Source organism: Acinonyx jubatus, chromosome C2, assembly GCF_027475565.1.
Source record: "Acinonyx jubatus isolate Ajub_Pintada_27869175 chromosome C2, VMU_Ajub_asm_v1.0, whole genome shotgun sequence".
In the NCBI taxonomy this organism is placed as follows: domain Eukaryota; kingdom Metazoa; phylum Chordata; class Mammalia; order Carnivora; family Felidae; genus Acinonyx; species Acinonyx jubatus.
Window position 1 is genome coordinate 133662936 of NC_069384.1, and position 144179 is coordinate 133807114.

Sequence of the window (144179 nt, forward strand, 5' to 3'; positions counted from 1 at the left end):
CAATTTTGCAATGACGTCAGAGAAGTGAACGGGGGGCGAGATCGTGTAGAGCCTTCTAGGTCATGGTAAGTTGTTTGGATTCTTTCCCGTGTATGAGTGGAGTGTTTTAAGATGAGGAGGAAACAGGATAGGTAGGGATGGATGTTGTAAAAAGAACACTCTGATTGCTGTGTATAGAATGGATTATCCTGGGGCAGAATAAAAATGAGATTTGTTTTTTTGTGTGTGTGATGGTTAATTTTATGTGTTGACTTGGCTGGGCTGAGGGATGCCTGGATAGCTGGTGAAACATTATTTTGGGTGTGTCTGTGAGGGTCCTTCCCGAAGAGATTGGCATTTGAATCTGTCAGTAGACTGAGTAAAGAGGATCCACTCTCACCAATATGACTGGGCTTCATCTAGTCTACTGAGGGTTCAAACAGACAAAAAGTCAGAGGAAAGGTCAATTCTCTCTCTCTCTCTCTCTCTCTCTCTCTCTCTCTCTCTCTCTCTCCTTGACCTGTTCATCTTCTCTTGCTCTTGGACATTAGGGCTCCTGGGTCTTGAGCCTCTGGGACATATACCAGGCCCCACCTGCCCACCTCACCTCAGGCCTTTTAATTCAGGCTGAATTATACCACTGAATTATGGCCCTGGATTTCCTGGTTCTCCAGCATGCAGATGGCAGATTATGGGACTTCTTGACCTCCATTACTATGTTAATCAGTTTTTTTTTAAGTTTTTTATTTTAATTTATTTTGAGAGAGATAGAGCAAGTGGGGAAGGGGCAGAGACAGAAGGAGGCAGGAGACCAGGCAGGCTCCGTGCTGTCAGCTCAGAGTCCAATGTGGGACTCGAACTCACCAACGGTGTGAGATCATGACCTGAGCCTAAATCAAGAGTTAGTCGCTTAACCCACTGAGCCACCCAGGTACCCCTAGCCAATTTCTATAATAAACAAACAAAGAAAAAACCAAAACCTATTGGGTCTGTTTCTCTGGAGTAACCTTACTAAATACACTGTTAGAAGAGTTCAAACCCTTTAACATGGTTTACAAGGTTCTGTGTGGTCTGGTTCTGATTCCACCCTCAGTGCTAAACATTATCCTTCTTGTTTCACCAGGAATAGTCAGCTTTTTCAGTCCCTGCTTCTTTTTTCTCTGGGACTGTATATATTGAACTTTTTGCCTAGAACACCTTTCTTCCACAACTCTCTTCTCTCTATCTCTATGTGGGACTCTAATCAATCCTCTCGACTCCTTTCGAGCTCCAGTCGTTTTGAGCTACCTTTAGATCTGAGATTTTTTTTAAGTTTTATTTATTTAAGAAATCTCTACACCCAGTGTGGAGCTTGGACCCATGACCCCAAGACCAAGATTCGCACGCTTTTCCAACTGAGCTATCCAGGCCCTCCTAGATCTGCTATCATGCCATAGAGTATCTGATGCCTGGGCCTTTGAACGTGATATTTTACTCCATCTTGTTAACTTCTATTTATTATTCCAGTCTCAGTTTAGCTGGTACTTCATTTAGAAAGCCTTCCCCTCCCTCCTAAGTATGGAAAAGGCATACTTTTCCCAGAAGCTCCCAGAAGCCTGTAGAGTTTTGGAGTTCACATTTCATTATAACCACTTGTCTGTTGGAATACAAACTCTGTAAATTAGGAAGCTTTGTTTCCATAACGTCTATTGCATATCACACATCAATGAATACTGGTTCAATAAAAAAAAACAAAACTAGAGGACTTTCTCTGTCCAGAGGACTTTCTCAAGGCTACACATGAGAGATGAAGCCATGACTCAGAAGCTGGGAAGAAAAATTCATTTGAAATTGGATAAGGTCAGGGATGAATGGAGAAGGGTCATTGAAAATAATCACATATGGTGAGGTACCTCCTTATCAGTTATTGGTGCAAGGGCATATTTGGCATACTTCAAGGTATAGAGTTGAGCTCACCACTGCCTCGAAGAGAGGAAATGAACTGTGACAGCACTTTGTAAATTGGAAAGCATTACACATACATTGCATGATATTTTAATAATCTACAAATATATTACTATTATTACCTTAGCACTTGTGATGGAGTTGTTTTTCCATCCAAAAGAGAAAAACAGTTTGAGAGTCTTCTTAAACATGCAAACGTTCTTGTCTGGAAGAATATTTGGTGATAAAGGTCACTGTGAACTTATTGAGGAGCTCAGTGGGAGGGAAGCAGCATTTATTTATGTGTATTTATGTGCTTATTCACTGATGGCTTTGCTGAGGAAAGCTATATTGTCAAGTGCCCTAATTAAGAAATAATAATGTAATTGATTTTTTATGGATTATCTTCAATTGAGTCCCTTTACAACAGCAAACTCTCATTGACTACTCGGGATAATTGATGGCTTCTTAGCACAATGCCCTTGGCTGATTGCAGAGCAGTTGATGCTGCGTCTGACAATGACTGTGAGGGATCCCTGTTCTTGCAATGGCGGCCCCTTAGAAAGGCAGCAAGCTGAAGTGAGTAACACAGGTCAAATCACTTTCGTTTTTGTAAAATGAGGGGGCTGAACTAAATCAATGGCTCGAAAAAGAAAAACACAAATTCAGCAGAACCCCATCATCAAACAAATTTTATGTAAGAGCCGTGTTTGTAGAACAGGCCCAAGAGGTGTTCAGTCTGCTTGAGGCGAGGTTGGGAAACGCACAGGTTTCCTCCAGCTCTTGTCCCCCCACCACCAGAACAGACTCTGAAAGACTCTGTTTGAGGTGCTGGACGAGATGATCTCCAATTTTTAAGTTTTTACTAGATTCCAGTTTTAAACCTCCAGGATTCTGAGATAGGACTTCAACGACTCCAGGATAAACCAAAATAGCCACTTGTCTCACCTTTGGAGCAGATGTGTCTCAAAGCATTTGAGACCACGGTCCAGTCAGAATACCAAACTGGACTCAGAACACCCTGCCGTGGTTTAAGCAAGGTGAAGTAGTCTACACCTCTGATTTTACTGATTTCGTGTCATGGAGTGTGTGTGTGTGTGTGTGTGTGTGTGTGTACACAAATGTATAAAATGGTCTGCAATCTTACAGGAGCTCTGAGTTTTCTCCTTTGAGAAGATTTTGGTGGTATTGTGAGGGGTTGTAGCTATCTACGGGAGAGAAACAATAGCTGTTGAGTACCAGTGAGTGTCATGCTAGATACTTTATGAAAGGGGATTTATTACCCACATTCATTGATAAACGAATTAAAGTTCAGAAATGACGTCCAAGGTCACAATAAGTCTCTATGACTTCAGAGTTCATACTTTTTACTAAATGGTGATATCTGTTTATGTAGAAAGAGACCGATCTGTTTATATTGTTTGGGGAGAAGGTGATTTAAACATACAATCATTCTGAAAAGCAAAAGATTGTACACTTTAGTCTTTGAAGGCCTGGAGGAAGGGGGTAGTTGAATCAGATACCATTTCAATTACAGTGTATTTATATGGCCTGGACCTAGACTATAAGTGTATTTGTAGTACATGTTGTGGGCAGAATAATGCCCCCCATGCTCCCAAAGATGTCCATGTTCTCATCCTGGAAATCAGTGGCAAAGGGACTTTGTCGATGTGATTAAGTTAAAGACCTTGAGATGGGAAAATTATCCTGGATTATGTGGGTCATCCCAATGTAATCAAAGAGCCCTTAAAAGTAAAAGAAGCAACAGAAGAGGTCAGAGTGATTCAATGTGAGAAGAACTTGACTTGTTAATGCTGACTTTGAAGGTTGAGTAAGGGACTATGAGCCAAGGAATCCAGAAAAACTTGGGGAACTCGGGGTATCTGAAATGCTACCTGAGGAGCTGCCCAAAAAAGTGCCACAAGTTGGGTAGAGGACACATCTGCCCATTTTTGCATGGACCTACAGCAGATCCAGTTTTTGCAGCATTGGAGGGGAGGATGGTTCCATGAAGGTCACACTAACAGCCTCATGATCCAAAGACCTCCCTCAGATGAACGAAAGCAGTCTCCCTCACTGGGGGACTCCGAAGGAGGAATCCTCTGAACAGAGAAACTGTTTCCAGAGCTTTGTTTATATACATCCACATCTTATCTTGCATTTTTTGCTGAGTTTTAATTGGAGAAGGCCCCTGAATGAACTTCTAGAACATTTTTCTCATGGTAGGTGACCTACAAGTGTTTCTTGAAATGCATTAATCATCAGGCAAACGAATTTGATTTATTTAAGCAGACTAGGAAGATTTCATTATTTTCTTACCATAAAAACTAGCAAAAAGCCAGTCAAAGGAATTTGTCTGGAATTTTGTTTTATTTAATCTTGTGTCGGGGCACCTGGGTGGCTCAGTCGGTTGAGCGTCCGACTTCAGCGCAGGTCACGATCTCGCGGTCCGTGAGTTCGAGCCCTGCGTCGGGCTCTGGGCTGAGGGCTCAGAGCCTGGAGCCTGCTTCCGATTCTGTGTCTCCCTCTCTCTCTGCCCCTCCCCCGTTCATGCTCTGTCTCTCTCTGTCTCAAAAATAAATAAATGTTAAAAAAAATTTTTTTTTAATAATTTAATCTTGTGTCATAATTCCCGGCATATAGTAGGTGACATTTGTTTTTAGAATAAAATATCTGGCTTTTATTCAGAGAACAACCTAGTGCTAAAACTAGCTGAGCAACTTATTGTATGTTTGGCTAATGGAATGTCAGCATAGAATATATTTTTTTTTAATGAGAAAGGAAATGGTTCTATTACTTCCATGGAAAAATACACCAAAACAAAAAAAATCTAATACAATATAACTTTGTACATTTTTCTATTAATAGCCCCAGTGAGTGCTGACAAATGTTTGGAGTTTACCACAATGCCCACATCAAAACCCTCAAATGGTATGACCACAGAGGCTGTGAACTCTCAAGCCAGTAAGCTAATGGACAAGATGCTAAATATCAACCTAGGACCAAGATACATTTTTAATTACTGTTGGCATTTTGCTTCTGCTTAATCCATTACATAGGAGCCAACACCATGCCTTTTCCTCCACTATCTGACTTCATCCATTGCTAGGACTCAGCTTTAGTCCGTAACATTAGGTAGGAGGCCAACCACTTAGGAGGTTGAGTGACTGACCTGCCTGACACATCTGTACCACAGACAAAACCAAATGCAACCAAAGCAGCACACAAAGTCCTTCGATAAGCACTGCTAATGTTTTGCAGCATTTTATGGTTCTTAGGCAAGATGTTATATTGAATTCCAGGTTGGGATAAGGTCTTTATTTATACTTCTCTCGTTTCCTGATAAAAATGAGATGAAAAGCATTGCTGTGGAAAGGGCCAGGCCTACGAGACAAAAGACTTTAGGGTAAAATCTTTGCACCGGTTGCTAATAGATGAGCCATTTAACATTTTTAAGCTTTGTCCGTCTAAGTTATGAAATGAAGATAAAACATTTCTCCCCTGTTTTCTTCCTTGGCACGTTGCGGGGTCACATGACAAAAATTGATATATATGAGAAAGATTTTTTTCAGGAAAGTGTAATAGAAGTGTTGAAGTGTGATATAAATGTCAAGTTACATTTTGTGATCAACATAACTCTGTTAATGAGGTATAACCGGACTATGTCTGTTTGTCCATGTAACTTGCTTATTTTTCTGAACACATTTGTCCCTCTTCTGACACTGATCCCAGCCAGAATTTTTTTTTGTCAGATGCTTATATCAACTCCCCTTTATACTTTCTCTCTGTCTAGTGTTTGCTTAAGTAGAGCCAGGAATCAAAAGTATAAATACAGAGTGTTCAGCAAGTGGTCTTCCAAAATCAACTTAGCCCATTCTCCCCAAATCTTCTAAGATTTTGTCAAATGTTACCACGTAATAGGGATATAATCACAGCGACATACACCGGAGGCTCGAAGTCACCAACCACAAGATCATGACCTGAGCTGAAATCAAGTTGGAGGCTTATCTGACTGAGCCACCCAGGCGCCCCAATACTTAAAATATTATTAAGACAAAATATGGATGTAGGGATATCCGGGTAGGAATAGAGGAATCATTTTTCACTGGGTGTGAATCAGTGAATGTACCTGAGAATGAAGTTTTATGTGGGGAGGCATGTGCCCTCCTGAGTCACATTTATACCCCAGTTTACAGGGCAGTATTCACGGACGACTCTAACCAGGCCATTTGTTTGCCTTAATGATTGTCATAGTAATTCTTAAAATAAAGTGGACTCTATTTTACTGAGGAGCTCTTTGGCCATTTTATTCAAAAATGCTTATGAGTTAAACTGCATGTTTCATCATTATGATATTGTGTTTTACGCGAGGCATTGCAAAGATCCTAGGGTAGATAGTATATTTGGGTTTCGTGGCAGAGAAGTTCAAGATGATTTCTGATAAAATCCAGTTAAGAGCTATCTTTTTTTTTTTTTTTTGAAGAAACGCTCAAGTTAACATTACAAATATTTAGTAAAAAGTCAGACTCAGGGGACACCTGGGTGGCTCAGTCAGTTAAGCCTCTGATTCTTGATTTCAGCTCAGGTCATGATCTCACAGTTCATGAGTGTGAGCCCTGCACCTGACTCCATGCTGACAGCATGGAGCCTGCTTGGGATTCTCTCTCTCCTTCTCTCTTTCTCTCTCTCTCTGCTCCTGTCCCCCAACCCTCTGTCTCAAAATAAATAAATAAACTTTTTTTTAAAATCAGATTCAATGAAGATAACTGCAATCATCTACACAACACACACCTGTGCATACATGCACACACACACACACACACACACATACACACACCCCTTATTAAATATACTTTGTAAAAAGACTTCCAGTTTGGGCCATTTCAATATTAAGTGAACAGTTTATAGATTTTAGGTGATTTCTACAAATCACCTAAGGTTTACTGGCAAAGTAAAATTGAGGCTTTTGGGGGGCCAAGAGGTTCAGTTCTCACATTGTATCTAAATGAATAGGTTTACCTTTCCTGGCCATAGGGGGCTAAATTCTTATGCCACCATAACCAAAGGTTACATTAACGGGCCACATTTGAGATTTAGTACTCTTTCATGGTATCATTTTCATTGAGGAGACTATATGAAGACTAACTTAGGGCTGGCATCCAGGCTGCTCAAAATATAATTCCTGGAAGAAGCATTTCCAAAATTCTACCATTCTTGGTGTAGCACTACTTGGCAAGTTAATTTATTAAAAATAAATAACATATAAATCACAGCCCTCTTCTTCTCCACCTCATTTTCCTTCTCTGTCTCCCTCTGTCTATCTGTCTGTCTCTCTCTGCCTGAGTAATTATTTCTAAATTTTAGTTTTAAAATTTTAAATGATTAAAATACAGTCACATTGTTTAAAAATATTTTGAAGTGATAGTGACATGTGTCTCATTTGTGTTTCTTTTCTCTCTTGTTTCTATCTCTGGTATATCCTTGTTTGTTCATTTTTTACAAATATACAAAGCTAATCTCTCATTCAAAATTTTATTTTGCATTACTTCTCTTTAAATTTGTTTTAATGTTTATTTATTTTTGAGAGAGGAGAGAGACAGAATGTGGGGGGGGGGGGGGGCAGAGAGAGGAGACACAGACCCTGGAGCAGGATCCAGGCTCTGAGCTGTCAACACAGAGCCCTACGCGGGGCTCGAACCCACGAACCATGAGATCATGACCTGAGCCAAAGTCAGATGCTTAACTGACTGAGCCACCCAGGTGCCCCTGTATTAATTACAAATATGGGCGTGTGTGTTTTATATGTTTATACACATACACACATGATATCCATAATCTGTGTAGGTTATCTATTGCCACACTACAAGGCACCTCAAGGCACGGTACTTAAAACAAAAACAATGTATTCTTTCTCAACATCCTGTGGGTTAGGAATTTGGACAGTGCTGTTCTGGGCGGTACTTCTGCTACACGATGTCAGCTAAAGTCCTTCATCTAGCTGCATTCAGCTACTGATGGGGCTGAGTTGGAAGACCTAAGAAAGTTTCACTCATATATCAGGCACTGCAATACTCCTGCACGTAACTTCTCTCTTTCCCAGTAACGTGGGTTGCCTTGCAATATGGTGGTCTAACAGTTGGACTTTTTGCATGGTAGCCGGCTTCCTAGAGTGAACGTGCTAAGAGGTAAAGGGGAAAGCCCTAAGGCATTAAATCCTTATGTGATAGGATCAAAGGATCTAGCAGCGACCTGTGGGTCATATTTGAGATTTAATCATCTTTCATGATTGCTTTTCCATTGATGAGACTAGTTCAGGATTAATCTTAGGGTTAATATTTTAGGATTAATAATCTTCAGCTTAATCTTAGGGAAACTTAGAGTCACTCCTACCACATTCCACTGGAGAAGTCTGCAAACCACCCAGATTCAAGGCGAGGGAAATAGATTCTATCTTTCAGTGAGATGAATGGCAAAGAAGTTGCCGCCATCTTTGATCACAGTATCTGTTTCCTTTTACACAAGTTTTAAAGCCCACAGACACCAGTGAATCAGTGATTGAAAGATGTCTGCTAATATACCATGAAAGATTAGATTCCTGTTTTCAAAAAAAAAATTATCAAATTACTGAGAAATATTGATGTAAGATGCAGTACTTTTAGACATAAAAATAGTTTTTCGAAAAATGAACTTTTCATCACAACCTTGTAGGTTTGCTGCAAAGCCTACATTTTTGTAACACAATATGTTGTTAATTAAAAAAAAACACCTCACCAAAGTATTTTTAATCGTTTGGACATATCTTGACTGCCAATTTGTGGAGAGGCTAGTTTCTTCATGCATGCTTTGACATATACATTAAACCCTCTCTTACTATTCTCTTGAGAATCTAATTCCCATCAAACCTGTGACATAACCTATAACTATCACCAGCTTCTTTGTGGAAGTTTACGATCTTCATGATATATGCCTTCTGAAATATACGTCTGTAGGCTTATGGTAAAATTAATAACACCAAAATTAAAACTGACAACTCTGAAATGATATGCTGCCCTTAGCATATGGAATAACTACCGTGAACACTTATGGGGTTTGTTGCAAGATTATAGACAGTTACCCAATAGGGGATAACTTCTGAACTGTGTTGCTAAATCTCATTTGACAGGTTTTGGATTTGGTATAATTTTTCTATAGCATCGTAGTGTTGGGTGAGCAATATGTTAGCTATGATTCAGATGACATTTTATGCCTAAGCTCCTCGGTCTTTCTCTTCCGCGTCTTCCCTCTCTTCCCCGTCACACCCTCCTCGTCCTTCCCCTCCTTCTTTATACACTCAATCTTATCTAAATATTTTAGCAGTTAGTTCATGGCTGGGGGATTCTTTATGAAATATGATAATAAAAAACCCTTTTGTCTGGCTGCGCGTCTGAGTGTGCACATCTGCAAGTCTGAGGATACATATCAGAGGTTTATCTACCTATCTGCCTATCTGTTGATTTATTATGTTTATACTCTTATTTTTTTTTTGTTATGGTGGGAATGCAAGTTGCAAGGAGTTAGTCCCGAACACTCTGTTCAGTGATCCAGTCTTTTGTGCAACCTATCTTGGCCCCACTTCATGGGTTCACATGTATACACACACACACACACACACACACACACACACACACACAGTCTTTTTTCATCATTGGCATATTTAACTGTTTTTCTGGTGGATGAAGGACTGCTGTCCAGATTTTGACTTTGTAAAAAATAGCACCGTCCCTGTAAAAGAAACGCTTAGGCAGTTTGGAGGAAAATAACTAAGAATTGGTTGCTACAATAGTAAAGAAATACTCATCTATGGTAATTCTGCTAACACTCCATGATGCTATATACCGGAAGCTATGTGGGATTAGTAACAGATGAAGCTAGGATGGGGCCAGAGGGAATTTGAGGTGCTTTTAAATGTATTCCTCCTCCTCTATTCTAGTTTTATCTTGAAAACAGAACTTATATAAGCATGCTTCAAACAAAGTAAATAAAAAATGAACACATATGTGATTTTGAGCAGGGGCGTGACTCCCCGTTCAAACTCACGGGCCTTTCTCAAGTTTGTCAGAAATAAGGCAGGCTCTTGCTTCTGATACAGTTTAGACTGGGTTGCCATTAACTTTCTAGTAACTGCTCGTAAGTGATTATCCTTTGATGTGAAACCGTTGTATAAATAATAAAATGCAACCCCCATGCCGTAGACATTCCTGGTTATCTACTCAACTGTCCAATTCACTCTTCATTTGTGGCTACAGAGTTTCGGCGAGCCATATGAAATGCTCGTGTCTCAAGCCGTTCTTTCACTTAAGAGTGAGTTTGGTTTTGAACAATGAGTTTTGTCAGCAGATACATATCCCCTGGCAGAGTCTTGGGAACATTTGTCTTTCTTTACAGAAGCGATGGTGCCACTCTCTTAACACTCCTTTCTTCTTGCTGCCTTGAATGAAGGGACGGTTACCTTGGAGCAGCCATATTATTGTTTTTTTTAATGTGTTTTCTTTTTATTTTTGAGAGACAGACAGACAGACAGACAACAAGTGGGTGAGGGGCAGAGAGAAGGAAACACAGAATCCGAAGCAGGCTCCAGGCTCCGAGCTGCCAGTGCAGGGCCTGACATGGGGCGCTAACTCACAACCTGTGGGAATCATAACCTGAGCCAAAGTCTGACCCTTAACTGACCGAGCCACCCAGATGCCTCTGGAGCAGCCATATGGCGACCACATGGAAAGAGATAATGTATTTAAGAGTCATTGGCCCTGACAATGTACAACTGCTATACCCATGCCAGTAACTAACTGTCTTCTTCTGTAATTTATGCTAAACTAAAAAAATAAAAATAACTTTTTACTTGTTTCCGCGATTGTGTCTTCTGTTGCTCTTAGCCAATTCTAACTACTTTAAATGGCAAATAGGTGAAAAGACTCATTTGTGGACGTTAAATTAGTAATTTCAATGGTCATTTTTCTGTTGTTACTGTTGTTTTGCCTGCATTTTTCTCTTTGCTTACCTCCAATTCAAATAGGTCCCAGATTCTGCGCTTTGATGACTAGGGATGTTTGCAGTATACTTCCTGGGTATTTTCCTTCAAATGCTTATATCCACTGAAGAGTTTAGAGTTGGAGGCAAGGGTACTCCTCGGTCTAAAAACAAAAGTCCCTGGCTTGGGGGAAACCAGAGGGGTCTGCAGATCTAGTGAACCCTAAGGACCAAGGGTTGGGATGATGATTTGGTGCCCACCCCCCATGACCAGAGGCATAAGAGGCCTCTGCAGGGCTGCCCAGACCAATCCGCGTAGGAAACAGTGCACATATCCCTTCTCTAGGTCCCTGATCTATGGTAGCAAGAACATGCTCTGATGAGGCTTGATATCACCTGGACAACTAGAGTAGGTGTAGGACCTAAGGCTCCTCTATAATTAGAGCCACGCAATTTTGTGGGAGTTCTGTTGTTCCTCTTACTCTCTGGAGATAACTCTGAGCGTGCAGGGCCAAGGCCCCCTTTTAGAAATATTGGCTAATTTTGCATTGTGCGTCATAATTCCCATATAAAAAGTGCATAAAACATAAACATGCAGCTCAGTGAATTCTCACAAAGGGAATAGCCATGTCGCTCCAGAAATAAAACATGGCCAATCCCCAAAACCCTTTTCACGGGCCCTCTCAGTAACCATTTTATCATTCTTCCCCAAAGAGAATCCTGATTATTCAGTAAATTTTTTCTTGCTTTTATTTACGGCTTTGCTACTTAAGTATGAATTACTAAACACTAGCTGTGTCTATTTTTAAATGTTTCATAAAAGGGATCGTACTTTTCATTTTGGTTTGTGGCCCTTTTCACTCGAAATTATTTTGTTTGTGAAATTGATACATATTATTGTGGGTAGCTGCAATTCATTAATTTTCTATCGCAGTGTAGTATTTCATTATTTAAAAACACACAATTTGTTTAGCTGTTTCGTTGTTGAAGAGAATTTGAATTATTTTCAGTTCTTAGAATGAGAATTCGGGTGATTTGAGCAAGAGCAGCCAGGCTCAAAATTAATATGCATAGCCACCCCCCCCCCCACTACATGTCCACCACTACAAACTCCCACATTAGTTACTTGATCTGTACTTGAACTTCTGTCACAGAAAGAGTTGATCACAGTGTCCCCAAGAGATCGTTCCTATTTTGGCCATAATGTATTGATTCAGTAAGGTTCTTGGCTGCAAGTTTCTCCAATGAGTGCCTTCCTGGGAATTTTGAATTAGAACAGAAGGAGACAATATGTCTCTGAGTTGTTAGAATACAAACTGTAAATCAAGAGCTATTGGCAGCCATGTTTTCCAAGTGGACAGGAGAAAAAATTAGAAATATCTGCAGAGGAAGAAAAGAAAGAAGAAGATGCCCAGAGGGGCACAACTATAAGACTGTAAAGAATCCTGATGATCAAATTCCAGGTTTCAGTTTGTTCTGAAGTTTTTACTCCCTTATAATAAATGTCCCATTGGCTTAAGAGAGTTTGAGTGAGCTTCTGTCACGTGGAAATACAATAGTCTTAACATTACAGATATTTTTAACTATTTAATTAAGACACTATTCATGACAATTTCTTAAATAACGATATTTATCAATAATTTTATATTTGAGAATTCAAGTATCTGGTACTTGATATTAATGTGTTGAATGGATTTGGACAAGTAAAAGAACCTCCTGTGACTTAGTCTATTCATCAGTAACATATGGAAGTTTGGACAATTAAATCTCTGAAATTTACTTTATGTCTAACACAAAATTATTCTATCCGAGTGCCAGTAGGCAAACTTATTATTTGCACTTGACTTTTCAAAGGAAGCAGTGAGGAGTATGGTGATAATTTATTCTAAAAAATTTTGAAACCAAAATACTTCAGAAGTCCTCTACTTCTTAGTAAATCATGCATTCTCCATTAGAATATTTTCTGGTGCATAGCAGGCACTCAGCAAATATTTGTCAAATGAAAGAATGAGTGAATGACTATCCACTTGAGATGTTTTATATCCCAAGATCTAGAACACCGAGCACATGTTTTAGTGATATCTGTTTTCATTTGGCCCTTACCATAAACCCCTAGCCTTTACAAAGATCAAATGCAACCTTTCAGACATGTGTGTTTCCGCTTCTGGGTTGATTCAGAACTGAAGGGGTTAATGAAGAGTCGGAGGCCTCCATAGGATTTCTGTGAAGCACAAAAAGTACAGTGCCAACAAAATCCCCTGAAGAGTAAACAAAACTTGGAACTGTTGCAAACAATAAATTGTCAATACCTTATAGAAGCAATGGATAATGAAAACTTATCATGCCTATAGTTAGTATCCTCTTTAAAAGAATTTACAGAGTCTATGAAATTAAATTCTGTGCACAGTTCTCTTAATTTGTCCTTAATTAAACAATACTCCATAAATGGTGCATTCAGTGACCAAATGTTCAGAGACAGCAAAATGGTGGGTCCCAAGCCATTAGGAATGAAATAAAGGCAGTCCCTGGAGAGTCTGCAAGAATCTGGTCTCTCTAAGCGACAACTGATGGTTTAGGAAGATAATTAACTTTGCAATTACAAACTGCAGCTTTCACCAGTGCTGTTTTTCCCCCAGTATAATCTTTTAAATGTTGGATTATTTCCTATAACGTGAAAGAGTTTGCTTGGAAAAGAGAGAAGCAAACAAATACCCCACCCTAGGCTGCTGAGTTCATCAGGAATTAAATCTTTATTGATTAATTTAATGGGTATTGTTTTTTATTTCTAATGTTAGATCAATATCCATTTAATGTGCGATGCTATGCAGGTTCACAACGCTAAAATTTCAGCAGTAAATTTATACAAATAGCAAAACAATATTTAGATTTCACACACAAAACCAGAAAAGATAGCTCTTTTATTTTTTGTCAGAAAAGAAACGTGAAATTGCTGTTCAACACATTAAAAGCTAAAACTTTTAAAGAACCCTTATTCTGCTTTAGATTAGGTAAGTTTATGCCATTTTTTTTTTCTGCTTAAGTGATTCTCTGAAAATCTCATTACTTTATTTATTATGGATATTTAAATGACTTTCATACCAGAATAATCCAGTTTTCCTTCTCCTCCCCCAAAGAATTCAGTCTAGCCTAACTATACCTGGCCAACTTTTCTTAATGTCAGCTGACACTATCCGTTAGGCAAATGTTAACAGCAAAGAAGAATTCTTCTTCCTTTTGCTTTTAAAATCGGACTGCTGGAAGGATACCTTTGTTGTGTCTATGTAGACAAAAATTTTGAACTGTAAAAATATCATGGACCAATTCTAGACCTCAAAAAACCCATCCTTTTCTCAATACTGTTCAACTTATCAGGTGACAAATCTCCTCTACTTTGCTCCAAGTTCTGATTATTTATGTTTCTAAATAGATGTGCTTTAGTGTGCATGTTCAAATGGCTTCTACTATTCACAGCAAATACACGGACGGTAGTCTTTGAAAGTTGACTCACTCATGCAAATACCAAATCGCCTTTTGTTAACGTTATATTGACAAAGGCAAAGAATTAGAAGGCATCTGAAGGATACCCTGGTTCTGATTTGGCACCTCAAAAAGTCAGAGAAAATCTGTCAGAGCATGTCCATGTCGTTAGGCTTTTTCATAAATGCACTTTGGTTTGATCAGAGACTCTCATGTTGTTAAATAACCTTTATATGTTTTTCTGAACTTAGGCAGGTTCACCTTTCCTCCGTCCCTCCCTTCTTTCCTTCCTTCCCTCTCTTATTCACTCATCAAATATTTATTGAATTCATACTACATACTAGTACTGAGCCAGAATCTATGGGTTCGCACACACAGCACATTCAAGGAAATCACCGTTGATGGCAGCTGAAGTTCTTTGCTTGTGGATGACAAGTATACATAGCCACTGGGGTCTCAAGTAAATATAGAGAAATGGGCTGCTTTTCTTCCCAGAGGCCTAGTTTCTACATTGCCAGAAAGCCCAGACAACTTTCCTTATCCAACCCCATTTCCATATCCACTTAGCAAAATTTCTATCTTTCCCTAAGGAGAAGAGCAATGAATACAAATTATACACCTGACAAAAGCCCATGTTCTTTATAAAACTGTGCCTGTCTCCACCTTAATCAGCCTCCAAATTACAGGATGCTCCCTCTCCAATGCCTTTCCGTCTGTTTCCTACCATTTACACCTTTAAATTAACCTGGCTTTGGCCACAAAGCTGAACTCCAGTCCTAATGGCACCCGTATATCTCCTGAGCTCTCTGGGACCATCTCTCACTTGCCCTCTTGGTGACTTCTCATTCTTCCTGGTTCTATTTCCTTGACCCACTTTTTATTTTGCATCACCTCATCTTCCATTGGGGTCTTCTCTTCTAGCCCTCTTACTTGATCACATAGTTTTCATTCTTTCTCTCAGCTCTGACCTTCTGACAAATGCCCTCAGAACTTGAAAATTTCCCACAGTGTAGCCCCGCCCTGCCTCTGGGTCTAATGGGATTTCTAGCTGAGCCTGGCCTACATCCCCAAGAGTGGGGAAAAGAGATGATGAAGCACATTCAACTGTTAACCCCTAGTCCAAAGTTTCATTGCCTCCTTTCTGGACAATTATAGAGGCTTCATAACTGGTTTCTCTGTATTTATTCCCCCCAACACTCAAGCTTATTATCTCCCATTTCAAGATGAATATATCTATGGCCTATTCTGATTATACTGTTCTCCAACTCTTGCCACAAACCTTGTGCTTTATTCACTGTTCACTGCACAGCTCTTGTGGTAGGGAAGGTACAATGTGCACATTACTTGTGGTAGGGAATGTACAATACTCATCCTTGTGTTTCCCTGACAACTAGCACAGGACCTTGGTAGAGTATTCAACATTTATCCACTGGATGCTATTTCCACTCAATATCAATGTGCATTTTGCACAGACAATTGTCCACCAGTCAATCTGGGAACCACCAGCTTAACAAAACTTAAATAAGATTTCTTTACTGCAGCACCTCCCTGAGCCTTAAATATACTAAGGTACTGGTAATATTCCAAAAGGAAGATAAAGGATATGGTACTTGACCGGGAACACCTTTTTTTTTCCCCTAGGGCATCTTGAATAGCTGGTGTTAGTGCCCTGTGGAGCACACATTTAGCGTAACACTGTTCAACAAAGTAAAGTTTTAGTAATTAGAGAGTAATTAAGAGGCTTCCATGATTTAGTCCTCATTTCCCTTCCTATTTATCCCATTTACCTTCTACAAATTTCTTGTTACTAACTTAACTTTATATTCCAGGAAAAAATGCTACTTACTATTCCAACAAATCCTATGCTTGTCTTACACCTGGGTTTTTTCCTCTTTTCTTCCTCCCACTCTCCCATCTAATCTTCTCCAGTTAAAATTTTGCCCATAATTTAAGGCCCCACCCAAACTGTCTCTTTATCCATAACATTTTGGTTTATTGCTTAACTAAATATGGTTTCCTTGTGTTCTCAAATTATATACTACCATTTTTATGGCATGTATCTCAATCTATTGGATATGGTGGCTAATAGTGGGCACATTTCCATTACCAACTTACAAATTCTTAAAATAAGACTGCTGTACATTGAATTCTCACCATGAACTAGCTACTCTTCTAGATATTTCTTTCATTAATTCATTTAGCCGTTCATCCATGTATATTCCCTCCTTCTCTGATCCAGCCACCCATCATATTAGTTCTGGGGCCAAGCATTGGGACTACAAAAATCAACCAGGTGCACAAAGCACATTCCCTCATATGGTTTATACCCTCGTGGAGGAACATAGGTCATAAACAGTAAAAAAGAAATAAATATGACTATTTGGAAAGTGGCAAGTGATACGTAGAGATTGAAACCCAATAAAGGTATTGAGGATAACTGAGGAATGGGATTACTACATTAAGTTAGAATGGTCAGGGCATTTTGCACATCCTAGCTCATTTAATCCTCAGAATAATGCTTTGATTTGCTTATTGCTATTGCCAGTTTATATATGAGCAAACTGAAACTAAATAAAGTTCCATAGGTTGGTCAAGGTCATTCAGGTCATCAGTATTAGAACAGGGCTAACAAATATAGTTGTATAGGTTGCGCATTGCAAAACTTCAAAAAGCACCATGTAAATGGTGTCTCTACCAGTCAGGATTAGCTAGAGAAGCAGAACCACTCCAGATGTTGTAGAATAATGGATTTATGGTAGAGATGAGGCCTTACATAACTGTGAGAACTGATAAAGAGTCCATGGGAAATTGGTTGCTCTTTGCCCCATGGGGTTGAAAGTCATTGTAGGTGATCAAGACTAATAGTGCTAAGAAAATATTATATAAAGTGGGGGAAAGCAAGAACAAACTGAAAGCCCAAGGAAGAGAAATGGATTCCACAGTGACAAATTGGAACCCATATCTGTGTCTTACTGCCCCCAACCCCAGTGAGCTGGGCGATCTGCAGGGAGCGCCGGCACCTTGTACCTTGTGGTTATATTTACACCTGGCCTAGGTCTCAGAGAAGCTGCACTGGAGGAGCCATGGCCTGGCTGCTGCCCAGGCATAAGAGGTGAGCCATGAGATCAGGGATAACACGCACAAGCTATGACAGAACATGTTGCCCTCCAGTGAACTTACAGTCTAATGGCTGCTGCTTCTGCATCTTGTACAAAGTTCTCTTGTGACCAGCCCTGGCCAGAATCATACAAGGAACAGAATTCTTAGAAATGTAGCTCCAGCTGAGTTGCATGCTTTTGATTACACAGTATTATCTCCTTCATATAACAAACAGGATGCCTCATTTTCATATACTCACAATACCTACCGAGGAAAGCGGACACTTGCTTAATATTTAGTAACTAGATAATTCACATAGTATTGTATAGGCCTCACCTAAAAGTGAATCTAGAGAATAAAATTCTTACATTCTCCCAGTTGACTTTGTATCAAAGCACACAGTCTAGAAAAAAAAAAAAAACAATCACTTTGACCAGAGGAATGTAGAATGATCCCTTTGTCATTGAAACACTTCGTTTTTAGGAGAGCAGGATTAAGGGTCCCATTTCAAAAGGTAAACATTGTATTCTGGCATTGCTAGACCAGCATTGCCTGGGGACAGAAGCGTCAGCATCACCTGGGAATGTGTTAGAAAGGAATATTCCCGAGTTTCACCCCAGACTCACTGAATCAGAAATTCTGAGGGTGGAGTTTACCAATCTGTGTGGACAAGCCCTCAAGGTAATGGATGCACACTCAAGTTTGAGAATCACTGATCTAGAGATGCTGAATTCCTGGGCTACTGAATAAAAGGAGAGGCTGAATGAAGTCCCATTTGATGAATCTGCATGTTTGGTGAGTACAAGAAGTGACACAGAATCACTAAGCTGCAACTTTAGATAACACAGGATAGCTAGTCAGGGGCGCTTGGGTGGCTCAGCCGGTTGAGTGTCCGACTTCGGCTCAGGTCATGATCTCGCAGTCTGTGAGTTCCAGCCCTGCGTCAGGCCCTGTGCTGACAGCTTGGAGCCTGGAGCCTGCTTCGGATTCTGTGTCTCCCTCTCTCTCTGGCCCTCCCCAGCTCATGCTCTGTCTCTCTCACTCTCAAAAATGAATAAATGTTAAACAATTTTTAAAAGAAAGAAAGAAAGAAAGAAAGAAAGAAAGAGAAAGAAAGAATAGCTAGGCAAAAGTGGACAAAGTAAGGCAATATTAGGAGCAAGTACATCACACAGATGCAGATAAGAAAGAGTCACCCAGCCAACATGTAGGGGATTTCTCCAGGGGTATATGGCAGCACCTTTTCCACACATGCTTTTGACAGGTGGGGAGTCAATTTCCGGTTATTGGGCAAGCTCTGGGTAATCTGACGAGCTATACATCATGGGTTGCCACCCTGTTAATCAGGCACTTTGATACAAATGATCATGGAAGGGTGACACAACCACATCGCATTCTCTAACTTATGTGTGGTCACGTCTCTCCTTAAGAAAGTCCTTGTTTGTCTAAAGGAAAGTCAGTCCCTGTAGAATCAACCATTTAAAAAGCCTAGAGATAACGTGATTCGGATTAGGGCTGGGATTCTCAACTACCCCACCTCCTCTGCCTGCAGCTACTTCTTAACCCAGTCCTAATCTCACTCAGTCCAGACTCCTGCTTCATTTCCCTCATCACAGCCACAAGCTTATCTCCCGAACTCAATGTCTGATATTATGGTAGGATAATATTTTGAAATGCTGATCACCACGGGGGGCATTTTTTCACACTTTATCTCCTCCTTGTTCCTCTGCTCCTATGATCAAAGCTGAAGACCTAACTCTCTTTGGCTTTACTGTTCCATCCTGCTAAGACTTTGGGGGACTTTAGCAGATTTGTCAACAGCTGAAAAAAAAGGACTCAACTAGAGACAAGATGTCATCGTAAAAAAATACTGAGGGGAAGATTTGCCTTTGGCTGAAGGTTAGAGATTCAAAAGGGAAGAGAGAAAAGATGAAATAGAACTTCTTCATGGCCTGATAGTGAGAAGGATTTCAGAAAGAAAATGGTATATCAGGTATGTGTAGGCCTGGGGGAGCAGAGGAAACCTCAAAGAAGGATTTCAGGGCCTCAAACCTAAAGGAGATAAAACAGAGCTCCCAGGACAGTGGGGGCCATGGCAGTATCTCTGTGGACAAATGACTCATGACTGGTTCTACAGCATTCCCTTCAAACACCCAGTCACTGTAAAATTCCACAAGTGGAACATGGAAAACAGCTGAAGTTCAATTTCTCTCCAAAACTATGATATGGGCTGATTTATGGGAAAAAAAGGGTAATATTTCTTGTACAACTAAGCATATAGAATGGAGTTAACGTTTCCTAAGCCTGTACCTTTTTTCTCACTAGGATTATGTCTTTTCATTTACTTTATTTTGACAATGTACGGTACAGGGAAGACTTACTATCCTGAAATGAACTTAAGTACCACTGGCTTGGCTGCTTCTGGAGGTCAATTGCCAGAAACAGAGGCGGAATGTGGGGGGCAGATTTAAACAGATTCTAGATTGAGTTATTATAATTGGACATATGAATTCCACGTTGAAGGGTTGGATATCATTGTTACTAACGGTGTCCCTACAGTATCTAACTTGATAGTTCATCCCTCTTAGCCTAGTAGGAGAGTCAGGCTGGCATATATCATTGTTTATATAGAAAACAATAAAGTATGATATCCTAGATAAATAGAATTAAATCCAACACACTTGAAAGATAGAGGAGGATGGAGATTGGGAATGTATCAGTCAGGGTCCCCATACAAAATAGATATATTCTATTAAAAGAGACCAATTCTGTACGGATTTTTGTTTGTTTGTTTGTTTGTTTGTTTACAAACATGTGGATGTAAGAGGGCACAGGGCAAAGAGCCATCATCCAGGACTTAGAAAAGCTGAGCTATTATCATCCACGGTCCAAAGGGGAGGAAGAAGTCCCAGGACCTGGAGGGAAAGTTGCACAGTGGGAGGCCTTAAAAAACAACAACAGTAGATTCATTTGAGAGACAAAACCAGAAGTGAGTTCACAGCAAGGATCTGGGGGAGATACATTCCCAGATCTTACCCTATTACCTCTTTCCCATCTCCACCTGGAGGGCTCCACATGCTGAACCCAGCCTGAAGTCACAGGACTTGAGGACCTAGTTGACATTTTCTATAAACTATGCCTTTCCAGACAGAGGGCAGAGGAGAAAGGTGAGCTTGGATCTGGAGGGCAAACAGACAAGATGGGCTTGAAATGGTGTCTCTACGATGATGTCTCCACAGTATTTTGAAGGACCCTTAGTTTTCTAGGCACATAATGGAAGGAATTAACTTATAGTCCTTTTACAAGTTGGTTTTTTTATGTTGATAAAATGATAAATTCCAGCATTTTCTGAGCATGTTTCTACCTATTAGAATAGGAAGGATATAAGGGACAGGTCAGAGCATTTTCACCCAAGGACACTGAATTTCAAATGATAGTCCATGTATTAATATCATGTCCCCTCTCACCATGGATTGAATTGTGTCCCCCCAAAAGATGTTGAAGTCCTAACCCCCAGTTATCTGTGAATGTGACCCTATTTGGAAATTGGATCTTTGCAGGGGATCAAGTTAAAATGAGGTTATTAAGGTGGGTCCTAATCCAATATAACTGTGTCCTTAAAAAGGCTGCAAAGTTAGGAGAGAAACAGACAAGCACACAGGAAGAACACCATGGGAAAATGAAGGCAGAAATCAGGGTGATGCATCTATAAGGCAAGGAATACTAAAGGTTGCCAGGAAACCCAGAAGCTAGTCAGGAGGCAAGGAAGAGATTCTCTCTCACAGCCCTCAGAAGAAATCTGCTCCGTCAACACCCTGATCTTGGACTCCTGGCCTCTAGACTGTGAGCAAGAAATTTCTATTGCTTAAGCTCCCCAGTTTGTGGTATTTTGTTATGGCAGCCTTTGTAAACTAATACACCTGTAACCCCAGTGTGTTCTCCATAATTCTTTTTGTCTGCTACAAAATACATATGCTGATGATAAGAAATATTCTGCTCGTGTTTATCCAAAACTTAATATAAATGATTGGGACGTCTATGGTTTTTACTAAGATTTTGCTTCCCAACAGAAATACATTTATCATGAAACCAATGAAATTTAAGCTTTAAGGTTCCCCAATTACATCGACCCCATCTAAGGCCCAGTACCTAATTTTATACTCTAAATCGGAATTCTTTTTCTTAAAGAGGGTATCCCAGATTATAAAAATGTTGGACTCCACAAAATCTGAATCCACTCTTTATCTCAACTTTGGTTGTTATAACTTCCAACTGCAGGTAGTTACTCACACAGCTGGATATAATATCTTTATATCCTAAATCACTACTAACATCCTTTCAAATTCATTGTTCTTATAAGCAACAACCACTAAAAATAAACTCAAAGGAAGGAATAACAAACAAAAGAACAAACAACTTTGAGAGTCCTTGAGCATAGAACGTTCTAGGCCCAGTGGGATTCCAAAATGAGGACAAGAAGCCTTCTCTATTCTGCACCAAATGGTGATTTTTTTTTATATTTTATTTATTTATTTTGCATGAGGGTTCCTGTTGCAGGTGAATTACCTCAGGGAGAAAGCCTGTGTCTGATACCCCTGGTCTATCACTATTTTTTTCCAGGTTGTGAAACCCCAATTGCTTTGGAGAGAAGCTGGAATAAAATTGTAATTACATTCATTAGCATATCTAAATGGAAGCATCTTGCCCTACTGTATGTACTCATTAAGAGTGATCATCAACAGATTCCAGAATCTGCCTCATTAATTAGGTGGTGGAATCATACAGCATGATGGGAGGAGTCTAGGTGCTATGACCTGACCTGGTCATGACTGGGCTTTCTGTATCCTTAATTGATATCCACCCTCTACAACATGGGCCCTGCTCCCATCTGTCATTAAAATAACCTTCTTCAGGTTTCACGAGTATGTGCGCAAACTTAAAAGTACCTAAACCTTTTAGAAGAAGAAAAGCAGGCATAGCTCAAAGACCTCCACCAGGAGTTAGGCAAGGTAGCTGAGGTGCGGCTGAAATAATCTCAGAAAAAGAAAATCCATTATTCCCTCATGCTTCCATATGGAGGGGGCTCTACGTGAGAAACACTAGGATCCTCTCCACTTTCTTACTCATTCTTACCTCAGGGAAGAAGCACTCATCCGACTGGTGAGTTTGGGAGAAGGAATTGGGAGTTCCCGGAGCAGTGCCTTTTTTCCTCTTCTATTCTGAATCCACTTGCCTGTAGAAGATACCTGTCTGCTCTCTGCCACGAAATCAGTATCCCAGGATAAGAGAGGCCCAATAGTCTTCAGCTCTACCTATGACTGGGTGTGTAAGTCTGTTTTGGATCTCCTTTTAAAAAGAAAAAAGAAAAAAAAAAGATTGCCAACACTTCCTCCTCTTCCTGGACATGCTTGTTTATTCTCTCATCAAGAACTGAAATCTATTAACCAGCTCTTAAATCCAGGCAGAACTTCTGATGTATTTATGCCAACAGAATACGGGGGAGTGTAGCTTCCATTACCCTTCTCTTGGAATCTGGTTGCCATGCTGCAGGGAAGTCCAGGCTGCCTTGCTCCAGAGAGAACGAGGATGTGGGAAAGAAGCAACCCATGAAGTAAGGAGCCATGCACAGGGGAACCAAAGTACCACAGCCAGCTCCCAGCATCTCAGGGTTCAGACACGCGAGAGAGCTCTCTTCAACCATCCAGTTCAGCCTCCCTGCCACCTGAATGCAGCCCTATGAGTGACTCCAAACAACACCCCACAGAAGAGAAAAACTGTTCAGTCGACCCACAGAATCACCAGAAGTAATCAATCATTGTTTTAACACAAAAAGTTTTGGGGTTTGTTACACAGCAATATACAATGCGTCTTTTGTTGGTAATTTTATGTAGTTTTAGGGTTGAACACTTAACAAAACCACGTGGACACAGACTTAAATCTTGTTTTCCAAATAGTTTTGTCAGTAATTAAGATATTTTAATTTCAGTCTTTCAACTCTTGGGTCTGCGTATCGATTGAATCCAAACTCTGGGAAGGAAGAAAACAGTACTATGTATTGACTGGCAAAGACTCCACAATTGGAGTTGTACCCTTATAATCTACCTAAAACCCTGTGTATGCTCTGAGGGTTGGCTCAAACATCACCTCCAAAACCTCGTACTTGATTCCAAACTCTCTTCTCTATATTTTCCCAGAGTATAACTTTATCGTGGCATACCTTTGCATTATGTCTTCTACATTACTCTACACTCATAGAAATCAGAGGGTATGTTTTATTTGAATTTACAGCACACTCAGAAATAGGCCCAACACAAAGTTACGTTTAGTAAATGCCTTTTGAATGTAATATTTGAAAAGCTTTTTTTGTGTTTGCTTTAATAAATAGTATGAAACTGCTTCAGTCCCCCAACTGTTTTCTAAAATTTTTTATCTCAACACTTTTATCCACAGTTTGGTAAGATGGAAAGAGCAATAGCTTTTGACCAAAATGGAGGTGGATTTCAAATTTAATCTCTGCACCTTTTTGCTTACATGGTTTAAGCAACCACTTTCCATTTCTGAGCTTTCATCTCCTCATGGGATAGGAATGAATATTGACAGAATTTTGGCGATACAATTTTAACAGTTTTGATTTACGTATAATTCACATATCATGCAATTCAGCCACTGATTTAGATATAATTCACGTATCATGCAATTCACACATTTAAGGAACATTCACCACAATGTAATTTTTAAATATTCCCACCATCCTTCAAAAGATATCCAAATACCTATTAACAGTCACTCTCCATTTCCCTCTTCTCCTAATCCTGACCAACTACTAATCTGTTCTCTGTATCTATAGAATTGTCTATTCTGGATATTTCATACAAATGGGATCATACGATATGTAGTCTTTTATGACCATATTCTTTCACTGCTTCATATTTTCAAGATTCATCCAACTTGTAGCATGTATTAGTGCTTCATGCCTTTTTACCACCAAATAATATTTTATAGTATGACTTGACCACATTTTCTTGTCCATTTATTATTTGATGGACATTTGTGTTGTTTCTACTTTTCAGTTATGATGCTACTATGAGAATGTATGTACAAGCTTTGTGTGGACGTATGTTTTCATTTCTCATAGGTATACACCAAGCAGTGGAACTGCAATGTATGAGTGTTTTAATTATTCCACACTTGTAATTCTCTACCTTTTTTATTTTGGTCATTTGGTATGTGAAGTGGTATCTCATTGTGATTTTTATCTGTATTTCTCTACAGAATAATGATGTTTAGCACATTTGCCATGTTTATTTATCATTATTTGCCTTCTTGAATAAATGTTTATTCATATTCTTTGTCCATTTTTTCAAGTTTATTTATTTTGAGAGAGAGAGAGAGAGAGAGAGAGAGAGAGCAAGCTCAAGCAGAGGAGGGGCAGAAGGAGGGAGAGAGAGAATCCCAAGCAGGCTCTGTACTGTCACCTGGGAGCCCCATGCAGGGATTGAACCCATCAACTGTCAGATCACAACCTGAGCCAAAATCAAGAGTTGGATGCTTAACCGGCTGAGCCACCCAGGTGCCCTTCATTGTCTATCTTTAAATTGTTTTTTGTTGTTGAGTTTTAATATTTTTTTCCTATTTCTGGAGACAAGCATCAGATATATGACTTGCAAATACTTCTTCCCATTCTGTGTGGTATCTTAGCACTTTCTTGATGCCCTTTGAAACACAGAAGTTTTTTGTTTTTTTTATTTTGATGAAGTCTAATTTATCAATCTTTCCTCTAAACTTGTATTTATGGTATTACATCTAAGAAAGATTTGCCTAACCCAAGATTATAAAAATTTATTCCTGTTTTCTTCTAAGAGTTGTATGGTTTTATCTCTTACACTTAGGACTATAATTCATTTTGAGTTAATTTTGGGTATGGTGTGAGGAAAGGATCCAATTTCATTCTTTTGCATATGGATATTCAGTTGTTCCAGTACTGCGTGTTATAGAGATTAGTCTTTTCCTATTGAATTATCTTAGCACCCTCATAGAAAATCAATTCACCATATATGTAAAAGTTTATTTCTAGACTCTCAATTCTGTTCCATTACCAGAATTGATTTCAAATTTGCAATGAAATAGTTCTAGTAAAATAGAGAACTTTTAGAACTCTCCTTCCCTATTTTTACCACATTTTTACTGTACTTTATTATTTCTTTATTTATATTAACCTCTTATTACCTTTTCTGGTTCTCTTGATTTATTCCTATGGATTTTAATCATCATCCACTGTTATTTTTTGCTCCAATAGCTGTATTGGAAGTAGCTGCCTACTTCCTCTGAACTGTAATTACCAAATATGTTTCATTTCTAGATGTTATATGCTCCCAAATACAATTATATACATATCATTTTATGCTACATGATTATCTCTACTGTAATTTCTTATATTTTTTCATGTATATTCAAATTACTGTTTCAAGTCACTTGCCTTCAGTCTGAAGAATTTTCTTTAATATTTCTTGTAAGGCAGATATCCTTATTTTTCTTTTCAAATTTTTATTTAAATTCTAGTTAGTTAACATACAGTGCAATGTTAGTTTCCAGAGTAGAATTCAGTGATTCATCACTAACATACAACACCCAGTGCTCATCATTAAGGCAGATATTCTTGCAATAAATTCTCCCAGTTTTTGTTTATCTTGGAATGTCTTCACTTCATCCTTTTGAAAGATAGTTTTGCTGGATACAAGATTCTCAGTTGACTTTTTTTTTTTTTTTAACTTTTAGCACTCTAAATTGCCTTTCAGCATTCATTGTTTTGGATGAGAAGTCATCTGTTATGCTTTGGGCTTCACTTATACAATGATGAATCATTTTTCTCTTACTGTTTCCAAGATTTCCTCTGTATTTATCTCTCAACATTTCAACCATGATGTGCCTGGGTGTGGATCTCTTTTAATTTATCCTATTTAAAATTTCTTGAGCTTCTTTGATGTGAAGATCAATGATTTTCATCAAATTTGGAAAGACTTCAGCCTTTATTTCTTCAAATATTTTTGTTGCTACTTTCCCTCCTTTTCTACTGGTACTCCAATTAGGCTTATGTTAGTGTTCTTAAAATTATATATCTCTGGGACTTTCTTAATTTTTCTTTATTCTTTTTTCAGATTGCATATTCTCTACTGATCTGTCTTCAGGTTCTCTAATTCTCTCTTTTGCTAGCTCCAATCTATTGATGAACTCTTGTGAATATTTCACTTCATTTATTTGACTTTGTGATTTTACAGATTCCATTTGGTTCTCCTTTTAAAAAAAATCTACCTATTGATATTTTATATTTGATGAGATAATATCATCTCATCAAGGTATGGTAAGACATACCTTTCTTTAATTATTGAGGTGCATCATTCTTTAGTTTTTAAACATGTTTATAATGGTTAATTTGATATCTTTGTTAAATCCGACATCTGATCATGGTCACAGATTATTTCTGTTGCCTGTTTTTCTTACCTGGTATTGGTCATATTTTTCTGCTTATTTGTATGTCTCATAATTTTTTATTATGAGAAAATTTTAAAAATATTATTTAAATATTTTAGATAATACATTGTAGGTACTTTGCTTATTGATTCTTCAACCTCAGGAGTTGTTACTGTTGCTTGCTTGAGCCTTTGTTGATTTGTTTAATAACTTGATTGAACTGAATCTATGAAGTCCATTTCCCCCATAGTGTGAAACCTTATGTGTTGCTTCTCCCAGAGTGCAACCTTGAACATGCACACAGCCATCCTGACTTCATCCTTCCCTCCCTCCACTCCCAGAATGACAATGGTCTTATCAAGGTTTTCTTTATTTGTTTCTTGGCCTGATTTTTGTGTTAAGCTTCTGGCTGGTATGTCTGCATTGACATCACACCAAGTTGTTAGTCTTTGCTAATTGCTAGCTGATTGCTCTATTGTTTTTAACAATGCCCCAGGGCATAAGTTGTCACATTTTCTTATCCAATTAAATATAGGCTTCTTTTCAGGGATAGTCTTTGAGGCCTGTCTCTGAAGTCTGCTCAGACCCTTGAGATAGCTTCTTAGCTATCTCCTTCCCTGGTTCCCTGTTAAACTTCTGCTGTTTTCTCTATTGCTATCTTGGAATTACTGGACTCCTTTTAGTTTCTCATCACCAAAATCTCCCTTGTTTTTGATAGTGCCCTTAGGTTTGGAATTCTCTATGCTGTGCTCCAAATAAAGTTGATCTTGTCACAGAGAGCTATGAAGCTTTCTTCTCTTACAATCTGCCTCTCTCCCTGGGAAGAAACTCAGTATCCTTGTTCTGGAGGGTTGGGGCATTAAAAATGGCCAGCTTCTCTCAGAATCACAATCCTAGTCTATAAGTGGGGCACTAAATCCGGGAGGTAAATCTGGGACACGGGCCAATCAGGGCCGAGTATTCTTGACCTACTACATCTTGGGTAGAGCTTCCACCTTACAGATGGGGATGGGTGGAAGTAGGAAGCCTCAAACCTCAGTATCACACTTGACTGGGGTAGAGCTTCTGCGGCTGGAGTTTGGGAGAGAGGAGAAATGCTGATGTCCTGTTTTTCCAGCAGAGAAACCTTAGTTCTAGCCTGAGCACTAGGAAGAAATAGAACGCTGTGATTTTGCCACCAGGACTGAAGCCTCCATCACACTAAATTGAAGGAAGAATGGGAGAGGATCTAGTCGTAGTTCAAATATCAGACTCTCACTGTCACTGAGATTTAGTAAATTTTCCTAAATCAACATTTCACCATTTGCTTCATGCCCTTAGGATAATTTCCTCCAGAAACCTTAAGTATTATTTTCTTAAGACAATTTTTATTAGTGATTATTTTTTCATTAAAGAGAGCGTCTGCAGAACTCCTCGAACTTCATTCCAACTCAGTAATGGATTTAGGTTTTGTTTGTTATAAGTTCAATAATTTTCCAAGACTTCTTCAGAATGGGAATTTTGCATGTTTTAAAAATCTTAATGCAAATGTAAGGATTCTTTTTCTTCTTGTTTTACAGTGAGTCAGGGTCAAGGATATGAAATTTTCTGAGATCATGAACAAAGACTGACCCATGAAATTTGGATGTGATTTATATTGATATATATATTATATTTATATAATATTATTATTATATTATATTATAATATTATAATATATTATTATATTATGATTATATATATATAAAACCACAAAATTCTGTTTAACTTTGTGGTCCAGTTTAGACCTGACATTTTACAATTAGTCCAACATTTCATCTGAAAAGCAATTTAATACTTTTTAACTCTTGTAAGTGTGGAAAGAGGATACCATTTGATATTATCATATTTTTAAGTTCTTATACCTTGACAGCTGTTTCCTTTATGTAAGTTAGGTCCTAAGTCTTTATATTCTTTATAAAAACTCAGTGCATTCCCCTTCCGCCAGTACAGCCCAATCTACACAGGCTTTTGTCTTCTCTACTCCTTTTTTTTTCTATTTGGATATGTTCATTTCTCTTCTGCCACCAGCCCTTGCTTTTTCCAACGTCAATCACTCAAGCAATTATCAGTGACTTGCTATTCTTTCCTTCAATTCTTTTCACGATTCTTTACAAGAAAGACTCAGGATCCAAGCTGGCAGACATAGATTTCTCCTTATAGTGTGTGGGGGAAAGAGGTTTTGAATATTTAGACATTAATTTTTTGTTTCCTGTTCACTAAAAAAAAAAAAAAAAAAAAAAAAAAAAAAAGACTGCCCATATTGAAATCCTTCTAAACTGGTAAAAATGTCAGTCATGGAATGGTGGGCTGGTACACTAATAGAATGTTGACAAAAGACATTATCCTTGTTTTAACTATTCACACTTATTCTGTTCTCAGCCACTTTGGAAAAACTAGGCTCTCTTATCAGACATTTCGATAATACCTATTTTATACACATTAAATTGTATAACTGGCCTAAAGTGCACTCCTTTAAGAGGTATTAACTAATGTCGATTTTCTTTCTATTCTCTGCCTATTCTTGGACAATAGTATTTATACATACGAAGAATGCGAAAGTGACACACCTCTTCTGTAGGCTTCCATTGGCTCCTTTTGGATATCCCTGAGCGCATGAAAATATGCCTGGAGTGCTGGCAATGATTTTCTAGAATTTAGCAGTGGAGAAAAGAATCTTCTGACGGTGGCTTAGGGTTATTCGCTAACATATTTACTGTACAGATGTACATTGATAGAATTCAAGCAAGAGCTGATGCCGTGTTCTACATTTGCATTAATTAACACAACACTGGCAAGTGACACTGTGCATAATTTTAAAAATATTTTTTAACTCACTATTGTTTATGTCGACCTCTTGAAAATATAATATGGAAATATTTTCCTCACCAAAATAGTGTTTCTTCTGCTTGATGAGCCTTCTGTTTTCTCATTGGAGGTTTTTCCTTAACTATTTTCTATCTCGTCACATTGTAAATTAAATATAGAGAACGATAGATGACAGACAGATAAATAGACAACAGACTTATTTTGAGGTTTTCAAACACTGAGTTCATCTAAAATACTAGAGCCTAGAGATAATCACACTTGGGCTGGGGAATTGCTGTTCCCAAAATGTACAGAGAATGGAATTTAACAAGAAAGTGAGTCTAGACTCTACAGGGCTAGGAAAACATTCCACCATCTGCAGACATGTAATGCATTACTATCCCCATTGCTACTTCTATTGCCGCCACTGCGATTGCTACCCCATCTCCCATCAGGAAAATGTCACTGGGTGAAGAGAACTGAAGGGAAGTCCTCTTGTCAAATATATAGTCTATATGGAACTTTTCTACAAATTTCTTCCCAAATAAGTGGAGAGGGTGCAAGGAAAGTGGATGAAAAGAAGTTTGGATTGAAATGGTATATTCTATTTATCAGGAAGGTGAAGGAAGGAGACAGAAGGGAAGAGAACCAGAACCTGGGATAGAAGAAATAAGGAGAAAGGTACCGTGGAAAACATGGAGATTGGAAAAAAGGAAGTACCACAACAGCAGAGCAGAAATTCACAGGCCAGGAGGACCAGGGAAGTCATAGAAATGATCTCACCCATTGAGTCTAGCACTACCTTCAAATATGCACACAACCTTGAAGATGTGCAAGGGACCTTAGAACAAAAATCTTTGCTTTGAGACAACTGTGCGGACCAAGGCTGTCTTGCTTTGTGTCAATGTGCACAGTTACTCTATGTTGCAAGAGAGATTTTTAAGAAAAACGGTTGACATCCATAGAGTCAGTGCAATCCCTATTAAAATTACAGTGGCATTTTTCACATAGAAAAAACAACTTTAAAATTCATATGGAACCACAAAACACCCAAAAGTAATTTTGAAGAGACAAACAAAGCTGAGGCATCACACTTCCTGATTTCAAACTACACTATAAAGCTCTAGTAATTAAAACAGTATGGAGTATGGTACTGGCATAAATAATAGACACATAGACCAATGGAACAAAATAGAAGCTACAAAAATAAACTCCTGAATCTATGGCCAACTAATGTTTGACAGGGAGACAAGAACACTCAATGGGGAAAAGAGAGCCTCTTCAAAAAATAGTGCCGGGAAAAGTGAATGACCACATACAAAACTTGAAATTAGACCCCTATATTACAACACTCACAAACATTAACTTGAAATGGATTGAAGACTTAAATGTAAGACTTGATTACCCAGACCTCCTAGAAGAAAACCTTGATAGTGGTTTGGCCAAATTAAGACATTATGTTATTATTCAAGATGTTTTCAATGACCTTATTTCTAAATAAAACCACATGCTGAGGTACTGGGAATTAGAACATCAGCATATGTGTTTAGGAGTGACAAAATTCAACCCATAACAGTCCACCTTCTCATCCCTCAAAATTCACGTCCTTCTCACGTGCAAAATACATTCACCCATCTCAAAATCCCCCAGAGTCTTAACCCATCCCAGCATTAATTCTAAGCCTAAAATACCATCTAAATATCATCTAAATCAGATATGGGTGAGATTCAGGATATCATTCACCCTGAGACAAAGTTCCACTTTATCTGTGAACCTATAAAACCAGAGCACAAGTTATCTACTTCCAAAATTCAATATTGGGATAGGCACAGGATAGACATTTCCATTCCCAAAGAAGAAAGTAGAAGGAAAAAAAAGTGTACAAAGAAGTCCTAAAATCAGCATGGTGAATTCCATTAGGTTTTTTTTTTTTTTTTTAATTTACATCCAAATTAGTTAGCATATAGTGCAATAATGATCTCGGGAGTAGATTCCTTAGTGCCCCTTGCCCATTTAGCCCATCGCCCCTCCCACAATCCTTTCAGTAACCCTCAGTTTGTTTTAAACCTTTAAAATAATCTACTTATAGGCCTATAGGAGTGGAGACCCTGCTCCCTCATCACTGGGTAGTCACCTGCCCTTCGGCAACTGAAGAGGTGACCCAGCCTTCTGGAACCAAGGAGGAGCCACCTTTGGGGATCATTTTTCCTTTGTCTTCTCCCTATGCCTATGAATTTTGAGAAAAGTTATTTGTGTCACTCTTGGAATCAGCATATAATTGCCAGTGCAAAATTATCAAGAGCTCACTTTTCCTTTGTATAAAGCAACCAGCAGTATGCCAGATAACGGCTCCTTGGCTGCCTGGGTTCCTGAGTAACGATCATGAGCAGAGGCCCTCTGCCCACATGTGATTGCTGTGTAGCATTAGTGGGAGATAAACTTTGGGAGTTTTGAAGCACGGAGACTTCCCAGTTATTTGCTACTGCAGCATGACTTACCCTATCCTGACTAGTGAAAAGTCCTTACACTGTGTCATAGCCAGTACAGACAGGTGTCAGATAGGTGTCTAATGAAATTAACAAAGTGTTTTTGAGTACCTGCTACGGAGGAGAAGCTATTGAGCATTGGTGATGCAAATAATATGGTGATAAAAATATGGCGATAAAAAATATTGTCTCTGCCATCAAAGAACTCGCAGGGTAATGAAAGAAAAAAGAGGCAGAGAGAATCCAGTATAGTTGATGCTCTGATAAAGGAAACACAGCAGACTGTCCTAGGGTAATGTCCTATCTTGTAGGGGAGTGGGAGAGAGATGGGCAGTCCTGAAGCACTTCTAATGACATCTAATGATGGGTCAGCTAGAAGGGAGGAGGAAGAAATAGCATAAACATATGTACCAGGTCACAGGAGGGTCAGGGGAACGGCAAGTGTCAGAGTGGATCTGGAGGCTGGGGTATGAGCAGAGGGCTGAGAGGAGGCGAAGGTCAGAGCATGAAGGGCCATGTGGGTGTTTGGATTTTATCCTACAGGCAATAACAAATCACTTAAAGGTTCTAAAGTGAAGAAGAATATAACGATCTTCAGTTTAGACAGATAGCACGGGTCCTGTAGCAGCTGATTTTGTACCCTGCACCACATCCCCTCAGCCACCAATTTTCGTGTGGTTGGGATGATTGGCTCCACATTTCTGTCAGCTTAGTGCACACAGCAATGTTTTTTCACTCTTCTGTCTTAAAACTTTTTCCAAAGCCATGGAAAGTACAGCTAAGAAGGACAAGAGAGTTCATACCAATAGGGCAACCTTCAACATACAGAAGACAGTGGTTGGAAGACAAATGTTCCAATCTCTTGCCCTTTGGGGGGATAATTTGGAGGTATATATTCTATGTGGTTGTTCAGACGTACCCCAGCAGGACTGATTCCTAGAGCCCACAGGGGTAAGGAACTTGGTAACGCACCCCTGACTGACTTTCCCTTCCTGCCTGTCTTGCTCTCTCGCATCATCATTGTAGCTTTCCGTGATCACCTCCTGATAAATACTTGCAACCAAATCCATGCCTCAGGCTCAGCTTTCTGGGAAATTCAAATTAAGATAAACAGCAAAGTCAAGTTAATATGTGTTATGTGTTAAAGGTTTTTTTTTTTTTTTTAAGGTAGAACCACCGTTCTCCTACAAATATAAAATGGACACATCAAAGATTTTATTTAACTTAATTAATTTAACTTAATTTAACTTAATTAATGAGGGAACTGATAAGATGTTACAAGTGGTTCAAAGGAGAATTCAAAGTACTATACAAAAATAGCTCAATCAGGATTACTGAAATGAACACATACATCCAAAACTGACTTTTTTTTTTTCCCCAGCAGGGAGAGAAGAGTTGTCCCTTCTTGGAGCAGAATTCATTTGCATGTGTATAGACTGGATCCATTTATATTGCTATTAGCTACAATTAAAGGGTTTTAAATAGGTCAAAGACATTAAGGGCCCAAAGAACCTGGAAGGATGCCAATAAGGACACTCAGCAACTTATTTATTTGATGCATTTCAGTCTTTCACACCTTTTCCTTACAGACGAAAATAAGAAACATCGCCGAGAAACTTCAGTAGGAACTACATGTGGCCCGTGACTTACAGTGGCTCAACTTAATGATTTTTTTGACTTTGCAATGGTGCCAAAGTGATATGAACTCAGTAGAAATGCATTTGTGATATGGGGCATGATCCTCTCTGGTGATACCAGGCAGGGGCAGTGAGCTGCAACTCCGTCAGCTGACCCATGAGGGTAAACGACTGATACACTTACAACCATTCGGGTTTTCACTTTCAGTACAGAATTCAACAAATTACATCAGACAGTCAATACTTTTATTATCCAGTAGGCTTTGTGTTAGATGATTTCGCCCAACTGTAGACTAATGTAAGTGTCTGAGCACATTAAAGGTGGGCTATTCTGAGTTCTGACGCCCAGCAGGTTAAGTGTATTAAATGCATTCTTGACTTAGGATATTTTCAATTTGTGATGGGTTTATCAGGAGGTAACCCCCTCATAAATCCAGGAAGATTTGGAGTTCAACATTCACATGACAGGTAGCAAGAATGAGTGCCCAAACAAATGGGGGAGAGGGATAGCCGAAAGGGACTTTTAGAAGATAGAAAAGTGCCGATCAACTAATAGATGTGGAGAATTGGAAGAAGGATTGAAAGGTAACGCCATGTTTATGTAAGGCAATTAAATGTTCCCATTTATTGAACTGAATTGAATAAATGGAAAATTACCGAAGTAGGAAAAGGTTGAAAGTTGGTGGGGGAGAAGGAAAGCTGTCAGTAACCAAATTTGGTATCACGAACATCTTAACTTCTCTCATCAAGGTGACGAGGTTGGAAGTGGGAGGCAGTCTCGCCTAGTAGTTAAGAGCACAGGTCTTGGAGTCATTCAAACAATGGTTGAATCATAATTTACCACTTCCTGGTTATGCATTGTAAAGAAGTTGTGCAGCCATTCTGAGATGCAGTCGCTTTTTTTTTTCAAAGTTGATATAAGGATTAACTGAACTATTGTTTGTAAAGACCTTCTCTTGCTGCTAAGCCCATAGTACACAGTTACGTCTTAATACATAGTAACTATTATTCCTTAATCAGAATTGGAAGAATACTTCAGGTGCAACCTGTAAGCACCGAAGGCCTGGCATTGTACTATTCCAGGATTAAGAAACAATATGAAACACTCTATGTGGATTTCCTTATCAAACAGGGACACAGTTATAAGCTGCATTTACCTTTGTCTTTGAAAGTGTTTTACTTTCCTTTAGTTAAATGAGATTTATATGAAGTTGGCATTTGTCTAAAAATAGGGGAAGGACCCATCACCTAATGTGATTAATGTGAATCATTCACTGCTACGAGCTCATAAGGAGAAGCCACTAACATCTTCAAATTTAAGCTGAAACTTTAGTGTCAAGCTGATTTATTCAGTCGTTCCTGAGAATATTCCCCCTTCCTTCATATGTCACGGTGGTTTACAGTTATGTATTGGAAGGGGATTTGACGTGGTGAAAAGACTGTGCAGCACTGTGCAAGGGAAGAGTTTCTTGGTACTGTGTAGACCTTGGTCAAAAATGAATGCCTTTCAGGCCTAGAATTTTGCATTGTCTATCTCATATGTCTCTCTCTCTCTCTCTCTGTCTTCACAGGAATAACGAAATCTCCCAAGCTCTTGCAAGTCTGACTCATCTTTGCCCTCTTTTAAGAACTGCCAAGTGTCATGACTTTAGACAGACTTCCTGATATTGGTGGCATGAGTGGGAATGACAGTGATGGCGGTGGCAATGTTGCTGACAATTGTGATTCTAATTATGGCAGAAGATTATTATAACTTCTGTTTGCATACGGACACTTTCTTTTGCTCAATTCTAGGTGTTAGTCCCCTTTTCCTCAGTAGGTGTATGTCTAGCCCTTCTAGCATTTCGTAAAGTCCTCGGTATCCTGAAGTGAGATGGTAGGAGGAATACGAATCTGAGGAAAGAAAGAAAAGAATGAGGAGGAAAAGGAGAAATTTTCCCCAGACTGGAAGAGGTTAGAGGTTGGCCTGTCTCAAGAGAAGGTCTGATTGCTCATTACTCTGGGTGGACATGCTAACCTCATAATTGAGTATGTGGTGGTGGGGGCCTGAGAGTAGACTGTAGGCACGAGAGTGCCTGTTCTCACCCAAGCATTTTATGTCCTGAGTATGACTCAGCAGAGCCCCTGGATGGACTGAAAGCTTGCCAGAGGAGCTAGGACAATGAGTGGTCACCCACCAGCAATGGCAGGAGGGCTTTCTCGCCACTTTATACCTGGGAAGACAGTAGTCCTTTGGGTACACCTTTGGACGTGTGCATGTGTGTGTGAGTGTCTGTGTGCAGGGTGGAACCCTGATAACTAACATGGAATTTTGAGCTTATTTTTTTATTTAAAAAAAATTTTTAATGTTTATTTATTTTTGAGAGAGAGAGAGAGAGAGACAAAGCATGAGTCGGGGAGAGGCAGAGAGAAAAAGGGAGACACAGAATCCGAAGCAGGCTCCAGGCTCCGAGCTGTCAGCACAGGGCCCGATGCGGGGCTCGAGCCCACAAACCTTGAGATCATGACCTGAGCTGAAGTCGGACGCTTAACTGACTGAGCCACCCAGGCGCCCCTAATTACTTTTGAGAGACAGAGACAGAGCGTGAGCTGGGGAGGGGCAGAGAGAGAGGGGGACACAGAATCCGAAGCAGGCTCCAACTCAGGAACCACAAGAGCATGACCTGAGCTGGCTGCTTAACCAACTGAGCCACTTGAGTGCCCCAGAGCTTATTTATACAAAATAGAGGAGTGTGGTATTTCTTGCATCTTGAGTTTTCCACTAAGAGTTGAATGACTGTATAATGCTGATAATGACAACAGATATGAGGTGTGATTGGTTTTCAGGTGTGATTTATCCCAGGAAAACTTCACATTCTTATGATAAATCTGAGATCGCTGCTACATAAAAAAACAAACAAACAAACAAAACAAATCAAACAAAAAACAGAAAACTGGGGAAGTGAAGTTGCACAAGGTCGATAAGCAAAGGAGTTACATGGCCGGGACTAACACGTGGGTCTGTCTGACCCCCAAAGCTCATCTTTTAATGACCGTAGGAGCAACTTTGACCTCTGACCTCAAACCTGGCTTTATGGGCAGACAAACCAGACAGCTGGCATTGCAGTGGGATCTGAAAGCTGAGAAAAGACGCCCCTAAAGAAAAGTATGTCCCTCTGAGGTATATAATTTTGAGTAATAAAGTTATTTCTTGAGGAGGAGAGTGTGAAGTACTTTCTCCTCATCAGCCACAGTTCACATGGGGGGTGGGCAGCAGCACAAGATGAAGTTTGGGTGTTTAAAACACAATGGAGCCAGGAGCCTTGCACCGTGAGGCTATGGAGGACTGGGCCGGTGGGGAGGGAGCCCAGAGAAGGGAGTTGTTCTAGGAAACTGCAGGGGCCAGACAGGCTGTGGGAGTGAGGAGTCTGAAGATGAGCAGGGCCATCTCCACATATAAATGGAGCTGGAGAATTAGGTGCCTACTTCGAAGTTTTCAAAAAGCTGACTCTGCCCCGCAACCACCTTGAAATTTCCCGGTGCCTCAGGCAGCCTGACAGTCTGCCAAATGAACATTTGGAAAAGGTGACAAAATCTTGACAGAATATAAGAGCTGGAAGGGACGGCAGGATCGTCTTGTCCAATCATTTGCCAAGGTCTAGATGAGGAAGCTTTTTTAGCTAACCAAATCCTACTCGGAAGCCAAGTGTGCAAGGCGACAAAAACAGCTCCTTTGGGTGAAGCTGGGTTGGGAGGCTAGTGCCCTGTCCACTCTTTTTCCTCCCTTCTCCTTCCAAAGCGTGGGTCTGTTTGTCCCCACAGTCTGTAGGATGCTAGAAGGGCATCATTTGAAAAACCACTGAGAGTCATAACACCTCATTCTTAGCTGAGCAACGTTTTTCAGCTAAAAAGACAAGGTAGCTGGCTAGAAGCCTTGACCCTACTTTTCTTGATCTTCAACTCAAAATTTTTATTTTCCTTTTTACTGTGTAGATTTTCTACACACTTACCTTTTATGTATCTCGGTACCCTCTCAGAAACGAGTAAGCTGATGGTACTGGGACCACAGCAATAGCAGTAAGTCCCCCAGTGCCCCTTATGTGCCAGGGAACAAGGAATAATGGATCCACCTTATCATAACCTTACAATCAAATTACAAGCTACGTTTCACCCCCATTTTATTGATGGGAATCTAGAGTTCAGAGAAATTGCCTAAAGCTCACAAAGAAAGTGTTTCAGGAACCAGAAATTGAATGTAATCCATCTGACCCCCAAAACTTTCATTCTTCCCATGGGGTCTCCCTTGGATTCTCAAGGAGCGTGTTTCCTTTTATGATCCTGGTTTCTCTTCCCAAAAGTTACATGAATAGGGGACCCTGTATCTCTGAAATTCAATCCCCGTTTTAAAAAAATACATACGCACAGGCGTGTGCATGCGCACACACACACAGGCACACACACACACACACACACACACACGCACATATCCACACGTGGTGATCCTCATACAAGTCTACAAAAAATTGAATGGTTTCAATTTCCTTAATTGAATTCTCTGGAAAAGCCCTATCAAAATCGTTCTAGAGCCCCATGAAATATAGCTGGCGTAGCTGGATGGACGGCGAACAAAATCCTAGTTGGAAGCAAAGGAAAGAGAGAGGTAACGGGAGGAAAGACACCGCCCTGGAAAACATTGCAGTTCTGGGCTCAGAGCTTACTCCACAGGGGCACCAAGCAAGATGAGAAACTGACCCTATATGTTCAGTGGGAAAATCAAAAAGTAGGCCAAGTGCACATTAGTTAATATTAAAGTGAGAGTCTCTGGAATTGTTTCTGCAAATCCCTCACTCACTGGTCTAATTAGGGAAAATGGAGGATCCCAACGTATCAGTAATTTCACACCAGTGGAAGGCATTGGAGTTACATAAATGTTTACCTCAATAATCCAGGCACAGGGTTATGCCTGTCTCTGAAAACTTGGTGAAGCAGGAGGGGACACAAACAACTGCCTAAGGTTAGTGAAGTTGCTCCCAAAATAAGAAAATAAAACCAGGCACCGGTCATTGGTCACTCTCAGTGTGGTACGAAAACCATGACTCCCACAGACTCCATTTTGAGGTTGCCACGTCACAAGCTGCTCTCTCCCTCCCTTGCGTTGGGCAAAGGTGATCATCTGTCATTTCTGCCTAGGCAGCTCTAAGATGGAGGAAATAAATTGTCCCCTAAGTCTCTTCTTCTTCTTGTTTATATTTAATTGTCTTAAAATACCACTGGACAATGCAATAAATGACTATGGCAAACAACGTCACTCATCATCCCAATATTTTTTGTCCCTAGCTTTGTGCGATAATAATGGACATTTGCATAGCTCCATATAGTTGACACAACTCTTTTACCAGCTTCGATTAATCATATTATCACATGAACACTGCTGGAACCAGGCAGGGCTTTTTTAAGCTGAAGATGCAGAAACTACCTCTCAGACAAGTTGAGCAACTTGCCCAAGATCACACAGCTAATGACTTGTGAAGCCCCCCCAGCTCTTTGACTTCTAATGCAGCTATATTTCCCTCATGACTCCTATCTTTCTTTCGTCACCACAACATTAGTGTTGTCTGTCTTTCTGTTGATTGCGTCTCTCCTCGTGAAAATCTATTTTCCAGCCAATGGTAATGTAGCGGAACTTTTTTTTCAATCCTTACCGAGTGATTTTCCAATAATTTTTAAATACTCATCAGCAAAACATTTCTACAAGGTTATTAAGTCCTTCACAAGCATGTTAGAGGGCCACTTTACCGGCAGCCAAAAAATGCATTAATACATTCTTGTGTGTGAAGTAGGTTAAAAATAATATGTACACCCGAGATAATGGAAACATGTTGACATTATTAAGGCTATAACACATTTGAAGTTACCTTAATTGTAATATTGAGCAAATTAAAGATTATCAAGTACAGTGTCCCTGAACATCCTAGAGCAGCATCTTTTCCCATTTGACTAATTGCTGTGACACTTGAGATCTCAGTGTGATGTTTTCCTCCCCACAAGTGCACAAGTGGAGGCCACTGCACCTCTCTAAATCAACAGGCAGATGTGCTTAAATAATAAATTAATTTATCGAGAGAAGTCAGAGTCGCAGCCTTGGTCCTTTGACTCTGCCACGAACATCCTCTGCTGGCTGAACAAAAAGGAGGTGGTTGCAGTTTCGGCTCCACTGAGCATACGTGAAAAGGAGAGACTGTTCTTACTGTTGTACCCGTAAGTGAGCCCAGGAGAGTGTGGTGCCCTCAATACCACGATCACATAGTGCAAGGGTCAACAAACTTCCGTTCCCAGATAGCAAATATTTTAGGCTTCGTGGGCTGGATGATCTCTGTTGCAGCCACTCAGTATTGCTAAGGAGGTGAGAGGAGCCAGGGACAATAAATAAGCAGGTGAACAGGGTCATGTTCTGATTAAACTGTATTTTCAGAAATAAGCAGTTGCTGGATTTGGCTGATGTGGGTGCTGTCTCTTGGCCACCCGTGAGGTCGTGGATGGAGCACTGGCCTGGGGGTCAGGAGAGAGGGCCTCGGTCTCTGGAGCAAATCATGCTGTGTGACCTCAGACAATTCACTTGTGGTCCTTAGCTTCCCCTTCCTCTAAGGCCATTTCTATCTCTGCCCATCTGACACCAAAACTGAAGAGCAGGTAGGACCCAGAAGATGGTCTAATTGAGAGATGGCACATTGAATTGGTTGCAGGTCCTGTCTTAGTTTGAGCTGCCTCCAAACAGTTCCTGAGACAAGGATTTGGGTGCAAGGAACTTATTTTGGAGGTGAGCCCGTGAAGCATGTGAAAGTGTGGGAAAGTGGGTCAGGAAAATGGAGACAGTTCATAAAGTGTGGGAATGAGTGGGTCACCACAGTGGGCAACTGGGGCTCAGTCCTGCTGGGAACTCTCTGATAGACTGCCTGGAAACCCCTCATAACTATCTCATGAGATGGCAAGAAAGCTGGGTCTTTATCCAACAACTCCCATCCCTCATTGATAGTTATTGGGGTGGGGGTGGGGGTAACTCTCTGGTGCCTCTAGGCTGGTCTACAGATGCAGCAGTTATACTCCAGTGGAAAGAGAACAACTTCAGACAGAAAGATACAGGAACCCGGTGGACGATCTAAGGAGAACCTCTGGGGCACAGGCGAAAGGATTAAGGGTAAAGTTTTGACAGAATCTGCTTCCTATAGGTCCCATACAGGAAAAAATGAATGAGTGAAACAAGCCTGTGAAGGAGACAATGGGGAGTGGTAGGGATTAGACCAAACTGGAGAGGGTACGTCCAGTCTAAAGGGATTATTGATTTAAGCAGATTGTATCAGTCTTCAGGAAAAACAGACTCAGTAGAATATATAGATATATATAAGAGGAGATTTATTATAGGAATTCGTTCATGCAAGTATGGAAGTCAAAAAGTCCCACAGTCTGCTGCCCACTAGAAAACCAGCAAACCTGGCGGTGTAATTCAGTCCAAGTCCAAAGGTCTGAGAACCAGAGAGCTGATAACATCAGTCCCAGTCTGAGGCCAAAGGCTTGAGAATCACGAGTGCCAGCGGGCAGGAGAATTTGGATGTCTCAACTCAAGCAGAGAAGAAAACCCACCCCTCCTCAGCCTTTTTGTTTTATTCAGTCCCTCAACAGAGTAGATGATACCCACCCACTTAGCAATGGTGATCTTCTTTACTTAGTCAACTGATTCGAATGCTAATCTCTTCTGGAAACACCCTCCCAGACACATCCAGAAATAATATATTACCAGCTATCTGGGCATCCCTTAGCCCAGTCACGTTGACACATAAAATTAACCATCACACAGATGTTTCAATTTTTCACCAGCAGTCAGAAATCCAGATTTTTATGTAAAATGTTTCTTATTTTTAAATCTTAGCAACTAATTCAAAATTTTAAGCACACAGTGCTAGCTAAAGAAAATAAAAAGTCAAGCCTAGCAGGACGAAAATGACAAGAAGACCCTTCTTTCATCAATATGAAAGCAAAGGATCAAACTTCCAAAGCGAATTAATGGAAGAATATACATTCAGCTATTTCAGAACCATTTCTTTTCTCTGCGTTTTATCTACAAACGTTTTTCTTATTTGGGTTACTGGTCTCAACCTTCATCAACCCACTTACTAAAGCCAGAAGAGAGATATTTTAGATTTTCCCCTAATCTTCTCTTGTGATGGCCAAGTACTTTTTTGTTGTGTTTTCTAGGTGCCCTTGAATTCCCTTCTATCATTTCCATTCCCAATGCCTTAATTAAGGACCTCACCACTTCTCTTTTCTATTTTATGGCCTTATCACTCTTACCACGGACATAGGTGATGAGCCGATAACCCTGCGGCTGATAGTGTTGTCTTCAACCTATGCTTCAAACTGCACATAAGTTATTCTCTCTGAAACACTGAGCTGCTCACACGGTTTCCCAATTTAAAACCCATGGGGCCATCTCTAGTTATTAGCCAAAGTATCATTTCTTGGCATGGTTGTAAAGTACATCATTATATTTGGTTACATTTGCTATCCCTCCGCCATTGTTCAGGGCCAGGTCACGACCCTTGCTGTGCTCCATGACCTTTTTGCCCACTGGCCTGCAATCTCTTTCTTAATGCATCCAGGACCTTTTAATCCTCACTCCACCCACATCCACAGGCAGGCACTGCCTCCACCTCCAAATAGCCATGGGCTACCTGAGGTTTTCCTGATCCTACACAAGGGAAAGACCAATCATCCATGCAGACTACGAAAAATACAATGCGTGTCTCCCCCATGGGTTTAGGGGATTGAATCATTTCAAGGTAGGCTGAAAGGAATAAAGTTTTCTGGATGCTTCTAAATGTCAGGCATCTTTTCCACACGCTACTGATCGTCTCCTTGCCCTTCCTAATTTAGCCCCCCCTCCCATCACCAGGGCAATCTGCTTCTTGTAATTAACAAACAGAACAGAGATACCCTTGAATGTTTCTCTTTGGGGACCCCACAGAATGGTTATTTCTTGAAGCTTGGAAGACCTTGGTACTTGGAGTGCACGACACCCGCCAATTAGCTCTGTAACAGTCCCCAGATGGGTCCAGGTGCTCAGACATCGAGGCACCAAGTGTATCACTTCCATCTATGCACGTCCTCCCCCATGTCCGGGATCCACACATCAAATTAAGAGGAGCATTACAGTTACATAAATCTGACATAATAAATGTGGACAGAGGGAACGATCTCTCTATCTTACTATATTCTCATCACAAAGGAGACGACTCACACAAATCAAGGCAAAGGAAATGCGGAATGCTACTAGATATTTAAGTACTAACTGTAAAGTTGTGCGAGAACCGTGATCCATTATAAAGGAGCACAGAGAGTCAGAATGCTTTCTAAACAAGTGAGGCAGCTTTAGAACCTCTACGGCTCTAACCAAAACAACCACAACAACAAGGTGCAGAACGTGAGATTGTGGAGGTGCTAAATCTCAGAACATAGAGACAAGGAGGAAGTGTGTCAAAGTGGGCCCGAAATTCTTTGCCCCTGAAGTTGAAATCAACTACAGTTCCCTACTTCCATTTCTACGTCCCGTTTATAAAAGGATCAGTGCTACAGCATGTGCATAGAATCCCCCCTTCCATTCTCCACTTGTGTTGGTACTCCAAACCTGTCTCTCATCAGCTCTGGAAAGGCTTCTCTGATATCTCCGGAGTTTGCTTTTTTTCTTCATTACCTCTTCTGAGCTTTGCTGAGAACTGTATAATACTCACTACACTGCTCTGCTTGCATTTATCTTTCCACTAGATTTTGGGTCCTTCCAGAGGAAGGACTGTACTTTTTTTATGCGTGAATTCCCAGTCTCTCAAATAACTTACCTTCAGTAAAGGTCTGTGGAAGGAACGGTTAAACAAGTCTACAGGTGAAAGGTTAGCAGTCCTCAGGGCGAGATTATCCAGTAGGAAACCAAGTGAATGTTTAGGATACCAGCAAAGCAGAGGCACCAAAAAATTAGAAAAATATTGGAAAGATTTTATTTTATGATCTCATTAAAAAGTAACATGGGAGAAATCTCAATGTTATTGGATTTCCTTTTTCTTATTTTACAGTTCAGAATTGCTTATATATTATTTTGAATTACATAGGGGGGCCTATCATCTTCTCAAAGCTTGGGGTCTTGAAAAATCTAAATTCATCCCTGGGTCTCCTTTGTCCTTTTCTCTTCCAACATTTTAACCCATTCACAAGCTATCAGGCAACTACTATATATCAGGCTTATGCAGCTAACTGCTAGAAATTTAAAGAAAAGAATTGTTCACTACTTTCATTTACATCAGCTTCAATATTGTACTTCAATATTGTACAAGTTATATTTTTCTCCTGTCTGATATTTCTAAGGCCCTCAAGTTTTTTCTTCTAGAATACCAACGCTCCAAGTCCCAACTCTAAAATCTTGCCTTGTAAAGCATCCAGCCCCTAACCAAAAAGAGATTACAAGTTTGTAAACGTATTTGATGGTGATCACAACTTTCCCCAAAATATAGGAATACATCTGTCATAATATAAGCAGTTAAGAACTCATTTTGGCTCTCTGAAATATTTATTGCAACAAATTCAAACTTGTCCAATTTTTTTTTGCTTTTAATTTTGCTCCCCAAGAAGCAGAACTATTTGTTATTATTACTGAGGAGAAAGAATATGATGCAGAGATATCAATGGGAAGGACTCATTTCCTTAGGTGCCTCAAGCAATGAAAGGAAGATGGAAGATAGTAATCTAGGACCACAATGCTCTTCAGCATGCACGTGAAGAATGCTAACATTTTTTGTCAACCTCAGTTGATTAATGGACCAACCCTTTTTGGTTGATAGAGGTTCTTAAAAATGTGCAGGTGTTTCTAGGGGAAATTATTTTGTTGTGGTGACGGGAAAGAGGTAGCTCAGAGAACATTTTTTGATCACTAGCAACGTGCCCAAAGGCACATGCAAGAAGACGGTACCCAAATCTATTCCTTCTTCACATTAAAGAGAGTTACCCAGGAACGTGTAAGTCCTGGTTCCTAATGGACTGATCACAGTCTGGGAGTCATGTGATTTTCCTGAGCTGCTTACCCATTTTTCTCCGACCCAGTTGGTTCATCTCTAAGTCCTAAAGATCAGGGAGCAGAGTGTATGCATGCCCAAGCTATCCAGGCCCAAGTCATAGTTTCATGTCTTTTCAGTTCCTAATATTGGTCTCATGGAATATGTGCACACTGACATGGAAAGAACAGTAGAAAAATAGAATTTGATTCATTTTGCATGTGGTAAAAGTTGATCATTTCTTTAGGATAGCTTTCTTTCAGCTCCTTTATTCATCAAGTTTGTTGATCTCAAGACACAGATAGAGAAAATGTAAATCCCGCTTTGTCAGACTTTTAAAAAAAGATGTATGGGTGGTGGGTGGGTGAGATGACTTATGTAATCTGGTCCCCTAATACCCAGGGGAAGCTGAAACTGGGGAAAATGCTGATAGTGGTCATAGAAGAAAGGGGAAGGATGAGACATTCTTAGGTGCCTGCTCTGTGCCAAATACTGTCCTTGTCATAATCTCTGAACCCTGCAGTAAAATTAACCCCTATTTTGCTGGTGCAGAACTGATACAGAAAGAGGTTAAATAATTTGGCCAAAGCTTCATCGTTAACCTGCCAAGAAATAATCCAGATCCAAGGATAAATGGCTCTTTTCTCTGCTGTACTACACCTCCACTAAGCCCGGGCATGTTAGCCAGTGCTTACGATATTTAATGGGAACAGAACAAACAAAAAACGGGCATGTAGGGGCACCTGGGTGGCTCAGTCGGTTGAGCGTCTGACTTCTGCTCAGGTCCTGATCTCACAGTTCCAGCCCCACACCAGCTCACTGCTGTCAGCCTCTCAGTGCTGAGCTCGCTTCAGATCCTCTGTCCCCATCTCTCTGCCCCTCCTCTGCTTGTGCTGTCCCCAGAATAATTTTTTTTAAACCAAGCATTCATCTGAGTTCTTACATCTTGAGGCGTTTTCCTCTTTTCCCTTCCCTGTCTTTCTTCCCACTTTACTTTTTATATTCAAAGTTTGCCGTTCCAGTTATAAATTCCAAAATACACCAAAACTCTTGATGCTCTTCTTTCACAAAAGATGAAGTGACTGTCTTTCCAGAGGCATTAAGTTGGAGACACGGCAGTCAAAAGAAGTGACAGAAGATGTCATAAGCTAAGAACAATGTCTACGTATCTTGGGTGCTTTGATGTCTAATATGCATCTATCACAAAATATATGGGAGGGGCAGGGCTACTTACCAGCAATTCATTTTTATTTCTTTTTTCCAGCTTTATTTATTGAGATATAATTGACATATATAATGTTATGTAAGTTTATATATATAAAACATATTTTTATATAGTGATAGAGAGAAATAATTACCGCAACAAGGTTGGTTAACACGTCCATCACCTTACATAATTAGGATTTATTTTTGTGGGAAGAAATTTATGAACGCTATCTTAGCAACTTTCAAATATACAATACGTTCTTGTTAACTATAGTCACCATGGTATACATTAAATCCTCAGAACTTAATCATCTGATAACTGGAAGTTTGTACCTTTTGATCACCTTCCCCCCCCACCCCCCGGCAACCCCTCATCTACCCTCTGTTTCTGTTTCCGTGAGTTTTTTTTTTAATTTCACATATAAGTGAAATTATACAGTATTTGTCGTTTTCTGTCTGACTTATTTCACTTAGTTTCACCTGTATTGTTGCAAATTAGGTGGGATATCCTTCTTTTTTAAGGCTGACTAATATTCCATCGTGTGTGTGTGTGTGTGTGTGTGTGTGTGTGTACACATATCACATTTTCTTTATATCCATTCACCTCTCAATAGGCACTTAGCTTGTTTCCCTATCTGGGCTAGAGTGAATAATGCTGCAATGAACATGGGAGTGTAGATATTTTTTGAAACACTGGCTTCATTTTCTCTGGATATATACCCCAAAGGTGGACTACTGGATCATATGATAGTCCTATTTTTAATTGTTTCGAGGAATCTCCATACTGTTTTCCACAATGACTATATCTATATTGCCACTAACAGAGCACAAGTTTTCCCCTTTTCCTATATCCTTACCAACACTTGTTATCTCTCTTTTTTTTAATGTTTATTTATATATGAGGGTGGAGGAGGGCAGAAAGAGAGGGAGACAGAGGATGCAAAGAGGGCTCTGTGCTGACAACAGAGAGCCGGCTGCAGGGCTCAAACTCATGAACCACGAGATCATAACCTGAGACGAAGCCAGACGTTTAACTGACTGAGTTCCCCGGGTGCCCCGCACTTGTTATCTCTTATCTTTCTTATAAATGCCATTGTAATAGATGTGAGGTGATATCTCATTGTGTTTTCCATTTACATGTCCCTGGGGATTCCTGACAATGACTATCTTTTCATATACCTATATCAATGGCTATATCTCAGCCATTTGTATGTATTCTGTGGAAAATGTCTATTTCGTTCCTTTGCCCATTTTGAAATTGAGCTGTTTTTTGCTAAAAAGTCGCATGAGTTCCTTATTTTTTTTAATTTATTTATTTTGAGAGCAAGAGAATGAGCATGAGCAGGGGAGGGGCAGGAAGAGAGGGAGAGAGAGGATCCCAAGCAGGCTCCTCGCTTTCAGCAGAGAGCCTGAAGCAGGGCTCACTCAAACCCACAAACTGTGAGATCATGACCTGAGCCGAAATCAACTGACAGCGACCCAGGTGCCCTGGTTCTTTATATATTTTGGATATTAATGCCTTATCAGATATACGGTTTGAAAATACTGTCTCACGTTGTATGGACTCATTTTGCTGTTTCTTCTGCCAGGCAGAAGCTTTGAGTCTAGTGCAGTCTTGCATATTTATTTTTTACTTTTGTTGCTTGTGCTTTTGGGGTCGCATACAAAAAATTATTGCCAAGACCAACATCATGGAGCTTTTTCCCTGTATTTTCTTCTAGGAGTTTATGGTTTCAGGTCTTACATTTAATCTTTAATCCATTTCAAGTAAATTTTTACGAGTGGTGTCCAGTTTCATTCTTTTGCGTGTGAGCATCCAGTTTTCTCAACACAATATATTGGAAAGACTATTTTTCCCCACTGACTATTCTTGGCTCCCTTGTCAAATATTAGTGGACTGGATATGCATGGGTTTATTTCTGGGCTGTCAATCCTGTTCCATTCATCTATGTGTCTGTTTTATGCCAGTACCATACTGTTTTGAATACTATAGCTTTGTAACATAGCTTGAAATCAGGAAATGTGATGCCTCCGGCTTTCCTTTTTTCTCTGGATTGCTTTGGCCCTTTGGGGTCTTTCACGGTTTCATACAAATTTTAGGGTTGTTTTTTCTATTTCCATAAAATATGCCATTTGAATCTTTCTAAGAATCGTATTGAATCTATAGATAGCTTTGGGTAGTATGGACATTTTAATGATATTAATTCTTCTAATCCATGAGCATGGGATATCATTCCATGTGTTTGTGTCATCTTCAGTTTCTTTCATCAATGTCTCCTAGTTTTAAGTTTACAGATCTTATACCTCCTTGGTTAAATTTATTCCTGAGTATTTTATTGTTTTTGATGCTATTGTAAATAACATTGTTTCCTTAATTTCTCTTTCTGATATTTCATCGTTAGTGTTTAGAAATGGAACTAATTTTTACGTTGATTTTGCATCCTGCAACTTTATTGAATTCATTTATTAATTCTAACAGTTTTTTGTTAGAGATTTTTTATATATAAAAATATGTCATCTGCAAATTGACAGTTTGACATGTTCCTTTCCAATTTGCATGGGTTTTTCTCCCCTTTTTTCTTTCCTAATTTCTGTGGCTACGGCTTCCAGTACTGCATTGAATAAGAGGGGTGATGGGGCACCTGGATGGCTCAGTTGGTTAAGTGCCCAACTTTTGATTTCAGCTCAGGTCATGAGGTCGGAGTTGTGAGTTCGGGCTCAGTGCAGACCCTGCTTGGGATTCTCTCTCCCTTTCCCCCTCGCCCCTCCCCTGCTCTCTCTTTCCCTTTCTTCCCCTCCTGTATGCATGCTTTTTCTCAGAAGAAAGAAAGAAAGAAAGAAAGAAAGAAAGAAAGAAAGAGGAAAGGGAAAAGAAGAGAAAAGAAGAAAAGAAAAGAAAAGAAAAGAGAAGAAAAGAAAAGAAAAGAAAGAGAAAAATAGGAGTGGTGAGAGTGGGCATCCTTGTCTTGTTACTGATCTTGAAAAGTTTTCAACCTTTTACCATTCAGTATGCTATTAGCTGTGGGCTTGTTATATATGGTCTTTACTATGTTGAGGTATCCACCTTCCTTCTCAATATATTGAAAGTTTTTTATCATGAATGGATGTTGAATTTTGTCAAGTATTTTTTCTGAACCTATTGAGATGCTCATGCAATTTTTATTTTTCATTTTGTTATTGTGATGTAATACAAAGATAGTATATTGAACCATCTTTGCATCCCAGATACAAATCCCACATGATCGTGGAGTATGATCTTTTTAAGATGCTGTTGAATTAAGTTTGCTAGTATTTTGTTGAGAAGTGTTGCATCTGTATTCATCAGGAATATTGGCCTATACTTTTCTTGTGGCATCTTTATTTGGCTTTGGTATCAGGGGAAGGCTGGCCTCGTGTAATGAGTTTGAGAGTATCCTCTCCTCTGCAATTTTTTAGAAGAGTTTCAGGAGGATTGGCAGCGAGTCTTTTTAAATATTTCATAGAATTCATCAGTGAAATCTTCTCAGCTTGATTTTTCTTTGTTGGGAGGTTTCTGACAAAAGTTGGGTGAGGTTGCAAATTTGGTTTCCTGCCCAAGTGGAGCAAGTAGACTGGGCTCTAATGCCAGCCTGGCCCCTTGACAGGGGATCTGAATTAGGCAGAACTGCTAGTTGAGTTCCTTGGCCAGATGACGCCACCTGCTCAGCTCTTCAAATGCCCAGAGCTGGGATCATCCCTTGGGCTCTGCTGTGGGCAAGGATGTCATTCACCAAGATCTAAGTGCTAGCTACTATAATCCCTGCCCCTCTTCTCCATCACTATTGAATCCCCAGGGGTAAAGTCTTTCAGTGTCCCCCAAGGATCCTTGTGAGGTGAGACTCAAGTGGGCCTCTAGAAGAGCATCTCCCAATGCTGGGTGAGCTGGATGTCCACCTTGGATTCTTTTTTCCCCACTGGAGAAACAATAGGCCCAGGGCATCCTCTAGGGACAGTGTGAGGGAAAGGCCATGCCATCAGAGTGTAGCCACTCCTGTAATTCTTCTAGTGTAGCCCTTCTCTGTCTCTGTGGTCCAGGGTGGGTCCTTCAGCCTCACCACTGGATTGCAGGACCCTTACAATGGTGTCTTGTCTGTGGATAGTTCCAAGTTTGTCTTCTCATGAGAGGGACTGAGGTCAGGGAGGACCTAAGCTGCCATCTTGATGATGTCATTCTGTCAATATTCTCTGCAGTTAGGATGGCACAGGGGCCTCACCAGCAACTCACTTTTACAATAAGGTTGACATCATACCATATCTTCTCCGAAAGATTAAGGTTTCCATGCTGACATGTTTGGCAGGCAGGGCCATTTTGCATACCAACAACAACAATGAGTTATTCAAGGTCACATAGCTAGTAAGTGGCAGAGCCAAAGACTCAGACTGGCTTATTCTGAAGACCATGCTTCTAACACATCTTGCCATATTGATGACGAACTCGATACTAACCGCTTATAACCCACCACATCCGTACGTATACCACATTCACACATATGTGCATGCGTGTGCACGGGTACACATATACACACATTTCCCTTTGAAAAGCATCAAGAATCAGTATACTTTTCTTTTCTCTATCTTTCATGGGGATTTCCCTAGGTCTGTGCTAGCCAATATCGTAACTACAAACCACATGTGGCTACTTAAATTTAAAATAATTAAAATTACATAAAATCTAAAATCCAGTTCCTCGGTCATACCAAGCTCAATATTTAAGTGCTCAATAGCTACAAGGGGTAGTGGCTACTGTGTTGGACAGCACAAATATAGAACATTCTCAACACAGCAGAAAGTTATCTGGCTGCTTTAATCTTTTTATCTGATATTTTATGAAGAGAAATGGTAGTAAGGGTCATGAACTGTGTTTTCCATTAGATGCCACCATGTAAATACAACACCTTTCCCCAAAAGGATGCACCTGCTTTACCTGAAAAAAAGGTTTTAATTCATTCACACACACATCTATTCATTTCACATTTTTCTTGAGTATTTGCTATTTCCTTCGGACTGTAGAGAATCAATAGGACACAAATACAGTCCCCTTCCTACGAGTAGCTCATAGGAAATAATGAAAACAAACATTTAAAAAGTGTAATTTTTGTATAGTCTGGAAGATGTAACCGAAGTGAGTGTTGTGGGAGCAGAACAACAGAGAAGTTGGCCAGTGACCCCATCACCCATATTGGAGTCGCTAGGGCTAGCCCTCTGTTCTTTGAACAATCCAACAGAACTGCCCTTCAGCTAATAACTTGATGGGAATTGCACAAATTTCTCTTGCCAGTCCATGATTTAGCTGCTGTCCTCACAGTTGATTCTCTTTTTCTCATTGCTGCAGAAAATGGCACCACACAGCTGCATAACCAACCAGCGAGCTTTAACCCAACAGCAGGTGGGCATTGCTCTTTTTGTTATCCCTCCTTTACAACATGAGATATTGTCTTAAAATCACCCCTGAGATGCAGGAAACCAAATACAAACAGACTTAGATCAGACAGGCCTCCCACTTGTCCCCAATAAATCATTTGAAATTAAGAGCACTTCCATTTGGAGCCAAGCAACATGGGAATGCTAGAGGGCAAATGCCAGGCTACATGGGAGGATGTAAGAGCTGGCCCACAGGCAAGGCTGAGGCTCCACACCGCTCTGCATTAAGATGCCACTTTTATTCTAAAGGAGAGTGAGCAATCTTTATCCAGAGTCTGCGTGTGTTGGATTGAGGCTTTAAATAAATAATTCCTAGCTCAGTGTTTTAGTTTCCCTTGTCTAGTTAGAGTTGCAAAGGGGAAAATAAAATGGCAAAGTTGTACCATTGGATTACCCCAAGGAATGATCTTAATATTTGACTTGCAAACTCTGATTAATACTGCATAGGTAATGCTATTTATGGAAGGCAGGGATAGTGATCCACATGTTGTTTGGGGGAAGTCAAAGCCAATTACACATGAAAGGAATCTGAAGAGTTCCTCTTTGGTATCAAAGAGTCACAGTGGATATCTGAAGATTCTGAAATTCCCTTAAGAAAAGACAGCTAGGAGCAGCAAGGATAAGGGAGTCATCTTTTTGTTTGGGGAGGGTTTTCAGGTGGGAGTACTTCCGCCAACTGATCATGGAGTCTGCTTCACATTTTAGTTGCCACCAATTCTAAAGCTCATTTGCATATAAAGCATCTGGAATAAGCAAAACTAATTTGAATCTTCTTTTATAAAATGTTAGCAGGATTAAAGGATCAGGTAGCTGGTTCCCTTACAAGATTCACTGGAGGGAAGTCAGACAAAGAATGAGATAAAATCATTAGGCCAGTCCCACACTGGCAAGTGTTCCCGCGTAAACTCAGTCTCTAAAAAGGGTATATTGGTCTGGCAGCTGCCTTTCTTCCTCTCCAGACTTTGTAGTGATCTATAGCTCAGAATTCTTTAACTGTAGATACACCTGTGATGCTCTGTCTTCCCCAAATTTCTTAGGTCCTCTGATCGTCAGCCTCACCACAAAGCCTGTGGGGGCACCCACAGAGTGTCCTACTTTAAACACCTGGGTAGGTCGCTGCTGCAGTTTCTATCAGGGATGTATTTTCTGGATTCTTTCTTCCCCAACCTGTCTTTACAATGAAGACAACATCTAGCAAAACAACAGAGGCACCATTCATATATCTAAAAGAAAAGTCTGGGGCACCTGGTTGGCTCAACCGGTAGAGACTCTTAATCTTGGGGTCATGACAAGCCCCACATTGGGCATAAAGTTCACTAAAATAAATAAAAAATAAAACAAATGTAGTTTTTAACTTTATCTTTTAAAATTCATCACAAAACAGTTTTACAGCTGGCAGGAATCTTAAGACCTTGCAATTTCATTCTAACTCTTACATTTAATAGGAAAGGAAACTGAAACCCAGAGAGGCAGAGGCTTCTACGAGGTCCTATAACTAGTCAATGACTAAGACGGGCTTAGAATTCAAGATCCCTCATTTCTAGTTCAGGGCTCTGTCCCTTGTAATGCCCTTTGATTCAATTTTACTTATAAGTCGTTATTGAGCAACAACTAGGAGAAAGACTCTCACGCATGCTCTGGGGAAATACAAAGATGGTCAATACAGAACCCTGTTTTCAAGAATTTAGAGTTGAATAGAATAATGAAGATTGTTGATACTGGGGCGCCCCAGTGGCTCAGTTAGTTGAGCATCCAACTCTTGATTTTGGCTCAGATCATGATCCTAGGGTCATGGAGTCGAGCCCCAAATCAGGCTCTGTGTTGAGCATGGAACCTACTTATGAGTCTCTCTCTCTCTTTCTCTCTCTGCCTCTCTCCTGCTTGCATATGCTCTCTCTCTCTCTCATTCTAAAAAAGACCCCAAAAACAAGAAAAGAAAAAACAAACAAAAATTATTTGATACAACTAAAAGTCAAAGAAGCAACCTAAGAAAAGGAAATACAAATACTATTGAGGTTCAGAGGAAGGAGAAAATGGATAAAGTTCTAGGATGATAGAGAATTTGAAAAAATGGGAGTAAGTCATTCATTATCCTATTAAGTGAGGTTTGCCATTGTTCTGACACAGAGGATCAAGTCTTCCACCTTTTGGATCAATCTACGGACCCACATTGGTGAAGAAAGAGTGTTCCTTCTAACAAAGCCTGCAAGCCTACCTGGGAATGAGGAGTAATGCAGGTGCAGTTAGTGATGCCTGCCTTTCCTTCTTGTCTCGTTCCTTTCGTTATGTTTCATGGATCTGCAGGGTCATTTCCCTAGAACTGTTAAAGAAGTAAAGCATCTCCAGGAAGATCTCTTCTATTTTGTTCGCTGAGCTTTTAACATGAGTGAGTGCTAGGGTTTGTTAAATGATTTTTTTTCTGCCTCTATTGAGATGATCTGATCAAATGGTTTTTCTTCTTTTTCTTTTGTTAATATGGTGAATTACATGGTTTGATTTTTGATGGTGAAACTGTGAATAGGTTCTTAGCACTCCTTTTGCATTCTTTTTTCCTTCCTCTCACCTCCTTCTCTCTCTCTTCCCCTACCCGTCCTCCTCTTTCTCCTTCCTTTTTCCCCTCCCTTCCCTCCTTCCTTCCTTCCTCTTTTTCTCCTTCTGTGTTTTTTTCAGACTATTTCTTGTGCCATTTGTTTTCATCTTTCTCTTGTTTAACACAAGAAGTTCTCTCAAGATCTCACAATATACATTGTGGGTATATTTTCCTTGACACACGATTTCATTTGAGGCCTGTTTCTTTTACATCCAAGTCATAGTTCAAGGACTATGCATTGTGTCTCTTCCTCATTTGTGTAACCCTACAGTGAAGAGAGAGAGAGAGAGAGAGGAAGAGAGGGAGATAGAGAGACTATGCTGGTGGGAAAACCATGGCTCAACTGGGCTGTTTCCTCCCTTTGCAGGATGACCCAGACTCTGTTTTCTATCCCGAAAGGTTATTAAGTATCTGGTACTAAGTTTCACTTCCCTACTCAGGAATATATCTTCTTTCTTAAGGAGAAATATCACTAAACTTTGACTCTTTCATTTCAGCCTGAAGGCTTTAGAAATGGTGAAGTAGGGGCACTTGGGTGGCTCAGTCAGTTGAGCATCCAAGTCTTGATTTTGGTTCAGGTTATGATCCTAGGATCTTGGGATCAAGTCCCAGGTCGGGATCTGTGCTGAGTGTGTGGAGCCTGCTTGAGATTCATTCTCTCTCTCTCTCTCTCTCTCTCTCTGCTCCTTTTCCCCACTCACACTCTCTTCCTCTCCCTAAAATTAAAAAAAAATGGTGAATCAGACAGCTTTTAACAGGACAATAGTGGAAGAAGCTTCTAGGCACAGGGCTTTCTCTTCATAATCTTCATTCACCTCCTTAGTGCATTTCTTCAAATCAAGGTGAGTGTGAGTTTGGAGGGCAAATATTGAGGAGAATTTTCATTTAAAAAAAATCATCTTCTTCCATAAATAGTGTTCGTGAAATTGTGACAATGAGGGTTGGAAAGCAGAAGAATCAAGGTGTAGTAGACAAGATCATACTACAAACTTCTCTTTCTTGGCTGCCATGTTTTGATGTTTAGGACCATGAGGTTGACCTCCTTCCTTGTTTGGACATTTGGTAGTCTTTTGCTTGTTTGTTTTAAACCAAATTTTAAATGATTCCATTATATATTTGGAGAGGTCAGTTCAGTGATTTAGCTTCACTCTGGCTTCTTTACATTTCATAGACCTTTATATTATTTTTGAAGGTAAAAAGTAGACACATGCATTTTTTACAGATTCCTATCCTGAGACAATTCAAAGTAGTGCATGCACATTGCATGTATAGATGGTCCATAACAAAAAACTAGGTTCTTCTATTCCACAGTCCAACAAAGTTTTTTAGCAATTTCTATGTTTATTTTCTTCATAATGTCAAATAATTGGATTTTACTGTGCTTTTTGATTTATTAGATTTGAGCCCTGGGTCAGGTGCAAAACTGACAGTGCAGAGCCTGCTTGGTATTCCCTCTCTCTCTCTCTCTGCTCCTCTCCCATTAGCACTCACATGCTCTCTCCCTCTCTCTCTCAAAAACAAACTTAAAAAAAAAGATTTTCTTTCCCTCTCTGCGCCTACCCTGATCATACGTGCTCGCGTGCTCTCTCTCTCTCTCAAAACCAAAAAAAAAAAACAACAACAACCAAAAAAAAAAAAAAACCCCAAAAATACAATTCTGAGAAAGAGATTTACACTCAGGAAATTTATTAGAGTGCTCTGCAGAGTAAAACCATGACGCTGGGATCATGACCTGAGCCGAAATCAAGAGTCGGTGCTCAACCAACTGAGACACCCAGGCGCCCTGGACCAAGCATTTCTGGTACATATTTGATTTTCTTACTGTTTCTAATTGACTTAATTTTCTTTGTGATAAAAGAAATATACACATTCACTTTACCTCAGAGGCACACAGTCCAGTCTTAAATGAGCGAGCACATTTCTACCGTTCAAAGTCTACTCCTCATGAAATGGAAACCCTGGCATTACTGATATCTCACTGTAAGTATCACTTCCTTCCTGAGCCCATTTGCATGAGAATCACTAATGGTTCGGTTTGAGAAATAATGGGGTCATCCCCAAATTGACTCATATCAATGAACTTCTTATCCAAAGAAGAAGGGACACTCAGTTCACCACCAGATAGAGTTCACTTGTTAAGTTTTTAAACAAAGTTTGGTTTATTTTAACATGATTTTGACATCACAAAATCTTCACAAGGCATATTAGGAAGGTGATTACTCTTATATTATAGATGAAGACAATGAGAAATGTGGAGATTGAGAAGTAGGAATTTAAATAAATAAATTCAGCATAAGCCAAAATGGCTAAAAGGAAAACAGTCTCCCTCGAAGCTTCATCTATGTCCAGCTCTATCCAGGACCCTGGTGTATCTTAGCCAACATTCAGTGGAGAACCTAGAATCTGGCAGTTCCTACAACGTGCTTTTGCTTCCTTTCTTTATGAATGTATTGGGATTTTGAGCTCAGTTAAATAGAAAGACCCAAATACCCTACCAGTGAAAAGGGTCAGTAGTTGTGAGGTTCGATACAGATTTTTTTAGCAGAAGGAATTGGGAAAGATGAGGGCATTCCAAATGAATATGCCACTATATAATTATTTCTATTTCTAGATTGACCAAATAGCTAATTCCAAAAAATCGTTTCTAATATTGTTCAATTTTCCTGGAACTCTCTTATCTCCTGGTCTAATCTGCTTCCTTTCAGCTTTTTTACAAACATTATCTTCTCTCCTACAACGTAGTCTTAGAGTGAATCTTAGTAAAGGATAGGGGCGGCTGGGTGGCTCAGTTGGTTAAGCGTCAGACCGCAGCTCAGGTCACAATCTCGCAGTCCTTGAGTTCAAGCCCCGCGTCGGGCTCTGGGCTGATGGCTCAGAGCCTGGAGCCTGCTTCCGATTCTGTGTCTCCCTCTCTCTCTGTCCCTCCCACGTTCATGCTCTGTCTCTCTCTGTCTCAAAAATAAATAAATGTTAAAAAAAAAAAAAAGAGTAAAGGATAAATTGGAAGAAAATATACAAGAGATACTTACCTAGATATCCTTATCTTTGCAAAACATCTGGCTGAATACACATCAAACCATTTGCATTCACTCTCTTTTGAGCATGGAATTATGGGGCCACTTCCATTTTCTATTTAATACTTGCTGTATGTTAATTTTTTGTGAGTGCCTATTTTCTTGCTGTATGACTATTGAGATGATTTAATTAGTTTCCCCTGAACTATGAAGGCAAATTATTGGGTAGGCAGATTTACCTTTGTACTTTGTTAGACAAGTGCAAGAAATACTGCCTTTCATTATTAAACGAAACACAAAAGCATTTTTACCAACTTCCAGTGGGTATTCAAAACTATTTCTCAGTCATGTGACTGGCCAAATTTAAATTTTCTATAATTTGTTTTCATTTCTATTATTCTGTACTTTTCTCTTGCATGTAATAGTAAAAACGTTTCAAATGGAGTATTAAAAAATGGCTTTGTGGGTATAGATTTTTACCCCATTTGGCCTTGGCTATTTTTCCTAATCCCTGAGAAAAGTTTGGAGCTAGACCCATAGTTTTTCTCTTTGTATTTAAGGATATAGCTGTCAACAGATTTTGGAGAGAGAAAAAGGATATTTAAAAGGAAAATACACTAGAGGCTACAATCAGATCTGGGCATTACCTTCCACCTGTCCAGGTGATTGCTGGCCTTTCACACTAATTTCTAATATTCAGCTTACCTCTAACTACCACAAGATGACAAAATATGTGATTTGGACCATTAAGGTCCCCTGAGATTTGGCTATTGATAGGCAAAGGCCTGTATTTTCAAGAGAATTGGAATTTGGTGACCTTTTATTTTAAAACACGCCTTCTATTCTCGGATCTCATCTCCCTTAAAGAAAAATAATAAAAATCTATAATTAAAATTTATCATTCTTAACTAAGCATTACAGCCATGAAAAATAGCTAATTATTCACTGTGGGCAATATTGTAGAAATCAGATTTGCTGATTAACAGATAAACTTACAAATTATTTCCAAAAGGTTCTCTCGTAAACCTGCTAAGAATTCATTTAGCCTTGGAAACCCCTCTAGATCTGCAAGTTACTCTGAAGTCTCTAATATAATCCCCTTGAACACATTCTTAAAATCCTTCAGCTTGCATTGGTAGTTATCAAATATATTTAAATATTTGGCAAGAAAATTAAAATATGAAAACTAATATAGCAATTGCCCCCAAACACACAGTTTTCCAAGGAGATTTTGATGATTCAGAAAGAAATCTGTGGAGGATATTTGGTATTTAAATGATAGGGCTGCATTCTGACAGTGCTTTTTATAAAAATAAACTAGTCCAAGAATATAATAAAAATAATCTGTATAAATTAGCTATATTTTATCTGAAAGGCAGGGAGCAAAGTTACCTGCAGGGCTATCTCCTATGAAGTAAAGTTGATATATAAATTTCATATTTATAAAGAAAGCATTTTGTGGAGTATTTGTTCACTTTAAAAAATAACTCACCATGGCATATTTTTTTAGATAATTGTACTCTGTTACAGCATCGAAAATATGATTGAACTTAGGAAAAAGCTATTTAGGTTTAACTCTTTAGGAATGTAAACATTACATAAAATTAAACATACGTGATTGTTTTAAATATGGATTTTTTTAATGTTTATTTATTTTTTGAGAGAGAGAGAGAGAGAGGGCGTGAGTGGGGTGGGGCGGAGAGCGAGGGAGACACAGAATCTGAACCAACTCCTGGCTCTGATCTGTCAGCACAGAGCCCGACGCGGGGTTCAAACTCACAGACCCTGAGATCATGACCTGAGCTGAAGTCAGATGTTTAACCAACTGAGTCAGCCAGGCACCCTTTAAATATGAATGTTTAATCAAACTAGCCGCACATACATGTATGCATGCGGTTATGTATGTATGTATGTATGGAGTTGTATAAATGACATTACTTGTGTGATAATTCACCAGAGAAAGTGATCCTTGGGACCTTCAACTGATGTATGTGAATATAATACACATGGTTAGTTATAGCTGCAGAGCAAATAGCTTCCTTCTGTTTTTCTTTTTAAAAATTGAAAAAAAATTCAATTACAACAGTGCCATTTGAATAGATGTAAAAAATGTAAACAGTAGAGATGAAGTTATGTCATCCTTAATCATCACCTCTGTTTCTATATTTTCCCTAAGGATACCAAAGAGATTTTTTTTGTTCATTAAATCAGTTTGGAATAGGCATTTCTTCTCTGCCTGTACACAGTGATGCTTAGTTGTCTATAGTTTTATTTTGCATGAGTATTTTTTAAAATAAATGGTATTATACCATATTTATTCTTTCGTAGCTTGCTTTTGTCACTCAATACGTCCTGACAGTCCTTTCATATTGTTTACATCAATTTACCACATATGGCCCAGATTACACTTGAAATTCCATTGTACGGTATTTTTTCTTTCGAATTCTGATGAAAATTGTCTCCCTAAATTTACTTGCTATCACAACAATGCTGTGGTAGACATCACTTCTGTGCCTCTTTATGCACACATACACACATTTCCCAAGATTAGATAATGAGAAGTGGAAATCCGGAGTCAAAGAGAATTCATTCATTTATTTTGTTTTGAAAGATTTAGAAATACCAATGTCAAAGTGGCTGTATGAATTGATGTTTCATGAGTAGCATTAAAAAAACCCATCTTCTCACATTTCACCACCTCTTAATATTGTCAGCCTTGGTAGTTATTGTCAGTCTCATTGTATTCTTTGGCATTCCCCTGGTTGTTAATGGTGCTAAACAGCTCATGTCTAAATGTTTTCACCCATGTGTACTTCCTATTCTGTACATGATCTGTTCACATCTTTTGCCCCATTTTCGACTAGATTGATTGTCTCTTTCTTAGTAAATTTAGGAGTTTAAAAGCATATCTGTTTTTTAATCCCTTTCAGTAATGAACAATGAAAACATCATCCCAATCTGTTCTTGTCTTGTAAATTTTTTACAATTTTGTATCATTTGTCTTACTGATATTCTCTTCAAATTTCAAATATATCAGTCTTTTCCATAAAAGACATTTTCTTTTTTTTTTTTTTTTAATGTTTATTTATTTTTGAGAGAGAGACAGGGTACAAGCAGGGGAGGGGCAGAGAGAGAGGGAGACACAGAATCTAAAGCAGGCTCCAGGCTCCAAGCTGTTAGTGCAGAGCCCAATGCAGGGCTCGAACTCATGAACCACAAGATCATGCATGACCTGAACTGAAGTCAGACGCCCAACCGACTGAGTCACCCAGGCGCCCCTCCATAAGAGACATTTTCAATTTATGTCTTGTTTAAGATGACCAATCCTATTCCAAGCTTCTAAGCACATTTTGCCACAGTACTTTTGAAGAGATTTGTCATTTATTTTTTGTCAATTTAGACCTTTAATGTATTTGGGACTTGTTGCTTGATCTTTTTTCCACTGCATGCAAAATGTACACCATTTCCATGTGTATACAGATCTGTGTCTTAGATTTCTATTGTTCTTCACTGATCGATTTTTTAATGTATCAGTACTATTCCAATTTTCACGAGGTTCTACTATGGTATGATGGGTGGAAATATGGAAGCTCTCAAAATTTCCTAGTTTTTCAAGATAATCTTGGCTACATACATATTCATTCTGTCTCTCACAAGAATTTAGAATTAGATTCTTAAGTTATGGAAAAGGTCATAACGAGATTTTGATTGAGATAGGATTACATCTATGGTTACATTAAGGGTCATTGACATTTTTTTCAAAGTTGTTGAGTGTTCACACTACCTCCTTTTCATGGGGGGTCATCTTTTACAACTTCCAAATTTATTTTTGTTATGCACATGTGATACTGTTTAAATTTTCCTTGACTTCTTGAGCCACTTTTGGAAATTTTTCTTTTCTTTGTTTTTTTAATTTTTAAAATGCTTTTATTTATTTTTGAGACAGAGAGAGAGATAGAGCATGAGCAGGGGAGGGGCAGAGAGACAGGGAGACACAGAATCCAAAGCAGGGCTCCAGGCTCCTAGCTGTCAGCACAGAGCCTGACGCGGGGCTCGAACTCACAGACTGGGAGATCATGACCTGAGCTGAAGTCGGACGCTTAATCGACTGAGCCACCCAGATGCCCCTGGAAATTTTTATTTTCTTATTCTATAATCCACTTCATCTAGATTTTCAAGTTTACTGGCCTAACATTGTATCTCTGTATCTATAGTTAAGCTCCATAACTCTGTTGCCTTATACAAGCCCTATTCCTCTGAATGAGACATGTCAAGAACGTGTCTATTTTTTCGGTCTCTTCAGAGAACAAGCTTTTTATTCCATTGGTTAATATTTTCGATTTATTCTTCTGGTTTTGTTCCTGTTCTATTTCTCTAATTTATGCAGGTATCATCGGTAGTGCTAATTTTTAGAATTTTTCTTGACATTTTTCTAGCTTATTTCATTGCTATTTAGCTCATTTTCTCTATTTTTAATATATGCCCCTGAAGTTATAGATTTTCCTTACACATTTCTTTGGGAGCCCACCACAGGTTGGTACGTAGAACGTGCATTGTCATCTGTTTCTTATTTCCTTTTATCTGCAACTTTGTTTTTTTTTGTATGATTTAAAATTTGCAGAAAAACCACAAAAATAGTAGGAACAACTGCATTATACCTCCTATCCAGATTTGTAGTTGTTAACATTTTGCCCCATTTCCTTTATCATTCACTGTATCCTTCCATATGTAAACATATATATATACATATATCTTTGTGTATATACATATATTTTTCTGAACAATTTGAAAGTAAACCACAGACATCCTGTTTCTACACTCCTGAGTACTTCTCACATAATCACAAATGAATTTTCAATTCTTGAAGTATAGCATTGATTCAGTGATATTATCTAATCTTAGAACCATATTAAATTTCACTAATTGCCCAAATATTCTTTTCTTTTCTGGTCCAGGATATAAACCAAGAGTATTCATTTCATTCAGTTATTATGATTTTTTTAAATCATTTAATCTGGAGATTTTTTTCAGCCTTTCTTTGTCTTCAAGACCCTTATATTTTTGAAGAATAAAGACCTGTAAACAAATACGGAATTCTAGTCAGTAGGTCTGCTTTTCACAAAGATATCTATTAGCCAGGCGCCTGTGTGGCTCAGTTGGTTAAGTGTCTGACTTTGGCTCAGATCATGGTTCCTGGGTTCGAGCCCTGCCTAGGGCTCTGTGCCGACAGCTCAGAGCCTGGAGCCTGCTCTGGATTCTGTGTCTCCCTTCCCCCTCTGAGGCTCTGCCCCACTCTCTCTCAAAAATAAGTAAACATAAACTTTTTTAAAAAAGGTATCAATTAGCAATTCTGAAACTACTTATGCTAGAGGAAATAAATAAATATATCATGGATAAATGGAGCCAGATTCCTCACTGACAGAAAAAATAGTTATAGGGGCGCCTGGGTGGTTTAGTCGGTTGAGCGTCCATCTTCGACTCAGGTCATGATCTCACGGCTCTTGAGTTCAAGCCCCGTGTCAGGCTCTGTGCTGACAGCTCGGAGCCTGGAGACTGCTTCAGATTCTGTGTCTCCCTCTCTCTGCCCCTTCCCTGCTCATGCTCTGTCTCTCTCTGTCTCTCAAAAATGAATAAACGTTAAAAAAAATTTTTTTTAAGAAAAGAAAAAAATAGTTGTAAATATGAGAAGGCAAAAAACTGGAATGAATCTTGTCCTCTGGAAGGGCCTGGAAATAATGGCGCTTCTAGAGCGGCCAGCATGCCTAGCGCTCAGATCATCAACAGCATTCCTCATTAAAGGAACCAGGGGCTCTGAGGAGTTGGCTGCTTCCAGAGACAGAGCAGGAATGTGAAAAATGAGCGTGGAATATCTTGGGCCAGAAAGTAAAGGAGTATTCAGAGAATAATAGAGTCATGTCAGAAATACACAAGAGCCACCTTGAAGAAGTTCCTAGTGGCCAAATTTCTAACAATTTTGGGTTCAAAATAAATAATGATTGTAAGAGATTATGTCCCATTGAATAAAATAAGAATCCATGGGCCAATATAGATACAAATACCTAGATAAACAGGTATATAGATAGAGAAAGAGAGAAGGAAATTCTTCCTTACAGTAGAATGCCATTTATTGTTAAATTGTTTATGCTTTGAATGTTATTTTTTCTTTAATTCAAGAGTTCTTAGAAGATATAATTTTAAATTTCCAGTTGAATAAGTTTGGATGGTGAGGTGTGGATGTGGTGATGACGGTGAGAGTTGTTTGCTTATTATAACTAATTTATGATTTTATTAAGTTGTAGTCAATGAATGCAGCCCTAAGAATTTTCCCTGTCTTGAAGATGTTGAGATATCCTTTGTGGTAAAATGCATAATCAATTTTCATGAACATTTCCTCCCTGTTAACTATGATTCTCTCATTTAAGTTTGTATTCTCTTTTTTAAGGTATAAAATGATATGCAACTGTACATATAATTCTCTCTATACATATAACTATGCATAAAACCAAAGAGAGGAATTATCTTTCTCACAATATAAGAAGGCTACAGCAGGCAGTCGACAGCTTATGCAGTAATTTCACAATTTCATTAAAGTCCCAGCTTCCATTTATCATTGTTATTTTATTTTCGGCAGGTGGCTTTCTTCCTTATGGCTACCTCTTGTTCGCTGGGATATTTTTCTTTCATTTTTAGCCTCATATCAATCTCTTTACAAGAAGAGTTTCAAAAGGACGCACTTCAGCACTTCTATCAGAAAGGCTGAACACCCTAAGAAATCCCCAGTACCCACATGTATCTCATTGGTAGGTATCCACGCTATAGATTGGTGTGGAGCTTAGGAGAGAGATCTTGGGTAGAGAGACTGCTTGGGGAGCGTCAACATATAGATATTATTTGCAGCTTTGTGGTGGTGGATGAGATGAAATCTCCCAAGGACAGTGTGCAAAGAATATATGACTTAGGTCTAGGATCAACACCACTTAAGAAAGATGAGCAGAGGAAAAGGAGCCTGCAAAGGAAATGGAGACGAGCCAGCCAAGAAGATTGGAAAAGGACCAGGAGACTTTGAAATCATAGAAGCCAAAGGAAGCTAGTATTTCAAGAAGGGATAGGAATTTAAAAAATCAAGAATTGCGGGAAGATAAGGAGAGAATCGTATATTTTTGTCCTGGTGTCCACAAATGTGTGATTCTTCACCTTTCCTTATGTTTCTTTTCCTGCTATGATAAGGCATGGACAAGAAAGTGCCCCACCAGTCCCTGCTGACATGCTCCCTGCCACCTGATAGGTCCTCATTAAGTTTAGCTGTCCTTAGCCCTCATTCCCTTCTCTTTCGTAATTTCCTCGGGAAACAGAAAGAAAATTTCGTAATAGAATTTTTGAAAAGGAAGCCCAAGCTTATTTTCTGAAACGAACATCCCGTGAGCCATTTTTGACAGAGTGACCACTTCCGTGGGATGTATCCAAGGGCCCAGCCCTTTAGGGCCAGGCAGAGGGTACCGTTTCTTTGCTGTATTCTGTTCTATTCCTATTACATGCAGTTCAACAAAAACAACAGCAAAAAAAAAAAAAAAAAAAAAAAAAAAAAAAGAGGAGGGGGGAAAAAAAGCCCTTATCTGCACAGTTGTGATGAATAGACTTGATTGGGCTCTCACACAGCAGGCAGGTGATGGCCATTGCCTGTCTATTTCAGGACTAAACTTTACACTGGCCACAGGTGTTTTTCCTTTTTTGGCTCTGCGGCCCTGCCATCATTAAGTTTGCCTGAAGCAGCAGACAGCTTCTGGGAGACCAAAGGATGGGGGGAGGCAGGGTACAGAGACAATCTAGCTAACATTTTAAGCAGGAAATGCAACCATCTGAATGTAAAGAAGATAAACCCTGTCTCTACACGAACTGTTCACTCAGGGGAAATTGAGGTAAACTGTAATGGGATTCAGAGAAAGGGGACAAGGAGAGCACGTGCCTTTGAGGTCACCCTTGCTCTTGCCGTTTTGTGACTAGCGGTCCCTTCAAATGGCCGAGGAATACTGAAAGAGAGGAAAATAAAGCTCCACGATACCACTGGGAATTGACAATTTGGTGGAAATGTTTTTTCTTTATCAAATTTAATGATTATTTTTCAATAAGTACTCAACCTAGCAATATCAAACAAATGCAAATACAGGGTGAATGTTGTGAGGTTTCTCATTCGCACGGGTGCACTCTGTTGCTGAATATAGTCAATATCCTAGAAATATGACTTCTAGGATACCGGAGAAGGCATCTTGCCTCCTATTCCAACTTTCATCCCCAGGGATGTCTCACCTACCAACTGCTGTTCTAATTCCTTAACAGAAGGCAAATATTCCAAATTTGGGTTCAGTCGTGACTTATAAGGTGATAGGAAAGTGAATACATTATCTGAAATTTACATGAGACTATAAAAGAGTGACATTATAGGCTGAGGTCAGGTTTTGATGACAGGGCTATATCACTAGAAGCAGGACAAGATGAAGTGGCAGGAAGTGAAAATTGTGAAGGCAAATATCACTAACATTTTTGCATGAGCCTGGACTTTTTTACCCTGATGATTTTGTAAACTTCACCCTCGAGTATATATGAGTTAATATATGCAAAATGCACGTTGCATTTCTGCAAATGAAGAATTTTAAACCCGAAGAGGAAAAATTATGTGAAATAAAATGAACACCATCGCTTGTATAATTCCTAAATATAGCTTAAAAGTACAGATTCACCGACTTTTAAAATATAGGGATCATGGTGAAAGTTAACAGTTTTGTTTGCTTGTTTTGATTTTGCTTTTTAAACGGAGTGGATGGATTCTTCCCAAGTTGTTAAAAGCTGATTTCTGGGGCCATGCAGTCACAATTCTAAAGGATGATGGAATTCTTAACATGACCTTAAAATTTCATGGGAGCCCAATCATGTATTATGGGAGATTGAGATTGAGATGTGTTTTTACAAAAATCAGAGAACAGAATCCATTGTGATATTTCTGTGTTTTTAGGGAAGAAAATGATACCTTAACACATCAGAACAAATACTTTTCAAAGACGAACCCAGAAAATTGTCAGCATTGCCAAAGTTAGAGCTGAGAGATTTGTCTTCCAGGTCCCTGTTCTAATCTGCTGGATGGTCTTCCCTTTTAGTTATCACACAAAACCATTCGTGTAGCTCCAGAGAAAGGATAATTTTTTCCCCAAGTGAGCCAGGGACATTCTGGCAGCCATTTTCTAAATTACTACTACCCAGTGTCTGTGACCGCTAGGTCATCTACCCCCATCACATCCTCAGTGGCAAACTGATTTCAAAGCACATACATAGCGCTCTTACGGAAGGAGTAGGTGATGTTTACATGACCTGTGTATTTGCGTGTATTGTTTCCTCTATGGAGGTAATGCTCCCAAGGGGGGAGGGCACCATAAATGTAGATTGTTTAGTCTACTCAGATGCTGCTCAAGGACCACCACGTTGGAATCTGGGATGGGTTTTCTCAAGCTGGAATCACTTAAGGATGCTCTAGGGGAAACCTGGATGCTGACGGGCTACAGAAGCTGTGGTGAACAATATCGGGACTTGCATGTAAATCATTGCTTGGAGGAGCTAATGATGATAAACAGTCATTGACTTTGAGTTTCATCCCAGAATATGTGTGCTGGGCTAATGGATAATGAAGAAAGATTAGACAGTTCAAGGATGCATTCCAATGGGCACACACACACAAGCTGAGCCTAGTAGGTGACCATGTCCTGGTACTTGCAGTGCGTCCCTATGATACTTTCAAGGATGGACAAGACAGGCATTATTTTCTGGAGTTTTAAATGCCTCTATGTGTTTGCGAATCATAGACGTGTATAATTCCATCCCTTTGGATGGGTTAAGAATAAAACAAAAATGAAAAAAGTCATGGTTATCAATCAGCCTTTTTGTAAAACATAGTAATAGGGATACAAAAGTGGGGCGCCTGGGTGGCTCAGTCAGTTAAGCGTCTGACTTCGGCTCAGGTCACAATCTCATGGTTTGTGAGTTGCAGCCCCACATCCGGCTCTGTGCTGATAGCTCAGAGCCTGGAGCCTGCTTCAGATTCTGTGTCTCCCCCTCTCTCTGCTCCTCCCTTGCTCATGCTCTGTGTCTCTCTGTCTCCCAATAATAAGTAAATGTTTAAAATTTAAAAAGAAAGAAAGAGAGATACAAAACAAATATCTCCATTTCCAGTTGCTCATTAACAGTTTTGCAAGAGTATAATCTTCATGGCGGCAAGTTTCTGTGGCACTAGCAGAATGAAAGCTCAAAATTATGGGCAAATCTAGCATGTTCATTAAACAAAACCTGGTTGAAGTTATGCTGCTCAAGGAAGAGTGCCCAACTCTAGCACACAGAGCAAGAGAGAGAATTTTTCTACCTGCCCTCAAGGAGTGAAGAGAGAGTCTGCCAGGGAAGATAGTAAACACAAAAGTAAACAGTAAGAGTACAGAAAGAACATCAGTAAGTCTGCAGAAGAAGTTCAAGAACAAGTTGAGCTGTGGGAGAGAAGAAATGAAGAAGCTACTTGAAGCCATTGGTAATCAGGGAAGGCTTGCTTATGGAAGTCAGAGGAGATGGTTGCTTTAAAGAACCGGCAGAACTTGAGGGGCGCCTGGGTGGCTCAGACAGTTAAGCGTCAGACTCTTGATTTCGGCTCAGGTCACGATCTCACGGTTTGTGAGATTGAGCCCCACATCAGGCTCTGTGCTGACAGCAAGGAGCCTGCTTAGGACTCTCTCTATCCCTGCCTCTGCCCCTCCACCACTCATGCTCTCATTCTCCCTCCCTCAAATTAAAAAAAAAATATTTCAAAAAAATTTTAAAGAACACGTGGGATTTAAGTACGTAGGTATGGGAGACGAAGGAATCCTCGAGAAACCAATGCAATCAAAAGCTTGGAGAGCTAGGTAAGAAAACAAAGCCAAGGTCTGGAAACAGAGAAAGTCAGTTGACTGGATTTTTTTTTTTTTTATTAATCCACTTCCAATTGGTTTGTTTAGGGTGCCAAGCAAAATGTATGTGGTTGCAAGATTATTTTTCACCTACTTGACCTTCAAAATTAATTACTACTTGAGTAAGAGAGAGCAAGTGGTTATAGAGAAGACCATACAGAGCAGGTGGGTTCATTTGAACAAGGAGAATTACTATTTGCTTGAATGGAAGGTGACTGAAGTAATGGTTCATGCATCCCAAACAAACCCTGTTTGGAAATCGGTTTGCTGAGTGTGTGGAGTGCTGTATTGCCTAGCATTTGTTGGAGGAAGTTCTTAGAGCTTCTAGAGCTTACTATCACTATTAATTCCAGGAAAGATATGTCAGTTTTTTGTTGGTTTTCTAGGCAATCCCAGATCATTTTCAGACTCATCTATGTCTTTCAAGATTCAGTAACCAATGCTACCTCCTCCATAAAGCTTTCTTTCCTCAATACTTGCCTGCAAGTGTTTATAATATCATTTATCAGACACGAATGTAATCTTTTTATTTTCAGCCTATCCGCTCCAACCCCCAGCCCCACCCCAAAAGTGGTGCTCACTCATCCTTAACATCACACAGTGAGTTCCCAAGTAGCATCATTGATTGGCAAAAGGAGAGTGAGAAGTAAAGAATAAATGATTAAAGGAGTATATTTTTAAATTGCTGTAGTGTTGGCTGTTTTATAATGAGCCATAGGTGACCGTGTTTGTTCTATTTTTGGTTCCATAAAGACCTGTTGATTTGATTGGTTAACTCTTTGTAAGGAAACAGATATCTACGGAGCCCGTGTCATCTGCCAACACATCAAGCCCACTGCCACACTGGTCTCTCAGATCAGTGTGCTGAGTGTGTGACTCAAGCCTCATACTTCAGAACCAAAAGAACCAAAAGAAAATATCTCCTTCAAGACTTGGAATTTTGGAGGTTGGGAGCAGGGGGATACCATCTCAAGAATGTCTGAGATAATTACAGTCAATACTGACTTATTCTCTTTGTAGAATTTAGTTCCTCACCCCCTCCGCCCTCTTCTTTGGTTTTTGCAACCACTGTGGTTCTTGGAGTCTTCTTGACTTTTCAGTAACGCTGACGGTCTACAATTTCCTCTTTCACTTTTTAAGGATCCATTTTTTTATAGTAGCCTATAAACTACCTCGTTAATCAGATAGTGTAAAATCCAATTAGAGACATTAGAATCCAGAAATACAAGTGTTAAGGAATGTATTTCTTGATTGACAAGGAAGCCAAATAGACCCATCTATTTAGAATCTTAGCAACAATTAGCTGCCTTAGTTTCATTTATTGTGACATAAAAAATCTGGTTTATTGAGAGCTCTATTGAAGAAGATTTCTATGATATGCGCCATGAGAAAATATCTTCAAACTAAAATGATTGTTTTGCTGTAATAAATTGAACCATATGTACACTATGTTATTCAATCTTTTTTCTTCAAGGCATAAATTGATATTAAAGAACATTTAAGTCATAACACATGGTTATCCAGGCATGAACGAGGCAATAACCCATATAAGTTGTCAAGGTGAAGCCAAAGCATTTATTAGAGGTTTGTGTTGTTTTTGAAAAGTGCATGGTTGGATAAACATGGATTAGTGCTATTATGCTGCTACGGTGACTCAAGTGTGTTTTTACAGTGTCAGTAATTTTTATGTTTAAAAATCACTGGTGCAGTATATTAGCTATAATTTATGTTTATCATCTTGTGTACTCTAATAGGTTTCAACAAACCATTTAACACTTCAGCTTGTGCATATACATTACTTAATAGGTATTTATCTTAAAAAAGAGATACTTAACGGGACTTTCAAAGCTTGCAACTGCATGCTAAGAGAGAATGCTGCAGCGTGTCACATTAACTTTCTTTTCCCCGTGTGCAGTTGACTTTGAACACGCCGGCCACTCGCTTCTTTGTCCAATGCGCCTCCGAATGGCACAAGAAGAATATAGTCTGGTAGTGTCCTTGTCGGCGGGAATGACATCAACTTCTCCCAGCACCGAGTGTCCGTCACACTTGCTAAGTAGGGTGGCCGCACGATACAGCCAGCACAGCTGAAATATGACGAAGGTCCAGCGATCAGTCACCACGTTGGGGTGCCCTTTCAGAAAGGGTTGTTTTTTTTTTTCTCTGACGGTAGCTGGATCTACAAGGCTTTGCATGGTTTGTGTGACCTAGACTCTTGTGTTAGACGAGTCTCTGAGAGGACCCTGGGGACCAAGTGCAAGGGAGGAGGGGTTGGAGCCGGGGAGTCAGTTGGGACTTCCCAGTCACAGGAGGTTTGTTGCTGCAATACAAGAGGGGACTTCATTTATCATGACACTATTGATTCTTCCGAAGAGTGCTATGCTTATTGTTTTTGCTTCATTGATGACCTATTTCTCTTTTGGATATTCTAAGTAGATGAATTACTGGTGTTTAGTCTTTTCAGAATGGAGATTGATTCATTTTTCAAATGTACCCAGAGTTGGTGATGTGGTGATATGGCTTTTGTCTTTTTTTTTTTTTTTCAAGGTAACTACTTTTTGACTTACTGACAGTCATGACAGAGATAGATTTGGAGGTGAAATAGTCATGAAATTCTAGTTACTGCTTAAATAAATGATGCCACTCTATTCATTTGTGACATGGCTGGATAAGAGTTTGTTTGGAATCCTGAAATTATGAATATACTGATCCACTCAGCAATAAATTTTTAGAAAGAGACTATAAATTCTCTAGAGTCAACCAAGCACATCAGTTGGCTGAGTTAGCAAACTGGGAGGATTTATTACTCACTGGAGACAAATCGACCAAGATGGCCTGTTTAGTATTTCAAAGTACCTTTTCCCTTGTAAAACTAGCGGTGACACTTTGACATCTTAACAGAGCGCTATTGTATCTTGATGATCTTTTTCAGTATTGGCAGCCTCTGCTAACTGGACCCAAAATTGTTTCCTAAATTTAAAGCTTCACGATTTTCGTGATAATATCAAAATTATATGCAAAGCACAATGGGCAGTTTATATGAAAACGCATGTGGAGTATGTTTTCAATGAAGAGAATTAGAGGGAAAGTCTCATCCTGAATGGATAGTTATATAGTTTCAAAAGAATCAACAAGGATAATGATCTAGCCCAACACTTCCGATAGAACTTTCTAGAATAAGGTAGAACTTTCTGGAATGATACATCTTTTATGTCTGACCTACTCAATATGGTAGCCACTAGTCACATATGGGACTTGAGCATTTGAAATGCTAGTATAACAGAACAACTGAAAATTTAATGTATTTAATTTTAACTTTAATATAAATAAACACGTGTAGCAGCAAATACCATGTTGGATATGCAGGAAATTTAGCCCCTTTAAGAAAAAGCTTGAAGAACTATTTACCTATGGGAGTAGTACTGGGTTAGAGAAGCAGAAGTGATGGCAGCAGACGGGTTCCCCCTTTTATAATACAGATTAGGACAAATCAGAAAAGATAAGAAAGGAAAGGGAAGCCATATAGATTTTGAAATCTGAACAGCAGTGGAACTTACTGGAAGAGTGGGTCTATGCATATATGATACAGCTGCACAAAGCGGTGATGATAGGACTAAATTTTATGAAACATAAAACAGATGAAATATTTTTCAAAAAAACCCATGTATTTAGAGAACAGAGATCATAGCTACTAATTAAATAGTTTAAAAACTACTTAGGCATCATTATTAATACTATTATTAGTTAAATTTTGCTCTAACAGGAACATTTTTATAAGTAGAAAGTGAATATATTATATATATGTATATATGTATATATATATATATATATAAAGTATTTAGAATATCAACTGGACTACCTATATTAATTTAATATTCTCATCTCAGCAAATGATAATTCCATTCCTGGGTGCCCAAGCTTATCCCAATTCCTCCCTTTCTGTTCATCACCAATATATAATCAATCACCAAGTCCTGTCTTTCTTATGGTTTACAGATAATTCATTTTGATTCTCTTCTCTTCATCCTCTGGATCACCACCTTTGTTTATGCCCCTTCCCACCTAGACTATTAGGTGTACATCATCATTATCTTCTGGCTCTCCCCTCTCTTTCTAGTCAACCCTCCCTACAAGTACCAAGGTCATGTTGCTCACCTGCTTAAAATTCTTCAAGAGTGCAACAGATGGGACATTTGTGTCTCCCCCAAACTCATATGTTTAAGTCTTATCCCCCAATGTGAAGGCATCAGAAGATGAGGCCTTTGGGAAGTAATTAGGTCATGAGACTTGAGCCCTCATGAATGGGATCAGAGCCCTCACAAGAAGAGACACAAAGACCTTCCCTTTTATCTCTGCTCTTTGTCATGTAATGATACAAGTGGACACTTGTCTGCAAACCAGGAAAGACACAGACACCAGATCAGCTTAGCCCCTTGACCTTTGATTTTTCAGCCCCCAGAACTATGAGCAATAAATATTTATTGTTTAAACCATACGGTCCACATTGTTCTGTTTTGTAGCCTAAGATAACGGCTTCTCGTCACCTACCAGTTATTGCCCAAGATCTTTAGCACACCATAGATGCCATTTAAGCTCTCCTTTCCTCTTTTAAGCTCTGAGCCCTCACACTGCCTTCCGAGATATTTTGTTCTAGCCTTACTGAGCTAGATATATCCCTTTCTGGTTCTTCATCTTTGAATATGTTTTCCCTATAGTCTTCTCCCCATTTTACTTGTCCTTCAAGACTCACCTCAGAGTCACCTCCTCTGTGAATCCTTCTCTAACATATTGCCCAGGAAAAGAATAAGCCACCTCTCCTCTAATCTTCTCATTCCACATCCCTGTTTCAGTAGATATGGCATTGAATTCTGATTCTTTATTTGCCTCTCTCTGTCAGTAGACTGGGGCCTCAAGAGTTAAGACAAGATGCTTTATTCATCTTTTTATCACTAGTGACCAGCACAGTGACTGACACCTAGTAGGGATGTCACGAATGTCTGATAAATGAATGAATGAATGAATGAATGAATGAATGCTTACACAGTCACTTCTCTTACTTAGCCATGTCTGATGTAAGTCTAGCTGCTGGGACTCTGTTATGACTTAGGTATACCTGGCAGAAACTACCAGAGGTAATGTTTTACAACTTGTAGGAATTAAATATCCTTCTATTATAAACTTATATACAACATTAAACTATTTTCAAAGGAATCCTACCATATAATATTATAAAAGAGAATTCTTTAAAACCACTAATTCAATAATCTCAAATAAATGGATTAATGAAGAGGTTCATTAGGCAGTTAATTTATAGAAATGTAGTTATCTTTTGGAATTTGTGGTATTTGTGGTATTATTAGCAGTTTAAAATACTAAATGATGACTATTTTCCCATCCTAAATAAATAATTGTGTTTGTACTAAGTTTTGTCTTTATAATTCTATGTTCTTTTTCTTAAAAAGCATTGACAAAATTATGTAAGCCTCAGGTCTTAAAAAGGAAGGCCAAAATAGAGAATCAAGATTGAATTCTCTGGGGAAGACCAAAGTTAAGTATAACTTAACTTGGGCAAGTCGCTTAACCTCCCCGTATCTCCATATCTTTGCTACTGAAAGAGTAGCAAAAAGTAGATTATTCTGAGGCCTCTCAAGCTCTAAATTCTTAGATTTTCTTAAGTCTAATCAAAATAAAAAACCATGTGATTACCTAGTCCATACAGATGGCATGCATGGTGACTTTTGAGGAACCATATGAGTGCAACATTAAGAAAACATCCAAACTTGTCCTTCAAATTACTTTATATGTACATGAAAAGAAATGGGAAAGTAGGACTAGATGACTGGTGCCAGGGAATACTGGTAAATTTGGTTGGAAGAATTTAACTCTGGTTAACGTACAGTAGTTCATCAAGGCTTAAATAAACAGCTTCATTAATTTACTCAACAATCATTTATTTTGCCCTTCTATGTTAGCAAATGAGAACACATACATGTTTAAAAACCCAAGGTCTGCCCCCAAGGACCACACAGAGGAGGAAGACAGATAAGGAAATCCAGAATGGCCCATTGAGAAAGGCCAATGGAAGGAAATAAGTATTAAAGGATGTGGGGAATCTAGCCAGGTGAGAACATCGTGGAGTGGTAGGTGATGGAGGAGGGGTGGGGCAGGACTAGGGGTAAATTTCAGGCAGAGTCTCCAATGCATACAAAGCTATGAACCTGAGAAAAAATGTATTCCACATTAGGATCTAAGAAGAAATCATACACTTATCTTGATGAGCACTAATACATGGAATTGTTGAATCACTGTATTGTACACCTGATACAAATATAACACCGTATGTTACCTATACTGAAATTAAGATTAAAAAAGAGGAGGGAGGAGAAGGAGAACATAAAGGAGGAAGAGGAAAAAGAGGAGGAGGAGGGGGAGGAGAAGGAGAAGGAGAAAAAGAGGGAGAAGAAGAGGAGGAAGAAGAAGAAAGGGGAGGGGGAGGAGAGATGTGTCTTCAGAGGTTGTAATCTTCAAAGACTATAATCTTCCAGGTGGGCAAAGCAGGTGAGGGTAACAAAATAGGGTGTGATGGGGCCTGTGCTCAGCTTGAAGACGCATGCTCTCTGAGGGAGGATGTCAGCTCTCAGCTCCAGTGGATTCATGTCTTGAAGAAGGCAAACCTGCTGTTACTACAAGGTTTTTACCACAACTGCAGTGAAAGGTGGTCATTTGGGCATGTAGGAAAGACTACAAGAGATGACACACATAAATGTGAGGAAATGCTAACCAATTCCAAATTGGTTCCACTGCCCTAAGAAGCAAGACAGTCCGAGCCTATGTGTTTGTGCGATTTATTATGTTTTACTGTAATTACTATCAATGTTATTACTACATTACGCTTAAGAAGTTTTCCTTTCTTTCAATCTTCCTAAAATATCTCTATAGGAATCAACAGTATTTAAAACAATTAATGATGAAAAATTGTGAGCATAGACACAAATAGAATTTCACAGTGAATCCCAAGTACCAATTTATTACCCAGCTTCAACAATTACCAACATTTCACCATTCTTGTTTATCCATCCGCTCACTCTTCAAATCCTAGACATTGCATTCCTTCACCCATAAAACTTCAATATTTCTCCAAGAGATAAGAATATTTTAAATATTATCACACTGAAAAATATTGCAATAATTCCTAATTTTCATCTAGTACCCAGGCAGTGCGTAACCTTCTTTGTTTAATAAAATGTCTTTTTTTTCTTTTCAGTTTGTTTGTCCAAATCAGGATCCAGAGAAGGTTTATACTTTTAAGTAGATTTTAAAACTTTACTCAAAAGACAAAGTTACTTACTTTAAAAAACTACAACGCCCTCAACAATAAACACATGAAAAGTGGACTATGTTCAGTGCCCTTGCTACTTGCTTTCACTCTGGAGTCAGTCTGCCTGAGTTCAAGTTTAGACTCTGCTAAATACTGCTGTGTGACCTTGGGTGTAGCCTCTTGCTTTAATTTCTTCATCTGTAAAATGGCAATTAAAAAGTATCTATCTCTTGTATAGAACCAGAAATGACCCCGAATAGCCAAAGCAATTCTGAAAAAGAAGACCAAAGCTGGAGCCATTACAATCCCAGGCTTCAAGCTGTGTTACAAAGCTGTAATCATCAAGGCAGTATGATACTGGCACAAAAAAAAAAGACACTCAGATAAATATAACAGAATAGAAACCCAGAAATGGACCCACAAATGTGTGGCCAACTAATCTTTGACAAAGAAGGAAAGAATATCCAGTGGATAAAAGACAGTCTCTTCAGCAAATGGGGCTAGGAAAACTGGACAATGACATGCAGAAAAATGAATCTGGACCACTTTCTTACACCACACACAAAAATAAACTCAAAATGGAAGAAAGACCTAAACATAAGACAGGAAGCCATCAAAATCCTAGAGAAGAAAGCAGGCGACTTTGACATCAGCCTCAGCAACTTCTTACTCAGCACGTCTCCAGAGGCAAGGGAAACCAAAGCAAACATGAACTATTGAGACCTCACCAAGCTAAAAATCTTCTGCACAGTGAAGGAAACAATCAGCAAAACCGAAAAGCAACCAATGGAATGGGAGAAGATATTTGCAAATAACATATCAGGTAAAGGGTTAATATCCAAAATCTATTAAGCACTTATCAAACTCAACACCCAAAAACCAAATAATCCAGTCAAGAAATGGGCAAAAGACATGAATAGACACTTCTCCAAAGAAGACATCCAGATGGCCAACCGACACATGAAAAAATGTTCGACATCACTCATCATCAGGGAAATACAAATCAAAACCACAATGAGATACCACCTCACACCCGTCAGAATAGCTAACATTAACAACTCAGGCAACAATAGATGTTGGCAAGGATGCAGAGAAAGAGGATCTCTTTTGCACTGCTGGTGGGAATGCAAACTGGTGCAGCCACTCTGGAAAACAGTATGGATGTTCCTCAAAAAATTAAAAATAGAACTACCCTATGACCCAGCAATTGCAGTACTAGGTATTTATCCAAGGGATACAGGTGTGATGTTTCGAAGGGGCATATGCACCCTAATGTTTATAGCAGTGCTATTGACAATAGTCAAAGTATGGAAAAAGCCCAGTATGGAGGGGTTGTGGTTGGGGGGATGGGCTAAATCAGTAAGGGGCATTAAGGAAGACACTTGTTGGGATGAGCACTGGGTGTTATACATAAGGAATGAATCACTGGAATCTACTCCTGAAACCATTATTGCACAATATGATAACTAACTTGGATGTAAATTTAAAAATATATAAATAATTAAATAAAATTTTAAAAAGTATCTATCTCATAGGCTTCTTACCAGGATTAAATTAAATGAGCTAATATTTGAGCATTTGTAATAGTGCCTAGTGCAAGGTAAGCCTTATGGAAGGGTTAAATAAATGAAAATAAGTAAATACATTCAGCTTTTAGCCATGACATACTAAAATGAATGAATTGTCTAGAGATGGTAGGAATGATTCACTCTCAGCCCAGAAATTGTCTACAATGCTCTATTTAAAATTTTGTCTATAACACATTTTTCCAAAGAAGCACGCAGACCACACATAAGCACACATCACTGTAACAGAGGTGATGGCAGAATCCATAAACCATATATAGAAGGTTGTGGACAGGATGGAACAGACTCCCTCACAGTCTAACTTTCCTTTGGGTGTGGCCTCTAGGAGGTGACAGCAGGAAACGAGACAGAGGTCTAGGTATTCATCAGTCCATGTCATTCCCTGCTCATCCGCACGTTGCGAGGCTGCTTCCTCCACTGAAGGTCACGGCACTTATTAGGCAGCCTTCTGGAAAAGAAGGTTCTAGAAACTGCTCCCTGTCTGGTCCCTCTCAGGTCTAGGGGTGCCTTCCATAATTACTATCTTGCTTTCGGGTGCTTTCTTTCCCCTATTGGATTTTCTTAATGGCCTCTTCATTAAACTTATCTCAATTATTTGTGTGAGCATGCCGCTTATTTCCTTCTGAGACAGTGATGCAGTCTAATAGCAATCATATGAAATATGTCCTAATGTCCTCATTGATAATAGCTATATTTGGGGAGATCTTTCCCTAGACCAGGCACTCTACTAAGGGTTTTACATTCAACATTCATTTCATTCTTACAATAACCCTGTATGGTGGGTATTATCATTTTTATAGATTTGTATACTATGTTTTTAGAGAGGTTTATTGGCCCACATTGTAAGTGGAACTGGTCTTACCACATGTGTGCTCTTGGTCCTGGGCACATTTTTACTGGCCAATGTCCTCAACCATAGAGGAGAGAAAAAGAGTACCTACTTCAGAAGGTGATTGTGAAGATAAAAAATGTTAATTTATGTGACACACTCAGAAAACTTGGCTTATAGGAGAGGCCAGTATGTGTTTGCTATTATTGCTTACGAATCCAAGGCCCGTTTACTACATTATACTCCCTGCTATCAGACACAATACATATTTTCTTGGGAGTGGAAGATCTCTGTCCCCATTTTTAGACAACTTGTGTGGGGTTCTTTATTTTGTGCAGCAGACAGACTATCATTTAAACGTGAAACTCCTATGCTTAAAAAGCAATGTAGGATACTTAGTTCTTTTTCCATTGTCAGAAAGGCAAGTGTCAACAGAATCACACAAAAAGTTATGGAATCTCCCCTGTTTGTGTACTGAATGAAATATAAGAACACAGATAACATCTTAAAGACCAGAAGGCTTATGATTCTTCTATTTATATATGGAGAAACTTGGGAAATTTGGCTACAGTCTCATTATTGTTGTTTTACTATAAGAAAAAAAGGGGTTCTTTGTGGACATTAGTGTGGTTAATATGCAGGTAAAGTTCTGCCTCGGATGACAAGGGAAGTGAAGCTCACCTTCTAAAACCCTTTCCTATCGTCCCAGAATCAATTTGTACAAACTTGATGTACAGCCATACACTCTCTATTCTTTACAGGCAAAGGAAACCAGTAAGCTGAAGAAAATGTGGGAAGATTTGGGTAGAGCAATTCCGGACATGAAGAAACATACCAGACAGTTGCTGAACTTGGAGAAATGTTCTGACCACCATTTTAGGCTTTCCTCACCTCTACTGTCGTACCAAAACGATACTGTGACTCCGTAACAACAACAACCACAAAAATTACAAACACATAAACCTAAAGTTATAACTATTTTAAAAATTGGAACGTGTCCTAAACTTGATAGATATTGGCCTAAAACCACTTTTAGTAGGCATATTCCCATGCGACTCTTTATTGTATTTTGTGCATAGAACTTTTCAGAACCACTGCTGAAGAAATGGTTAAATAAAGAATTTTGCTGCTCCTGTTTTACTACTTTATTTGGGCTTTATAAGTCTTTTAAAATATAAGTATACTTCGCAAATAGATCACACTCGGTAATTATCAGTCGCTTTTACCTGTATTCACGCTTTATTTATACACTCATTCAGGCAATTATCATTCACTCGATACTCACTTGTGCTTGCTAAACATTGGGAACATAAAGGCAGAAAAGATATGGTAGCTGTCCTTAAAATGTCCACAGCCTGGAAGGGGAGACAGTCGGCAAAACAATAAGCATCGTCATGACTTAGAGGGGCTGTGGTTGAAACTTCATGGTTCGAACAGGCAGAGGCATAAATACATAAATATAAAATTTCCTGTCCTGGCAAAGGCAAGACCTATAGAGTGGTTAAGTCACGGAGCAGATGTCAGATAGGGAATGCTTAGTGGGGGAGCAGGTTTGGATGGGGTGAATTTGGGGTATCTGCAAGACATGTAGAAGGCAATGCCAAGTAGGCTATTGGAAATAAGGGTTTAGAGTTCAGGAGAAAATACCTGCCTGGAGACTGAGGAGTCAACAGCATCTGGGCAGGAGTTAAAGCCAAGGGTGTGAAGGAGTTCCTCAGGGAGAACAAAGACAAGTTCCTCAAAAGAACCTGGGAGAACTTCACCCCATGAGAGGCGAGACCATAAAAAGGAGTCTATGTTGCCTGAATACCTTTCAAATCTTTTCCTGACAGCAAGTTTTGAAAGGATATCCGGTATATAAGGAAGCAGGAGAAAGAGCAGTGCAGGAGGAGGTAAGATAAACTTAGTCTGAATTTTTCATATTCTCTAAGTAAGTAGAAAAACATGGATTCCAACCTAGAATTCACAGCTCATTCGGTATCCCCATGAAAGCCACAGGCCAAGAGCTCAGAAGAACTTCTGGATACAGCATATTCTTAGCTGTTAGAGGCAGAATAAGAGGTTTTGTGAACTTAAAGATGGGTTTGAGGCTCACTGTCAGAGAGTGATTTGTAAATATATAGATTAAGTTTCCCCTTAAGGTTAGGTTGGAAACCAAGGATGAAAGTACTTGCTGAGAATGCTGATGTAAAATTGTCTTGGAAAGGAGAGGAGTGTTATTTACCTATACATAAATATGCCTCCAGGTTTGACTCTTATTATTATAGACCGTTGGTAAAGAGGGTGTGTAACAGGTAATAAAGTATGTGGAGGACAATGCCTTTGATGAGCTGTCTCCCAGTTAGCATCCCCTGATCTCATCTCCCATGCCAGCCCCTGAAACTTCTCGGCACCAAAGCCCTGCACACAGCGTTCTGGGCTGGGATGTGAGCCTCACAAGGAGGTCTGCTGTGAGTTTCCAGACCCTTCCCATGCTGACTTACCATCTCTGTGACCTTGGACAACTTCTGTAATATCTCTGAGCTTTAATTTTCTCGTCTTTAAAATGAAGATAAAGCCCTTACCTCTCGAGGATTCTGCATGATGGTCTGAGCACCATCAGAATGGGGAATTTGCCTGGTTCTGGACTGATTCTCAGCTCCTAGAATAATAGGCACTCCTCACATATTTGTTGAATAAATAAATGTATGTATGTCCATGAAGTATATAAGAGTAAGAGTGTCTAAATGTAATTTGGTGCTTAATCATTATTCCCTTCTTGTCCCCTCCCAGAAATTAGTATGGGCACTGCCTCTTTCTGACCCCCAGGCTCAAGATGGAGGGTCCATCCATTTTGTCATCTGTCTTCACATATTACAGAAGTATATAAATGAAGGAGACACCACTGAACTGACTCCTTTGATGTAGAAGACTATGCCTGAAAATGACAGTATTATGGGTTGAAGTACTGTTAGAAAACAATCTTTCAATGTTCCAAATGGTTTCCCAGGACTGTTAATAGGAACAATGTGGGAGTAAAAACATGTCAAGTCCAAAAATGTGGGGGAACACCGCCTTGAACAGGCTTCTTTCCTCTGGGACGACTCAAAGCCTTTTGTATCCATATCTACCTATGTGAATTCTCCAAGAGGGGAATAGAATACACAGTTTCCCAAACATATGTGATCAGAGAACCCTTTGGTCATAGAATATCTAATGGACCTTGCATTGGGAAATGTGAATCTAATTATTAGCTAGTTGAGTAGACACAAAACAAAAAAGGATTTATTTTTATAGGACAGTAAAATGCTTTTTTAGGTCAGGGAAGGCTTATTTACGAATAAGATGTGGAGTTCTCACAACCCAAGACAGTCATTGAGGAAATTTCATTCCAATGAAGCACTTAAATGAGTGAAAACAAATGAACATAAAATAAGTATATAATAACACCTTGGGAAAATTAAACATCTCTCCATTTAACATCTGTCACATAGATAACCGTAGCAACTAGATTGATTATGGGAGAGGAACCTGGAAGTTTAAAAGGGAAGCAGCTGAGTTTGCTTGTATCACTTGCAAAGGGACTACTTTCTTTGGCAGATTGATATTGCACAAAGGTTTGAAGTTTCATTAAAGAAGGATGGTTGGGTAGCACAACGGTATGTTACAGAATACGTGTGTGTAATCAGACAGCACATTGCATTAGACTGTGAGAGAGTGTAAGGGTATATCATACATGCATTCTGGATTGTACTATGCCTTAAGTGACATCTTTTCGCAGGGAAACTATAACCATCACGGCCCATCTATAATAATGAAAATATGATCAGCACATTACATGTAGAATGGCAGATGGATTTTCTTCATTGTAACTGGGATTTTCCCCCCATTGTGTAATTTTATAATGCTTCCGTATCTATTATAATTTTGAAAAGCATACATGTTTGCATTTTTTAAAGGTCTGGTTATGTAAAATGGAAGATTTTTTTTTTTAAAATGAACAAAGCCAAGTAGCACAACAAATATCCTAAGTTAATTTTTTTAACTTAAATTCTGTGTCAAGGGGTGCCCACACCTGCAGATTATATTCTCTTCTTTAAATGTAAACTTCCTGCTGAAAGCAGGTCAGAGTTAACAGCTGGATCAACTTGGAAAGTTTTTTTTTTTTAACAATTAGTTTTATGTTCTTTTAAATAATTGCTTCATTATATTTTGTACATCTGTGCAGGGGTCTGATGATGACATTGGTAAATTTCCAAATAGATGTAAAACTGGGGAATACCAGTTGAGCAATAATAGAACCCACCTGTGGGTGAGAAAAGAGACTTTATACAGTATTACCCCCCCCCCCCCCCCCCCCGCCGCCACCACCACCAAATGTCTCACACAAAAGAACTGATTCTGCTCTGTGAGGACATGTTTCCGCTTCAGGTGAGAATATCAGACACTGTGTTTTTAAAGAAGATAGGCTGTAGGTAGTTCAGAAGAGACCAACAAAAATGATAAGAGGCCTGGAAAACAAGACCTATGAGAGAAGGTTAAGAGCATGGGAATATTCATTCTAGTTGAAGGAGGCTGAGGGGAGATATAACTGTCGACCTAAAAGTTAAATGATGTTATAAGCAGAAGAGGCATTAATTATTAGTAGAAGTAGAACAGGGCAATTAGAAGAACAGAGCTACACCCATTCTACCTAATATTAGGAACAATTTTTGTAACACAGAGTACATTCATATGATGGAGTTGAGTGCCAGGAAAGTCTAAGGCTTTAGCAGCCGTAGATTCAAGAGGGAGTTTGTAGCAAATCCTTCTGAATGATAGGAAGAACACTGAAATCAGTCTGTGGCCTGAAAAATGGGTTAGAACCTAGCTCTTCTGTTGCAAATGATCACATGAATTCTTCATTGTTGTAATGACTTGTTCAGTCGGGAAGGAAAGGTGTTTGAGGGCATTCGTAGATCCATAAATCATTCCTAAGGGGCAAGCATCAAAATTCAGAATAAACGTATTCTTAAATACTTAAATTACAAATGGCTGATGTGTTCAATAGAGAAGCAAAATCAACAAATACAAGAGCTTTGTATAGCCTTGATTTTCTTTAGGAAACTACACTGGAATGGGTTTTAGGTGGAGTTCATCCCACTGCCAACCCCAAGTAGGGGTATGGGACTTAGTTCTGGCCATGAATGTGCATTAAACCCCAGGTTTAATGGCATTGGCATTAAATGGAATTGGCATTGAAAGCCACTCTTCAGTCTTATGTTGGAGCTGTTAGAAGCAGGACCTCCTCTTTTCTCTGATACTTCTCTGCTGATAGAAAGTAACCTGGGGTTGTTACAGGTCATCTTGCCACTATATGGAAAATTTGCCTTGGAACGAAGGGGAAAAGTAAGGCGGAAGACAAAGAAGGAACTAATACATTCTTAGAATAGTATGTGAACCCCTTGATATAGCCATGCCTGCAGGTGGATATTCCTGGACTTTTATATGAACCAATAAATTCCTTTCAGCTATGGTTCTTCACAGTAGTATTTTTTTTAAAGCAAAGATCTCTGCCTCATAGAACATACTTTCTAGAGTGCAGAAACAGGCAATAAGCAATAAGCATAATTAAACAGCAAATCATATAGACTGGTACATGGCAAATGCTGTGAAAAAAAAGTAGAGCAGGGCAAGAAGTCGGGGTGAGAGTGGGAGCAGGACAGTGAAGAACAACTTTAAAAACGAGTGGCCAACCTTGGACCCTCTGAGAAGGTGACATCTGAGCAAAGACATGAGGATGTGAGGGGCATCTGGAGAAAGAGTATTCCAGAAAGTATTCCAGAAAGTCTAGACCTTAAGACAGGAGATTAATAAAGGGATCTAAGCAACAAGAGCACCTGTGCCCTACCTTCCTTTCTCAGACAGAAGCATACTAATTTCTTTTCAGCCATATTTCAGTTGGACTTAGCCAGTTACTCATTAATAAAGGGTACAATTTCATGCTCAAAAGAGAGTTCTAGATTTTAAGAGCTGAAGTTTAAAATATACTTTATTTTTCTAAATATATATATGTATATATATATATATATATACATATATATATATATATATATATATATATATCATTCTTCATGTGCATGTGTATAAAAACTTTAATTTTTCTCGGTCCCACTGATGGATAAAGTTTCCAAAAATGAGATATTGGCCTTTGCTTTACTTTTAAAGAATAAACCAAAATTTAATCTGTGTACAATGATTCCACAATCAGAGTTTAGAATATTTTCTAAACAACCACTTAGAACAAACTATACTAAGTAAGGAACTATCAGCCTTAACAGAAGCAATCCTGGCAAACAATTATTTTCATTGCAGCACTGACAATTATGTAAATGTGTCTGGAACAGCATTGGGCACCTAATTATGACATCTAATTATGCCAATTTATTTATACACCTCCTTGAACAACATTTTATTTATAACTCCCCCATTCATTCAAAGACAAGATAAGGTAAGGAGACATCAGCCATAGATGATTGCCTCATCTTTGCCTTATGAACACAGCTAATCTATACGAACCTGAACAATCTGGGGTATGGCTTGTTCATATGAGAATTTGCTTTTTGCCCAGTCACTTTTGGATTTCAGAAGGTGAACAGAAGTGACCGTGGCTCTGGCTGAAGAATTGATAACATTAGCTATCCTAGCAGGTAACTGCTAGCAGACAGAGCTCTCCCGTCTCATCTGACTTAGGCAAAAAAATCAACGTTGGTAATTCCTTCTACTAAGGATGAGCAGATTATTCTATTCTAAACTACAAATGGAGTAAGAATAACTCAAGAAATTAATATTGCCACCATATCATAGAATCATTTTCTACCATTTAGATGGTCCATTTCTTTTTCTTCTTTTTCTTTGTTCTTTTCTTTCTAGAACCCAATGACATTTCCTGGAATTAAACGGCATTTCTTGACTTCGGTAGAAGAAAGTTATGATATAATCTATCTCAGCTCAACTCCCTAGGAGCAGACCCTGGGATAAGGATTATTGTACTGAGTGTTTACTGGGGGAGTGCCCTCAAATAAAGAGAGTGAAGGAAGCAGTGTACGGCCGGGGAAGGAACCAAGCAAAGAAGCGAAGACAATTAGAGATCAGCTCCAGCCTTCACATGTGGAGCTCTGGAGCATGAGTTGCACTATGGAGCTGGGCCCACCTTGAGGCAAGGGAGCTGATGTTTGGTAAGTCAGGAGGATCTGGTCATCGGTCTGGCTCTGACAGCAGTGACAGAGGGGACGGGAATGAGGTCTGGGTTGGGTAGCCTCCCAGACCAGCAGGTCCCCATTTGACCCAGGGAAATTCCCCCCAGCCTACAGGGGAATGGGCACACCAAGGGGTCTAGATGAGGCACAAACAGCAACCTCTACAGGACCCCAGCAAATGGGCAGTCGGCACATCAATTGGATGGTTTTAAGGAGTTTCAAGATTGACCCTTACATCACTAGAATGGATTTCAGTTTCAGAGATGTGAAGTTAAACCTCTAGTAAAGTTTTTTCTCATTCTTGACATGCTGGGGTGATGCTGAAAAAGGCTAAAAATACGGGCAATTCTAGGCCTTTGTTTATCTGTAATGAGATTAGAAGATACGTCATTTCTCGGGTCTAAGCCTCTCCAATTCTAAGTGACTTTTGAAGAACTTTTGCTTTTCAGAATGTGTGTTTTGCTCTGCTATCCTAAAATACCTAATTTTTGCCTGCATATTGCATAGCCGAGAAACCAGAGTGGCATAAAGGGCTCTACCCTGCTCTGAGGTTGCATCCAGACACTCGAGACTCAGTGTGGTCTGCAGCCCAGAAGCATTAGCTGGGAGCTTGTTGGAAATGCAGGCCCCAGCTCAGACCTAGTGAACCAAGAACTACCTTTTCACAAAGATCCACGGGAGATTCGCGTGCATATTAAAGTTTCTTGTCATAAACTGATAACTGGACAAGCCCTTCAAAACGTAGGAAACTTGGGCTAGAGAGGGAGTGGGGAAGGGACTGGTCGTTAAGAACTGAATGAGTTAAAATCTCCCCTAACCACTGAAATGGAGCCATTTTCTGACCAGGTAAGTCTGCCTTGACTGGGGCGAGCCTAAGTCACCCATTGTCATCTTAGCGTTCAGCTGAGAAAAAAAAACAAAACCAAAACTGTGTTAAGATGTTAGCCTTTATTCCCTATCCTAGACCTCTCCTGGCCCCTGTTTTGGCAAGTCAGCCGAGGCTAGTGGTGAGACTATTCAACAGTATCTACTACAACTCAGAAAACTTTTCATGGGTTGCAGAAAGCAGGAAACCAAATTGTGTTTCGACTGCCAAGGAGGGAAGGAGTGAATCATTCTCATTCTATGAATGCCAAATCATCAATCATTTTAAATTAATTCTCAGTCCCCCTGACGCTTGGGAAGAACCAAAAGACACTTGAGAACACGTTCTGGAGAAAACCTGGGGTGTGAGAGCTGTTACTTGCAAGGGGTACCCCCTCAAGAAGTGAATATTCCACACCCATTGATCAAGCTAAGGATTGCCAATCAGTCTGCAGTTCTTTACAGTATGTGATATTTGGCGGGATTCATTGGAACTCTGTAGGCCTGAGGGCACCCATATATTCCACACAGTTCTTTTCAAAATATTACCAACTTTGTAAACGATGCAAATGTGTGTGAGAGCCTATAAATTCTCCTGTTTTAAATATGATGCTGTCCCTTTGGGAGAATCTTATGGGCATAGATAATTACTTCTATACGGGGAATAATGAATCACATTTTTTGATTCATATCTACCCTCTTCTGGCAGCTCTCTGGCATAAATCATATGTAAATGAATGAAATGTTTTCTGAATTTTACTAGCTTAGACATACTGTGCCTCAAACTCAGAAAATATGTGTAAGACAAGGTAAGGTAGACTATTTCTGCCCCACCCATTCCATTTCTCTCTGACGTATGAGACACAAAACAATAGATTGGACCAATCTCCCATGTCACTTGAGAAAGATGTCCCAAAGCAGGACTTTCCACTGTTCAACAGCCTAGGACAAGATCTATTAAGGGTGGAAATGGATTATTAGAATTTTTTTTTTTAATTTCAGGGCGCCTGGATGGCTCAGTCGGTTAAGCGTCCGACTTCGGCTCAGGTCATGATCTCACAGTCTATGGGTTGGAGCCCCACGTTGGGCTCTGTGCTGACAGCCTGCTTCGGATTCCGTGTCTCCCTCTCTGTCTGTCCCTACCCCACTCATGCTCTGTCTCTCTCCATCACTCAAAAATGAATACATGTTTAAAAAAATTTTTTTAAGATTTTTCAAAAATTTCTAAAGTTCCCTTACGTTTTTAGAGAGATCACACAGCAGTCTTCATTTTCCAATGTCATGTAACACATCTTTTATTCAACCAACAACCATTTATTGTGCCCCTACTAAATGGCCTGCACTTGGCTAGCTTTCTGAGGCTTCCAAAAAAGATTAAGACCTTGTATCTGCTCTTAATGATATTAAAGTTTAATGGAGGAAACAATGAAACCAATATATAATTTTAAGTCAGGCAGGTCTCTATTAGATAAATGAACAAAGAACCGTAGATGTACAGAGGAGTAACTCTCCTGCCAAATCAGAGACGACTTCCCAAGGAGATGGTCATTAGGAGTCAGAACTGTCCAGGAGGATGAAGAGAATAAAAGCTTCCTAGACTGAAAGCAATATTTGAATCATACTAACGACAATAATAGCTAATATTTGTTGCAGATGCATCATGTGCCGGAGGCTGCTGAAGCACTTTACATGGATTAGCTTATTTTAACCCTCACAACATTCACATAAACTATTCAATATTACTAGCTACATTTAATACCTGAGTAATTTGAGGCCCACAGAGATTGATTTGTAAAAAAAAAAAAAAAAAAAATTGCACTCATCGTCACGAAAAGATGTGAGATTCTTGTTTCCAAACACAACATCACAACAAGTCTGGTGGGAGCAGCTTCAGTGTGGTGTGCTGGGAGACAAGAGGAGACAAGATCACGAGGGACCTAGTTATCATGGTAAGAAGATTGGACTTTACCCTGTCAGAGATGGGGGCATCCTAAGGGTTTTAAAGCAGACAAATGGCATATAAGCTTAGTTTTTCAGTATAAAAGTTAGTGACCACATGGAGAAATCTGTCAGACTTGCTACATTGTATTAGAAAACTACTTGTATCGCTAGGACTGAGAAAGCATACATGTCAGAACTAACGATTGTGAAATTGAGGGGAAGAGTAACGATAGTGAAATTGAGGGGGGAGAGGTATTTCTGAGGCAGTATGGGTAGGCGTTGAGGACTCATTGATTGGTGGGTTCTTTGGTTTACGTGAGGGGTTTCAATATGACTTTAAAATTTCTAGACTGTATCTCTAAATTATATTTCTATATTGGGTAGCTGTGTTTCCCCAAGAAGAAGAGCCAGCTTTAAGGGGACTATGTGGAGTTTTTGTACCTGGAGTTTCGTACCTGTGGAGTTTTGTACTAGGACAATCTGGGGACACCCACTTGAAGCCTTCTGGCAAATAATTGGAGATAAACGCATGTATGTACACTCATGCACGCGCGCGCGCGCACACACACACACACACACACACACAGAGATGGACATTCAATCACTTATCTGGTCATTCAGTTAAGAACACTATTGCGGGATCTAAATGATTCACATATCAAAGATCCTAAATAAATCAACAAGTATTTGTTGAACGAGTATCTAAATTATGTCAGCAAGAAAAAAGGTGAAAGTCTATAGTTGAGGTAGGCTTTAATCCACATCCCCACTATTCTCCTTGATATTCTAGGAAAGATATTGTTGTCTTCTTTTCCAAATCTGAAACGTTGATTGATGAGGCAGATTAAACATGTTGCTTTTCTTTTTGTCATTTTTCACATTTTGCAGGTTGGGGGCAAGGTAAATGGAAAACATTCACTTTCATTCAGTGCTGTACAAAGGAGATTCAGAAGGATGTAGAAATTAATCTACAGCTGCTCTAAGTTTGATATAAATCTTTAAACTAATGACTGTGTTGGAAAACTTGCTGTGATTGTTTTGAAGTTTCTCAAGAGTCACTTTTGTTTTATTATAAAAGTCACAGCCATATCCCAGGGCTTCCCATTTCTTCTGAGGCAAGGAATGGAAAGCAGTCATGGACCAAAGAACAAACTGAGGGTTGGGGGGGGGTGGGGGAGAGGGGAAAGTGGGTGATGGGCATTGAGGAGGGCACCTGTTGGGATGAGCACTGGGTGTTGTATGGAAACCAAGGTGAGAATAAATTATATATATATATATATATATATATATATATATATATATATATATATATATGAATGAATTCAAAAAGTATTCATTCCATAAAAGATCTTGTAAGGGAAGACTTCTGCAGATTTTAAAGAGTTTACTGGCTCCTTGGATGCCCTAAAGATGGGTAAATCTCATGGTAAAAGCTATTAAGTTTTTAAATTTTTTTTAATGTTTACTTGTTTCTGAGAGAGAGAGAAAGAGACAGAGTGCAAGCGGGGTAGGGCAGAGAGAGAGGGAGACACAGAATCCAAAACAGGCTCCAGGCTCTGCACTGTCAGCACAGAGCCCCACACAGGGCTCGAACTCGTGAACTGTGAGATCATGACCTGAGCTGAGGTCGGACGCTTAACTGACTGAGCCACCCAGGCACCCCAAAGCTATTAAGTTTTTTTTAAATGCATTCATTTATATTAAATACAGTTGTAGCATGGAGGTAGGGCTCCACGCCCTACCTGTATGGTAGGTAGGGCCTAGCGTGGAGGTAGGGCCTTTCAGTATCGTCATGTTAATTGAACATCACACACCCACAAAGCCGAATAGAAATGAAAACGCCCTATTTCAGGGCAAGGATCTCTTCTCCCTTTTGTCACTCCTCCACCTCAGGGCCCACAGAGCAAATCTCCTGGAGACATAGCTCCCCAAGCAGTGTGGCCAACTACTATGAAGCAGAGAGAATAAGGCTCCGGAGAAATTCAAAGGTTAAAGAGGAGGAAGCAAATGGAGTGGTGGAGAAACGGATTCAAATCAAGGCCAGCACTTTAAAAAAACAACAGAAAGAAAATCTTAAGGGGGAAGCAAACCTCTTCCGGAAGGAAGGAATGTCCAAATGCTTACTACGAGGCAGAGAAATGTCTATTAAAAACAGCCGGCATTGATAATATGCATTCAGAGGGGATAACACGCTTCGGCTGAATATTTAAAGAAATCTACTCCCCGCTGAACTGATGAAAGAAAAAAGAATGTGCTCTCTTTAAGGAGAAAAACATTCTTGTAAGGAACATGCTCACTAGTTTCCCTGTTGACTCCGTTTTAGCATTATTTCTTTAGACTTGGTTTCTTGTCAGCATCTACAGGAAGAGGGTCTTGCTGTGTGGATGTGTATCTTAGCACAAAGAACAAAGGTTTTGAAACAGTCTGTGTTTCCGTCTGTGGGACGGACGTTCAGACTCTGTCTCTTTCTGCGTGTGCCGCCTTGGATAAATCTCTCTGACTTCTTAAGCCGCAGTTTTCTCATCAAGTGAAAAAAGTAAGCCTCACAGACTTTTCTGAAGCTTAAATGTGAACGGCCGGGGAGAAGGTACACTTGGTCCCATCAGATTCAGCTTTGAAAACGTTAGTTATCTCAAGCACGGCTGCACCCTCAACCATTCAGAATCCGAAAAGCTGGTGTCAAGGCTTTTCCCAGCCAGCAGTTTGCAGCAGCCTGTGCTAGGGACACTGGAGGGCTAACTGAGGGAGAAAGAAACCTCCTTCTGGTCCAAATGAAGTGGGCTAAGTTAAGCTAGACTAGAAACAGATGAAGAAACAGAGTTCTTTGGGCCATCCATGACAGTTTCCATCCTGAAAGGTAACAAGATAGAGCGTGCGTGACAGCACTGGGCAAGTGATAGCTCTGTGTAAACACGTGACATTGTTATTATTTCTAAAGCATCCAGAGAGAGGTATGACAGACCTCGCTATGCTGGCTTTGGCCAGTGTGCATCTCTTAAATGCAGGTCAGATGCCTGAACCCCTACTTGACTCCAACTACTGAAGCTTCCATTATCTTCTTCATTGATCCAGAGAGGCAAACACAAATAAAATCCAAACGACTGTCTCCAACAACAAGGAATCTTTAAATGTGCGTCATTTGGCGGTGGCATTATCTTAAGACGATTATCCAGTGTATAAATGTTTATTGCATTGCTTTAAGATGCACAATGTAAGATTAACAATCATGGTGTTTTTTTGTATAAATGCAATATTTCTGCTATTGTGTTTGTGGAATTCAGCTAGATAATAATTGATTCCGTGACAGGGATTGGCTAATTTGCCAACAGTATAGTATAAAACACATTTATACAGTCAATTACACCCAAGTGCATGGCCTATTTGCTTTATAATTTCATAAACTTGCCAGCAATTTAAATAAAAAAGTTCCATTAAATTATCATATCATGTGATGGAATGATATTGCCAAGTATATTAAACCATGTGTGTTCAGCCAGAATTAATTAAATATTATTACTTTTTTCTTATTAACACATTGAACTTACCCTTCCTACTCTCTACTCGAAATAGAAGCCTATTAGTGAACAAAGTAAACTTAAGGGCAAAGTTTAAACATTTTCCTGAGGGTGTTTCATTAAGAACCCTGGTTCTTTTGTTTAAACATTTGCTCTTGGTAAATGTACTTGTATTGTGAAAATATTTTATGTTCTTAGATATGAATACTGGAAAAGTTTAAAGAATACCTTTACTTGAATTATTCAGGTATTCAAAAAGGAACATTTATGTCTTCAGCTTAGAGAAAGTCATGATATAAACCATTTCAGTATTATTTGTTTATGATTCTATTATTATTTGTGATTCCATGAATCTATCCAATCTTAGCAAGGGAAAGATACAAGTCTGGATAGTTTAGCAATTCAAAACCCCATAAAATATGATACTTTCCAATTCAGAAGATACCTGTTTCATATGAAATAAATTAACCAGGCCTCCTCAAGGGACTCATAGTTCAATAAATCTACAGCGAACAATAAGAATTAAACCCTTAATATTAAAGCCCTTGTTTTATTTTATGAAAAGCAAAACAGAGGTGAACTTCTCCCTGACATATACTAATTATACTCCTCAGATGCTCATGGTTACACACACTTTAACTTTTATTCTCACCTTTTTTTTTTTTTTTTTTGCCCATATCAAAATTTGCCAGGTTGCCCCACACTTACATCCATTTGGAATCACAAGGATTTTTTTGTTTTGTTTTGGTTTGGTTTTTTTTTTTCCTTCTTTTTCTTCGTCTTGCTTTTTTATTCAGTGGTCTGGCTTTTATTTCTAAATAGGGTATGTTATTTGTTTCATTTGATAAATAGAAACAGAGTTTTGTTTTCTCTTATAAAACAGAACATACGTATCAGTCAGAAGCAGACTGCGGCCATCAAAAGGTAAAGGGAGATTAAGTTGAAGCATAGCAAGGGCTCATAGGATGGCAGGTGGCTAGAGGATGAGGTTTAACAAATGGACAAGAACCAGGAATGTTCCAAGAGCTGGACAGCAGGACCCACAGCAAGGGTCACCACATGGGAATGGTTGGGTTCCATGCCACCCCCACCCCTACAACAAGCCTTACGGCTAACTCCTCCCCTGCCTTTGAGTTGCTCTCTTTAGCATCAAGTCCTGGAGAAAGAAGGTCACGTGTGTGCCTTACGGCTCCGGGTGGAAAGAGGGAGGATCCAGATGCCTTGACACCCTCTTGGGGGTGAGAACTGTGCTCAGCCAGGAGGCACATGGCACACAACTGGGACTTCCCTCCAAAGGAAGATTAAAGGGAAAAGGGAAAAGTGCTACAACACAACCCTAAAGTAGTAGATATCGACAATCTTGAACAAAACTTGCCAATTGTGAGACCATTAGACAGTAGAGAAGTCAAGAAAATTAAAAAGGGGAAAACGCCTTCATAATTGGACTATCAGAGATTAACAGTTTGAACGGTTTCGCTTATCTCTCTCCATCCAGTCTTTCGCATTTACACATAAAAGTATATCTTACTATATCATATTATGTCTAATATTCTACAACTGTATTCAAACTTTGAACATCAAATCTTAGCCTTTTCATGTTAATCTATATAGAGTCTTATCCACTCCATTTTTATGGCTTCCTAGTATTCCATTATTTGGGTTTTCATAAGTTACTCAACTGATTTCCTACCGATGGGTACTGGGACGGTTTTTCATTTCCCCACTATTACAGACATCTCTGCACATTCGTCTGTGCCTTCTTCTCCAATTATTTCCCTAGGAATAATTCTCACAAGTGGAACTTTTAGGGCAAAGGACATCCTCATTTGAGAGATATTGCCAAATTGCCCTCCAGAAAGACAGTGACAATTTACACCCCCACAAACAGTATGTGAGATACAGTCATCGATATCATCAACTTCATCATTTTTCCCTTTTTAATCACCAGAAAGGTGTGAAAATAAACCCCACACTTACACATAAAGATTTATAATTACTAGCACTTACCTTAATAAGACAGTGCTTAAAATTGAGTAAGCATAACTTTCACAGCCTCCTCAGACTCAGCAGAAAAAAAATTATTGCAGATATTTAATCATTGTAGTGAAAAGAACTTACCTTGAATAACAGTGTAGACAGGAGTCTTTAACAGACTATATATTTTAGCTTGCTTCCTGTGTACTTTGTTAAACATAGTGTTCCTTATTTGATGTAGGTGACTTTAAATTTATGTAATTGTACACATCAAAGCTATGAGTCAGCCAGAATTCTGTTTATTTGTGGTGGAATAATACAGATAAAGACACTTGGCCAATAGAATTCGAGTTTCGACCCTCATCTTTTCCCTTTAACGTGGTTACTGAAAGTCCAACTTATTTTAATCATCACTTAGTAAAAAATCTTACATTATCCTTGAAGTTTCTTTGATGCTTATCTTGAAAACTTACAGTATTTCCAAAGCATTCCAGAACTCAGGGAAATTCTTGACAAGAGTAGACTGTACTAATGCCAAACCCGAAAATGTGAAGATTTTGCTTATTCGAATGAGTGGTGGTTTTGAATAAGGCAAAATCTATAATCTTAGTAAATATTACACACTATTATTAAAGAAGCAGAAAGGAATTGTGCTGGAGTTAATTAAGGCTTTAAGAAATGCCTGCTTTTATTGGCAAAAAAAATTTTTTTGTTGCAACAAGAAAACTAAAAATTAAGAGGATGGTTGGCAGGAATATTGATATGCTAATGGATAAACATGCTAATTTAGAAAAAACTAATCAGCAAAGACATTACTAATGGAAATGTACAGGAAAATGGCTAATGCTGTATGCAAACCTGGTATCTACAAAATTAAGAAGAAACCAGTTTTGTTTTCATAATTGTAACTTGAAAGTCGGGTCTTCTCTAACTAAGCTTTTCTGTAGAAAGATGCTGACAAACTTACTGGGTTCTAGGGGAGCTAATTCACGCACACACATACTGGGCATGTGCGTGTTTGTAATTATTATCATTATATCCACTTATATCCAGTAGGGACTAAGACTTCTATTCACCCAGTCTCATGGAGTCTAGGTGGCAATCTTTTTATGAGAAAAGCAGGCAATCACTGCTTGGGTAAAACAGTCTCTGACTTGGATGGGCTTGAAGTGGGAACTCCATGGACACACGATAAATATAATTTCTATTCTGCAGATAGATGTATATCTTCTGCAGAATTCCTTTCCCTTGTTTTCCCCTCTAAACTTAAAGATAGGCACTTAAATACCCATAGGTCCCAGGCTAATAATTTAATGAGTGCATTGGTGCAGGTGTAAGACATTAAGGAGTGGTAAGGGATTGAGACAAACTAGAGAACGAAGATTAGAGGGCAGATAATACCCAGTGGGAAAATTCCAGGCAAGAAAGAGCCCCCTGGTATTGCCAGATCTTCTGATTTAATGACATAAACTGGAAATATAAGCTTTTAAGTGAAATCTTCCCAAGTTGAAGAATGGTAAATCAGTCCACTCAGATTTAAAGCCACTCAACTATACATTTTTCTCCTCCCATCCTCATCCTCCGTGGTTTTTGTCTGAGTTCCAGGGAAATGGGAGGTGTGATGGCACTGAGGGAGGATTCTCATCCTGCCGTCAGACTGTGTACTCTCTGGCATCTGTTGATAGGCACAATTGCACCTAGTCCTCGGGGATGGCCAGCCCTCCATGTTGTCACCCACAAATGAGAATAAGAATGGAGGCACCCCCTTTTCAGTGAGCCTCCAAACATTTAATCCACTTTGCTCCATTTCTGACTGTTCTCTAACTAGCCTGTGTTATCTAGTTTGGGCTGGTGGCAATAAGTTATCCTGACTGATCATGTGTCCTTTTGTGACTCTATTTTGGGTCAGCATCTTGGAATCTGATGCTTAAAAGATACAGGCTCTTGCTACTCAAAAGTGCTGATTTTCTCAAAACTATTACTCGTTTAACTTAGAATTACAGCACCTTCTTAGAAGTTCATGAGCTTAATGCTGTCAATTTCTTTTTTCAATTTTTGCAGTAGCAACCACTCCCCAAAGATAATATGTATCAATGTTTTAGAAGCTATTCTGCAAAAGGATATTGATTACTACATAAAAATACTATCCCATCTCACTAGCTATCATTGGATAATTTTATTTTTCCTTAGACATTCAAACTTCTTATTGATGATTGATAGTTACTTATAAGTTTAATGAAAGAGGGGCAACTTGGTGCAAATAAATACATTATTGGAGATGAGAACAGAAATGAAAATAAGAACCTGATTGGTAAATGTAGAAAATGCCCCTCCGTGATATCTGTACATTAGGTTTTACTCCATTGTATAAATACACCATACCTATAAAGGGCCTTCTTCAGAATGTAGAGTTAATTGGGGGTACATACCAAAACTGTGTCTTCCAGCATAAAGAAAAACAGGTCCACTCTTGACATTCCAAGAGTTACATTTTACTTGTCACCTCCAACATTAGTACCTCTGAATAAAGCGATTGTTAACTTTTGTCATTGGTGAGAATCAATAAAGGTCTTAAAGGCAACAGCCATGGGTGGAGGAAGACTGTTACTATTCAGGGTTGAATTCACCTTTCTTTAGGTCAGAATTCTTGCCTGGCAGCTTCTCTAACAATTGGTGGGTACCTTTGGTGTTTTTCAGAACTAAAACAGGATTTATCACTAAGAAATTAGCACCGAAGTAAGTTGGGGCAGTAAAAAGTAATAGGAAAGAGAGACTCTAAAGAACCACCTTGAGCTCTGCCTTAGCTTGGGTCCCTTTGAAAGCAGAGGCAAAAGAATGAGTTGGATATAGGTCATTTATTTGGGAAGTGATCCCAGGAAGCAGGAATGAGGGAACAGGGAGAGTAAGATGGGCAACTAGCACAAGTAATAACCTGTACATTACCAAGCTGGTTATTGCTGTGAGCAATTGGGGCTCAACCCAGCTGGGGACTTGTGAGCAAATGTATAGAAAGGTCATCAGAATCGTGCCTCCAAGGATCAGAGGCCTGGGCAAATATCCACCAACACCCACTCCTCATTACTTGAGGGATATCCATAGGGATGTTAACCCCCTCACTTCCAGGGAACATCTGCGTGCCTTCTGAGCATACTGTTTTGGCTGCAGGCAAAGTCCTAGGACAGAAAAACAGAGGTGCTGAGCTGGCTGATTGAGATGGGCTGTCGTAGGCATACCCGGAACCACCTACCACAGCCGTGTGGATTGAGAATTGAGCTGAGGGGATATGACACAGTATACAAAACACATCTGACGAGAGCACCACACAGTTCTTGGATCTTTCCCTTATGGAATGACAGATTTGTGGTGTGGATAATGTGACAAAGGGAAGGACGTGAAGAAAGCCTCCCCATCCACTAGTACCCTAAGTCAATATCACTTTCAGCATTGTAGTCTCAAGCGACCTAATATGGCCTCCCCTTTGTTATTACTTTTCCTATTACTGTCTCACATCAGATGATGAAAATCTTCTCTGGTCTCCCAACCCAAACAAGAAAGTTTAGGATAACTTCTCAGAATCCAGTCACTTTCCGTATCTTGATCCAGTAGCCTTCATATCTCAAAAAACCTTCGCCATTTTCCCGCCACAGCCTCAGCGCCAGACATGGATGTCTGCTCTCATCCATTTACCTTTATCATGTGCCCCTTATTGTGACTTCAGTCTGGTGCATGGCAATGCCCCAGCACAAAGCACAGAGCCTGACCCTTTGGGGCACTCACCATGGTACTCACCAGAGCATTTTGTCTCTGCACCTTATATTATCATCTTTGCCTCTCTTCATAGCACAGATCACATCTCCATCCTTTTTAAAGCCCAGACCTCTCTGGAATTTGTTCAACTCTAGTTAATCTCCTCCCAATCCATCTTGAGAAGGTTTGTCCAATCCCTCTCTGACAAATGTCTTTAATATTTCACCGATTTAAACTTAGTGTTTCTGCCTTAAACCTCTCCCAGGACGTGGCCATTAACTCTTACCCACGGTCAGGCCACCTTCCGGTCATTTCTACCGTCGTTGAGTTTCAAAAATATAAGTGAGTAACTGAACAACCCAACTAAACCAGTTGACTGTAACTCATGCAAACAGAGAGCTCCTGTGATTCTCTACCCGTTGTCTTACCAAGTTTGTCATGGTCAACATATTTTTCCAATTATTTATAGTTTTCTATTTGTTGTTATCCGAAAGGTGGGGGGTAATGTTTTTCTTAAAATTTATATTGGAAGTCTTTTTTTTTTTCTTTTTCACTCTGGACAGTTGCATTGCTCTGCCTCCTAAGTGCATAACTAATTCTTGTATTGTACAACTAAGTACTTTATAGAGTGCCACTTCTCAAACACGATTTGAAGAAACTTAGAACAGGGGCGCCTGGGTGGCTCAGTCAGTTAAGCACCGACTCTTGGTTTCTGCTCAGGTCATGATCTCACGGTTTATGAGTTCAAGTCAGGCTCTGCACTGGCAGCACGGAGCCTGCTTGGGATTCTCTCTCTCCCTCTCTCCCTCCCCCACTCATGCTGTCTCTGTCTCTCTCAAAATAAACCTAAAAAAATTATTTTGAATGAAGAAACTTGGAACAAATAATATATATCCAGTAGGAGTAAGAAAAGCAAAGAAAGAGGAAACAAGATCCGAGGAGGGATAAGAGGGAAATGGTTAAACTGGGCACAAAGATCAACACAGCTCTAATGAAGGAGCAAATCTGGATGACCTCTCCAGCATCTGGCCTATCTTCTGTACTATTAGAAAGAAGAGGGCACGTTCATTCTTTAAGGGGAAACAGTTTCTCCTGGCACTAAGTTCTAATAAGTGTATGCAACCTAACACAGGTTAGAGTAATGGCACGGTAAGTAATGTCCTGATAAACATTTTGCAAGGAAAACAGAGGTTCTTCCCATGTGGTTTGCTTTCCTTTCTTTCTTTCTTTCTTTCTTTCTTTCTTTCTTTCTTTCTTTCTTTCTTTCTTTCTTTTTCTTTTTACTTTATTTTAGAGAGGAGAGAGCAAGCAGGGGAGAAGGAGAGCAGGGGAAAGAGAGAGAGAGAGAGAGAGAGAGAGAGAGAGAGTCTTAAGCAAGACCTGGGATCATGACCTGAGCCAAAATCAAGAGTCAGACACTCGACCGACTGAGCCATCCAGGCGCCCCCTCATACGGCTCTTTCTTACGATGACTCTGATAGAAGCTGAGGCCTTAAGATCAAATGTGTGTGAAGGAACAAAGCAAATTCTCTAATGTTCAAATAAATAGCTGTTCCTCGGCTTACATCAATCCACACACAGAATTTAGAAAAATATCAGAAGTGTTGGAATATGCACAGTTTTAATTTTCTTCTTTTTAGAGCAAAATAGGACACACTTATTTTAAAAATAGGAAATAATAAAAATTGAAGTTTCATTCCCACTGCTATCTTACACCAACATTAAGTTTGGTACGTATCCATTCCTTCAGGCCATCTCCCATTTCTTTTCTCTCTCTCCCTATAAAAACACATAGAGTTTTTATGCTTAAAATATCATATTATATACATATGCTTTAATTGGTTTACTCACACAGTATACTATTTCTCTATTATGCTATTTTTTTGTCCGAAAGCATTTTCCCCCCTGGCAAATCCTCTGCTAGGATCTGCAGGAGAAAAAGTGAAAATGAAGTAAGTGTTTTGACCAGGAGATAAAAACATGGGCTTTAGATTTTGGGGTGCAGCTAATTATGACCTCCCTTGTTGCTCATTTGGTGATCTTAGACATATAAGCTTTTACACCTCAGTTTCTTCATCGGCACAGTGGGAATGATAATAGCATACCCCCTTTCACGCAGGACTTTCAGTAAGCTTAAATGAAATATTGGAATGGTAAGAACAGCCCTCGCAGACAGAAAGATCTCGTTCCCTTTAGAAAGCTGACCAGTTGGTGGTAGATAAGATGTTCTGCTGGGAAAATTGACAAGGGCACTCCACTTCCACACAGGTTTCCCCACGAAATCTGCAGATAAAGCCCCATTTTATTCTGGAAGGAGATCTGGATTCTCCTCATAAGGGTCTTTATAACAGCTTGACTAAGAGACCCAGCACTCTAGACCACCATGTACGGCATAAACAGTGTTAAAACGGACGGTTTTTAGAGATGTTATTACCAGTTGTCAACCTTCCACATAAAGAAATCACTAAAAGGCCCCATAGATACGCTAGTCATGACCGAGAAAGGTTTTTCACAAAGATGCTCTCATTTGACTCCTATGAGGCCTCTGTGAGGTATTGTTTATATTATTTTTATTTTACAGAGGGGAAAAACTGAAGGTGCCGAGTAAGCTGATACTTGAACAAGGACACAGAGCTAATGCGGACTAGATCTGGGACACAAACCTGGGTGTTTGGATTTGGAAATCTACGCTGCTGCCATTCCACCGTAGAAAACTCGAACAATTGGGGCGCGTGGGTGGCTCAGTCGGTTAAGCGTGGGACTTCAGCTCAGGTCACGATCTCGCGATCCGTGAGTTCGAGCCCCGCGTCGGGCTCTGGGCTGATGGCTCAGGGCCTGGAGCCTGCTTCGGATTCTGTGTCTCCCTCTCTCTCTGCCCCTCCCCCATTCGTGCTCTGTCTCTCCCTGTCTCAAAAATAAATAAACGTTAAAAAAAATTTTTTTAAGAAAACTCGAACAATAATGTCAGACTAACACGAATGTTTAAGTTATCATTGTATTGCAGTCGAATTAATCAACAGGCGGATTCGCTGGTGTATCTGAAGAACTGCAAGTGAAATCTCATAGCAATCTTAGTCCTAAAATATGCATTCATCAGCCTGAAACTTTCTGATGATTTACATTTTTACACCTGAATTTAGCAGACGTTTGGACTGTAAGGACACGGAGGTCAATTTCAAGGCTGCCAGCTCATTGAATCCTGCTATCCCCTCTGGGAAGTTCGTATTGGTACAGGATGCAGCAGTTCACACAGTGGGCCTAATGGCATTGGTATCGGTTAGAAGCTGGCTGTTCGCAAATGCGATTCCAGGTGCTGGTTCTTCATCCAGTCATCCCTTGCTGGTTCGATGCTGTGTTGCCCTACCAGTCTTTTCTCTACATCTTGTCTCCTCGGAGTTGATGTCAGCCAGAATTTTCCTTATCATCATCTAGCAGTGGAAGACAGAATCAACAAACAGTTGGACATTTTCTTAGATAGCTTTGCCCTTGGAATTTCCTTCTCCAGAAGCTCCTTTAGGCGGTGCTTTAACTCCTGGTCAAATATCCCTCCCACTGATTAAAAGATTGGAAAGTTCAGGGACTCATGATAGAAAGAACATCTGGAAATCTTTTCCTCCTTCCCTCCTTCCTTCTCTGCTTCCCTGTTTCCACCTCTTTTCACTTTCCCTCTCTCCCTTACTCCATTCCATTCTATTCCAGTTCAGTCCAGTCTACTTTCCTTCCCTCCCTTTCTTCCTCCCCTCTCCTCTCCTCCCTTTCTCAACTCCCCCTTTCTCGGTGTCTCTCACCCTTATGCAAGCAGGAACACGCGCGCGCACACGCACGCACACACACACACACACACACATCCTTAACTTTTCCTTAGACATCTCAGAGCAAACTTGCTGGAAGACTTAAGGCTAAATCAAAAGTGAATAAATGTTTCTTTTACTGGGAACTTTAACTTTTTCTTTGAAGTTTAATTTAGTTCCTGAATGTTAAAGACGATATATTTGATATCTGTAAATCTGTCTGTACTCGTCTGTGCATGTGAATATATATACATGAGCAAAATGAAAAAAAGAAAAAAATCTCCCAAACTTCTGCTTTGACTGCAAGATTAGAGGTTCTAACTTCTTGATTATTCCTTAACAAGAACATTTTAGAGAAATCAGTATCTTTTGTCCTCATTCCATATAGATTACTGCAGTTTGCAGACAGCCCTTTTTGCATATTATGTAAATAGAAAGTTACATTAACAACACTGTAGGTAATGTAGGAACATTTTTTTTAATTTCTCTTTTTTTCTGGTAAAAAGAGCTTCTGATTAAGAGCTGTGAATGCTGTTCATCTTTAATTCCATGCTGACTCCCCAAGTGCTGTCTAGGATGCCTCAAATACTTTTTGTGAAACCATCAGGCTGCCATTTGCATTCAGCGCTACCTATCCTAAAAGGTCGCAACTTAGCCCAATGGAGGACCTGTAGACTTTTGAACGTATCCTACTGAGTTACCTAGGTGAGGGCTAAAGTTGTGTGCTGTTGGGGGTGGGGCTGTAGAAATAAAATCTAGTATCCAAAGGTAGCATTTTTGTAAGTGTGTTGGGAAGCTGAGAGGCGGTGGGTGAAAGCAGACTTTGAGAGCACTTCGGAGCTGGGTAAATAAGCTCTAGCTTCAACAGAGAACAGGAGGGAGTGGGAGAGGGAAAGAGCGCCTTGATGCTCTTTACTGGGTGTGTCAAGTTATATGTACATAAATAGAGTCAGTGCTTATGTCCCTGCATGCTGCGAATTTTGCAAAATATTAGAATAATGAAATGCTATTTGATAGCTGGATAGATGACTCCGTTTAAGAGGTAAACAGAGAGCCTTCCTGAAGGTATTTCCAAACTCGCCCCCAAGGACAATGCAACAACAGCTATAAAAAGCTTCATTGTGGAGACTGGTTTTAATTGTTAGTGGAAAAGAAACGTTCAGCTTGCAAACTAAATTGGTGACCCTGGTCCCTGACTCACCAGAAACTGGAGAGATGTGGTCCCACCCCAGTACTGGTTTTTCCAAGGTCCTCACAATCTTATGGAAGTGAATGATCCACCAGCTTTTCTAAGAGTATGGCTTCTACCTTAATGCAGAGAAGAAAGTTGCTCTGTTGAGCACAGGTCTAAGTGTCTGATTATAATTCATATAGCTACAAAAATTATATGGTTCATCAGTTGATGAGAGTGTCTCACCTTAAGAAGTTACTAATATTTCTCTCCTTGAGCGAATAGAGTTTGTAATGTTTCTATCCTACCAACGTCGAATGGATTCCTCCATGCTCTTTTTGGAAATGTTTGTTGTGATAGCATGTGACACAATTTACTTATTATTGTGGCAGTAGAAATTTAATGTGATTGAAAGCCATCAAAAGGCATAGCATCTGAATGTCAAACATGACTTGTATCTGTAATTCCAGGCAAGGATTTGGATGCCTGTTGACTTTCTTCCTCATCCACATGATTTTTTTTCCCCTTTCCACTAAGTGGCACTGTGTTATTTGCATTTTTCTGTTCAGGTCAAAATATCCGAACATTTGGAATGCCGGTATGAAAACCAGTTTAAAGCTTTGCTGTAAATTTCTGCTAAATAGGTTGGATGGAAAAAAAATACGCAGCAATTAAATTTTTATAAGAAAAAACTCCCATGAAGCTTACTCCTTTCTGTATTTAACTCTTTCCCACTTTTTCTTTCCAGCTCCATTAGCCTCCAAATAAGCACACCATATTATATATGTCGAAGGAAGTTTTATTTAGACTTATAAGGGCTGATCTATTCCCATACTGTTTAAATTAATGTTCAAAAAAGAATTCAAACCACATTCTAACATTTGGACTATGTAAGAAGGAAACAGATTTTTCGGGAAAAAAAAAGATGTTGTTTTAGCTAGGCAGAATGGGCTGTAGGAACATAGACACGTGCAGACGGATTTCTAAATGTGTGTATTATCTGATAAGATCTGGGCTGCTCGTGTGTCAATTCAGAAAGTCAATGAGTGCAGGAGCAGAAGTACTTTCTTTCCTTCCTTTCTTCTTTCCTTCCTTCCTTCCATCCTTCATGCCTTCCATCCTTCCGGCCTTCCTTCTTCCCTTTTTATTTCCTTTTTTTCTTTATTTTACTTTTTCCCCTCCTCCTCCACTTCCTTGTCTTCTTCTAACAGCTTGGAATTTACTTTTATCTCAGCCACCTGCAGCCTAAGGCTTGGAAACACTTTGGTTCTTCACCTAACCGGTTACTTTTCAGACCAAATTAGCTCCAGGCATGCAGGATGACTTTGAATAAAGAAACTAGAGTCTCTTGAAATAGAATGGCCTCGATTTGCATTAGAGTAACATTTTGAGAATTAAGTTCTGATCACCCTCTCCAAATTCAGCACACCATTGACAGACAGCATGCTTTGTTAGGTTGGCGTCTATACAATCATCCCACAGCAAAAAACAGTGATGGAATAAAGAACATAGCTACTGACTTTGTGTGTGAGTGGCCACCTTTAGTTTTCAATACAATAGGTTTTTCCAGTCTCTCAAGTGCAGCAAAAACACTGCCAGATAAAGAAGCATAAACGCAACCTTGGAAAGGGTTGTGAGGCCAAAATGCTATGTATATGTGTAATTGTGTGTGTGTGTGTGTGTGTGTGTGTGTGCAGAGCCAGTTCTGTTTGAAACTAATGAATTACATTTCAATTAGCCAGCTTTTAGCAGCAGTTACTTTCTTTGGTGTGTTGGCTTCTATTTGTAGCACGTATGGTAATATATTTTTTCTCATAAACGAGGTGTATTTTTTAATCAGAAAAAGAAAAGAAATTAGTGAGCCAGAAAAATGTGAAAGTCTATGTTTTTTTTTTTAAATATATCACCTTCTAGAGAATAGCACCACTCTCTCGTCCATGTGCAAAATATTATACCGTTGCCTTTGAAATTAGCTAACATTCAAAAGGAGAATGAATTTACAGATTTCCTCAAGCAAATGGATTACAGGGAACCCGGAATGGCAGTGAAACCAGTGCGGTGCCATGAGCTAGCGTCACCAAGGAGTGAGAAAGACTGCCCCGATGCCCTCACTGGAGGACAAAGACTGGCAGGGTGGTGGAGAGTTGGCATGCATCCCTTGGCACTGAGTCCTTGGGGATGATCTTCAAGCAGGAAGTGCTGTATTGGGATGCTTTAATTTCCTTATAATAGATTTGTGAAGATTCACAGACCGTTCATGACTCTGAAAGAGCCTACGTAACCCATTTCATCTTGTCCAAACTAGCCTTTCCCAAACTTGTTTCATCTTGCAGCCCTTTTTGCACACCGCGTGTACTGCAGTCCCACTGAACTAGTTTGACAGTCAGGATAGGCCAGGTTATGCTGAGGTGACAAAGAGCCTCCCAAATCTCAATGGTTTATTTCAACACACGTTTATTTTCTGCTGATAGACCATGTCTGGCACATCCTTAAGGATCAGCAGGAGTGTTGTGTTCATTGTGGCTTCTCATGGACCAAACCCGAAGAAAGACCTAGCACATAAAGTGGGTCAGTGGTCGTGCTAGAGGAAAAGAAAGCTCTGGAAAGTCTCATATATCTATCAACCATCAAATACCCTGAGTCAGAGGTGACTCACAGCCCTTCTGATCACAATTAATTGTGCAGAACTGGTCAGATTGTTCTGTGCAAACACAAGGGGGCAGGAAATATAATCTTAACTTGCATCCAAAAGGCAGAGATTGTAAAATAATCTGGGAATAGCATTAAAAACTACCATATCTAGTATTTTTCAGAATATACGTTAAGACTTTCTGGACAATTTATGTCTTTTAGATGCTTCAAAACCCATCGTGCATTTTTTCCAAGATCGAGAAGAGTTGCACCTGGGAGAAAGGGAAGAGAGATTACAGCGCGGTAGTATATTGGAAATACTTCAATTATGTGAGCAACACCTTTTACACTTGAGCTTCAGAAGAGCTGAGTTAGGGGATGAGGGCATCGATTATGATAAGCGTTGTTTCCGTTTGAGAAAATCGAGACAAGTGTGATGGCTCTGCGGGCTGATACGGTATCCAAATGGCCTTTGTAAATCAGAAGGAAATGCTGGGATATGGGAAATGTGAACGGGTTCAAAATTCGAGACAGCTGGATTAGCAAGAATTATCACCACCAGTCAGTTTTATTCTGAACTCTATCAGATTTTTCCAGGACTTGTCCAAGTATTGGGGAGATTATTCAACAGGAATACAGTGAGAAGTAAATCTCACTAACAAAAATGTGGCGGGGGGGGGGGGGGACCCAGTTTGGGTGAGGTACCATGAAGTGACAACTTGTTTCATAAATATCTTGAGAGCTTCTGGCCACTGGAAGCAGTGAGCACGAATCATTAAGGAAAAAACTCATACGGTGCCACTGGAGAGAAAATTTCAACCTATCACTTCAGCCTCCAAAAAGACAGCTAAAAGTAAGAAGAAAAAAATAAAAATAAATTCTGCCCTTTTTATGTGCTGTTGGACTCCTGTTGAGGAAAATAAATTCTGATTTAGTGCCGCCCGCCTCAGAAAGAAGGATGGGGGCACGGAATGACGTTTTACAGCCTTGTCTGGGTTGTCAGTGTAGGTGGGGCGCCAGGCTGTGGGGGCAGGTTATGCCACGACAGCCACCAGCAAGCCACAAGCCACGCTGTCTTGCCCATTCCACGTCCTGCCTCACCCCTGTCGCCCCCCAGCCCCCAAATCTGCCATAATTAGCCTTCCGAGGCTCACATTGCCACAGCCACACGCCTCAGGCATTATCTCCTATCTGTGGTATTATGTGCTGTAATCCCACAGCTAAATGCGGTAACCCAAATTTCACAGAGACTCCGTAGCAGACTTGCTAAGATAACCCATCTCGGTATGTGGGGTGCCAGGTCGCACGGAGCCTGTAGGCTTGGAGCGCTATGGATGCTTTGTGTAGATTCATCCTACGCACCCTATAGCTTACCCATCCTTCCAGAGATCACAGGAACCCTAAATAGCAAATATGGCATCCTAACTAGAACACCACCTGTTTTGTGCAAGTATACATGGGCTTCTGCCACCCGGCTGCTTCTCTCTGTCTCTCTGTCTCTCTGTCTCTCTGTCTCTCTCCCTCTCTCTCTTTCTCTGTCTCGCTCCCTCTCTCTCTTTCTCTGTCTCTCTCCCTCTCCCTATGGAGAAGAGACAAACTTCAAAATCCGTCTCTGTTGTCTGGCTTATGAAAGAGACATAAAACCAGGAGATACAGGCTCATGGTCTGCACCCAGGCCAAGAGTACCTGTGCCACCTACGCAACAGTGACCTACATATATCTGTCACACATCATGCGCCTAAATATGCTCGCAGGTGCTGGGAGCCTAGGCAATAAAGATCGTTGCTTGACAAGCCTTTTTGTTCCACGTTTTAGATTTTTTTTTTGTGGTTGTTTGTTGTCACAAGAAATATATATATTCTCTGTCTCTTTCTCTCTCTCTCTCTGTCTGTCTCTCTCTCTCTCTCTCTCTGTCTCTCTCTCTCTGCTGTAGGATTGCTTAGAAACATGCGGGTTTTGACATATGCTTTTACCTGAAAATGTATCTACTCCTGCTGCTTTATTGGACCCCCTAATTACTTGTAAAAAAATAATAATAAATTGGGCAGGTGTTTGCTCTTCCAGTTGATTAATTGACAATGATTTCACCACAATTGACGACAGAAAGCTAGGAAGCTGCCGGTTGGAGTTCAATGAGGAATACACATTTTTCTACTCAGCCATGTGAATCAGCTTGAGAGGAGAATTTACAAAAGGCTCAAATTGCCAGAAAACTATATGTTTTTCATTCCAGGCTTGGAGATCTCTTAGTCCCAGTGTTGAGCCCTGTCACATATATAATTCTCTGTTTTATACATGTGAAACTCTGGAGCTGATAAAATGAATTTAGAAATGTTTTTTTTTCCCCCCTAAGTGCAAAGGATCACCCAGATCAGTCACTATTAAGTGTGGAAAGCAGTGCATTATAGCAGGAACAATGAAGGCTGATGTAAAGTTGACCATGCTTTTTCACGGTGTCGGTGGTATTTTGCTTTTCAATTTACCAACATCAGAAGCAGCCGCTGCCAGCCTAAGATGGTCTCTGAGGACGGTGCCTCCCAGCATTAGCATAGTGAAGTTGGGGCCATTTTGTATTAATTTTTTCATAGCTTCAGAGAAGGCCACACAATGCTTTCCGACTGGTGAGTAAATAAAAATAAAGAGGTCTAAACTTCAGAAATAAAGAAACCAAATGAAGCACTTTTCTTCATTTTTAATTGATAGGAAAACTTCCCAGGTCTCACAGGGAATCTAGTGATGTTCAGGACACATGGAATATTATAGATTTTATCATTTTAATTAAGAAAAGTCCTGGGCCCAAAACTTAATTTCAGATGAGCAGGTTTTCCGAAGAGTAGTTTGACTAATAGAATTTTTGTATAAAATAAGAAAGTGGTGAACTATGTAAAATAAGTTAGATTCAAGGTTTGGCTGGAGTTCAGGCCGTATTTTTATGTTGATCCTTAGAACTCATTCATTCACTCTATTTTTATTTTACAGCTGGGCTTGTAAGCATGAATAATGTAGATACACAAATAGCATAGAAAGTGAATGTAGCCAGGAGGTAACGAGAGAGACAAGAGTCCATATTTCCTGAAAACAACTCCAAATAGAAAAGACATTTTCATGCTTTTTAAAAGACAATAACAAAGAAGACTTAACAGCTATGTGTATCAACATAAAGTACCCCTTGAAACATTCTTTTCTAAACTTAGATGTTAGAAGACTACCTTACAGGGAATCGCCATGACCATTTTATGGTAGTTTTTTTTCTGATCAAATTTATAAGAGGAAAATAATGACATTTCAGGGTCATGTCACTAAAATCATGAAATTGGTGACCTCTCATCTTTCAAAAATCCCTCAACATATGATTGAGATTCTAAATATTTTAAAGGAACATTTCAACAAAACAAGCAGGTGATTTAAGAAAGAATGAATATATGAATTCACTCATATGTTTGCATAGAGGAATTATATTCCCTTTGATGAAAATGATACGGTATAGAGTAGAGACTTCTAAATATCATGCATTTACATAACATCTCCATTCTCTGAGACTCCTATCTTTGGCTATAAACCTTCCTCATGTTATTTTGGTATTCTGATTTGTCAAACAGATAAAGGGTTCAAATCTTTTAACTTGTCCTTTCACAAGAAAGAATTAAAAAAACACAGAAATGCTAGATTGAAAACTCTTTTTGCAGAGAGTATGAGATTCCTTCCCTTGCTCCTGCGGGGGGGTGGGGGGGCGGTGTAAAAAAACAAAAAACAAAAAACATCTCTTCTCAGGCACTAAGCTTACTGAAGGATTTGCATGGTCGATTTCTTCTCAGCTCTAAAAAATTTAGATTGACTCTGCATCTCTCTGATGACTTTCTAAGCTGCCCTGTCTGCCACTATAACACTGGGGGAGTAAAGCAGACGTTTGCTGTAAGCCTCAAGGATCCAAGGGCACTAGGCTTTTTTTTTTTTTTTTTTTTTTTTTTTGCACCTGAATCCAGTGATGTGCTCTTAGCATTTAGATTTTGCTAAGAAAATGAAATGGCAGCACCTTCCAAACTTGAACAGTTAAAAAAAAAAAAAGCATTTTATACAGGTGAATGGATCCAATTGTCTCAAGAACGCACACACAATGACCACTAACACGGCTCCCCCAAAGTAGCACAAATCAAGTTAACATTAAAGAAGGAATGGAGGGGATGGCGTTTGAGAACTTCGTGCAGAGCATATAGGCTTCGCTTTCATAAAATTCTCCATTTCCCAGGTTCTACCTAAGCACCTTGATTGCCTTACAGATTAAACTGTGTATACTCAACGCCTGCTCAGGACAGGCTGTGAGTCAAGGAAGACACAGAGCAGACGGGCATATCCCAGCTGTAAAATTGCACATTCTACCATAAGTGAGCAATCCAGACTACCTACTTCATCTCCTTCTACCAAAATATTGCATTTTCCCTCCCAATAAAGATGTTTTATAATGGCAATGAGGTGCCATAACTCACGGAGGTTCTGCTGCTTACTTGCTCTCTGTGTCCTGTAACTCCCACTCTATCAGGAGAGCATATGTTGTATCTCTGTCATGAATTATGATTTGGTGATTGCACATTGGAATTTGCACTTGGAAGGCAGTTTCTCCACCCCCTCCGCAAAGATTCCCTCTCATTCATAGAAGGTCCATATTGTCTAATGGCTTCCATGTTGTAAAACAATTCCTTAGGTGCTGCATCCAAGGGCTTGGTCTCCTAAATTCTCAATTAGCAAAACCATCCTGAATTTTTATATAGGTGCCGAAGGTGCTGTGCCTCTCCATTTTGAAATAACCATTTGTGTATACTACATTCAGGAAGATGATTCGCTCAACAATGAGCAAACTCAATGGCAAACGTTTCAGGTGGCAGTGATAAAACTCTCACTGGCACACATCAGGGAAAAAGACATCCATTTTTTTCTTTTTCATGCACTGCCTCCTACCTTTCTCCCAACTAGTAAATTGAGAGGATGGAAAGTAATGAAATGCAATTTGCTTTAGCCTTTGTGATTCTGACTTTCACCAAAGGGATCCCAAACTGTTTTCCTATGGGTAGGCTTTCTTTCAAATGAATATTTATTGGGCATCTCCTAGTGGTAGATTGGAGCCCATTCATTCTGGCTCCTAGGAGCTGATTGGGCACATCTCTTTTCAATCACACATTTAGCAGATGACTCATTGTGAACTTGAAATAGGCCATTGTGGTAGTATTTACACTATGGAAATCAACAATCACCACAAATCTGGGCTTTCGCGGGGGAAGATATGGGCTAGTTGCTCAACAGTTACCAGTATATCACAGCCTCCTACCAGGAGGTAAAGTATTATACAGATGCTGAAGTTATCGTGTATGGTAGTCGTGAAACAAAAGTGGCTAAACACTACTTGCAAAAGTAATTCATAAAACAAGGTAAAACTAGTTCAAATTATTTGTGGAAAAGATGTCACGTGGGCAATGTAACTTACTGGTTAAGGAATTGGGCTTGTTTCAATTTGGATTGGTCCACTTACCAGATAGGTATCGTTCAGCAAATCACTCCTCCAAATTTCAGTTTAGCCCACTGTAAAATGGAAATAATAAAAGTTAATTTCTTTATTCAGTTATTTTTTAATTAATTGAGGTAGTGAGTGTATGTACTTAGTGTTTGGCTCATACTGAGAGCCCAGTACATTTTAGCCATTGTTATTAAAGTCAGATAGTTGAAACATTGCCTATGTCATGTTAGTGGCAGTTTCTTGTTTACTCAGTTCCAATCACATGACTCTTTCAGTGTCCTCAAACATACCAGTTTCCTGACTCTGGGCCTTTGCATCTGCTGTTCCTGCTGTCTGAGAAATCTCTCCCCTGGATCTTTGCCTGACCAGTTCCTTCTTAGTATTCTGACGGCAGTTCAGATGTCAGCTCCAGCAAGAGGACTTCCTGGGGCTCTCTTCCTTGGCACACATTTGTCCTCTCCTCCATTTAGTCACCACGTTCCAGATTTCCCGTTCCCTCCTCCTGCACAACTTTCCATCATAAGAAGTTTCTGCTTTATTTGATGACATGTGTATTAACTATCTCTCTTACTGAATCTAACACCTGGGGGAGCGGCCGCCCTGCTTGTCTTTTTCACCAGTTAATCCGGAGCCCCAGGAACGGTGCCTGGCATGTGGTAGGCATGCAATAAATAGCAGTGAGTGATGAATAAATAGATGGTGACTCTGGAGCCACAAAAGTTTATTCACTACTTAGGCGGAGCAGATAGATCTACAATCCTATTTTTAGTCCAATTAGGGGTTGTTTTTGATAATAAAATAGAAATATTTATGGATCCACAGGAGGTAGAGAAGCTCATTAATGCTCTGGATAAATAACAGAACGAGCAGTAGAAAATCTATTGACAGATTTAATCAGGAAATTGTGAAAACAACCAGATATAGCTGATTTTGCAAGGCACAGAAAGATTGGATTTAGAATAACTTGATTGGGTGAATTTGAAAAGATGTTCTCTCTCTCCACACTGCTAAAAGTTTATTTATCTCTGTGATCTTAGCATAATGATTGGAAATAAAAAAGCAGAATTTGAATTCCTAACCATTAGTCATCCTGATTATTATAATTTTGGATAGGAGGAGAGCTATAATGTGGACTAGCCTTCTTGGTATGCAAGACTTTCCATAGACTCTTGTGCAGGTGTGTGAGTGACAGTCTTCTTCCCCTGATCCTATTTGTTTGCGCCTATGAGGAGGGGAATAACAGATACTGGAGAAGGAAGGACAAAATAGACCAGTTTGAATAAATACTTTTTAATTTTTGTAGTGTCAAGTAACGAATTCAGCATTTCCATGTGAGAAGATATTTTTTTAGAGAGCATGAAAGATTTAGAGCGCTTTCAAAAAATTCATCCTAAAAGTGAAGGATTTTAATTAATAGAAAAAAATATTTGCTACCTATTACACTCAGGGGAGAATTAGGAAGAGTATTATGAAGGTAGAAACAGAATTTTAATGTAGACATGCATCTCTTGCCTTATTGAGGAAAAGACATTTTATAAGTGGAAAAGAGAGTATAAATGCAAGGTATATGGAAGTAGAGCTCTTTATCTGTATCTGGATTAAATGCTCAAAGTCCAATATTTTTCTTTATATTTCAGATTAGCTAGGATAGAGCAGGAGGCAACGTACATAACATTGGCAGGATTTTCAATTACATTGTGGATATATAGTTAGATTGAACGTTGAGCGAAGTACATAAAGTTTCAGGTATCAATTGCAAGAGATTTAAAAGTCAATTATTTTATGCACATACATATGTATATGCGTAGATGCACACACACACACACACACACACACACACAAAATTGCCATTATTACCACTTTAGGGCAAATAATTCAGACAGGTATAGCGCTGCCCAATTCTCATGCAGTCTTTTGGGCCTATTTCATTATGTGCAGGTAAAATTTTAAGAAATTAGTTTCAGATTCTCAAAAAGATAAAAACACTGATTTCCTCTGCAAAGAATTCCACAATTTTGTGCCCATGGTATACAATGCGAGAAATTCAGTAGATGATTTTTAAAGAAGCAGGCACCGAATTCCTGCACATGTAATTTATTATTTACCAAAAAGTGTAAACACATACCACATACAAATCTGTATGCCCACACTTGTACGAAGACTAATTCTTATCATGGCTAACATGTGACACTATGTAGCAGGGATCGATCCTAAATCAAAATATAGTATGAAGAAACAGCATTTGGTAACAATATGCCATGTGCTGGAAAATCTAGGTGCTATACACACACACACACACACACATACACACATACACACACACAGTTGACCATTGGATTTGGACTGTGCAAGTCAACTTATACACAAAATTTTTTACAGTAAAGTACCGTAAATGTATCTACTCTTCTTATAATTTTCTTATTAACATTTTCCTTTTTAGCCTGCTTTATTGTAAAAATACAGTATATAATACATAGAACATATGAACAATGTGTTAATCAACTATGTATGTTATTGGTAAGGCTTTCAGCTTAGTAGTTAAGTTTGGGCAGAGTCAAAAGTCATACATGGAGTTGCTTTTTTTTCTTTTTTTAAAAAAATGTTTATTTATTTATTTTGAGAAAGAGAGAGAGAGAAAGAGTGGGAGAGGGGCAGGGAGAGAGAATCCCAGGCAGGCTCTGCACCATCAGCTCAGAGCCTGAGATGGGGTTCAGTCTCCCGAACCATGAGATCATGACCTGAGCTGAAATCAACAGTTGGACACCCAACTGACGAAGCCACCCAGATGCCCGGATACATAGATTTTCAACTTCATGGGGCATTTGACACCCCTAGCTTCCACATCATTCAAGGGTCAATGGTATATAAACATACATACATACATACATACATATATACATACATGAATAAATAAAAAATCTTTGTTTTCTTCCCTCTCGAATCCTCTTATTATATAACGTAAGGTGTACTGACCATATATCATTGTATTTAAGTGTTGTTACCTTTACATCATAATATTTAAGTAATGGGATATCAAGGAGAGGGGTGAACATCATCCAGTGACTTTGTATTCTCTTCTGAGAAAAGGATTAGTGTGTTTTCACTTGCACACAGGATAGTTGTATCATGACAGATGGAAGTATGACTTTTATTTAGAAATGAAGTACAGCTTAAGGAGATGCGCATGGGTGCCAAGTTGACAGGGGTTGAACTCAAAATGGTTAATTTTAATGTGCCAACTTGGCTGGGTCATGGTGCTCAGATACATGGGCACATATTATTCCAGATATTCCTGTGAGAGTTTTTTGGGATGAGATTAACATTTAAATCAATGGACTTTTTTTTTAAGTTTATTTATCTTGGGAGAGAGACAGCATGAGTCTGAATGAGGCAGAGAAAGAGAGAGAGAGAGAGAGAGAGAGAGAGAGAGAGAGAGAGAGAATCCCAAGCGGCTCCACACTCAGGACAGAGCCCGATGCAGTGTTCAAACTCACAAACCGTGAGATCATGACCTGAGCAGAAACCAAGAGCTGGATGTTTAACCAACTGAACCGTCCTGGTGCCCCAGTCAGTGGACTTTAAGTAAAGCATATTCCTCTCTATGATGTGGGTGGGCGTTATTCAATCAACTGAAGACCTGAAGAGAACAAAAGATCGACCCTCCCTGAGCAAGAGGGATTTGTGCAGCAGACATTCTTTGGACTCTTTGAAGCATTGGATTTTCCTTGGGTCTACAGCCTACCATCCCATCCTGCAGATTTTTGGACTTGCCAGCCTTCATAATCATATGAGCTGATTCGTTAAAATAAATCTCCTTATATATGTTAATATATATTATTAATATATTTATAATATTTACTTATAAATATATAAATATGTATTAATCTACAATATGTATACTATATTACTATATAATATATAATACTATATTACTATATATTACATATAAATATAGTACATATATATATATATATATATATTATACACAACTGGTTCTGTTTCTCTGGAGAACCCTGACTATACATAGTTCAGTGAAGAAAGGACTCAGATCTCAATTATATACACGAGCAAAACGAAGCTCACAGAGGTTTCATTGTCCAAGATCACAAGGCCAGCAAGTAGTGGAGTTAGAATCTGAACTCACATCTTCTAGGGGCACCTGGGTAGCTCAGTCGGTTAAGTGTCCAACTTTGGCTCAGGTCATGATCTCATAGCCTGTGAGTTCGAGCCCTGCATTGGGCTCTGTGCTGACAGCTCAGAGCCTGAAGACTGTTTCGGATTCTCTGCCTCCCTCTCTCTCTGCCTCTCCCCTGCTGGCACTCTGTCTCTCTCTTTCCCTCTCAAAACTAAATAAACGTTAAAAAAAAATTGCAATCACATCTTCTAACGTGAAAGCCAATGTTCTTTTGCATGTTTTGTAAGGCCCTCAAAAGAGGCTTCTAATAATCAATCATTTCATCAATTCATTGATTATTGGGGCTTATACCTAACAATGATTATCTGTTAATCTGTAAACTCTGAAAGAACAAGAAGTATACCTTAGCCGTCTCATCGGCTATGTCTAGCACAATGTCTGACACACGACTCACCAGAAAACACACATGCGCAACCACACATTTCCCCTCAGACATTTACCCACATCACAAGCACCCTACCTGTGTAACGTATTTAACTGGAGAGTCTGCAGTTTATGTAAACTTGGGCAACAGCTCAATTCCTTTCCTTCAGTGTTTGACCCCATGTGTAACAGGGAGCAAAGGCAAGTCCTCCTAACTGCTCTGAGGTTCCGTTTCTTTGGTACACCAGAGTTTGACTTGGGAAAGGGTTTCCCAATTTTCAGACTTCAGACTTTTGGAAATAACCTTCCTAATGTTTTACTGCCTTATTCACATGTCCTCAAAAGAGCACGGACTGCTGCTAAAAAGAAAGCAGAGGTGATAATGGGGGCACAGTTTAATATCAGCTAAGCAGTAACATTGTTGGGTTTTGAATACTAAGATAAACACATAAATGTTTAAAAAAAAATGGAATTGTCTATGTGCAAACTAAAATTTTACAGTACTACCAGTGAAATGAACGCTACACTTTGTGGGGAAAAGTCTAAATTAGAACAACCCAAAGTCTTGCCTAGTTCTTCTGTCTCTGTATGTTTATAAATTGAGTACCGAACAGTAGATAACTCTATAATTTACTCCCGATATAACCTTCTTAGTACTCCTCCAAAATCTAAAATCCCCCAAATGTGATGAGATATTCTTAGTCTTCAATATTCTTACTTTCTCCCTGGCTGCTCCTATACTCCTGTTTCAGCAGGATTCACGGGCCTTGCAAAGGGTTCGTAGACAAGTGAGAATATACACGTTTCAAACTTCAAAGGGTCTTTTCCAGAAGATTCATCAATTTTTTTACTACAACCCACACTGTGAAATGCATATATATTGTGACCCAATGTAGATGTACATATATATACTATATATATAATAAAGTAAATTTTTAATGAAATATGCTTATACTTCATTCTGTTCTATTAATCCAATCTATTTCATTTTTTTAATTGTAGATGGCCACTTACCAAATGTATCTTATACCATTATATTCATTGCTTGTTGCTGTGTAACAATATTGCCACAAATTCAGCAGCTTAAAAAAGCACGTTCTTATTGTGTCACACTTCCTGTGGGTCAGGGATCGATGTGCACCTTGGCTGCATCCTCTGCAAGGCTGCAGTCAACAGGTCATCCAGGGCTGGGGTTTCACATGAGATTCAACTGGGAAAGGATTCATTCCCTTACTCACTTGGTTTTTGTCAGCATTCAGCTCCTTGTAGGCTTGCTAGACAAAAAGGTTGGGTTTCCGGCTGGCTGGAGGCTGCCCTTAGTCTCTAGCCATGTGACCCTTTCCATAGAGAAGCTCACAACATGGCAGCTTTTTTTTTAAAGCCAGGAAGGGAACAAATCTCCTTGCGAAAACAAGTACTACCATCGTATAATGTGATCACACAGACGGAATCACATATACCCTGATAGCTGCTTTACCACACTCTATTAGTTGTAAGCACATCATAGGTCCGGTGCATACTCAGATGGAAGCAATTATGCAAGGGCGTTAATACCAGGAGAAGACTTGGGGGGGGTCACCTTAGATCCTGTCTGTCACAAAAATTAAAGTATCAATCCCTGAAACTTGAAAAACACTGGTCGAACAAACAAACTCTCCTCAGATGGTAATAACTCTGAGCCTCTGTAGACCAAGGCAAGAATCATCATTCATAATTTTTGACATTCTATATGATCTCAGTTCTTAAGTACATATGTGTGCAGTATATATATTTATATTTAAAAAGAGCTAACAAAGCCAATCTTGAACACCTCTACTTCCCTACATGTTTAAAGGCAGATGTTTTCTCCCAGTCTAGAAAGACTAAATTCTAGGCAGTGATAGTCAAAGAAAACTTAAAACTAAATTAAGTACGTATTATTTAATTCACGTTTATTTATAGACTAATAATGCCCATAACAATTTTGATTGCATCATGGTTGTGAAAATTTTAAGGAACTGAAAAAATTGTCAATGTAATTATAATTATTTTGCCATCCTACATTTTAAAACAATTTTATTATTTAGAACAATGTTTGTTATCCATCACCACTGCCCCAAATAAGGCCAGCTCTGAAATGAGGGTTTGAGGAGCTTTTAATTTGTAAATTAAGCATCATAATAAGAAACAGCTCTTCACTCTGTCTCGTTTTTCCAGATAATGGTCATTTGAACTGTCTCTGAGTCTGGAGGTTGCTGTTAACAATCCGAATTGTATTATTGCTGGGCTAGTTAACATTTAAATTAGACTTTCAAAACAGTGTGGAGAAAAGTCAGCTCTTTGATGGGATTTATGATGGACACATGGCTGGGCTAATGAAGACAACATGTCAAGCCTTGAACAATAATGATTTTAGGGACTTTTGAGACAGCCATTTGGGTTGATGGAGCTGATTTTGTCTTTGGAGGTTGCATTCTGAATTAGCAATCACCATCTTTATAGGGGCGAGATTGAAGATGAAGAGTGTGGCAGTATTGGTCTAGATAAATAATTCTAAGAGTAGCCAGACAAATAAATCGTACCTGAAAGTAGATGGATACCTTGAAATTAAATAAATATTTGGTTGTGGACTTTGGCATGAGTGGGAAGGGTTAGGGAGGGTAATGTAGAATCGATATCACCAAGAGCTAATAAGAGGTACGATACATACCCGTATGGAGATCCTTAGTACTTTTTTTTTTTTTTGAGATCTTTAGTACTTCTATTGCACGATGTATGGGTTTCCACTGTGAGAGAAGATAAGCTAAGTAACAGTCATTTCTCCAGCCAGTATCCAGTCATTTCTTGTCAGAGGTCTTTGAAGCTAGCCACTTCTCCCTAAAGCTCTGATGAGCCCAGCTCCCTAGATTTCATTTCCTTTTAACTGCTAAACTCTCTAATTATGCTCACTTATTTTCATGTCTAAGAAACATCTGTATTCTATGAGAACCATATTTTTAGAGAGAGGGGAGAATGTTCAATGTTAGTATTTTTCAAAGACTTCTACATTGATTCCAATTTGGAAGAAAGACTCAGGAAATTGAAGTATTAATCTATTAGAACACCTTTACACTGGGAATTATTAAACAAAAGAAAATTTTCCCCTTTCTAACTAGCAAAGTTTATATTTCTGAAGATTGTCATTGATCAGAATTATCCTTATGATGAAAATTATCATTTATCAAATCACAAAATTTTTCAGGTCTGTGAAATTTCAGATCTTCATATGAACCACTGTGAACATGACAGTGGAGTAAAACTCTGGTTTGGCTAATACTTCTGTATATTATCTCTTCAACTAAGGTCTCATGCTGTTTTTGAAAAAGGATGGAAATCTCATGCTCTCCTTGACTGTTTTTTCTCTCACTAAAAGTAATTATTGTTCTTCTGCTTCTAGAAAACATGGAGTAAGAGGGACCAAATTACTTGCCAACTGTGTTCACTGTCTTAAAATCCATTATTTGAAGTATTTTGTCCAGTTTTCTTTTTTTTTTTCCCAGATACAACCACTTTAGAAGGTAGGTTAGCTATTTCTTTAAAAGTAAATAGACATCCACCATAGAGTTAACTACTTCCAATCCTATTTATTGGCTCCAAATGAAAGAAAGCACATGTCCACTCAAAGACTAGTAACTAACAATAAAAAGGAATGGATTACAGTTGATACAAGCAACAACCTAGATGAATCTAAAAATAATTATGCAGAATGCAAGAAGTCAGACGATGAAGAGTATATACAACATAATTCCACCTATATGAAACAGTAGCAAATGTAAACTACTCTGCAGGGACAGAAAGCAGATAAGTGGTGTATCCGACCAGGATCAAGGATTGCAGACACTAGTGGGGATGATGAACATGTTCACTATCTTGATTTGGAAGATGGTTTATGGATTTATACATAGATCAAATGTATCAGATTGCACACTAAATATGTGCAGTTTACTCTCTCAATTGCCCTTTAATAAAGCTGTTAAAATGTTTTGAAAGTAATTATTGTTACAAAAATTAATATAAGACATCGGACAGAGCATTGTGCCCTTTCCTAAGTACTCTTCTAATCCCCAAATTACGATACATTGCTCTGGAGTATGCCTTCTTCTCACCCCACCCAAATCTCTACCTAAAATATCAAATTGCAAGTAGAAAGGAGTAGCCTCAGCAAGGAAGTCTGGCTCCCATAAGACAGAATTTTAACTCTCTGTGTCATTTGGCTGTTTTTAAAAATGATGGAAAGGTGCCACCTTAAAAAATCAGTACTTTTCTTCTCCACAGGTAAGTATTTTTAAAGGAAATTGTACTATCATTATCTGATTGAGCAGATTTCTATTCCCCCTAGATTTAATGTTTTCCATCTGCAATATAAAAGGAAGATAATGCACAATTATGCTAGTAAGACTCTCTCTTCCAATAATGTTTGCACTTCTCAATTCCACATTTAAAAAGGAAATAGTAGCACTTGAAAAGTTAAGTAAGAAGATGAACAAAATTGAACAGAGGAAAAGTAACTGTCTGAAGACATGCTGAAAATACATTTAAAGTCTGTCTGAGACAGCAACTGATCCAGCCAGCCCATCTTTTAAGGAGCTGAGCAACATTCAGGTATAAATATTGACTTGGCAACTGGAAGGGGAGGAGAGAATTCTACAAAAATATCCAAGAATAAAGAATTGATTTGTCCCAAGAATCAGGCAACTGAGGTCTAAAGTTCTATCCCTCGGCCTGGGTAAATTGTCACTTCTTTTGCTGTAAATTTTTAAATGTATATATGTGTGTGTGTGTGTGTGTGTGTGTGTGTGTGTGTGTACACACACAGGCCTCACTTAATGACTTTCATATATCCCTGAAAACTTTAGCCCCAAGGAAGAAGTTGTTAAATGAAAAGGGTGTCATTTCATTTTAAATAGAAAAATGACCATGTGTTCCATCCAACTCATTACATCCAAAATATATCAATTGAATTATAGAAATCAATGATCAATATGTATTAAAATACAACTGAAAAGAGAAATCAGTTGAATAATACGTCAGTTGAACATGGAAAAGGAGCTTATATGAGTACCAAAGAATAACTTGAAGGTTAGTAAGTGAGCTTGTACTGAGAATGTAATGAGTTGAAACTTTATGATACTCAGTCTAGAAGGAAGACAAGACAATAGAAGGTAGTAGGTGCTGCAGGAGGTCTGCAAAGGACTTGTTTTTTGGAAAATTCATTTTCTTTCTGTATCACTTTTTTCATAAGTTGTTTTTAATCTTTTCGTGAGCTTGTAGGTTTGCTTGAACTCAGACTAGACAGAAGTAAAGTTTTAGCACAGAGAAGAAAAAAATCCCAAGGCAAAACAAAGGCTAAGAAAGAAATGGTAACACCACACACATCAGAATAAAGAGATGTATACATGACATCTCCCCAGCCTTCTTACCAGGTGTTCGTGTGCACAGAAAATCATTTAGGACTCAGCCTAGCACCGGAGCAAATCAAAATGATCCACGTGGTTTTCTCAGATCAGAAACTCTTACAGAGTAAGCTGGTGTGGGTGTCTTTGCCTAAAACAGTGATGTCAAAATATCACTTCTTGGGGCGCCCGGGTGGCTCAGTCGGTTGAGCATCCGACTTCGGCTCAGGTCACGATCTCAAGCCCCCTGTCGGGCTCTGTGCTGACAGCTCAGAGCCTGGAGCCTGCTTCAGATTCTGTGTCTCCCTCTCTCTCCACCCTTCCCCTGATCAATCTCTCTCTTTCTCAAAAATAAATAAAACTTAAAAAAAACCCCAAAATATCACTTCTTATAGCCTATTTAGTTTATTTATTTATTTTGAGGGGTCGGAGGGGTAGACAGAGAGGGAGAAAGAATCCTAAGCAGGCTTTGCACTGTCAGCACAGAGCCCGATGCAGGGCTCAAACCCACGAACCGTGAGATCATGACCTGAGACGAAATCAAGAGACTGTCGCTTAACTGACGGAGCTATCCAGACACCCCATTGTCACTCTTTGTTAACAAAGAGTATACATTTAAAACTTGGGTGGAAATACAGGTACCGTCTGTGGCCTCCAAGGGGAACTTCAAGTCTCATTACCACCACTGTCTACTCAGAGGTGCTAAGAGGCACAGACTGCAGGTGCTCAGGAAGCATGGACCTGGTGTTCTCTGGAGACAGTGCACCATCACTCCCTGGTCTAACTAGAAGTTCACTTGAGTTAGGTGACACGAGGCAGGCAATGTGCTCAGTGGTGAAGGCTCATGCCTAAAGGCACTTAGAGGCAAGATGAAGTCTTCCGTTACTTTTCTTCTCACAAAATGGAATTCCAGATAAAAAAAATGAAAGCAGCAGTCATGTGAATAAACATTAGAGATAATAACAAAATTTGCAAAGCCTTTATAGATACACAAGTGCTGTTATGTTTTCTCCTACTTCTGTATGGAGTATAAAAGGCAGCCATTACTATTTTATTGCCATTTGAAAATGAGGAGATGGAAAAGTTGTCTAAAGACACGCAAACAACATCACTGTCCATGAAATCCAGATCTCTGGGTTACAAAATCAGGCCTTCTGCTTACAAATTTAGGCCTTCTCATACTACCATAAACTCCAGAACGTGAAAATAAGCTTAATACCAAAAAGGCGTATTTTCCCCCAATCACCATAGTGTGCAGTGACAGAAATAGAAATAATCGACTTAGCAAATGCATTCTAGTTCAAATAATCTGTATATAAGCTATAAAAACATAATAATGAGACAGTTTCTTTTTAGCCATCTTGCTTTACATTGATAATTACACTTTTATTTAACTTTATTTTAAAGAAAAATGCACTTTTTTCCCCCAAGCAGAAAAGTCGTAACATCCACACTCTTCAGGGTTTGGCATAGTTTTTTACTAATGCAGATCTGAATCTGGGCTTTTTTTGAGAGTACATTCCCCCAAAATCTTCCTAAATGACTTAACACTAAAATGGTAATTAAAAGTGTTTAATGTTCTGATTTTTTCTAAATAAAAAAAAGTCATATATGCCTACTAAGGAAAGCTTGAACAAAAATAAAAAAGTATAAAAAACGATGAACAGCCAAATTTGTAAAGCATTGAGAAAAAAGACAAATGGAATGGCATCAGATTAGAAAAGATTCCTCAAAAAGTATAATAGAGGGGCTTGATAAAGATGCGAACCTCAAGATGTGGTCCTCAGACCAGCATACAGACATCCACCTAGGAACTTAGAAATGCTGATTCTCAGGTACCACTCCAGACCTGCTGAATCAGAAGCTCTAAGCATGGGGCCAGCAATAGGTGGGGATTTTTAATTTTTTTAATTTGATTATAGTTGATGCATAGTTACATTAGTTTTAGTTATCAGGGTGTTCTCTGCATTTATAAGTCTGATTCTGTTTTTGGTTTGTCTGCTTCTCTGGGTTTTTTTAGAATCCGCATATGAGCGAAATTGTACGTCATTTGTCTTTCTCAGTCTGACTAGCAAATAGGTGATTTAACAAATCCTTCAAGGGATTCTGATACAGCTGAATTTGAGAAACTCCAGCTTAGAGAAAAATAAGGGGATTCATATTTTTAAATAATTGCAAGTATTTTTTTATTTTTTTACTTTTTATTTGTTTTAAGTTTCTTTATTTTTGAGAAAGAGAGAAAGAGAGAAAGAATGAGTGCGGGAGAGGCAGAGAGAGAGGGAAACAGAGAGAAGCCTAAGCAAGCTCCATGCTGTTAGCAAAACCTGAGTCAGAATCCAGTTTTCTGTTTCCTACACCCTTGACATTGGGCACATGGAATGCTGGACCGCAAGATCAAAATCAAGAGTCCGACGTTTAACCAACTGAGCCACCCAGGCTCCCTGAAAGTATTCATTAAAGTGAGACTGATTCATTTGTGCTTCAACGTACAGAACATGTCCAGTAAATGAACATTTAAGGGGGTAGATTTTGACCTTACACAGATGAGAACTTCCAAGTGAATAGAGCTATTGGTGGATGACACTGACCCACTTGGGGAGGGCTGGGTATGTCTAGGCTGATGTGGGACACAGGTGCCTGCATTGGATTCAGGGTAATGAACTAAGGATGCGGTGTTCTAGGCTCTCAGAAAATGTCCATGGCTCTTCACAGCTCTGCATTACTAATATTCTGTTCTAAACTCTGCCTCACTATCCAATGTCTGTGTTAATGAGGTGAGTACTAGATAATACTAACAATTATTCATCACTGACAACAGATGATAAAAGGGAGTCCAGAGTTATACTCTTCATAGTCTCACACCAATGCCTCATTACTTGCCCTAATTTTTTTTCTACACTTTAAATTTTTTTTTCTTCAACGTTTTTATTTATTTTTGGGACAGAGAGAGACAGAGCATGAATGGGGGAGGGGCAGAGAGAGAGGGAGACACAGAATCGGAAACAGGCTCCAGGCTCCGAGCCATCAGCCCAGAGCCTGACGCGGGGCTCGAACTCCTGGACCGCGAGATCGTGACCTGGCTGAAGCCGGACGCTTAACCGACTGCGCCACCCAGGCGCCCCTCTACACTTTAATACATGATACATGACCCTGATTTTACCTAATAAGGAGCCCTCTAACTTAAAGCACAATATGGTGTGACAAAAATTCTACTGGAAACACCCACAGCTCCGGTTTCAATCCTGGTACTCTTAGCGAGTAGTTCTGGGTCTCAATTTCCCTTCTGTAAAATTAAATGATTAGAATAAATGATTCCTTAGTGCCATTCAGCTTGAAATTCTATATGCCACGTCCTGAATTTCTCTTCTACATACCTAACACACTCAGCAATTGCCCACCAGACTTTCCAAGACTTGGAGTACGATGTTTGTCTATCCAATTGTTAATAAGAATGATCTGCCATCTAAACAAGAAACTCGTGATCTTTACAGTTTGAGATTCCTCCTGGGTTCTAGGTATTGGCCTAGAACTCCAGAACAATCATCTAACAAAAAGTGGTGAGTTTGGAACAATTCTTTGTACCTCCATAAGTTCAAGATGGAGTTAGGCTGTGGATGGCCAGCAGGTAAGTTTCTTTATCTGAAAAAAGTTCTCAAGTGAGGCTTGATGGACTAAATATCTTTTGCATCACTTCAAAGAGAAAAATAGAGAAATCTCGTAACTAAAGAAAGTGAAATCCACTTTACTTAATGCGGACCTCTGTCTCTGGTGTGCAGGTCCTCTGTGTCCAAAGATAATTAGCACTTTATAATGCTAATTATTATAATTATGTCTGAGAAAAAAATCATTAGGGGGTAGGTCCGTTCACTGATTTTCAATTGCCCCCTCTATTTAAAAATAAGGTCACTTTTTTATGAAATAGCTTTAGGAGCTCCAAGAAGAAAGAGGGTTATGGAAAATTCTGTGTAGGGATAATCCTGAGTTTTTAATATTATAATTGTGGGACATGTCTGGGTCTGAGCAGTAAGGAAAATAGTGGAACTGTTTAGTCTAGGAGACTAAAAATCAGGACCCAGAAGAGCAAATGTTTCTGTAAGACTTAATCATCAAATAGGCTATTTGTTTATCACTCACTGTGTGCCCAGCTTTGTGCGCTGGCGCTCAGCTGTTTCCAGGTGCCAACTTCATATAATAATCTTCATCGCAGCTCCCGGAAGCAAAGATTAGCACCGTCCCATGTGCACAATGTCAAGGGTATAGGAAACAGACTGGATTCTGCCTCAGGTGTTGCTCACTCCAAAGCGCGGGCTGTATACCCTTTACTACCTGTGCTTCCGTGTAGATGCACGACTTCCGTTCTCTGGAAGCATTGGATCAATGTCAGGGCAGGGAGGGGTCCAGCTTGGAGATGCCCCGCTTGTTAGGCTGGTTAAGAGAAACCCACCGGCAGGAGGTAGATGAAGCCAGCAGGAGAGCTAAGGACACCTTCTGAGAGCCCCCGGGTACGGCTGTGGCTCGGAAGGAAGAATTAGGGGCATGGAGTGAAAATAGCCACGGTCTGAAGAACAACTCCCTCCATCTTTGCCTGTCAGGAAAGAGCCCATTCGCTTTGCCAGGCCTCGTTACTGATGCCTAAAACAACAACCCCCACAGCCGTCACTCGTAGTGCTGATCCTACTATCACTATTACCACTATGACCACTCTGAAAACTTGCTAGGTGCCAGGCACAGTGCTAAACACATCATGTGCATTGTCTTATTAAATACCCCCCAAATGTTCTCATTAATCCAATTTCACATATAAGATAAGTGAGGTTCAAAGAGGCTAAGTTACACGTGGACGTGCTTTATAATATGTGAAACACCATACCTCGTAGGTATCATTACTAAGAAACTATCAGCTGAGGAAAAAGAAGTGGCCTTTCATCTTTCCAAGATGAGCAGTTGTCTTTCTGTTTAATGGTTTTTAAAAAATCCCCTTGTGACAAGCTCCAGAGGACAAATAATTTATTTCTTGTGGGGTATGGCTTTCTAAATGAATTAATTGATAGGCATCCCATTGTCAGTCTGAGAGATATGGAAATAAAACAGACATAGGATGTTCTCTACCAAACTGATTTGTGCTTTAAGCACATAAATAATCATTTTTTTTAAAGTAATTCTGTGTTTACCTTCTCTTCAGCTTCAGAACCTGTGTCTTTGTGGTGCCTTTGTGCCATCAGTTGAGATGTTTGGTTTTGTTTTTTGAGTATTAGTAAGTAGAATTAAACAGTAAATATTGCTGGTGGGAGGTGGAGAAGGCGGGGATCCAAAAATAACTCTCAATTCATCCCTGCCCTCGTTCACTGAAGAGGAGATAGGAAGAATAGTTACAATCATCATCATCAGAATACAGTAGCAAGAGCCACTCTTTCCTTTTCAGGGGGCCACGAGGCCAAAATTATTTTCACAGTAACACGAAGCTACTATTTGCCTTTAAACTGTGCTGATACTTGCATTGATGGTGCCAAAGCAAGGGTGCCCTAACACAAATTAAGACCATGAAAACAAAGTATGCTGATGATAATTGTATTCTTCACCAATATTCATGTGCAGGGGGAAAAAGTCAGTTTCATTTAAGAAAGTCCTTGGTGAAGTAGTAAAAATATTAATTTCATTAAATCTCAACCCTTGAGTATAAGTATTTTTAATATTCTGTGTGATGAAATGGGAAGAACATTTAAAGCCCTTCTGCTGCATTCCAACGTATGACAATTATCTCAAGGAAAAGCACTTGTGTGATTGTGCAAGGACGACCATTTTTACCTGTAAGAATGAGGGATGAAGTACGAGTTTTCAAAGTTGGATATTTGGCAGATACTAGCTTGAATATAAATGAAGGGAGCTTGTGGCCTCAAGGAAAACAACTGACAATATTTACGGCCAATAATAAAATTAAAGCTTTCAAGCAGCAGTGCCTTGACAGCTCCCCAATACTTCAAGAATGTTCTGATGAGACTGATGATGATGCTAATAAATGTAGGGTTTTGATATTTTATAGTGAAATGCGTCAAAGATTGAAAGACATGTATAACTCTGAAAAACAATATTTTCCAATGTGTGACCAGTACAGGATTTTAGGTACTGGTGGATGGTAAAAGATCCATTTAAGTGGAAGATAGACCATTGGATTTTAACTCAGCAGAGTACAAAACATTGACTTCTGATTCCATATGCAACTGACCTTTAAGAAACTACTACTTCTTGAATTTCAGGTAGTATAAAACATATCTACAGTTATGTGAAAAGGCTGTTCAAATGCTTTTCCCTGTTTCAGTTACCTTTCTATGAGAGTCAGAACCTCTAATCATATATATTTCAACCAAAGGCAGGTTGAATGTGGAAGCGAAGATGAGAGCCCAACAGCCTTCTATTAAGCCAAATATTAAAGAGATTTTTTTAGTTTGGAAAACACAATTATTTTTCATTAAAATGTTAACTGTTATTAATCTGTAACATGCTTATTATTTTAGAAATCAATTAACACATAAACGTTTACAATAGTCTCAGTTTTAATTTCTTATATGGCAAGTATGAATACATAAATAATATCCACATAAACCCAAGCTTTTGGGGGATCTCAGTAATCTTTGAAAGCCTAAAAGGGTCTGAGAATAAAAAGTTTGAGAACTGCTGATCTAAGTATGTATGAATTGCCCTTGAGTGTGTAAATTGGTACAACCTTTCTGCAGGGAATTTACAGGATCAAAGCTATTAAAATTTGGGTAACTGTGACCAACAATTTCTACCTCTCGTAGTTAATCCTTAGCAAAGAGTTGTAGATTGGTACAGACATTTATTTATTAGAATTTTCATCATGGTATGTTCTATAAGACCAAACAACATCTGTAAATATCCAGGAGATTGTTTAAATAAACTTTAGTATTTCCTTAAGATGGGATATCATGCAACCCATTAAAAACATGTGAAAATATGTAAGAGAATAATAGATAGCATTGAAAATGTTGGCAATACATTAAATTTAGAAATGATACAAAAGAGTACCTACCAAATAAACTTATTTTGAAAAACTAAAATGAAAACTCTCTCCTCCCCCATATATTTACATGCTATATTTCTCTTTCTGTATATCTGGAAATGTTAGAAACAAATTTGTGAGGGCTGGTGGATAATGGTTTATTATTAGTGTTTTTCAGAATCTTTTGTATTTTCCTAATATTCTACAGAAAAAAATGCATTAATTTTATCAGAAAAAAATGTTTATGAAATGTGATGAATGAAGCACGACTTTTGGGTTTTTATTTTTTTATTTTCAGTCTTTCATTCCTGAGCTTTGATAGAAGAGACTAGGGAGAACATGGGAGCCTAAAGAGAGAGGAAGAAGTGTAGAGAAGGACTAGGGCACTGGGGAAATCATATGGTGGAGGGGAGGTTAAGAGAATCAGCTTTTATTAATGACTGGTGCTGGCTCATTTTACTAGGTACAAGGTTAAAAATACGAAATCATCATTTTTGTAGGTCAAAAATGGTTGAACATCAGCAACTCAACTTGAATAACTCATTGAATACAATAGATATCATTATGCCCATTATACAGTTGAGGATATGAAGATCAAAGTTAAATAGCTTGCTGGCAATAACACAATTCCATGCTTTGTCTAAAACAGGTTTTCCTTTCTTCAAAGTTGTCTTTAGACCAGCTTGAGGGGGAGATCTAAATAGGCATGTGGGACATCTTCACAGACCAGAAGGTTACAAATAATTTCTTCCTAGAAAATCTTTGTCTACCTATCCAAGGTGGTAGGAGACCCCTGGACGCACAAGGTGATTAAAAACCGTTCCACCTACTCTGAGTCAATAATTCGTTTAGCTCTTAGTAAAGTTAGCAAATAAAAACAAAACATCTCATTATAATAAATGTATTATAAATAAAAACCAGGTAAGTTTCCAGGAATTCATCACCCACTCTTTTCCAAAAATGACTTTAAGACACTGCTTCGACGGGAAAAATAGTGTGATAATCTATGAAGTTCAACATCTACAACCCCTTCCCCAAAACCCAGCTAAAATAAAGCAACAAGATATAAAAATGTTAACCACAGTTGGGTCATGGAACCAAACAGGAGCACCATTTAAGCTAAAGAGAAAAAATACTAAAAGAAAAGACAGCTGGAAGGAAAGACTAAACGGAGAAATACTGCTCAAAAACTAAGCTCAGAATAGGTTCAAGCCCTTCAGAAAATTTGGAGACAAAACCAAGAATAGGCAAATCGTGCTTTAATATCAGAAGGTATAATTCAGAAAATAACGTTGAAAATTCAGAAGTGCACTGTAAATGCTAAGTTGAAGAAGACCCAGAGTAGAGGTGACCTTAGGAAAGGAAAAGCCTAATGAGGTTGGATTGAGCTGCCCCAGGACTCCCTGGGTAACTATATTTGGACATAACTTACCCTAAGCATAGCCAGGAAAAGCAGGAGCTGAAAACAAACTAGTGTGGATATAGATGGGCGGAAATAGATGAAGTGAAGGTATATTTGTGTTTTTTTCAATTTTTTAAATTATTTTTCTAAATGTAATTTATTGTCAAGTTGGCTAACATACAGTGTATACACTGTGCTCTTGGTTTTGAGGGTAGATTCCTGTGATTCATCACTTACATACAACACCCAGTGCTCATCCCAACAAGTGCCCTCCTCAATATGCATCACCCATTTTCTCCTCTTCCTGCCCCCCCCATCCATCCACCCTCAGTTTGTTCTCAGTATTTAAGAGTCTCTTATGGTTTGCCTCCCCCCTCTCTGTAACTATTTTTTCCCCTTCCCTTCCCCCATGGTCTTCTGTTAAGTTTCTCAAGACCCACATATGAGTGAAAACATATGATATCTGTCTTTCTCTGACTGACTTATTTCACTTAGCATAATACCCTCCAGTTCCATCCACATTGCTGCAAATGGCAGGGTTTCATTCTTTCTCATTGCCAAGTAATATTCCATTGTATATATAAACAACATTTTATTTACCCATTCATCAGTTGATGGACATTTAGGCTCTTTCCATAATTTGGCTACTGTCAATAGGGCTGCTATACACATTGGGGTACCTGTACCCCTCTGAATCAGCACTCTTGTATCCTTTGGATAAATTCCTAGTAGTGCTATTTCTGAGTTATAGGGTAGTTCTATTTTAAATTTTTTGAGGAACCTCCACACTGTTTTCCAGAGTGGCTGCACCAGTTTGCATTCCCACCAACAGTGCAAGAGAGTTCTCGTTTCTCCACATCCTCACCAGCATCTGTTGTTTCCTGACTTGTTAATTTTAGCCCCTCTGACTGGTGTGAAGTGGTATCTCAGTGTGGTTTTGATTTGTATTTCCCTGATGATGAATGATGTTGAGCATCTTTTCATGTGTCTGTTGGCCGTCTGGATGTCTTCTTTGGAAAAGTGTCTATTCACGTCTTCTGCCCATTTATGGGAAAGTATATTTGATTCATAAAATATGGAGCCAGCTTTGTTCTATCAATATTAAATACTAATAGAGACATTCTTTGTTTGGGATATGGTAGATCTCACCATTCTCAAGAATTAAGGAATTCTTAAGGGAGGAAATCTTTCCAGGAATTCCAATGTGTGATGTCAGTTTACCATGCACTCCAATGGAAGCGTTGGAAGCGTTTGTTTGTTTTTGTTGTTTTGTTTTGTTTTGTTTTGTTTTTTACTTGAAGAAAAGCATCTCGTGGAATAAACATTTAGTCAAGAACTGGTCTGGTCTCCAAGTACCATTTTATGAACGTCTAAATTGAAATTCAAAGAGGTGAAGCGACTTTCCCAAAAATTGTGGACGATTCCAAATTAAAATTCAACTCAGTTCTCCTGAGTGTCAGTTCATTGTTCGTTTACATGTTTTCATTGAGTGGCATGTGAGCAAGCCTGCCCTGAACCAGTGCTTTCTCATTTTCATTTCATTTGTATACATCAGCTATGATATGAATGAGGAGTGGAAAAGTTACGAGTAGTGAGTATTGCTGTGGGGTGGCTTGTATAATTCTATCTGGCGAAGAAAGAAGTTGAGAAAGCTTTAGTGTATGCCCTTAAAATGATCATGAGTATAAAAAGAAAATTTGCAAGGGAGTTACTGATTTATTAGAGGGTATGAAAGGGGACTTGGATACCCATGGAAAAGCAGACCCCAAGCAGAATTCCAAATCAATAAAGTGTCCTTCAGGACTCTGCTCAGATGGTACCTACAACTAAGTGTAGGATAGAACATTGATGCTGTGTGGACTGTCCTTCTCCTTTGGACGCTCAACTAAACTTGATTTGAGCCTTCAATTTCATAGCTGTGAAACCTAGTACCTTTCCCAAGATTTCTGCAAATTTTTATTTTCATAGAAATGATTCCATGCCAGCTAGTATACTGACTTTACCCTATTCACTTTTTTCCATAAGAAGCTCAGTCATACTCATGATTTCATGAAGTTAGTAACTTTAATGAACATTTACAAAACTTGGGGGAAAAAATCACACTGGGCACCACACAGCCTTCCACCATTTCCCAGCCCCACTCGCATTCTCTCCCCCCTTCCTAGAGCCCAGCCTCTAATCACTAGAGTGACCAAATAATTTATTATTACCCAAATCAGAACATTTTGACATTAAAAGAGCTCACTATTAATAATGCACTAGAATGATAAGTGTAAACCTGGACTATGTAGGAGAAAACAAGAGACAGGTTTTCCCGCCAATATGTGACCCTTACCCACTGTGAGCAGACCTATAAGAAATGCAGTTCTGTCTCCTCAGCTTTGAGGGCTTTCCTGATTGGACTGGTAAACTTTCCCCGGGACCCTAGGGTATTCCAAAGAATAAATTTTTCTCTAACTCATTATACTTGTTTGATTCGTTAAGTTATTATTAATGGATTATCTCTCCCTTAACTTTGTTTATGCTTCCCATAACAGTTTTTTTTCTTTTAAAGCAAAACACAATTAACCTCAATATAATCCTTTATGTACACATCTATCTTTCCCACTAAACAGTAAGATCCTTTGGGGCAAAGACCATATCAACTTCATTATAGCAAAATACTCTAATTGCCTCCAAATATCTGTTTTCTCCTTTTCTCTTTTCTATCATACTAGAACCTTAAGTTTTAGCTAAGCACATGGTTGCCCAGAATTAAAACTGTATTTCTCAGCCAGCCACCTTTGTAGCTAGGAATAACCACCTGATAAAAATGTACACGATGGAATAAAGTTGCTACTTATGCATGCACTTTTTGGGCATTCCCCTCCCCTCTGCCAATTCATATTCCTGCTAGGTGGCATATAAATTTGATGGTGTAGCAAAGAATATTATTAGTTACCAAATATATATGTGGTCCTCTACATTTTCCATCCTCTTGTGCCAGTATGTTGGGATCATGTGACCATCTCTTACCATGTGATTGAAGCATGAGTTGTGTCACTTCCAGAAAGAGTTAATTAAGACCCAATGTGTTTTTTCCATCTCTCTTTTTCCACAATAAACTTGGAGGCCGCTAGTGCCAAATATATAGCAATGAGAAGGGCCACTGGACCCATATAAGGCAATTCAGATTTGGAGAAAATTTGTTACTGCAGCACAGTCTGGTGGCATTTCACCAGAGCAGATAGTGAACCACCTGAAGGCCATGTAGTCAAGTTCAACACCTCAGGGGTAACAGAATTATGATACAGAAGGATCTGGGCCCCTGACATTGTGGAGATAACATGTCACCTCTGAATTATTTACTCCTAAGATTTATATGGGTGAATAAATATTTATCTGTTTAAGCCACCACTGATTTGGGTCAGTTTTGCAGCAGTCTAGTCCATTCTCGATAACATTTTTGCACTTCTCATAGTGTCTTGTATGGCATCTCACTTATCAGAGATACTCAATTGAACATTTGGTGAATTGACATGGAATAGATGAGGAAAGAGTGTGAGAAGATAAAGGGTATTTAGGCAAAAGCATATTGAGGAGCAGTCCACTGATGAGGAAAAGCTATTTAAGCTTAAACTTCTGGACAAGATTTCCTGGCATTGCTGGGCACACCAATTGAGAAATAGAGCCCTAAAACAGAGGTGTCCCTCCATCATCCCATGGGTCTAATCACACCTACAGATGGGTTTTTTTGGCTTGCACTACACTTTTTTAAAAATGTGAATTAGTTGCCAATGTTCATAAATAGAGTTTACATGGAAATCTATGTTTCTGGCTTCTTTTGAAAAATAAAAAGATCTGGAAAATTGGGGCGTATATGGTAACAAATTGGCTAGAGGCATGGGTGCCCCTTTTAGTCAGGACATGAGTAATCAGTTCATGATGACTATGACATTGTCTCTGCAACATCGAGGCCATTTGCCAATTGCCATCGATATCATAGTGCTTGCTTTCTTGCTTTTTAAAAGCTTGATCTGCTTCCACATGCAATCTTACAAATAACTACCTACATTGGAACACCTGCCTTAGACATTTGCCTTAGAGGCAAGATCCTAGGGCACAAGAATTGGACAGCAAGAAAAAAAGGAAGTGGGAGATAAGAGACAGCAGTACTGACAACAGAGGGATCTCAGGCAACAAGAACTGTGATGGCAGAAGGCATTTATGTGAGCAGGTGTGATGAGAGGACAATGATCCCAGTAGGCATATGACCATCATATTCTCTGCCTGTTGTCTTAGCCCCACCAAAAGATGAAGTGGCCCCCGGGCCCCAGGTCTAATGTAAGAACCATATGCTGTTGTGCTCTTTTGAGCCCTGCTCCTAGATCTTGATAGAATTCTTGACAACCTGAATGGTGATTGGTGCTTCTCCAAAGACTTGAAAGATTGAGAGGGAAATAGATACTCTATTCGTTTCCCCCTACTCATCTTGGTTTCAATAAGAAATGTGAAGATGGAAGATGAAATACAAGCAGAGACAAAATGAGGTTGTAAATCAAACACATTTTTACTCTCCTTGCTCAGAAAAGCTTGTTGAGTGCTTAAGAGAGCGAGAGAAAGAGGAAGATACGGAGAGGGAAGGAAGGAGGGAGGAGGCTCGCATTGAGTTATATTGTTATGTTTCAGTTAATCTCTTGATATTGGTGGGTGTAGAGCCCTGGATGTTAGAGCTAATGCAATATGCATTAGTCCATCACATTGGGAAATCTCTAGTCCCTGCAACAAGGAATTAATAAGTCTAGTAATTGTGTCATGTCAGTAATATAGGCCTGGAAAAAAATTGTGTAAATTGTCTGATAAACGTGCATGCCCAGATAGCATGTGTTTCTGAGGCCTTCCACAGAGATTGACCCAACGGTTGCCCTGGAATTACCTCTCTTCCACTCTGCCCTCTAGGAGGAGCTGGTACGAAACAGAATGGTCATTTATTGAGTGTGGCATTGGCATCCAATTAATAGCATACAAAATCGATTCTTTATGCTTTGTTTCTTATCAAACCCATCCCCAGAACACGAGTTCTCTAAGGCAATTAGAAATAATCACAGGCTTGCCAAAATGTTCTTTTCTATTTTCTAAACATTAAAATCAAAATGTGGTTCAGTTTCAGCTCTTAAGGGGCTCAGGTTTTTTGGGGTTTTTTTTTTGGTAATTTTGTTTGTTTGTTTGTTTGTTTGTTTTTAATAAAATGAATAGCTAAGCAGTTGTCTGCAACATCAGGACACTATATATGTATCCATAATGATACATGTGGCATTCTTGTAAAGCGTTTCTGAATTTCTCTTTTTGATTTTTCGGCAGCATGCTGAAAGGTATAAAATTAAAAATCATTGTGTCACGTCATCATCATTGATTCTTATCCGTCTTCAGAGTGCTAAATTCTACACAGAGGTAAGGATGTGGGAGAAGTAAAAGAAATCCAGGAAGTGAAGGAAGTCTGAAAAGGAAGTATTTTGAGGACAGAATCGGATTTACCACAATTACACCAATTTATTTGCTGCTGGAAGATTCTTGTGCCACTTATGATGACAAGTTGCATAGCTTGAGAAAACCAATGACAACAGAATGTTATGTCCCCGTGTGTACCCAAGACAATTAATCTCTTAGAGGCTGAGGACACAGCAATTTGAAGGTACCACACATCACAATCAACACAAGTGAATATTGACTATATCTGCTCGGATGGATCGTCTGGCAGGACTTTCATGCCGGTCAGAAAACCACCACGTTCCCATTGCTATAAATATGTCCTCTGTCATCAATAAGTTTTGGAAGCAAAAATCCACACCCACAGTCTTCTTAACATTTGTTTGACTTCAGTTCTTTTTCTCTAGATTGTGGACCCAAGAGGGCACAACATTTTTCTCTTCTGTATCAATCCAGAAAGTTTTATTTGTAGTAGCTCTTGGGCACGGTGTTGAGGCCACTTCCAGCTATAGTGCTATGACTGATTAGCCATGCCTAACATGAGTAAGGAAAACGAGCATTGTCCCATTTTGTCTGGGTGTTTGCCAGCTCCATCCTAAACTCTCTGCTTTTCACTTTCCAGAGAAATCAGCAGTTGAGTCCTAGCTATCTCCTTCACAAGACTTCCTTTGGTATGCAACATCTAACTGTGAATCAACACTTCTCATGCAAGTAAGATGGAATTTAGAATCTCTTCAGCAGGACTGGCTCCCTTAGGTCAGACCCTCAGTATTCCATAATTACTATGCCTTGTTCAAACTACAGTTTTCAGTTTCTCGGATAGGATGAAATGCGTTAATGTATCTTTTAAATTAGTCTAAAAATGAATGAATGAAATCATCTTAGAGTCTGGAAAATAATTTTAACTCTAACGTTTAAGCCTGACTAGAGCTGGAAAAAAATGGCAGAAAAGTGGAAAAGGCAAGAAAGCGAGAGAGGAGTTGGCTGAACTTTACATGTTAAGTGACAAGGGAGCCAATAAGAAATTTGACTCTAAGAGTGAAGAGAAATTTTCCAATCTGAAAGATATATTATATTAGTCAGGGTTCTCCAGAGAAACTGTGTGCGTGTGTGTGTGTGCGCAGGGGAGGGGCGGAGAGGGAGAAGGAGAGATAAGGAGAGGGAAAGAGAGAGAGAGGTAGAAAGAGAGAATGAATATAAGGAATTGGCTCATGCAGTTATAGAGGCTGAGAAGTCCCACAATCTGACATCTGCAAGCAGAAGACCCATAAAAACTATTAGCGTCATATTCCAGTCTGAGCCTGAAGGCCTAGGAACCAGAAGAACTGATGGTGTAAGTCCCAGTCCAAAAGTCAAAAATGACCAATGTCTCAGCCCAAGCATTCAAGAGAAAGCAAACTCTCCCTCCCTCTGCCTTCCCACAGTGGGAAGGACATCTTCTTTACTCAGTCTGATTCAAATGCTGACATCTTCTGGAGATATCCTCACCCCCAGAAATAATGTTCAACCAAATAGTCTGGGCACCTCACAACCTCGTCAAGTTGACACATAAAATTAACCATCACCATATTAAAGGCATAAATTATATGCTGGGGAGGGAGGCTAGATATGATATGAGACATTAAGGAAATGGAGCTGATCAACATCCTGGAAGAAGATATATGACTTGGAGTGATTTTAAAACATGTCTGCAAATGACCTGATACTTGTATCAAAAATTAGAGTCTAATCATTCATCATTGAAAAATGGCTGCCCCTACTCATGTCATTAAGACTGACTGTCAGAAGCTAGCTTGTGAAAGGGGGTTCAGCCAGCTCTCACTCAGTCTCACTTTCAACATGTATATTTAGAACCCTGATCCACAAGGTAAGAAATCATGCTGGAGAGATTATGTCAACAGACTACATAAAGGGGCGCCTGGATGCCTCAGTTGGTTAAGAGCCTGACTCTTGGTTTGGGCTCAGGTCATGACCTCACAGTTTGTGAGTTCCAGCCCTACGTCAGGCTCCGCACTTGTCAGTGTGGAGCTTGCTTGGGATTCTCTGTCTCCCTCTCTCTCTGTCTCTGGCCCTCCCTTGCTTGTGCTCTCTCTCACTCTCTCTCAAAATAAATCAATAAACTTTAAAAAAAGACTACATAAAGATAGAGGAAGAAGCTAAAGAGGCCCCATCTGTTCAGCCCCCACTCGAAAATGCCACCAGGCAACCTTAACCTTCAGAAGTGTGAATGAACAAGGCTTCAGGTATCCCAAGTCACCACTGTCTGATTCAACCTTGCAGAGACTCCATGCAAGAATGGCCGACTGAGCTCAGTCAATTCCAGGCCATTCAGAGATAATAATGATCATCATAATAAATACTGTCATTGTTTTAAGCCACAAAGTTTTGAAATGCTTCGTTACCCAGTTAATAGATAACCAGAATTCACCCTTTAAATCGACTTTTTTCTGAGCATCTTTCTTGTCATCAAGGATAGGAATAGGCCATCTCGAAATGTCTTTACAATTCTAAAATGTAGTGGAGAATATAAGTTGAAGTTGAAGCTGATGTGAAGGGATAGTATTTGAGGTAAATTTGGGGGTTAGTTTAACCCCATATTGTGCCTCTTTTCCTTCCTGTCCTTCAAAGTACAGACTTCTCTGTCCAGCATTGCCCGGGGAGGATGTCATGGGACCGAAACCAGGAATATCTTGGCTCTTTGTCTCCCAAACCCAAGCCTTTAGGAAATCACATGCACTTTTGAGAGATGGAGGAAAGGAAGTAAAGTAACATGCAGTACGAGGCAGACGAGCTCGGGAAAAAATATAGGAGCAGGAGAGAGATAAACCACCCCCCCCATACACACACACACACACACACACACACACACACACACACACAAATATAAGGAGATTCCTCTGGACTGAGGTTGGGGTAGAAAGAAAGGAAAGAAAGATCTGAAATTCTTGCAAGCAGGGAGGGCTGTGTGCATCTCCTTGGCAGCAGCCTGAGGAAGCAGTAAATCTCCAGAGAAGAATGATATGTCTGGACAGTGGGATTCTGGGAGGACTTGAAATAGAGCCCCGTGTCCCAAACATGGCATGAAGCCCCAGAGAATTACCAAGCAGGAAGAACCTGAAAATCAAAATAAGTTGACATATAAAAAATGAAGAGATGTGATTTTTCTTGTCTTCCTGAGTCTGTGAAGGGTGATTCATATCCTACACTGGGAGTTAGGAGTGATCAGAGATATTTCAAGAACTGATGAGTTGAGCTTCCAGGATTTGGAGAAGTTTTTTGCCTGGTTTGGGAGAGCAGAGAGTATTTTTCTTATAAGAGAGGGTAATGGGGAAAAGAAAACGGAGCATGTTTTTGAAGATGGTCCCCTTGTCAAACCATGCAGGTTTAGGTGAAGGCAAAAAAGAAAGGAAGAGGGGTGTGTGTGTGTGTGTGTGTGTGTGTGTATACCTCATTATGGAATGTGAAATCTCAAGCCACACTAGTCCCCATTTTACAAAGGGCCACACAGAGACCTTTTCCCTGTTTTATGGGTAAAACAACTAACTTTGCTGCAGAAAAAAAGTGGAAGGCATCACCACTGAGGGTCAGGAGGTGTTAGCAGCAGTGACAGGTGAGGTGCACCATAAGCAGCTTCTAGAGCTGTGGACCAAATAAGAGGGCAGAGTAGGGCAGAAGATTCAGTAAAGATTCAGAGTAGGGCAGATTCTTTACTGAATCTTTTCTTGAAGATTTCCGGAAACATTTAGGGGCTAGAGTTTTTAAAGGTCTGCACATTGACACAAGATACTGAGGGTATTTTATATTTGCCATAAATATGACCTGATACTATCTTTAGAATAACAAAGTCCTAGAAAACTCAGGTTCCAAAATCATTTTTTTAAATCTAGAATGCATTCTAAAATGATTCTATGATCTAATTGGCAATAACTAAGCCTCTGATAGACCACTGTGCAAATCTAATTCTATGATTCTGGGTAATTGTGAAATTAAGTTTAGTCAGAAAGCTTCATTTCCCTCTATTTCTTAAGCCATGATCTAAATAAACACTGCCTTTTAGAATTAATCTCTCTTTCCCACATACGCTTATAGAAGTGTGATTGTTTCTCTATAGCGGCAATTATCACAATCCGATTTGGTTTAGTCTGTTATGTTTGTGGCTGACTCCTCACAAGGTTGTGAGCTCTGGAAAGGCAGTGACCTTGCACTTTTCATTATGTGCCTCTCACAATTCCCCTTATAGAGCATTGTGTTCAATATTCATTCACTCGTTCTTTGCAAACAAGTTTGTAGAATACTGTTTTGTGCCCCGCACTGTGCTCAATAAATGGTTCAGGGAACTGAAAATGATAAGACTCTCATTTGTGGTAATGAAGCCATTAGGAAAGCTAAGGTGTTTCTCCAAAAATATTTTTTAAAGGAAAAGTAGTGATAAAAAAAAATCTGACTGATCAGCTTTAAATATTTTATTTAGGACATTTACCTCTAGGTTCCTAAGACAGATGAACTTACAATGTTCCGTTTTTGTGTAACTTTAGTATTTGTATAAGAGTTATAATAAATTTGTATATTGTTTTGAAATCATTGCATTTTTATGATGGTCAGTAATTTTTATGTCATTAAGATCTGTTCTTTTAAGTTTAGTAGAATTTATCAATAAAACAGTCTGGGTCTAACACGTAAAGAGTTTGAAAGCCATCACTTCAATCCTCACAACAAAATTGCTGAACAAACTAAAAATCAACAACTGTTCTTGGATCCTTCAGAAGACTGAGACCACAGGACAAACTGCTGCCCCCACAACTGAAGGGACAGAGAGAGAGAAAGAGAGAGAGAGAGAGAATTACAGCTTATTGGGAACAGAAGCCACTGCATCCAGGAACTAGCAGGAACATATAAATGGCAGTTGATCAGTTGCTGGAGGCTAAGCATGGACTAGCTTAAGAAATAAAAACTCCTAAAAGCCAAATATTAAGGGTGTCTCCACACTTTTGTAAGTCTTACCCTTATAAGCCCCACCAGCTTCCTACAGTGAAGGTCAGAGACAACTATCTGGTGTTCTAACAAAGGAAGGGGGAAAGTAACCATTCTGCAATATGCCCACATCATTCTGTTCTCTGTTAACAAAGAGCTTCCTTCAAGAAAAGTTATCTTACCAGACCCCAACTGATACGCGGCAAGGGAAGTGCCCAGAATGAATTCCCTCCAGTTTGTCAGATGGGAGGAAGTCATGCACAATTCCAGTGCCATCAAGCCTTCCTGTCTCACCAAAGGGACAGGAAAAGCTGACAAGTACTTGTAAAGATCACAGGCCAGGGGCACAGGTCCACTGAAAGATTGAGATCTAATAGTACGGTCATAGAACACTCCCCCTTCACACCTTACTGTCACAGCAACAGGACTCCTTTATAATAACAGGGAAGTATAGCAGAAAGAACTGCAATGCTCAGATTCTCTTTTTAAATTTTTTATTAAGTTTATTTATTTATTTTGAGAGAGAAAGAGAGAGAGAACAGCGGAGAAGCAGAGAGAGAGGTACAGAGAGAATCCCAAGTAGGCTCCACACTGTCAGCACAGAGCCTGATGCAAGGTTCAAACCTATGAACCATGAGATCATGATGTGAGCCAAAATCAAGAGTCAGACACTTAACTGACTGAGCCACACAGGCACCCCTGCAATGCTCAGATTCTATTTAAAAAGGAATCTTTAGAGAAACCCAAAGGCAACATAGGACACCAAAACAAGGACACCAGACAAAATTTTAACCTCTGACACCTGCAGAAAGAGCAAACAATAAAAACAGCCTAGCTTCTAGCCAGAGAAATATAATACCTGACACGAAAGGTCTGTTTGCCTCGGCTTTTTAACCAATACACCATGTCCAGCTTTCAATAAAAAGTTACAAGATACAAGTTAAGAAAGGTAAAACAAAAAACAAAAAACAAAAACACAGTCTCAAGACACAAAGCAAGCATCAGAACAAGACTCAGAAAGGACAGATTTTAAAATCATCAGGCCAGGAATTTAATATAACTCTGGTTAATATACTAAGGACTCTAATGGAAGAGTTAACAGCATAGGAGAACAGATGGGTAATGTAAGCAGAGAGATGGAAACTAAGAAAGAATCAAAACTAAATGCTAGAAATTAAAAAAAGGTAACAGAAATGAAGAATGCTTTGATGGTTCATCAGTAGACTGAAAACAGCTGAGGAAATAATCAGTGATCAGTGGTGTAAGATTTGAAGTCGTGTTAACAGAAACTTCCCAAACTGAAAAGCAGAGAGAAAGTAGTCTTTAAAAAAAGGAACAGATATCCAAGAATTTGGGGACAATTACAAAGGTCGTAAGACACCTATAATAGGAATACCAGAAAGAAGAGGAAAAAAAGGAACAGGAAAAATATCAGAAGCAATAGTGACGGAGAATTTTCCAAAATTAGTAACAAGCACCAAACCTCTGATCAAAGATCAGAGAGCACCAAGCAGGATAAATAATAAACACACACACACACACACACACACACACACACACACACACACAAACCCTACACCTAGGTATCTTATATTCAAGCTACAGAACACAAAAACAAAAATAAACAAATAAAAAGTTCTAATAGATAAATAAACAAATATTTAAAAAAAGGGGGTGCCTGGGTGGCTCAGTCATTTAAACATCTAACTCTTGATATTGGCTCAGGTCATGATCTTGCAGTTCATGGGATTGATCCCCACATCAGGCTCTGTGCTGGTGGCATGGAGCCTGCTTGGGATTCTTTCTCTCCCTCTCTCTCATCCCCTACCCTGCTTGCACTCTCTCTCGCTCTCTCTCTCTCTCAAAATAAATAAATAAACATTTAAAAAAGTTTTGAAATCAGAGAGAAAAAAATCTTTACTATAGAAGAAAAAGTGTAAGAATTATATCAGACTTCTTTTCAGAAACCATGCAAACAGGAGGACAGTAAATGAAATATTTGAAGTATTGGGGAAAAAAAACCTATCAGCCTAGATTTCTATATCCAGTGAAATTGTCCTTCAAAAATTAAGGAAAAATAAAGACATTCTCAAACAAAAATTGAGGCAATTTGTTGACAGTAGCCTTGCCTTTCAGAAAATGTTTTAAAAAAATTCTTCAGAGAGATGGAAAATGATACAGGTAAGAAAATTCAGTCTACATGAAGAAAGAAAGGACATTAGAATAGGAATCAATTAAAGTAAAAGAAAAGACTTCATTTTGATAATTGATCTAAAAAGTAACTTGCTCAAAATAATAGTAGCAATAATGCACTGGATGATTAAAGCCTATGGATAAGTGAAATGAATGACAGCAATGTTCTAAGGAATGAGAGAAAAGATTGGAAATGCCCTGTTAGAGAGTACCTTGCAGTACTTGTGAAGTGATCTAGTGTCATTCAGAAATGGGCTTCGATTACTAAACGTACATTGCCAGACTCTAGGGCAACCATTAAAAATTTTTAAAAATGTGTGACTGGTATGCTAAGGAAGGGGAGAAAATCAAATCACATAAAAAGCTGAATTAGGAGTGCCTGGCTGGCTCAGTTGGAAAAGCACACAACTTGATCTCCGGGTGGTGAGTTCCAGCCTCAAGATAGGTGTAGAGATTGCTTTAAAAAAAAAAAAAAAAAAAAAAAAAAGCTGAATTACGATCAGAGAAGGTAGAAAACAATATGAAGATAACAAAGTAACAAAGAAAGAGCCATGAGTAGGAAATGGTAAAAACAGGGCAGTTAATTTATCCAACTGTATGAATAATCATTTTAAATGTGAATGGTCTAAATTCACCAGTTAAAAGACAGACACCGTAGCATGGATTAAAAAAAACAAAAACCAGGCCCAGCTCAGCAAGAAACCCATTTTAACTATAAAGTAATAGATTAAAAGTAAATGGATGGAGGGGGCCTCAGGCAGCTGGGTCAGGCTGGCTCAACAAGGTGGGGTGTCATGAGTGGCCTCTCTTCTGGTGCACGGTGCTATGGAGCCTTCTCAGCAGCCCGCTGCCGCTGGTAGGGGCTGCTTGTACACCTCAGCTCAGGAGGGCCCTCCTGGACCTGAAGCAGACTCTGGTGAGGAGGGTTGCAGCAGTGACTCACTGGGGCAGGCATGTAATCCAGTGCTTGGAGAAGAGGGGCTACAAGCTGGTGGGGGAAGGAGATGCCACAGGTGCCAGAAAGCATCCTTGTTGAGCTCTACCATGACCTACAGAGGAAGACCTTCTACCCAGCCCTCATCAGCTACTGCCCCCCTGGTGGCCATGGTCTGGGAAGGCCCCAAGGAAGTCTACACCCACTTAGCTAAGGCTGTTCCCGACACCTTCACGGATTTCAACATTCACATCAGGCACAACCTGAGGGGTGGGCACAGGAGGACTGATGGGAGAGTGAGGCTCCCCAAAACAGCCCGGACTGGTCCGTGAAGCTGTGGGAATGTCATTTATGCCAGTACCTCATGGAGGGGACCCCAAAGGAAAGCCAGCTGTGATTCCAGAGAAGTGACCTGGTGGACTGGGCAAAAGAAGGCTACCACAGTAACATCACCCAGCTTGAGCCCTCAGGGTGCCCTCTGCCATCCCAGCATCCACCTAGGATCGACGATCTCTATTGACAAAAACTTGAGCACACACTCATGCTCTGCCCATCTGTCCCAGACCCCCTTCCTATCTATCTTCTGCCCTACCCTAGCCCAGGGTGGGTTTGAGCCACCAACAGTATCCCAAGAGAGCAAGAAATTGGACAAATCCTTTCTGTACCAAAGTGCCAGACAATCTTTGAGGTGTTTCCAAAAGTGATTGTACGACCACGCTTCTCTCAAAGGGGAGGACGTTATGACTTATGATGCTATGAAAAAAAAAGTACAAGATGAAAAAAGATACACCATGCTAATATTAATCAAAGAAAGCTGAAGTGCCTATATGAATGGCAGATGAAGCAGACTTCAGAAGCAAGGATAATTTTCAGGGATAAAGAGAGTCACACGTAATGATGAAGGGTCATTTCTCCAAGACTTAACAAACCTTAACCAAAATACATGAGGCAAAAACTGATAGAATTTTAAGGAGCAATAGACAAATCCATTATTATAGTTGAAGACTTCAGAACTCTTGTATCAGTAATGGACAGATCCAGCAAGCAAAGGAAAACTCAATATTGTTAATGTATCAGTTCTTCCCAATATGATTTAAAGATTCAGTGCAATCTCAAACAAAAGCCCAGTAAATTATTTTGTGAATATTGACAAAATGATGGCACAGTTTATAGTGAAAGGTAAAAGACACAGAATAACCAACACAATATTGAAGAATAGCAAAGTTAGCAGACTGATACTACCTGACTTCAAGACTTAACTCTTCAAGCCAGAGTAAATAAGACAGTGTGGTATTGGCAGAATAAAACACAGATTAACAGGACAGAATAGAAAGCCCAGAAATAGATCCATGAAAATATGGCCAATGATCTCTGACAAGAAAGAAAAGCAATTCAATTGGAAAAGGATAATCTTTTTAACAAAGGGCACTGGAACCAATGGAAGTCTATATGGAAACTCATATGACACAGGGGTGCCTGTGTGGCTCAGTCAGTTAAATGGCCAACTCTCAATTTTGGCTCAGGTCATTATCCCAGGGTCGTGGGATTGGTCCCCACATTGGGCTTCATGCTGAGAGTGGAACCTGCTTAAGATTCTCTCCCTCTCCCTTTGCCTCTCTCCTGCTTGCTCATGCGCTCTAAAATAGAAGAATAGAATAGAATAGAATAGAATAGAATAGAATAGAATAGAATAGAATAGAACAGAATAGAGTAGAATAGAGTAGAATAGAATAGGACAAAAAGAAAAAAGAAAAAAATGACACAGACATTTTGCCTTTCTGAAAACAACCTAAATGTAAAGTAAAAAATATAAAACTTCTAGGAGATAATCCGGGAAAAAGATATACATTGGGTTTGAAGATGAATTCTTAGATATAACACCAAAAACACAATCTATGAAAAAAAAAAGTTGATGTCAACTTTCATTTAAGCGAAAATATT